Genomic DNA, 144,179 nt, shown 5'->3' with positions numbered 1-144,179 from the left:
TCAAGATGTATGAAGTATAGAGATAGTGTATTTGTCTTTGTTGTCAAAGAGGGAGAGATTGAATAGAAATATCAAAAAGAAAGAGGGAGATATTGATTACATAAAAAGATAGAGGGAGAGATTGCAATATGGAGAGATTAAAAGAGGGAGATCATTCAAGAAAGGGGAATTGACTACTTAGAGGGAGTTCAAAATTAAACTAAGGATATTAATAAAAAATATATGATACATTGAAAGTATTACTCGAAGTCTATACAATTTGGATTGTATGGTAACCTAAAGTATTTTTTCAAATAATCTTGTTGAGGTGTTGCCATCAATGCCAAAGAGGGAGATTGTTGGAAACTACAATTGGAAGAATTGTTGTATTTTCATTGATGTCAAATCTATTGATAAGATATTTTTCTATTTGATCTAAATGGAATATCTATTTAATTGATGAAGAGGATTTACAAAGTTTCTAATAACAAAACCACCTAGAGGAAATGTTGAGTTATGAAAAGGAAATTACAATGGACATTTAATTAGTTAGACTTTGACAAGGCAAAGTGATTGTTTCAATCATTTTGATAAAGGAGAAAATAGTAATGTTCAAGTCTTGATAGTGAAAACCAAGATAGATCACTTATGTAAGGCTTTACCAAGCAAAAAAGTAAAGGACCAAGGAATTTTGAACTTTCTGTAGAGTGATACTAGTGTTAACTAAGCCACAATAAGTGTCAATCAAATATAGTGTTGACCAAACATAAGTATCAACTGAGTGATAGTGTTGATGCTAAGAAATAAGCTCTATAGCAAGTGCCACAACTTAGTGTTGTTCAAGGAAAAGCATTTTAATTATTTTTGAGAAATTATAATTTCTAGCCAACTAAGTTGGTTTCTTGGGATATGGAAAACATGTTGAAGATAAGGATTGATGAGTTGGATCATTTAATTCTAAGAAAGTATTAGGTAAATGATCCAAGAGATAAATTCGAGGATAAGTTTCTAGAAAAGAATAAATAAATAAAATGGCAATTAGATACATTACATCTAATGAATCATATCATGAACCTTAAGATCTACGGTGTTGATTAAGAGACAAAAACCTAAACTACCTATTTAAGAAGGAACAAAGGTGAACTTTCAAAAGGAATGTGAAGAAGAGAAGAGAGCAAAGAAGTTTTGTGTGTTTGAAAGAGTTCCAAATAGTTGGAGCTATTATTTATGTTGTTGATTGGTGAATCTAAGAAAAAGGTTTAAATGTGTTGAGAAGAAGTGTAGGGTGATTGCTTGAAGAGTTTCCAAGCAAATTTGAAATTGAGATGACAATGGAGGTCAGATAGTGAATCAGTATGAGGAGTAGAACAAAGATCTAAAACTACAAAATTGAGTTGTATTCATACATATCAAACCCTATTATTTCTTTCTAATCATTGTAAACAATATATTGAAATCCTTTAATCAAGGTTGACCTAACAGTCATAAGGACCTAATAGTCCATGTAAATCCTTTAATCGAGTGACATTCTAATGAAATGTTCTAAAGTCTTCTAACAAGGCTATTCCTAATAGGGTGATTAAATCCTTTAACAAGGTCACATTTAACAATGTGTATTGTAACCTTTAATAGGTTTGGCTCCTAATAGGGCTCACTTCAAAGGAGTGAAAAATTGGTGACATGTTGCTGGTGTTTTTTCCCAAATTGGGTTCCACATTAAATCCTAGTTGCAAACTTGTGTTGAATGTTATTACGGTGTTTTACATTTTTATGTTTACATTCTACAAGTCTACTATATTAGGATAGTGAACTACTAGTTAATATTGTTATTGAGATTACAACAAAGATCGAGCAGTAGGATAAGTAAGCTAAAAAAATTGTTCAAGTGCTTTGTTTGTTCAACTGGTACATATGGACCTTGAGTAACTGATTCAACCCCCCCTGTAATTCTAAACATTCTAACACCTCCTAAATAAATACCTTCTTGTTACCTTCATATAATGTAGTTCCTTTCACATAAATTCATTTCCTCTTTCTCTTACTTCCAATCTTTCACCAATATCTTTACATATTCCTTTTTCTTTCTACAAAAATTTTTCTAGCACAACCAACATAGCTATGATGTCTTTTATTACATCTCCTAATCCTACTACTAGTATCCTTGTTCAAGCCATCACTACTTCACTACAATGTGGTTTGATTCACTCAATATAAGTACAACATCCCTGCATGTGACATTTTTAATGCCCTATAATTAGACAACCTTCATGCTATTATCCTTCAACATGTTAAGATAGCTTGTATTGAAACTTATAATGGAAGGGTGATCATGTGATTCATGTTAGGACTTTTCAAACTATATGTAGTGATTTTTCTCATAATGATAAGCTCACAGTTAATTTGTTCACATGTAGTCTTAGAGACAAAGGTTTGCAATGCTATTTTTATTTACCCCCATACTCTATTGATTTCTTTCAAATAATTTGCAATGTTTTTATTCAACAATTTCAAAATAATACTTTTCATTAAATATCTTTGATTCATTTGATGCATTGTAAGAAAAATATTAAAGAAAAAGTTAGATAATTTATTCTTAGATTCAAACATTTGTATTCTTAAATATCTTATCATATTCTTGATCAAGACATTCACTTCATTTTCATTTCTAATTTGCTCCTTATTGAGTATGCTTCCTTTCCACATCATTATGCAATGCTTCACCATTAGTATTAAAAGTAAGCTAGCTTGAGAGAACCAATCCAATGGCTTGTGTTATGGTTGATAAGAGTGACACAATCATTCATCAAAATAAGTTTTTTGAGCCTAATACCTATATAAAAATCAACAAACCAAAAAACATAGTTGATGATCAAGTAACTACTATATTTAAGGGTACAATTAAATTTTCCTCTGTGTATCATTATACTCATAAATATACTACTTTATCTAAACCTTTTCTTGTAGTGGTGATGAATTTGATTAATGCTAGCATTCTTAAACTTCCTCCTATCTATCCTATTGATAGTAGAAAATCAATACCTAAGTAATTTGATCAAAAAAACATTTGTCAATACCATCATCAACCCATTCATGATACTCAAAAGTATTTTTCTTTGAGGAATTTTATTCAAGATCTTATTGATTCTAATACTATTTTTGTTTATGTTGAGGTTCATAATATGAATAAATTTATAAAACTTCCTAATCATAATTTGAAACTTTACACCAACCATTTTCCTTCACATTCCAAAAGTCATTACTAAACCTTCTTCTACTATTACTAATATCATTTATGATTATAGAGTAGAAGAAGATAATCATGTGGTTAATCATGTTGAGTCTCAGCCTCAACCTTTGGTTTTGTCTTTTCCTAAACATAAACCTTAGCTGCATATTACCTTTGATAATTTTGATATGTTTAAAGCAAATAATGGTACTCTATATATGATTGTTAGGATTTCTCATATCCCTTCTCATAGTGTTTTGATTGATCCCTCTTTGTCCATAAATATTATCATTGAAGAGCATCTCTTTAATAAAAGGTCTCATAAGGATACCTATGACACATCTTATGTTTGGATTGAAACTTGTAATGGTTTTCTTTATTTCCCTAAAGGTTCTATCAATCTCCCCATGACCCTTTCTTGTAAGGTTATTGTTGGAAATAATTGATTAATTTTGTATTGTCTTTGATGTTACACAAAATATCATATTATTACCAGTCAATATATGTCAAGGTCACTGGGGTGATGAAGACAATTTCCTATGTTAACCAAGCATTCCTAAGTTTTCCTAGTTTAAAAGACAGTGTCTACCAAGTTCACTAGGTCATCAAAGGAAAGTTTGCAGAAGTTGAGTGTTAATTGAGCTCACTTGGTTACCAAAGTAACTTTGTGAATAAGCAGTGTTAACCGAGTTCACTTGGTTAACATAGGAAAACCATTTCCGAGTTAGTATCTATAGAGCAGGGTTAGCTAACGAAGGATTTTCTTGTTTTGGCATATTGAGTTCAATTGATTTAGTTGTTGGTTCTAGTTGACTAAGGAGGTGAATATTAAGTATTCTAAGTTGTAATCAAGCTGACTTGACAATGTGTAAGATATAAATATAAGGTCAAGTTGAGGATTGAATGTGTGGAACATAAAAAAATATTTGATGATGCTTAGAGGAAGCAAATTACAAGGATAAGAAAAATATCCTTGTTGAGATGCAAAGATACATTCGATTAGGAAGGATCAAGTATTCAAGCCTGAATTGAGATTTGTAATCAACAATTTAGTTGTATCAAAAATTAGGTCATTTTATTGTTACTCTCTAACCATTGTAGTAGTGATCTAAATATCTTAACAAAGTTGGCTTAACAACTATTTGTAAATCCTCTAACAAGGACACTCCTAACAAGGTGATTAAATCCTCTAATAGTGTCACACCTAATAGTGTGTTTTGTAACCTTTAAAAGGGTTTTCTCCTAACAGGGCTCACTTCAAAAGAGTAAAAATCAGTAACTAGTTGAAATTGGTTGTTTTTCCCAAATTGGGTTACCAATAAATCTTGGTGTCACTTGTCTTCAAGTTATTTCTTTTATGTGTATGCAACTAAGTTAAATAAGGATAATTGTAGATAATATCTTAAGATTTTCATGTTAAGTAGTTGTCGAGTTATTTTAATGTTTACTTAGTTACAACATTTGCTAGTATAAACTGAGTGCATGTGTGTTTGTCGAGTTACAATAGAATATAGTTTAAATAGATTTTTGATTTGTGTTGACATCTAAGAGATCTTTAATTTATTTTGTAGTAATTGATTCACCTCTTTCCTCTCAATTACTCCTCTTTTATTTCTAACAATGCTACCTTTGTTATCATTAATAATTCCAATCAATTTTATGTTAATATTTATATTTTGTGTCTTTCTTCCATGCAAGTTGTAGCTTCTCATATTTATAAATAAATTAAATTTTCCCATAACCAAGATGTTGTCACCATTATTCACCCTCTTTATAAAATCTCACATCATTGAGATAGATTTCTATTTTTCATCTCCATCTTAAAATTCACCTACCCATCTTGATCATCTTTATCAATGCCATCAACAATATAATCAAGATAAGATTCTCACACTTAGTCTTCCTAATGTTGAACCTCCTATAGTTGTATTTCCTACACCACCTATTCATTTACCTATTATTCTCAACATGTAGTCCCTTCTTCTTTGTAACCTATGTTGATTGATAATAATCCTTAATTTTAATCTCATTGTACCATTCATAATAAACATGCTCACAAACATCCAAATAACTATCAAGATAAGGCTAAAGCATGTGCTCTTGCTTCTAAAACTACATCTTTGTCTTATCCTTTGTCCTCCTTCAATTAAATTCTTCCAAGGGATCAATAAATGGGATCATCATTTTCACATAAATAATCATTATAGAAATCACATGTGCAAGTACACGTATTTAAGAAAGAATTCTTTTTATCAATTATTCAATTCATTCAATATTCAAGGATCCTTTGTGAGAATTTCCTCTTCAAGATCTTATATTTTTTTGGCCATCAAGGGAGGAGATCTATACTGACACATTCATCATATTATTTATTTATGTACATTTATATTTATGACTTTACGATGTGGTTTTTGTATATCCATTGTATTTATGGAGGTCCTACATCCTTCATTGCAAATTCAACACTGACAATATTCATCTGGTCAAGCATTGCAAAATCCATATTAATAAGAGTTTCTTCAAGAAAGGTGAATATTTATGTGTCTTACTTTTCTTTCATGTATTACACCTCATATTCAAGTTTGATTCCTCAATCTAGGGATTGAATAAGGAAATCCCTCATCAAACCCAAATAAAAATCAAATCTTAAAATTACTCATTGAATTTTTTTCCAAAGAAGTTAGGTCAACTTTTATATTGTATCTCAAGATAATGCCGATCTTCTATAAATTTTCTAGATACTTTAGCACTAGGTCAACCTCTTCTAGGAGGTCTAAGAAAAATAACATTTTCATAATATTTTGTTGTGATCTTGAATTTGTAGTCAAAAGTTCATTCATAGGTTTAGGTACATAATTTTAGGAGAAAGGGTCATATTCCCTTGCACATTTCAAGGTAATTACTTTATGATTAATTTTCCTTTTTATTCTAGACCTATTTCCATATCTTAATTTGGTTGATTACATATAATCAGTACCTACACATCTTATAGTTCTTATTTGATCAATTAGTTTAGTTTCACATTAACATTTATATTTCTTTAAGAAAACTTACATTGCATAATAAAGAACTTTTGTGCATACTTCCTTGATATATTTTGGGTGTAGTATTGACATACCTTTATTCCCTTAAGTTTTGCTAATCTAACTTGAATTATATTGAGTTTTATGTTTGGAAGCCCCTTTTTCTCTTGCATTTTTAATGTTAATGTGGAAGTGGTTATTACATAATTGAGATAGGGGTGAATCTATTATTACCAGTTATCCTACAGGACATTAAACACTTTAAACTTTCAAATCAATAGCTCGGTAAATAGATCTAAGTTCACAATATCAACACATTCAAACTTTTCAATAAACAGTATACCAAGTATTAGAGTAGACTTCATGTATATATTGAGTTGCAACATGAAATAGGAAACATGAAAAAATGTGCAACACAATCAACATCCACATATTTTGACATAAGTATTTAACTTGGAAACCCTTTAAAGGGAAAAACCACTTGCCATGGACATTCTAAAAATTTCACTCTTTGAAAGTGAGCTCTATTAGGAGCCAACCTTGTTAAAGGTTACATGTACATTATTAATGTGACCTTGTCAAATGATTCACACCAAAGATCATATGTACCTTATCACTCCTCAATATGAATGGCCTTCTATAAAGGACTTACAAACATTCAAAGGAGTTCCACCATGAAAATAGATTTACAAATAAGATTTTTAAGCCCACTAAGTTAATAAATTTTCAACTATAATGGTTAGAGAGTAAGAGTGAAATGATCTGTTTGAAATAGAAACTATATTTTCTTAATCAAATCTTCATTTCTCTCATTATTTGTCTTCTATTCACCATCTTCCTTTCTTCTGGCTGATCTTCTCCCATACACATCAACTTAACACTTCACTTGCTAGATCTCATAATGTTGATATGCTCAGTTATCCCTTGGATATCACCTTCAACTCTAATTTAATCATAAATAAGGCACATCTTGTTCATCCCTTAAATATACAACTTATTGCCACTTAACTATATTCTTCCTTGTTTTTTCACTTAATCACAATTTCTCGATCTTCATCTAGCTCAAATTTGTTGAATCTAGACACTCTAGTATCATATCTTTACCTTGAAATTTGTGCTTCATTTAAAATTGTTAAATCTCCATCTGATCTTCTTTTAATTTCTCCAACTATAGATCTCATAACTAACTTCATCCTTATCTTCAAAAAAAATTGAGCAATTTTTCTTTTCATCAAATGTCAGTCTCAAATAAATTATCCTCCAAATTGTTCTTCTTTTCCTTTCTTAGTCAACACTACACTTCACTTAGTTAATACCAAGCTTGGTTAACATTGTTCTTGCTTAGTTAATACTTATCTTCCTTCATTCACTTTTCATGCACTCGGTGATAACTGTAATAGTTCAATGACCAATGAGTTCTTCATTTAGTGACCAAAATAACTAGCTCAGTGCAACTTACTATTTTTTTGTTTTCTCACTCCATATTTTCATAAATTGCTAATTTATGATCTAAACACTTTAATCAAGTCATGTAAAATATTCAATTCAATATTATAATGGCAAAGTCTAACTCATTAAGTGTCCACTAAAATCCATATACTTATCAATGTTTTTTTCATCATTATAATTTTTTCAAATCCTCTTCATCAATCAAATGATATGGCACTCTACTAAATTAGCATAATGTCTTACCAATCAGGCTTGACATCAATGACAACATAACAACTAATATGAATCTTCTACAAACATTATCAACATTATCAATTAAGGCTAACAATCTCTCCCTTTGGCATTAATATAAATACATTATTATATATCATTACATCAAGAAACAATACCATCAAACTAGCATAAGAATATTGAGATTTGAATTCATTAGGTTTTTTGTAGCTTTAGTTCTATACTCTTTCAACAAGTTCTTTGCTTTGCATCAGGTACTCTTTCTCTATCTACAACTACTCCATATGCTCTTTCACTATTCAAAAACTTCTTCATTTTCTCCCCCTTTGGGTATGCATTATGTTTCGTCCCTTTTGACAATAATAATCATCATCACCATTGATTCATATACATCAACATTCTTATATATAGTTTATTACTCCCCCTTAACTCATACTCTAGTCATTCTCTCCCATGTAATACTTCTCCCCATTTTACAACAATCATAAAGGTAACTATAAAATTTAATGAGAAACTTAAAAAATATTATAGTTATAACTTGTACCTTAAATGTACTAATTACATCTTTTCCATTACATTCATTTTCACAAATCTAGGACTGTCCCTAAAGAGTAAACTCCTACATCAACTGCATAAACATATTATGATCATCAATGAATTGATGCAATATGCATCTTCATTTAGTGAATGTTGGATAGGGTAAGGACCCCTAATTCACCTCTTACATACTCAAAATAATCCTTAGGTACTGACTTTATAAATATTCCTACTCCTTGGACTTCACGTACTCCAGTCTAACTTATTTTTCTTGAACTTTCTGTCTCAAGTACTAATACTTGATAGATACATGCTTTGTCTTTGCATGCACTACATGATTCTTTGATATGTTAAAAAAACTACTATTGTCACAATAGATAGTAATAGGTTATGTGAATTCCTCTTACATACCTTCCAATAGTTGGTTTATTCATACAATGTTTGAAAAATTAACTATAGCATCAACATACTTAGCTTCAACATTAGACTAAGAGATACAACTCTTTTTTCTTACTTATCCATTTTACCACTATTTTTCCTAAAAATAAAGCTCCACCACTTGTATTCTTTTTGTCATCAACATTCCCTTTGCAATCAATGTTAGTGTAGACTCTAAGCTCAGAATCACCTTCTTTCTTATACCATAAACCATAATCTTTTGCCCATTTTAATCTAAATATTCTCTTTATTGTAGTCATATTTGCCTCCTTAGGATTGGATAAAAACCTTTCTACTATACCAACTACACATGTAATATCAATTCTTCTATGAACTATATATATATTGCAACTTTCTAATGATAGATATGCATAGAGTCGCATTCACTCCTATAGAGTTTTCTTCCTTAGACAATTTGCATCCAATGACCATAGGGGTGCAAACTGACCTTGACTCATCCATCCCAAATATTTTTAGTATCTTCTTGATGTATTTGGATTGAGTAACATGTATTCATCTTGTTTCTTAATGAAATTGTAAAACCAATAAAAAACTTTATCTCACCAAACATAGACATCTCAAACTCTTTACTTATCTGATCAAAAAATGACTTGCACAACAATTCATCTCCTCCAAATATTATTTCACAGACAAATATTTCAACTATCAATACCTTATTTTTAGCTTCACTCTTCATGTACAATTTTCTATTATCACTAGTTTAGATAAATCCAAATCCGATCAAATAGGAATGCAATCTTTCACACCATGCTCTCATTGCTTACTTCAAACCAAATAAAGCTTTGTCCATTTTATATACCGTGTGTTTATGATCTGACTCTACAAATCCTTCAAGTTGATCAATGTAGATCTCATCCCCTAGAATTCCATCCAAAATATGCAAACTTGACATCGATTTCATAGACCTTGAATCTTTTATATGCAACATATGTAAATAGTGTTCTCACTCCTTCCAATCTTGCAATAGGTGCAAAGGTTTCTCCATAGTCAATACCTTCTTCGTGTGCATAACATTTACATAGAATTCTAGCCCTATTTCTTACATCTTCTCCTTTCTCATTCAACTTATTCCTAAAATCTACTTTGTTCCAATCACATTCTTATCTCTAGGTCTTGGTATGAATGTCCATGTGTCATTCTTCTCAATTGGGTCTATCTCTTCATTCATTGCATTGATCCAATCTTCATTCTCAATTGAATCTTGTAAAGTTCTAGGTTCAAACTCACAAATCAAATATGTATTGTCTCTTAAGTTACTTTTTTCACGAGTCTAGAACTTTTATCTCCAATTGTGTGATTTTGTAACCCGTGCCTTCTAATATATTTTTCTAAAATAGGCCCAATTATTGTTCTTCAACATTATAAGAACTTAGTTGGGGATCAATTTTTTTGTTAGGGTTCTAATTTTTAGCTTATGTACCTAAGGTCATTTCTTAGTTGCTCTTTGTTATTGCTCGGTGTAACATTGTAGTAACTTGGTTTGGTACTCAAGTATCAAGTGCTCCATCTTGTATATAGATAAATCTATTCTAATCTTTAGGTTCTTTCTTTCTCTCCTCATCATTCTTATTTGTAAAATCATCAATTCTCACATTTGCACTTTCAACCATAGTGTCAACCACCTTATTGAAATACTTATATGCTCTGATCCTAGTAGGACTTAACCTATGAGTATCCCTTAATATCATTTTGAATCGAACTTCCCATTTCTACCATCCTTATGTATATAACACCTACTTCCAAAGATTTTGAAATAACATGCATTTGATGTGTGTCCATACCAAATTTCATAAGGTTTCTTCTTTGAAACTTTCTTAAGCTAAACTCAATTGAGGTTATAAGCAATTGTGCTTATAGCTTCTCTCTAGAACATTAGCACAACTCCTTTCTCAATCAACAATGTTATTGAACAATAAATAATAGATATGTTGCTTCTCTCTATAATACCATTCTGTTGTGGAATTCTAGATATAGATACTTTCCTTTTAAGTCCATGCTCAATGCAAAATTTAGTAAATTCATCAAACATGAACTCACCACCTCTATCACATCTTAAATTTTTTTAACTACTTATTAGTTTCCTTCTCCACTCTTTCCTTTTACCACTTCAACATTTGAGATGCAACAGATTCAACTTTTAGAAACATCACAATCATCATACTTGAATATTCATCAATAAGTGGAATAATTTTTTTTATCTTGGTAGTAACTTTCAATTTTTATGAGACTGCAAATATCAATATGAACCTATTCTAATATGTCATTTGATGAGTATGACTTTCTTGAGAATATGACTTAGTCATCTTACTAGGTTGACATTCTTTACAAATAACATTATCAGGTTTATGCAAGTTTGGTAAGCCTCTCATATTACTCTTCCTTCTCACTTGAATCATATTATAAAAATTAACATGATATATTCTCTTACACCATAACCATGCATCTTCAACTTTAGCAAAAAGGCATGCACATAAAGAAGGATCCAAGTAAAATAGATTACCTCTTATTTGTTCTCCAGTTCTAATAAATTATACATTAGCATCAAAGTTTTTCACCTTTCTATTCAGAAACTCTAATCACTGACCTGTGTTATTCAGTTGTGCAACACTCAACAAATTGTATGTAAAACCTTGAACCTAACAAGCATCATCACATCTAATTTGTTCATTTAGTATTAATAAACCTCTACTTTTCATAGGATATGTAACATCATTTCCAACCTTAAAAAATACACCATCATACTTTTATAGTTCATCAAACTTGTCAATATCACCAACCATGTCATGTAAACAACCACTATCAATAATTCAAGTATCATTTTTAATAAAATGAGATATAAGGGATTCTTATTCTTCATACCTTTCCTCCTCCAAATATTCTTTCACAACAACACACACAACTTCCTTACCTTCATTTTCATCATCTCATCTTCACTCAATGTGTTCTTCCTCAAAAATGTAACATGAATTATTTTCTCTATCTATGTAATCTTTTCTCCTTTAGTATTTGTTCTCTTTTTTTTCAATCTTTTCATTCCTTCTCTTATTAGAATATCTAGACACAACATGACCAACTTCATTACATTTAAAATATATTGTAGGGGTAATTCACTTTTGAATTTTCCTTTGCCTCTCAGTAGACTCCTCGCTAGTAGTGCTTCAAGGTCATCTTTCTCATTATCATCAAAATCTGAATTGCTTTCATCTATGCTATACTTATCCTTCCTTGAACTTCTAATGGCTAGTGATGTCTTGCAAGAATTTTCAACTTTAGGTAAACTATTATCAAAGTTACTTAACTCAAATGTAGTCAATCTACTAACCAAATCATCAAGAGTAAGAAGATTACTAGGAATAGCTCTAAATTCTTGAATAGCTAATACTCTAATAGCATAAATAGGAAACATGGATCTTAGTACTTTACTTATAATATCTTCATCACTTATGATTCCTCTAGAAAATTTGATGGCACTAACCACTTCCTTGATTTAGTTACTGTATTATTCAATTCTCTCTCCTTCTTTCATCCTCATATCATCAAATTTTCCTCTTAGGTTCTTGGCTTTAGCTCTCAACACATTCTAATCTCCTCCATGAACAAGTACTAGCTTATCAACATCTCTTTAGTAGTAGCATAGTCTTTGATATTATCAAATTCAACATCATTTATAGAAGAAACAATCTATATAATTAAGTTATTGAGTTCTTGTTTTTCCCTCATCTACTCAACTCTCATACGAGGGGTTAGAGGTGTGTACTATTTGTCCAAATAATGTAATGCATAGTCTCCAATTCCTAACACATATAATCATATCCTTCTTTTCCATGATGAAAAGGTGTCTTTGTTTAGCTAAGGAACCTCTCTATTATAAATCTTTGGATCTTTAGCTTAAATCCCTACAAAATTTCTTCTTTAAGAACTCAACTTTGTTACCAATTTTTAGATAACTGAGAGGTAAGGTGAATCAATTATAACTAGTTATCCAACAATTCCTTGGACACTTTTAAACTTTCAAATCATTAGCTTAGTAAATAGATAGAACTCAAACTTGGGTAGCTCAAGCCTAATATTGGTCGATTCTTTTGATACTACCTCAAACCATAATGGTGTTGTAATGCTCTTCTCAGGAATTCAAAAGAAATAAACCTAATATATTGCAAAGTTTAATGCAAATTTTTTTCTTAAAGTGTATATAATATCAAAGCAATAGTATGAAAGCAACATAGACAAGCACAACAATTACACATAAGCAATTAAATTATAGATTTCATTCCTTGAGGTTTCCTTTATGTTGAGTCACATTTAAGAAGTGTTATTAATAAATTTGAATCTTAAGCATAATGACCATAATCATAAATGAATAAATCATACGTAATTTCAAGAGAATGACTAATATAATAAACCACATCCTAATAACATCATCCAATGAACATGTCATAGGGTATGCAATAATAAATAAAAGTACATCAATTTACAATACAACACTTGTAGGAGCTCAAAATACAGGATACATAATAATAGATACATCAAATAATTTAAAGTGTCCAAAACAAGAACAAGATTGATAATGGTACAGTTACATCAATAAACATCCCATGATTTTTGATCTATGAGGGAAATCCAATAGTAAGAAGTCACTACCTCCTAACCTCATGGCCACCTACCTAATCATGAACCACTTCCACTTTGCAGGGAAGATAATAAATGACCCACACATAGATAATCAGATCATAAAACCAATCCTAGAAAAGGAATCCTAATAGCCAAATCTATGTTGAAGGTAATACAAACTACTAATAAAGAAAGATAACCAAAGTCAAAAAGACACTCAACCGATTCCAATCCCACATACCAAAGTCAACAAAACATACCAAGTACAAATCAAATATCAAAACCAAAGAGATATAACACTAAAAGAATAACCATTTCCAAACCAAATGTCAAATGTAAAAAGCACAATAACTAACAAATAACAACTGTCATCAAAAAGAGTAAATCACCAATCTATAAATCCAACAATAAATACACCACCACAGGTAAGTCCCAAAAATCTACAGAGAATACTTAGGGTACTTATTGGGTAGTGTCATCACATGGTTAAACTACTTGTGTTACCCTAGAATGATCACTCATTAGAGCCCATACCCTCAAATGTAGAGTTACCATGGATTGGTCACTTTGGACCCCACACCCTCAATGTAGCATGTGAAACCAAAATACCCTCTTGTGAAGATGAGGAAATTGGTCATAGCTCTCACTAGGTGTCATCCCATTCTTGTCCTTAACATATACAAGAATTAAGGCATGGGTGAGGTAATATCTCTAACTTATATTTTTAACATATCTCAAGGCATGAACAAGACAAGATTTTTAATTACTATGTTATCTCTTGTTACACAACTTATGATACGTGACCTTGGTACTGACCATTTTGGGTCCTAGACCCATATTATAAGCCACTTCCGTAGACATACACTTTGAAAACCTCTCCTAAGTTTACAAACTATAATTGTATCTCATACTAAAAAATCAATAAATACCAAGTTTAGTTCCATAATAGGCAACCTAAAAAAGCATCATTTCTCAAACCCAAGTTAAATTTTCAACAACAAACAACTCATTAAACATACATCTTCATTTAAATCATAAAGTACATAATTACAATTAGTCAAATAATCATCATAAAAGAAATCTCAAAAGCCTCTAGTGCACATCCTAGTTTGACTAGCTACACAAGTCACATAAAAAGTTCTATCACAAAACAAATATCATGAGAATGTAAACAAAACATAAAGAAACAAATAGTTTTCAGCCATATGGTTTAATTCCATCACTTTACATGTCAAGCAAGGGCCTAGAATCCTGAGATAGGAAGTATAATGTCAAGAGGTTACTGAGATGTAATGTCCCCACTCCTTAAGACAACTTTACCTATAGAAATTATTAGCAATATAGATTATTGAATTCAATTATAATTATTTATATCTAAGAATTCCTATATTACTACACCTTCTTAAGGATTCCTTCAATCAGGCTTCCTAATCCTTTGGGAGGATCCCCTGTGTTCTAAAGAATGACCCTTAATAATTCAACCTTCCTCCTTGAACTACCTTCCAAGTTGGGCCTCGTAATCTTCTATGAAGACCCTTTGTGTTCCTTAGAACAACCCTTGATTCATTAACCATCATCTTTGAAGATCATCCTAAGGATCTACAAGATTTGTTTAACAAATCTCCTATATTTCTTTGGAGTAGATTCATACTATAAATAGCATTCAATGGTATTCTCTACATGTTGAATAATCTTCATTTTTTATCACACCTATTTATCTTTCTATATATATCCTAATTTTGGTCCCTTAAAGAATGATTATCTAAATATATTATTGATCACTTAAACTTAATACTTTAATAAATATAATTACCCCTAAAGAATTAAATAACCATTATATACACATATAACAAGATATTTCTATAGATACATAACACCCTACTTATTAACCTTATACCTAATTACCTTGCCCGATGATGATGTGTGCCTTGATGTTATTGTCTTGTCTGCTTTGTAAAGAGCATTCTTGCTTATGTGGAATTCACCCTTTTTATACCTTCCTCCATACCTTGGTGGGTTCATAGAATAGGCAAAGTATGATAATTTAACACCTTGTATCCATGTAGGACAATCATGTTTGATTGCTTGCAATGCCCAATCAATACCTTACCCAATATTGTGGGTCCTCGATAGTTGGTGATCCACTTCTCTCCTTTGATGTTCGGTCTACCTCCTCCTTTGCAATGATGATGTGGATTATATATTTGTAATTGTTGATTCACTCTTGTGTGGGAAATCATATGTCCCTTTTTATTATCCCCTTCACCTATATTTTTGTCCTTACATTTATATGTATCATGTTGAATGGACCATGTCCCTTTGACTTATTTAGTCATGACATATGGTGTAGGGGTCACGTGTTGGGGATTATTATATTAGTTATGTTCTACATTTTGATTTATTAATATTCAATATTTATTTATTAATTGAGATAATATATGTATTTCTTAAAATTATGTGTTTGTGAATTAATTATATTTAAACTATTAATGTTAACATTACTATTGATTATTGATGGTATTTATATTGAGTAGCATTGTTATTCCACATTAACTATAAATAAGATTACATTATTTTATGGAGTATTTTTCATTAGATAAATAATCTATACAATATCCATGTTTTGATTACAATCAATTTGGGCTTATGATAGTCTACCCTTACTAAATTTGCTTTTCCTCAAGCAATTTTTTAGAATTGGGTTTAGCTTTTCTTAAGGTAGTATTACTCTTACTTCAATTATATTGTAACCCTTGGTGAGGTCTTAAGTTTATCAAATATTACATTCTTGTTCACTGATCTTTGTTCTCTTACTAGGAATCTCATCATCATGACTTTTTTCTATTTGATTCATTTTCCCTCTCTTGCATTGATGATCATGACTCCAAGGCCCCTTACATTTGAAACATAGTTTTTTCTTTAATAGTTACTCTCTTTGCTGGCATCTTTGTCCTTGTACTAGGAATCTCATCATCATGAATTTCTTCTATTTGAGTCATTTTGTGTCTCTTTCATTTATGATCATGACTCCAAGGCCCCTTACATTTGAAACATAGTTTTTTCTTTAATAGTTCCTCTCTTTGTTGGCATTGATGTCCCCTACTCCATGTTTCATGACATATGTAGCACAATCTTCCTTGATTACTTTGTTTTGATGCTACACCTTGTTGGGATATTGTTATTAGGAGACCATTGGGTCTTTCCTTTATCACATTTGACTCAACATTTTTTCTTTTCTAATGGCTTCTTCTAGATTTTGTGGCTCAAAGGGTTTCACTCATGCTTTAATAGACTCTTTAATTTCTTCTATGAATAAATGAGTGAGTTGACTAGGAGATAGATTTGGAACCATTATAAAAAAATCTTGAAATTTATTGGCATATTCTTCTACTAACCCTGATTGTTTTAAGTGAGTTAGCTATTGTAAGTACCATTCAGGATCCCTTAGATCAAACCTACTCATCAATCTTTGAGTGAATTCACTATAGGAGTTAATTTTTTTGAGCCCTAGGGAAATTTGGCCATAGTACCACCATTGTGGGCCGATCCTCTTAAACGAAGTATGGCAAACTTAACAACACCTTTTTCTATCATAGGACTATAAAATAGATATGTATCTAACTTTTGGACCCATGATTGAGTAGTTTCTTCTCCTAAAATATTAAAACATGGTAATTTTACCTTATTTACATTCTTATGAAGGTCTTCATCTACATGAGGTTTCTTTCTATTTCCCATGAGTTTAGACTCATAGTATTCTTTAAAGGAAATGAGTTGTCCAAGATTGGGATCCAAGTTGGCATACATTTGTGCAATTTCTTCCATGCTATTAGTAGTCGTTCCATTATCCACAATAGGTTCTTCTCTTAGAATGAATGAGGGGAATGTTTCTCTTGGGATTGAACTTTGTGACATGGGTTCATTTTCCTCATATATGGAATGATGCTCCATTTGTGAGTTAAGTCTTTCAATTTTGTTATTATTACTGCTTAATTTTTGTATAGCTTCCAGTAGTACCTTATTGGAGTTTTTAGTCCTCTAAAATCTCTCATTAGTTTTTTCTATAAAGTTCCTTACTTCTTGGGCTAGTTCCCTTTCCATCATAGTACCTTATTAGAGTTTTCAATCCTTTCAAATCACTCATTAGTTTGTTCTATAAAGTTTCTTACTTCTTTAGCTGGTTCCCTTGCCATCGTTCTTTAAGGAGTGATGATGCATGGACTAACTAGTTCCATGAGATGATAGGATTATGCTCTGATACCACTGTAACGTCCCCACTCCTTAGGACAACTTTACCTATAGAAATTATTAGCAATATAGATTATTGAACTCAATTATAATGATTTATATCTAAGAATGTCATTATTACTAAACCTCCTTAAGGATTCCTTTAATCAGGCATTCTAATCCTCTAGGAGGATCCCCTATGTTCTAAGGAATGACCCTCAGTTATTTGACCTTCCTCCTTGGACTACCTTCCAAGTTGGGCCTCATAATCCTCTATGAATACCGTCTATGTTCCTCAGAATGACCCTCAATTAGTGAACCATCATCTTTGAAGATCATCCTAAGGATCTACAAGATTTGTTTAACAAATCTCCTCTATTAATTTGGAGTATATTCATACTATAAATATCATTCAATGTTATTCTTTAGATTTTGAATAATCTTCATTTGTTATCACACCTATTTATCTTGCTATATATCCTAATTTTGGTCCCTTAAAGAATGATTATCTAAATATAGTATTGATCACTTAAACTAAATACTTTAATAAATATAACTACCCCTAAAGAATGAAATCACCATTATATACACATATAATAAGATATTTCTATAGATACATAACACCCTACTTATTAACCTTATACTTAATTACCTTGCCTAATGATGACATGGGCCTTGATGTTGTTGTCTTGTCTACTTTGTAAGGAGAATTCTCGCTTATGTGGAATTCACCCTTTTTATACCTTCCTTCGTACCTTGGTGGGTTCGTAGAACATGTGGAGTATGATAGCCGAACACCTTGGCTCCATGTAGGACAATCATGTTTGATTGCTTGTGATGCCTAATCAACACCTTACCCAATATTGTGGGTCCTTGGTAGTTGGTGATCCACTTATCTCCTTTGATGTTCAGTCTACCTCCTCCTTTGTGATGGTGACATGGATTATCTATTTGTAATTGTTGATTCACTCTTGTGTGGGAAATCATACCTCCCTTTTTATTGTCCCCTTCACTCATATTTTCATCCTTACATTTATATGTGTCATGTTGAATGGCCCATGCCCCTTTGACTTATTGAGTCATGACGTATGGTGTAGAGGTCCCATGTTGGGGATTATTTTATCATTTATTTTCTACATTTTGATTTATTAATATTCAATATTAATAATTAATTAAGGAAATATATCTATTTATTAAAATATTTATTTGTGGATTGATTATATTTAAACTATTAATGTTAACATTACTATTGATTATTGATGCTATTTATATTGAGTAACATTATTATTCCACATTAACCATAAGTAAGATTACATTATATTGTGGAGTATTTACCATTAGATAAATAATCTAGACAATATCCATATTTTCATTACAATCAATTTGGGCTTATGATATGAGATCTATCAAAGATGTAGACTTCATGATGCTATAAGTGGTTAAGGTAGTTGGATTTTCATCTTCACTTGGCATTAAAGTGCATTTAGATATATGCTAGAAATTTCTCTATTTTTCATCAAAAGGGAAAGGGAGGAAATTTTATTTTGATTAGCCCTAAGTGGTCAAAATTAGTCAAGGATTGGGTATCCTCCTCATGGCATAGAGCTCTCTAGGTATCCTTTGAAGAAAATGATTATTCCTTTGGGATTTTCTCAATCTATGCCCCTAATTGTTTCAATGAGAGGGTCAACTTGTGGAAATGGAGGCGACTTCAATATGATTACCTCAAGTTAGGACAAGGTAAGTGGATTGGCATTTGAGTGGAAAGGTAATGCACATTTCTACTAGAATAGGATAGTTTCTAAACTCAGTCTATTTGACCCCCTTGATGGAAAGAAAAGGAAAAAACAATAGTATTTGGTTTACTTGGTCCAATTTTTAGAAATATAGAAAAATGATATACTCTAGGCTAGATAGATTCTATCTTAACAAAGAAACCTTTAGTTTCTTTAAATCCAATGGCTTCTCTAGAGTCTAAGTGATACCATACTCTCTCTAATCATCATCCAATTGTTACTAACATCCTTAGGATTGGAGGACATGTTGATCCAATCAAGATATCTCATGTTTTTTCCTTGAATAATTCCTTGCTTATAGATAAGGTAGTTATGGCTACTACTAGTATTGTTAATTGGTTTAATAATTAGGTGTCTAAGGAGGTCAAATATATTGATTCTTGGATCAAGAAGACCAAGACTTGGTAGAAAGTGTTTAGGGTGGTTGGGAAGAAAAAAGCCAAAGATACTAGAAAGGATGAGCTACAACTTTTCAACTCCTTGCAAGATTTGGAAGTGAAACTTTAGGATCAACCTTAGGACATTGAAACCTTGGAGTCCCTATCAATTACTAGAGAAAAACTCAGAAGGAATCAATAGGTTAGGCTAGTTGGATCTAGGAAGAGACCTAGATTAATTGTTTACAACTTGATGATAGGTGCTCTAAATTCTTCTTCAATGCTCTCAAATAAAAATAGGCCAAAGAAAGTATTGCATTCATCTATGAGAATAATGCTAACCTCACTACACAAGATGACATTTTATTGGCTTTCTCCAAGTATTATAGTAATCTTTTCACCATAGAATATGTAGGATTGGATATGGAGGAAGCTAGAGAGAAGATCAAATACATTATTCCAATAAAGGTGTATGCTAAAGAAGCTACTATGTTAGGTAAGAACATCACACTTAAATAAGTTAGAGGGGTCATTTCTAAACTCTGTAATGATAAAGCTCATAGTTGTGATGGACTACTTGCAGAATTATACAAGGAAATATTGAATGGATTAGTGAATAACTTAAATTGGTTTATGAGGAGGCCATTTCTAGAGGTTTCTTGGGGCTTGAGATTAATGATATGCTGATCACACTAATCTCCAAAGGTGGACACAAGAACCTTATCAAGAATTGGAGGCATATGACCCTTTTGATTGTATCCTACAAGATCCTTGCAAAGATCATAGTGTCAAGGTTAATGGGTATCCTTCCCAAGATCATTAACCCCTCATAGACATTATTTGTTAAAGGAATATTTATCTTGGAGAATTTGATCACATGTTGGGAGGTTCTAGACTAGGCCAAAGAATTAGGACAATAGGAGGGAATGTTTCTTATAGATTATGAGAAAGCATGTGAGAGGGCGAAATGGGAGTTCTTGAATATGATGCTGGTTGCCCTTTGTTTTGTTGCCTCCTTCATTAACATGGTTTACACCTTGCTCACGTGAGCTATGGCTATAGTAGAAATTAATGGAGTAAGATCATACAATTTCAACTATCCAAGTCTATTAGACAAGGATTCCCCCTTTCTCCTTCTCTATTTGTTCTTACTCTTGATTCCTTACATTACCTTTTAAGAGATGCCTCATTGTCTCCTAAAGCTAAGGGCCTATCCCTACCTCATGGCAAAGAAGTAACTAATTTTCAATTTTCTAATGACACTTTTATTCTATTTTAGCTAAGCAAAGACAACATGGAACTCCTTATGGGAAAACTAGAGTTATTTTATGTAGCCTTTGGTAATAAGATCTTATTGCTAAATTATGCATCCTAGTTTGGGAAGATACTACCCTTGATTGGTTGAAAAAATTTGGTATTCAATGGGGAGGCCCTAATCATATAGTTAGGTATCTTGGGATCCCATTTGCAAGGACATGTTGGAATGGATCAGGATCAAACTTGAAAGTAAATTGAATAAATGGGATTACAAGTATCTTTCCCTTGCTAGAAGGGCTCAGGTCTACCAAAAGATTCTTTCCTCTTATTTAGTGTATTTCTCATATGCTTGGCTATTTAATTTTACTCAATTTGAGGTACTCCAAAAGGCTATGAGGAATTTTGTGTGGTAAAGAAATATATGTAGTAAGAAAAAACATGCAGTCAAATGGAATTGGTGTACCCAAGAAAAAGAACTATGTGGGCTAGGCCCAAAATATTTGAGATTACAAGGCATTGCATTGATAGTTAAATGGATAGCTAAAGCTATAGATGGAAATGAGCCATGAGAATTGTTGGCAATATATAATCTTGCTAGAGCCTCCTCTTGTAGATTGATGGGGAGTCCAAACTCTACAAAGCCCTCTGGCTCTTCCTAAGACCTATTCTTTGGTCTTACTATGGTACTCTTCACTACCCTACTTAGAGATCACTTCTAAGATCCCTAACTCCTTATCGATCTCTCCACCCACTTCAAACACTCAATTATGCTCCACAATTTCACTATGCACTCATGGGTGTAATTTAGCCATTTTCTCTCCCAAACTAATCTTGGGGCTAGGAGTAGGTATCCCTACTCTTCCCTACCTAGTTGCAATCCATTCTGATCCATTTTGTTGGATTCTTCTTTGGTTCCTCTATCAAGTTCTTATTTTTCAAGGTTTAGGCCTTGTGGCCCTTTTTGCCCCAATTAGTGATGTAGTACAAGGCAGGAGAATCCCTAAAGGAAATGTCCAAGCCCCCAAAAAATAACCACACAATGGAAACACAAAAACAATGCAAGATCTAATATGAAATCACAACTATTTATTCATAAAATAATTGATTACATGCAATATGCCTGGCTGTAAGGCCTTCCGAGTTAGGGCAAAATACAACAACAATTACATAGAAGTTATGCAAGATCCAAGAAGATCTAACTTACAAATACTAATTCCAGCTAGGCCATATCCACATTTTGGTAGAAACCTCCAAGGAAAACTTACTCGTGCTCACAAACCCACCAAGCAATCTCTTAGTTTTCAAGCCACAGCTACTAGCTCCTCAAAATTTGCATTCTCTTCTCCAAGATGGATGATAATGACTAAAGGCTCCACAAAACCCCCTACTTATACCTAGCTAAGCCACAATTAGGCCCATACATTAAATATATGTCAAGCCACAAGTTAGCTACAACACAAATTAAATACCCAAAGTCAGCTACAACATGAATCAAATACCAAAATTTGGCTCATAGACTACTCTACACCTACAAGAACCAAGACCAAATCGAGCATTAGAAAGACCAAGCTGAGTATTAGCCAAAACACCAACATCATCAAGCTCCCAGTGCATGTCAAGCAACCAATGCATGCTGAGAAATCAACACATGCTGATCATTGTAGTGAATGCCGAGAAAATTGTGTTTGTGGAGCTCCTTCAATGACTGAGCTCCTTAGCCATAACTAGATCCTTTAATGACCGAGCATGACTATTTAGTGACTTAGTCCACAACACTTAGCCAAAATATCTCCAACCATGCAAGATTGAAAGAAAGCCTAGGATGCTCCTAGTTGAAAAAGAAGTTCTCAATAGCCGAAAGAACATCTTCTGGGATTTAGCACAAAAATCCCAAATTGGTTATTCACATACATATCCTCCAAGTCTTCAACTTGCACACTCTTTCCTTTTTTGTTGTTGTTGTTCTTCACATCCATCCTAGGTGTTCCATAGGTTTGTTGTCCACACTAATCTTTAACCCTTTCAAAATCCTTTAGCTCAACTCGACTGCCAATACTCAAGTTCCTCCTACCAAGTTCTTCATTTTGCAACGGAATGCCTCCTACCACCCTTCTCGATAGTAAAAACATTCTTGACACAATCATGCACAGCTTTGCAATCATGATACCAAGGTCTACCAAGCAACACATGACAAATATTCATGTCCACAATATCACACAACACTTGATCCTTATACTATCCAATTTGGAAATCAACAAGAAACTGCTCCCTCACAAAAATCTAAACAAAATGACTTTTTTTGGGATAGCCTTTGTACAAAGAAGTGGTGATTAAAGTTTTTTGGAATCAAATTCATACAAGATAGTCATGATTGCACTTTTTTTGGGGAAGGTTGGGAGGAATATTAAACTATTGGTGAATGATCCCTTATATATATGACAATCTAAAAGAACATGTATAGTGGAGAGTCTATTGACATAAGCCAATTCATATAGTGGCACGTCATCTCCATCCATTGATTAAAGGAAAATCCCTCATCAACAATCTTACATATAGGATCATCGGATCATCTTACATAATGACTTAAATGTTAACTTTTGTTTTCTAGCATGTTTATATGAAATATCTTATATCTATATAGATCACTTCTACACATTGTTAGCATAGAATGTCATGTAAAAGTGATACAGTAGGTCCCAAAGAAGTGTTGGTCATACTCTACAAGTAGAACATGTTAAGATATATATGGTTGATATTGAAAAGAATGGCTTTAGAAAAATTGGTGATTGATTTAATTTTAAATACATTCAAGATTTCAAATCTAATCATATGAAAATGCAAAGTAGTTAGGGTATGTTTGACAGTGGGAATACAAGTGGAATAAGCATATGTAAATTCTTAAAATTTTGAATTCCTTGTTTGGATGCACTAAACCAGAATTAGAATAGGAATAAAATAGGAAAACATATTCCAATTTTGATCAAAAAATGAGCATTTTCAATTCTACCTAAATAGGTGGAATTGCAATACATATTCCTATTCCCATTTATTTATTTTAGAAAACATAAAATTTTGGGTCCATGAATTCCCCATCAAATTCTTCTTGAACTAAACAAAGAATAGGAATATGTAGCCCCATTTTCTATTCAAGAATAAGTATTCCTATTCCCATATTTATATTCCCACTACCAAATGGATCCTTATTAGAAAATTTTAATATAAAATTCTTGCATTTTCGAGTAAGATTTTTAAATTTTAGTTGAACTAAAATGTATTTCGTATTGCACTAATGTTCTAATCGATAATATTTAATAAATAATAGAATATATTGTTCTCATTGCTACTTTCTTGTAGTATTGCATTAGGATACAGGTGTTTCTTAACTAAGATCTATTAGTTTTATTTTTATTACCATATACCATTTGTGTATTTTTTTGCTTAGCTTTATATAACCATTCGGTTCCATCTAGTTTCCCTCCAACTTATGGATATTCCTACTTTATTAGCTTATGGCCTATGATAGGATAACTAATAGAATTGTTCAATCCAAAATTTTCAATTGGACCAAAGTCAATCAAACAATAGGAATACAATATTAAATTTGTTGCAGGACAATATAATAGTTAACTTTTAACACTATTTTTAAATTTTAAAAATATGACTTTTCTTAAATTTTGATTGGCTTGGGCAATGAATTTTTTTTTCTCTCTCAGATAAATAAAAAATTATAAACTGGTAAAAATAAAAAACTAAAATATTGCATTTACACTCATGTTCTTGAAGTTTCTTCCATTGCCATACACTCATGTTCTTGAAGTTTCTTCTCCTACTACACAACATTGGACTATGAGAATTATGCAAGTTTCTACCCTTGCCACCTAATATCTTATGTTGTTTGTATTAAATGTTTTTTATGCTTAAACCTAATTTTTTTGAGTTAGCTCTAACTTTATTCTGTGAGCATAGAAAATTCAATCTCATAATATCCTACACAGGATTATTTGGTGACTGGTCAAAGATAATGATATCTATTTATCTTTGATAACATTATTGTAATAAAGAAGCAAGGTGGAAGTTCAATGTCACCATTGAGGTGGAAGTTGGCAAGCAGAGATCAACATAGGCAGAAACCGTCTTTCTTTGGGACAAAATATGGGTTGTCTCAAGTTCAAAATTTATAGATCTATAGTTAGGCATACTGAATAGTTTTCTTGCTATGAAGGCTTATGCTACTTGATCTAAATAATTCTTATGGTTCAATTTGGGAATGAGATTCTCCAAAAATAAAAACACAATACTAATAAACACTACAAGTTAAGAAATCAAAATTGTTCTTTGAATGCAATTTTTACATCTACGAATAAATAGAAAAACAACTCAAAAGTAGAAAACTAAAAATAACTAGCCAAGATGATCTAGGAAAATATTAGAGTGAGGAAACATCAAGTGTGAGTTTTCCTAAAAAGAAATTTTGCAAAGCTTTTGTAGGAAAAATGAGATTTTTTGAAAACCCTATGAAGAGGACCAGTTCATTGCAGCCACAACTGCAATGGCTAGAAATTTTTTGAAGCCTTTCCAAGAAACCCATCTAGGCCCAAATTTTTCCTCTCAAACAGTATAACCTCGTTGGTGTGCATTGTTGAAATGCTTGATTTGTTGCACAATGAACCCAATTCTTCTTTGGTACTCACTCTTCCTTTTGTTTCCTTAAAACAATGAACCTTGTACAAGATAATGAGACTAGTTATGCGCCAAATGATTTCCCATCCCCTATAAATCCTCTTTCTTTGGAATTTCTAAAAAGTTAGGAAAGACTGTAATAAATAAAATATATCACACTGTCTAGTTTTTTGCATGTGGCCAAGTATAAATGATCTATCACCTATGTAGCTCTAGACAACCCATGTTTCAAATTTTCCTTCCTTCTAACATCTAGAGGTTTTAAGTTTGCAATAGCTAACAATTTGAATAGAGGATAGAGCAAGATGTCTTCTATGAACCTTAACAATTTTAAAAATTCATCAATTTGAAAATAATAATAATAATAATAACTTTTCAAAATATATTAGATTTTTAAAAGAAAACATGCTAAGATAATTTCACAAACCTCCATACCCGATTATTTCACATTTTAATATTTTTTAATTTGGTGCACAATATTTTATGGAGCCAAAAGTTGAAGGGATAAAACAAACAATCCATTTCAACTATAGCATCATGGCATACAATCAAAATTTAATTTCTTTTTATTAAATTAAATTATTGTACTGAATGTATGGATTTCTTAAAATGTCAACTTTTTTCAAATAAAAAATATTAAATGCATAGCGAATTATAGATAAATATAAAATATGAATGATACATTATGAATTATTCTAATTTTTATTGAGATTTTAATGAGTTTTGTAAATCTCAATATTTTTCTTTTCAAATTTAATTAGATTTTAAATATATGTATCATTTAATATTAAAGAAGTACTTATTAAATCTAAATTTCTTTGCGCATTTCTCTTATTTTAACATAAATGATATGATTCAGTTGATAAATACAAAGAATTAGGCAAAGCAAGGTCCATTCGCATATTTTATTACAAATATTATTGAACAACATCCTAACTACTTTCAATAATCTATTTTTGAAACTTATTGAAGATATTTTTTATATATCATTATCTAATAGGAAATTCTATCTACAAATGTACTTCTATTGAATATTAACACCTAATATTTTTAAAGACATTAAGTTTCTATAATCCATGACGATATTTCTTTCATCTCCCTTGAGCATACTATTTCAATCATGGATTATAAACTATGATCCAAAAGGTTAATAAAAAGACATGTACTGTTAGTACAAATATAATTAATATTTTACCATACCATTCATCATATGACATAAATTTAGTTCATCTAAATAACATCCTACCCCATCCAAATATTTTAATGATGCCTTTATTCAAAAATTTAGTCAAATTAAAAAATTAATTAAAGAATAATATTTCTTACTACTATTCATTATCACAAACATGAAAGACCTTTAATAAAATCAATTTCAAATATTGTTTATTTTCTATTTAATAAAAGCATGCTCACCTTGCAACCAACCAAACCAACCAATCCTATAAGGATAATGATGTATCACTTTCTTCAAACCAAGTTTTTGAACCATCTCCTCAACAACAAGGTTATCAGTATTACCACCATCCATAATCACCTAGACTTTACCACCAAACTTACAACAAGTCCTAAACAAACTAGTTGTCTGACAAGAATCCATTGTCCTTTGACCAATTAGTACTTGTCGAGTAAGTAAACTCTCTCCTTGCCCAGGTTGATTGTCTTGGACTACAACCTCATTCGCAACGGTAACCTTTTTACCATGAGGACATTCAAAAGATTTATGCCCTTCTTCACCACATCTAAAATAATTATCACTAAACCAACTTCCACCTATTCTTCTCTTCTAATCAATAGGTTATGGTTCACCTTCTACAATCAATTCAACCTTTGTCGAGTTGTCCTACTTCTCCTTCCCTCTAGCATTACCTTGACTTTTCTTCTTCAACTTATCTTATGCCTTCAGAGCATACTGATAAGCATCCTCAATCGAGGAAATATTCAACATACCAACCTCATTTTGAACATTCAATCTCAAACGATTAATGTACCAAGCTACCTTTTCCTTTGATAATTATCTATGCCCAGACTGAATTGTCAACTTGTAGAACTCCTCAGTATAATCTTTTGCAGTCATATCCTTCTATTTTAGATTTTTCAATCTCTTAAACAACTCACATTCATAATCAATAGGAGAACTTAGCCTTCAACTTAGATACCATCAATCTCCATCTAGTGATCTTCATTTCACCTTCCTCCTCTCCATCTCTTTGTAGTTGTTTTCACCAAAGAGATGCATGTTCTTTCAAAGTTTAGTTTGTGCCAACCTCACTTTGAGTGGATCCTCAATATCCTCAAGCTCAATGTAATCTTCCAATTCAGCAATCCAATCAATCAGGTCTTTAGGAGTCAAAGTACTTGAGAAATTAGAAACCTCCATCTTATGCTTCAACTTCACTGAGATCCAGGCCTAGCAAAACTGACCAGCCCTAGTTCCAATAGATCTCTCCACATGATCAGTTCTATCCTCACCATTAGATCCATCAATTTCAAAGTCTTCAACAACTTCCTCATAACCCTCTTCAGTAATTTCAGCAATCATAAGCCTAGGTACACTGCGTAAAGCACTCACAATTTTAGCAATCATGTAACTCTTTATTAATGCAATATCATATTTGAATTCTTCTTTAATATTCTTTGAGATCCGTTTTTCCACAACATCACTGTCCAATCTTCTTGGAGGCATCTTCCAAGATTTTTACAAACCCTAAACAGTAGATCCACAAATCTAGAAGATCAATCAACTCCACCAGATCATCCTTCCCTTCCAACCTTCACCCAAGTCCTAGTGCAAACTACCTCAGCTTCATCAATCTGCCTACACACTTAGGAAGACCTTCTCTTTGATAACATTTGATGTAGTACAAGGTAGGAGAATCCCCAAAGGAGATGTCCAAGCCCCTAACAAATAATCACACAATGGAAATACAAAAACAATGCACCAACAATGCATGATCTGATACCAAATCACAACTCTTTATTCATAAAATAACTGATTACATGCAATATGCCTAACTATAAGGCCTTCCAAGTTAAGGCCAAATACAACAACAATTACAGTAATAGTTTTACAAGATCCAACTTAAAAACACTAATCCTAGCTACTCTAGATCCACACTCTAGTAGAAACCTCCAAGGAAAACTTACTTGTGCTCGCAAGCCCATGAAGCAATCTCCTAGTTTTCAAGCTGCAACTACTAGCTCTTCAAAGTTCACATCCTCTTCTCCAAGATAGATGATAATGACTAAAGACTCCACAAAACCCCCTAAATATACCCAACTAAGCCACAAGTCGGCCTAGTTCATTAAAAATTAAATTAAATCCCATACATTAAATATATGTCGAGCCACAAGTTGGTTACAACATAAATTAAATACCCAAAGTCAACTACAACATGAATTCAATACCAAAAGTCAGCTCATAGGAAAACTCGACACATACACAAACCAAGACTAGACCAAGTGTTAGAAGGACCAAGCTGAGCATCAACCAAAACACTAGCATCGCCGAGCTCCCAGTGCATGCTGAGAAACCACATGCCAACCAACCAACACATCTCGAGCACTATAGTGAATGTTGAGAAAACTGTATCTACCAAGCTCCTTCAGTGACTGAGCCCCTTCAATAATTGAGTTCCTCAACCAAAACTAGACCCTTCAACAACCAAGCACCACTATTTGGTGATTGAGTCCACAACACTTAGCCAAAATACCTCCAACCATGCAAGATTGCAAGCAAGCCTAGGATGTGCTTGCATCAATTAGGCATCCTCAAATCAAAGTTCTTGGAATAACCCTCAATTTCTCTAAACAAACCCCCAACCTGGTTAGGGATCCTCTCTAAGATCTCCCTAGGCTTCAAGATTTCCTGGGTCTTAGTCTCCCAAAGTGTTCGTACATAGGACTATCACCAAACCCCTATTTTTGAGGATTTTTAGGATATGCGATACTGTTTGGTTTCTTTTCTATCAATAGGTGCTTCAAAGGTCTCCTCTATACTCCTCCTTACATATGCATGTCGAAGACACATGCCTCTTAACTTCTACTACTTGTATTGGCACATTCCAATTCATTAAGCAAGGGTACAAAAGTGCCCAACCATAATGCCTTTGCACTCACTTAGGGCTTGATGAAAATATTTTCTCTCTTGCAAATAATGACTGACATAGATCATATTTACAAAGTATAAAGGGTCCTTGATTCCAAGAGGCCATGGAAGTTCAACCATGGGGATTCAAGTGGGGCACATATTTACAAGATTAGCTCTGAACCACATAGTGAACCAGTGAAACACAAGAAATTTGCAAAATCTTAACCAGTCGTACGAAGAAATTAAATCAATGCCACATAAAGTTAAAACATAGCACAAATTGAAGTCTCAATGCATTAATTTAGTCCTTTCAATCCATTCAATGACTAGATGATGGCTCTATTGCAAAAACACAAGCAATTCTTGTTCTTTCCAAACCTCAGTCCGTACAATACTACTCCCAACTATTAGGTTAGAGTTTGTATGACCTTATATATCCTATTCCCCCATGTTTGGACCATTAGGTTAGGTTTAGAACACCGTTGAGGCAATTTCCTAGTTTTTGGGAAATGTTGTCATGACAATTTTGTAAAGTTGTCATGAGCAACTTTTACAACTTTTGCTCCTTCAAAAATTCCCTCTCCTAACTTGCATATCTCAATCTTAAATCAACTCCTTGGATCCCAAAATACATAAAAGCATCAAAAATATAAGTGCCACTCCATTTTGGAGTCTTGGTCAAACTCTGACCCTTGTTTTGACTTTCCTAGGACTTTGACACTCGAGCCTAATTGAACCCAAAAATCACAAGACCTTAAACACCCTTACCTTAGCACACACACAACATCAACCTTGGAATTTATGACTAGTCCTTATTACCTTAGGGGTTGGCTAGAACCCCCTACAAGTCAAAATTTATAAAAAAATCTTCAAAAAAACCTTAAGGTGCTCCTGCACCACAAATGCAGGGAGTGCAATGGACTCCATATCTTTGATCTTCTTTCCATTAATGTCAACTATAGAGTTGAAGGCTCAAATGACTTAAAATATTTATGGAAAAGCTAGAGATATTTTAGACATTTTTTTGATGATAAGGAATTTCTTATTCATGACAATACTCTATGTGATAATAGATCACTATGATGGAATCTTAATCATAGAGGGAAACTGTTGGCCTTACTCGAAGGGTGCTCTGCAAAAAAGTGGGTCAGAAAAGGAATTTCTCTTTTCAAAGATATTATTATTAATAATAAGCTCAGGTCTACGAATGAAGATCAGATTAGATTTGAAATTCCTTAATCAAGGTGGAGAACTTATATTGCTATCAAGGATGCAATAGCCTCCCATAATTTTCACTTAAATTTTTGCTCTCTCCTTGATTGCCTCTCTATGGTGGCATGATAACTCCTTCCTTTGTAAACTGAAATTTAAGAATGTCTATTCCCTCCTCACCCAAGATGACTCTATCTTTAATTGCCTAAATTTAGTATGAAATATGAATTTAATCCACGAGTCTTGGAAGAAACACTACTATAACATTTGGAAAAGACTCATTGAACCTAGAGTTGCATGTTTCCTTTGGCGGATCCTCTTGCACAAGCTATTGTTTAAGATGCCTTTAGGGGAACCAAATGTCTGCAGATTGTGTAAGGGTAAAAGTACAAAGCTGTGTGACCTTTTAGGCTAACTTATCAAAATGACTGAATTTGAGTATTTCTATCTAAAAAATAATTTTTTTTCAAACATATGATCTTTGACAAAATTATTCTAGCTAAGTTATAAATGGTCTCACACTTTTCGAATTGGAAATGTCTATTAATTGCATGTTTTATACTAGTTAGTATCCAATTACTAAAAAAATACAATTATTTTAGAAAGCTGACGCTTCAATAACTCTTACAATCTATTATGATATTTTTTTAATAACATATAAACACCATTTTATAGAGCTTGAAGTCAAGAATATTCTCATATAGAGTTCATAGTGTTTTAATTAGATATAGTATATTGTAATTAAAAAAATTCTACAAGTATGTATTTTAACACTCGAGTTCAGATGTAGATTTTGAGAAAGAAAAAAATATTAAAAAATAAATAAAAAATAAAAATTATATGAAATTCTAGAGGAGAGAGTCGTCTTCTAGAATCTATATTTTTTCTTTTGGTTGGAATAGATTTATTTTGAAAAATGTGGTGGGAGATGAAAACAATTGATTTGAATAAGTTGAAATTTGAATCCTTATAAAAGAGAAAATATAGTCTAAAGCCCATTTTTATTTTTGATTGTTCTAGCTACATATATTATCGATAACATAATCTAAGATCAAAGGGAAATACGTTTATTTCCCTATAGTTTTGTGGTGGGAACTAGACCCCTAATTTCTAGCATTTTTCAACAACTAAAATATATCTTTAAAAATAAGAAAATATTATAATTTCTTATTCCAAATAATTATTAAAAATTATAATCCCAAAATTAATCCATTCATACACATTTCATTTGTTTACTTCATTTTAAAATTTTAAATAATAATATCAGTTTTATGTCATTTAATGTGAACAATTACACTTTTGTTAGCCTTTTCCTTTGTAAAAGGGTGACACAGGTTTGTGCTTTTACCTGTTACAACCAACCTGAATCGATTTTACATGTTTTCTTTGAATGTCTACTTGAAAAGATATCTAGGAACTCTTTGGTCTCTCTCCCTTTATAGATTCTAGTCTTGTAAATGTTATATTTGGAAACATCATTATTAGAAATAAAGAATGTAATCTTATTTGGTCTATTTTCTCTTGTTCATTATTGTGGTACATTTGGAACATGACATATTTGTTGGTAGATCAAGGTTTCTTACTGGGTCTCTTCACATACTCATTTACTTTGATATCTCCTTGTAGGTAATGACCATCATGAAGATAAAGGAAAGCAAGTTCTTAAAACTTCTGGAGGAAGGAAAAAATGAGTTTGAGAAGAAAGAGATGCCATATGGTTACACTATGGAGAAAGAAAAAAGATGAGTTCGTTATTTCACTTGAATAATTCATTAGGTACCTTAAGAAGAGTAATGAATGGAAAAAGAATGCAGACACAAACACTTCCAATGTTGCAGTAGTCAATAGTAACTTCTTTAGACCTAACATCTCCCCTCCTACCTCATAGTACTCTATAGAAGAAGAATAATATTAGATCTAGAATGCTAAGGTTGTATCTTATTTTGTTATACTTGTTCTAAGCTTATGATAGTCTATATTTAATATGTAAGTTTAATGAACAATAGGGTGATTATTTTGGTGTTTTGATCCTCCTCCCTGAAAAAGATGATAAGGTCTAATGTGTCTCCTTTTGGTTGAATGATAATCAATACAAAAAAAAGAGAATGAAACATGGTTTATTTGCGTAAAATTTGCAATGATTTGTATAGAAAACATGAAAAATAGAATAGAAAGATTAGATTTATAGGTCAAATATGAAAATTACATTATGTCTAGTATTTAGCTTTATATACTTATAAAGAAATAATTTTTAAATGACAAATACTATTACACACATCCATAGATCTCTACATGCATCATTTTGTAATTTTGAACAAATTGGTATAATTTTAAATAAATTTTAATATTATTAGTTTTATAATTTTGAAATAATTAAAGTTTACAAAAATATGTATCTTCTTATTAAATCTTAATAGTAATAATTTCATACTTAAAATTTATGTTGATTTTCTTAAAAAAATCATATGTATAAATAAAATTTCCATGTTCTCTTATTACTCCCCCCAAAAAATTAATTATGTACAAAAGTTAATTTTAATGAGAATTCCATGTTTTCCTATTACAAAAATAACCATATTTACAAACACAAACAATAAAATTGTATACTATTTATTTAAGCCCATATTGTAAAAAGCACAACTACTAGGATTTAATTTATTTTATAGACTCATCTTCTCTAATCTGGAATCCAATCAAGGGTTCTAGTCATGTACCATCATATTGCTTCAAAACTAAAAAATTAAACGTTAAGATTGCCAAATCCTTGCTTTTGCCTTTATTTAATATTTTCTTAGTGGTTATCCCAATTTTATATGACTACTATGGAATTTTTATGTTTATCCACTAGATGAAGAAATGCCAATGTTAATGACACAATTGACAATAATGACATATTTATTTGTCATGGTTAGGTAACTCTCAATTGTAGCCTTGAATTGAATGTTTGTACAGAGGAGTTTAAAGAATACATTTTTCCAATTTATTTTCCAAAACATCACTTTCCTAATCCACTTTGTAGGTCAATTAGTAATTTCAAACACAATTTATGAATATTGTAGTACACCATTAATGAATATTATAGTACATTTATGAATTAGGGTTTCATATTGACCACATATCCTTTTGGATTTGGAGACAAATTATGACTATAATTACTCTAATTACAAATTGTAGTGTTATTACCCAAATCTAGAGGGTGACAAGATTAATCAAATTGAAAATAAATTACATGAGAATAGTCTAGGCTCTTCCTTTTGGATCTATGTAGAAGACATGCCATTAGGTTTTCATTTGAGATTCTATTTCCAACATAGCAGAAGAATAGAACCTGAATCTTCACCCTTCTTGAAAATTATAGATAATCTTGGGAACTTTAGAGGCTATGCCACTTAGTAAATAGAGATGACATACAAGTTGAAAGCAATTTGCACCAATGACAATGTCATGGGAAATACATACAATAACCTCCATTTGAAGGGCTCTTCTTTACACCCAATTTAGGGAAAGTTTGACAACTATTGGCTAATAATAGATTTGAAGGATGAAATATTATATGCCAACAACATAGTTATTAAACATCAACTAGGATATTTACATGCTTTGTGCTTTGCTTACTGTCGACACCTTCTTTTGAAATCTGACCACACATTTCTATCATTATTGATGCAAATCATTGAGTTTGAAGCTTCATGGTCTTCCCAAGGTGGAACGCATTTTAAAAGATGCAGAATTCAAACATACCCAGAATTGCAAAAAATCTTTTACTAGCAATGCAATGTGAAATGATCAATTAGCAAAACAATATGTTTGACAATGTTTTTTTCCTAATTATTTTGTTTCAAAAAAGTAATGGAAGAGTGCAATGAATTTAGTAATAATAAGTTGTCTCTAAAAAAACATTTGTCACTCTCCTATCCCTACCTAACAATGGACAAGAGGGGCACATGTATTATGGAGATGTGCATGGTAAAAAGGGTAGAGATACCACTACAACTAGCACAAAGTACATTAAAAATATACTTGACTCACTAATTTTAGTTGTAAAAATTAATTGTGACCACTACTGAAATCTCGACCTATATGTAGACATACACTAATAATAATATTGTTGAAAACCTTTATAATTTATTAGGAAGAATAGGTCCAATATATCCTGTAAGCTTTAAAAATGATCTTATGAAAACTTTGATCACAATAAAAATACTAGCAATCGCACCTAAGGCTGCAATAAATATGCCAAAGTATAATCTTTTCAATTTAAAGGTTTGGTAATTAATAATAGAAAACTATTTTTTTTTAGGAAATATATTATGTGGTAAATATTGTAGTGGACAATAAAGAGATTGGGAATTTGATTATATTCTTTTTTAGTGTTTAGGTATATCTTTTCAACTTGTAGGAGAGAAAGACATAAATTTAAATCTGAATTTTAAATTATTACTCATTACCTCTGATTGTTATGCTTACTGCTAACATTAAATGGAACATTGCATACAATTAATATTCATACATTTTGTAATTTTAATATACATTACGATAGAATTTTAAGAAGTTTTTTTTTCTTGAAATTCCACCTTCCTAACCACGGTCAGCAATATATGTTAGTATACTACAAGATGTTCTTAAGACATAAATAAATTTAAACTCTGTATCAATTACAATAATAGATCTCAAATTTTAGACTTTCCTCTAAAAAGAATTTGGAAGAAGTTTCATAAACTTTTTTGCCCAATTTTTTTAGTAAAAAAATTATTTTTACCTCTAGCAAACTTGTCATTAGCCAACCATAGAATATGAATTACTGACTTAAAACTAATTTAAAAACTCACTAGTTTAAAAATTAATTGTGACCACCACTAAAATCTGCCTAGATATAGACAAACACTAATAATAATATTGTTGAAAATCTTTACAATTTATTATGAAGAATAGGTCGGAGATATCCTATAAGCTTTAAAAATGATCTTATGAAAACTTTGATCACAATAAAATATAAATAATTTATATAATTATAAATAGAAAAATATAAACAAGAATTGAAAAGGTTATAACTAATACATGACGACAAAATTTGGGAAAGTGGATAAACTTGTTATCATATTTCGACCATAGAACTGCGGTAGAAAGATTCTAAAATATCATCGACAGATACTTTTCCTTTGATGGATCGCTGCTGTACAAAAATAGGATCTGCGTCTACTAGTCAGCCGAGGTGTGGCCATATATCCAGTTGCTTATGTTCCTTTGACGGAGGGGAGGAGAGGGACCCATTTCTGAGTATTACTTGAACGGGGAAAACATGGGATGCAAGCATTCCTCTGAAAAGACGAAGCAGCAAAGCATCCATGAGTTCACTGTGAAGGTGGTAGAGTAAACTAACATCAATGTTTTTTGAAAAACAATTATTCAATACCCGAAACAAAAAAATTGAAAGACAGAAAGTGCTAATGTGTACTTGATCATGCTGCTTTTTTTTTTTCACAGGATACGAGAGGGAATGATGTAAATCTTAGCAATTACAAGGGCAAGGTTTTGCTTGTGGTGAATGTTGCTTCACATTGGTACTCTGTCCTTTCCATACACCCATGTGATACTAGCCAGTTTTTGATAATAAGTACCGAAGAAATCTCTAAGTAATAGAATATGTTATTCTTCTAGTCTTTGGCTCAATTGTTGAAGTGGTGGGTCATTACAATTATTGCTAATGATTTTTCAGTTGATAATAAAGTTTAGGCCAATGTCAGTATGACAATATGATAAAAGCCCAATCAAAGTTTGATGTGTCTAAATAGGAGAATTCGTTGATTTTGGACAGTTTGTGGCATCTGGTTGTTATATTCATTATGTATACGACGATACTATGTTGCAGTGGAATTATTCTTGTGTTAGAGCATTGCCCTTGTTGAAATACAGAACAGTTGACGACCTTCCTTCTGGATGGATCATATGTTTTCATTCATTTCCAACTTCAGTATAATTCTCATTTGTTAAGAAATGTAAATAGAATGATAATGAAAGTATCTCTCTGTTTGAACAGTACGTCCACAGATTCAAATTATAAGGCGTTGACCGAGCTTTACAACAGATACAAGGATAAAGGTGAGGTACCAAGCCTCTGGCCTTCCGAAACCTGACAGCTTCTGTGATTCCTGGATACATATCCTACGTTATTGGTTTTGAAATTTTATATATGAACTTGTGGATTTGGTCTAGAAGATTGAGATGGTGCATGCGTTTGCTTTTGTATACGACATTGGCCCCCAAGAGCCCTGTTTTATTTTTTGGTTAAAGATGTGAGAAAGTTAAATTAATTATTAACAAATTGTCGGCACCCCACCAAACTGTTAGCACCAACCATGGAAAATTTCTGCACATGTTCAATGCAGGCCAGCCGTATCTTCCACCGTTCATTCCAACCGCCTATCATCAATGGTCCAGCTAACTCCGGTCTACAGTAAAGTTAGAATTTAATATGTATTTGCTTATAAATAGAATAAGCTGGGCCTGTGATCTGTAGAGCCCATATTTGGGTTTTTCTCCTCTGGTTCCTTCTCTGCTTGGTTTTCTAACTTGGTATTAGAGCAATTGGTGTTTTTAACTTGGTATCAGAGCTCATATTTGGGTTGGGTTTCTCTCCTGTGTTGTATCATGGTTTTTAACTTGGTATCAGGGCAATTGGTGTTTTTAACTAAAGACCCATATACAAAAGTATGGAATTGTCTGGTGGTATATGTTGGTAAACAAATTGTTCTTTTCTTTTACTCTTTGGATGCCCAATATTTGTGAACAACAACTGATTACAAAAGTTGGGAAGTTGTTACTAAGTGACTAACCTCCCTCTGAATTCTTAGGTACAGCTCCCTTCTTTATTTGTAATTTGCAATGAATTATGTTTGTTCCTAACTCTAAATGGGGTATGTTTTAACCCGAGAATAGGATAGGTGAACCAAGTCAGGCCTAAACAGGAACTAACTTAGGTGAGGATTTCAGTTTTAGGATTAGTTAAATTTGTGGATTCACACATCTTATAAACCCGCAAAATTTAACAATTCAGCAATGAGTGCTATCTACAACTAAACTGATATCAGTAAGATTCTAGTTCTAGGAATGGAAAAGATTTAATTTGAAAGAAAGCACGGAAAAGAATCTCTTTTGAACTTCCAATGACAATACTATTATCTTCGGCTTGCTGTTTTGAAATAGGTGGATAAAACTTTGTTCATTCCTTGATTCAATTCAGACCAGGAGAGAAACATAAAACTAATATAGAAAACGAATGGAACAGAAAATGATTGATGCAAAATACCCTCCAATTGTCTCTACAACATCAAGTATTTCACACCAAAAATTAGCCAACGTTCTATTAATCTTTCAATTAGATACACATAGGATTCTGAGATGACTATTAAAAAATGAGACTCAAATTGGTTCATCTCCTCAAAATTGACAAATGGCAAGGAGCCAATTGTCAGTGACATTCATTACATCAAAAATGTGAAAGGGCGGGATAAGAATCACTTCGCCTTCTTTCCTTTTTTTGACTTCGCCCTATAGGCTTTGGCAGCAACAATGATTGGGATAAACTCCTCATGTCTATAAACATGAATGTTAGTGTATCTCAAGAGCCACTTGGAATGCTCTTTGGCTAGATCTTTGACGACATTCAACTGCTTTTGTATTTCCTCCAAAGCCACGTTTATACACCCGCCAAGTTTTTGGAGTTCCGATACTCTGCTCTAGTGATCAAAAGTTTTCTCCGTTAAGCTATCTAGGTAATTGGAGAAATTCTTTTGCATGACAGCCACTCCAATTATCCCTTTTCCTTGTCCATTAGCTTGGGAGTTCATATATAGACCTCTTAACAATTCATAGTCTCTATCTTGATCCTTTTTAACTTTAGCTTCTGTTTCCTTCAATCCTTCTTCTGCCACTGGGATCATTTCAGATTTGAATTGGATACTCTGTAGCCATTCAAATAAGGGCTCATCTCCCCTAGGCAGAATCTTTACCTCTACAGCTTCCTCAGCCTTCATGTGAATGATCATCTTCAATAAGGAAATGCAATCTTTGCTCTTGACTTTCTCTGCTGCCAAGGTAGTCCGGTTAACTGAGATGTTATCCTTCTCTGTTTCGAGCTTCAGTATTGCATTGTTGATTTGCTCTATGATTGCAAGTCCCTCAGACTTGAGTTTTCCGCTCCACTCTCTACCAATTTGTCTAAAGTGCTTGACTTCCTACAATTGAGAGATGATAGCCTAAATGTCAGTGGCTGTAGAATCACTGGTGATTGATATTCCTGAGATGCTTGCCAGCAGGGTGACTAATTTCTTGATGAAGCAATTAAGTTCATGAATTTCCACTTTTATTCTGACTTTAGCTAGCTTAGGCTTTCGAGTTGTCCTTCTATCACAGCGTTTGTTGACTTCCATTGGCCCACTTTAGTGTCGTGTCTAACTTCTTCGAGATCCACAGAATGCAAGGCAAAATCTTTTGTAGACATGTCTTCGATCCTCCCTTCTTTAGTGGGCTTAGCAATCTCCATAGTCAAATGCCTTGTGTTAGGATCTTCTCCAAGAATTGACAGGGTCTTCTGGTTCTTGACTTTACTCAATGCTGATCCAGAATGGATAGCCAGACATTAAGTTTCTTTGTTGGGAACTCCCTCTTCTTTCCTCTTCCTTTTTCTGTCCAAGGTGTCCTCTAACCATGATTTTGTGCCAATCACCTTGGATGTAGTCCCTAGCATGTCTATATTGAACATCTTTCTTTTGACTGGGGTCAATGTCTTTGTAGTTGAGGAGAAAGGGTTCTTTGAGTCCTGGGAAACGAGTTTTGAAGCATCGGGACCTTTCTCTATTTCTATGGTCTTCTTTGCGTCTTTGTCGGATTCAGTAGAGTTGCTTTCACTGCTTCCACCATCTCCAAGGTCTACCACTTGTACTTGTGATGGGGACACAACCCAAGAACAAAATGGACACAACAGAAAAGGGGAAATTATATTAACTGAGAAAATAAGCTAGTACAAATAGTACAGAGAAAATAAACTTCAAAACGTGCCCTAAGGGCTTACAATAGCATAAATCTGGAGATAATTTCTCCTTTCAGTACCTCCTCTCAGACTCCACTCCGAACTGCCTTTTACAATGCCAGAAATCTCCTTAAATAGACCCCGGAGGGTTAAGGACTAGGAGTACATTCTAGAAAGTGCTAGTAGGCATCCACCGACCAAATAGAAGGTTCTAGAAGCTGCGTTAGAAGTCGGTGCAAATCTAGAAGAATCCAGAAACGGTAACCGAACTTCCGGGAGGCATAACTTTTGAACCGTAGCTCCGATTGACGAACCGTTTACATTTCGAGAAAGCTCTCGAAGCGGTCTATAGCCCTATGGACCAGCTTCGCTCATCCCCCATTTTTTGGCCCTTTTCGAGGTCATTTAATGCCCCTAACCTGACTTTGAAGCATTCTTAAGAGGTCTCCAAAACTCGAAAAACTGCAATAACTTTCAAACCGTGGGGCCTTTTGACCTGGTTCTTTTTCTGGAATGCTCTAAATCACGATTACATTCGTCTGGCCAATTCACACCTTCTAGGTCACCAAAATGATGGCCAAATTACATGCTCCTATTTTTTCGGGATTTTCTAGCACACTGATAGTTGAACTGTGAGAGTTGGAACTTTTATTTGACCCAAATGGGTATCCAAAAATGTAAAGACATGAAACAGAAACTAAGTACATTTTTTTGGGTGACACAGGATTGCCCTTATACCTCTGGATGCTCCTGCATCAGACACCCAGGGTAGATTGAAAAGTGACCTTGTCACTTTATGGATGGTAGAGGAAATCCCAAATGGGAAACCTCAGCTGCTGAAATCCAAGTTGAGTCCTCGATCGGCCGTCCTTTCCATTTGACCAAATACTCTTCATACTGCCTGTTTCTAGTACTCCTACCCACACGATGATCTAGAATGTCTTCTATCTCCTCCTCCTTGGAAGCAGGAATTGGACATGGCTCTAACACCAACTCCTCATCTGCACCATCATCATGATACTCTGTTAAATCTGCAATGTTGAAAATGGGAGAAATGTGAATACCATCTGGCAGCTCCACCTCATATGCATTTCCTGAGTCACGTTTCTTCAAAATTTTGCAGGGGGCCAAATTTCTTCATTTTCAGCTTGTTGTAAGTATCGGCTGGAAATCTTTCTTTTCGTAAGTGCACCATGACTAGATCTCCTACTTGAAATTCCTTATGTCTTCTCCTTTGATCAGCCCTAGCTTTATACTCTTGATTCATCTTGGTAATGTGTGCTTGAACCTCCTCATGTAGACACTTGATATGTTTAGCAAATTCCTCAGCTTCAGCACTTGTCCTCTCCCTTTGTTCTATCTTCCTCAGCTCTGGTGCAGTCCTTGGGCTACTCCCATATACAATTTGGAATGGTGATTTTTCAGTACTCCTATTTACAGAGTTATTATAAGCAAACTCTGCCTATGGTAGAATCAAATCCCATCCCTTGGGCTTATCCCCAACTAAACATCTCAGCAAATTGTCCAGACTTTTGTTTACCACTTCTGTTTGGCCATCAGTCTGCGGGTGATGCGTGGAACTGAATTTTAGGTCTGTTCTCAACTTCTTCCACAATGTCCTCCAGAAATACCTCACAAATTTAGTATCTCTGTCAGAAACTATACTCCTTGGGAGACCATGTAGTCTCACCACCTCTCTGAAGAACAAGTCTGCAATATGGACAGCATCATGAGTTTTGTGGCATGGAATGAGATGTGCCATTTTGGAGAACCTATCAACTACCACAAATACTGAGTCATTACCCCTTTGTGTCCTCGGCAATCCAAGAACAAAATCCATACTTATGTCCTCCCATGGCTTTGATGGAACAGGCAATGGCTGATATAGGCCAGTATTGTGACTAAACCCCTTGGCAACTTGACAAACCTGACAACTCTGTATAAACTTCTTCACATCCTGTGAAATTTGAGGCCAAAAATAATGTTCTCTAAGAATGGCAATGGTCTTATCTCGACCAAAATGTCCTGCCATCCCTCCATTGTGTTTCTCCTTAATCAGATTTTCCCTCATGGAACTCCTTGGAATGCACAATTGACTACCTTTGAACAACATGCCATCCTGAATCAAATAGTCTAACCACTTGGTTCTATCTACAGCAACAGGTTCTTTACAAGCTTTCCATTCTTCAGCAAAATCAGGATCCTCGGGGTACAAATTCTTGAGTTCATCAAACCCAACTACTTCAACCTGCATTACTGTAAGCAACAACTGTCTCCTACTTAGTGCATCTGCAACCCTGTTAGATTTTCCACTTCTATGCTTCAACACAAATGTATAGCTCTGCAAGAACTCTACCCACTTCATATGCCTCTGATTCAATTTACTTTGGCTATTTAGGTACTGTAATGCCTGATGATCAGTATACAAAACAAATTCCTTTGGCAATAAATAATGCCTCCATTTCTTTAAGGCCTGAACTATTGCATAGAACTCTTGATCATAAACAGAATACTTCTTCTTCGCATCATTCAATTTTTCACTAAAATATGCAATAGGCTTACCTTTTTGGCTTAATACAGCCCCAATAGCGCTGCCACTGGCATCACAATCTACTTGGAAAACCTTTCTAAAATCTGGAAGTGCCAACACAGGCTGTTCTGTTACCTTCTTCTTCAGCAATTCAAAACTTCTCGCAGCTGTTGCAGTCCATTTGAACTCTTTTCTATCCCCTCTTATTGTATCAGTTAGGGGTGCACATATGCCACTGAAATTCTTAATAAACTTTCTGTAAAAACTAACCAGACCATGAAATGATCTTACCTTAGTAGCAGACCTTGGAGTAGGCCATTCCAAGATGGCTTTTACCTTCTCTGGATCCATTTTGAGACCTTCAGGTGATATAACAAACCCCAAATAGACTAACTCCCTTTTTGCAAAGATACACTTCTTCAGATTAATTAACAGTTTCTCTTCCCTTAGCCTTTCAAAGACACTACGAATATGCAGTAAATGTTCTTCCAAAATCTTGCTAAAAATTAAAATATCATCCAAATAGACAATAACAAATTTTCCCAAGAACTTCTTAAGTACCTCATTCATGAGCCGCATGAAGGTGCTTGGGGCATTCGTCAGTCCAAAGGGCATGACTAACCACTCATAAAGACCCTCTTTGGTCTTGAAGGCTGTTTTCCACTCATCTCCTTCTCGAATCCGTATCTGATGATAACCACTCTTCAGATCTATCTTTGTGAAGTATTGAGCTCCACTCAAGCAGTCCATAATATCATCCATCCTTGGCAAAGGAAACCGGTACTTGATGGTTATCCTATTTATAGCTCGAGAATCTGTACACATCCTCCACTCTCCATCCTTCTTTGGTGCGAGTACTGCAAGTACTGCACATGGACTTAGGCTCTCTCGAATCAAGCCCTTCCTCAACAGCTCCTGAACCTTTCTATTTAGCTCCTCTGTTTCAATAGGAGTCATCCTGTGAGCAGCCTTGTTAGGCAAACTAGCTCCTGGAATTAGATCTATCTGATGACTAATTTGCCTTACTGGTGGCAATCCATTTGGAACATTATTAGAGATAATATCTCCAAACTCCCCTAGTAAATCTGAAACTTCAAGTGGTATTTCACTACTACCTTCTTTATCTTTCCTAGGAATGAAAGCATAGCACATATGCTGATGTTTCATGCCATCTAAAAACTTCCTTCCATCAACAAGACAAATCCTAGCACTGCTACATACCTTTTCACCTTCCTTTTTCATGGGCTTCAATTTGTGGCAAACTCCATCCTTTGTCAGAGAGTATGTGTTTGCATGTCCATCATGCACTGCATGTCTATCAAACTGCCATGGTCTACCCAACAATAGATGACAAACATCCATCGAAATAACATCACAGAGAACTTCATCATGGTAACTCCCAATTTTGAATTTTACTAAACATTGTTCACTTACCAGGACCTTATGATCATCTTTTACCCAAGCAATCCGATAGGGCTGGGGATGTTTCTCCCTCTTGAGCTTTAGCTTAGAGACCATCTCTTCTGATACCAAGTTATCAGTGCTACCACCATCAATGATCACGTCACAACATTTATTTTCACACTTGCATCTGGTACGGAACAAACTCCTTCGTTGTCTTGGTTCAATCTCACCACTTAGTAGGACTCTTTCATTTACCAAGGTCTCTCCTCTTTCTGCATCCTCTGAATGTGATGATTGTGCATCCTCATCCACATGAGCAACCCTAGCTTGGCCCTCAGCTCTCCTATCTGTCCTTCCTTGTCATTGAGGGCATTCAAAGGAACGATGACCTTCTTCATTACAATGGAAACAGGTACCACAGAAGCCTCCTCTTCCTTGTCCACATCCTCTACCTCTTCCTCTCTAATTTCCAAAGTCTTGGTCATGGGAGTGGTTGAAACCCTCATTCCTCTGGTTCCTGCTAGTACCCTCATCTTCATTTTTCTTTTGGGTCTCATTGCGGCCTCCAGATGACCTACCGCTTCCCCTTCCTCCTTGACCGCACCGTCTTCGTCTTCCTTCAAACCTTTTATTTAGCTTCTCTTCAACTCATAGGGCAAACTGGTATGCCTCTTCAACGCTGGTCATTCTTACCAGACTTAATTCCTCTTGGATGCTAGGTCGCAACCCACTGATATAACGAGCAACCTTCTCCTTATTTGCTTCTGCATGTCCCGCTCTAATCAAGAGTCGGTAAAATTCCTCTGTATATTCTTGGACTGATCTTCCTGCTTTCTTTAACCCATGCATCTTCTTAAACAAATCAAGCTCGTAGTCCATAGGAATGAACTGCTTCTTCAATTTGTCCACCATGCGATCCCATCTTGTGATCTTCTCCTTTCCTCTTCTGTTTCTTTCCAATTGAACCTCTTGCCACCAGATTTTGGCATGGCCTTTCAGTTTGGCCTTTGCAAACTTAACCCTATCCGGGTCCCTTATATCCTCATACTCAAAGTATTCTTCCAGTTCATTGATCCAATTGATCAACTCATCTAGTTTCAGATTTCCTAAAAATACACCCACTTCAATTGTAGGTCTTTTCCCAAACTTAGTAATGACCCTAAAAAGCCTTTCCTCTGCATGATTCAAAACTTCCCCGTCAAATTCCTCTTCTGGTCCCATTACTTCTTCTTCATTGTCATCCTCACTGTTGTCACCTGCGGCAACATTTGCTCCTCTACGAAGCTCCTCTTGCAATGCTTGTACCTGCCTCTGGAGGGCTCTAACCTCCTCAGGATTGATAGCTCTGGCCCTTCCACCACACTCTCTTCGTGGAGGCATCTTCTTAACTCAAACCCACAACCACACAGTCCTGGTGCAAACTACCTCACAGTCGGCACTCTGTCTACACACTCAGGAAAATCAGCTCTGATACCACTTGATGGGGACACAACCCAAGAACAGAATGGACACAACAGAAAAGGGAAAATTATATTAACTGAGAAAATAAGCTAGTACAAACAGTACAGAGAAAATAAACTTCAAAACATGCCCTAAGGGCTTACAATAGCATAAATTTGGAGATAATTTCTCCTTTCAGTACCTCCTCTCAAATTCCACTCCGAATTGCCTTTTAAAATGCCAGAAATCTCCTTAAATAGACCCCGAAGGGTTAAGGACTAGGAGTACATTCTAGAAAGTGCTAGTAGGCATCCACTGACCAAATAGAAGGTTCCAGAAGCTGCGTTAGAAGTCGGTGCAAATCTAGAAGAATCCAGGAACGGTAACCGAACTTCCAGGAGGCATAACTTTTGAACCGTAGCTCCGATTGACGAACCGTTTACATTTCCGGAAAGCTCTCGAAGCGCTCTATAGCCCTATGGAAAAGCTTCGCTTGTCCCCCATTTTTTGGCCCTTTTTGAGGTCATTTAATGCCCCTAACTTGACTTTGAAGCATTCTTAAGAGGTCTCCAAAACCCGAAAAACTGCAATAACTTTCAAACCGTGGGGCCTTTTGACCTGATTCTTTTTCTGGAATGCTCTAAATCACGATTACATTCATTTGGCCAATTCACACCTTCTAGGTCACCAAAATGATGGCCAAATTACATGCTCCTATTTTTTCGAGATTTTCTAGCACACTGATAGTTGAACTGTGAGAGTTGGAATCTTTATTTGACCCAAATGGGTATCAAAAAATGTAAAGACATGAAACAGAAACTAAGTCTAAGTACATTTTTTTGGGTGACACAGGATTGCCCTTATACCTCTGGATGCTCCTGCATCAACTTGGGGACTACTTGGTAGGAGTAGTGCAACACTCATAGCTTGGATCAGACTGCTATGAGGTGAGAGAGCCACTATGACTGCACTGTCTTTCAATTCCTCCACCTTCTTCTTAGCTTGTGTTTCAGTACTAGTACTGAACCATCCTGACAAGTTTTATTAAGGGGTATGTTCTTGTTAGGAGGTTGGTCATCTCCACTGGCTGGTTGAGCAGGTCCGTGAGTGATAGGCAAGAAAGTGCCTGAGGCACCACTTTGGGAAGAGGAGTTTGCAACTACGTTTGGAGAAGCCTAAGAAGATGTGTCTTTGCTTCGACTTCGTCGTGTCGTGGTTCATTCGACCCACTTTCCGGTCCTCTTGTAGATTCGAGCCATCATTACATCCAACTCCTCCCCGACATCTTTGTAAGGCTCTAAGCAATGGGAGTGCTTCTGAGCTTAGTTAGGTAAGTGTTGCTATACATATTTTGGCTGTTGTCTTCCACCCCTTCTACATCAATGTTAACTTTGTATATCTTCACCTAATCAACTGTTAGTTTGGCGAAGGCTTGATCATGACTCTTGAACTTATCCTTGCAGTCAGCCCAGTAATCTTCAATGGTGGTGATATGTTTTATCACACTTCATATCTGCAAAATATCCCTGACATACCCATTTGGGTCAAACATGGGCCTCAGGGCTTCATACATGTCTAGCTTATACTTATTCTCAAAAGCCTTCAACATGTTCTTGGCATCGGAGCGGGTGTCATAGCTGAAAGCACCCACCTTCATGGGGAGTTTGTACCCTTTCTTCTTCAAACTCCCGCTCAATATGTTCACTTGAAGGGCTTGGTGCGCAACCTTGATCAACACGAGCATGTCACTGGGATACCTTGGTAGCTTCAAGGGGAATCTATGGAAGGGTGCAAGACGCAAATAAGAGAAAGATGAGAATTGAATGAAATAGCTCCCAAATTGGCTAATAGTGGCCATGGCTCTAGGACTGAATCTCCTCTCTGGGCATCCTTGTAGCTCCCTACAAATCCTCATAGTAAATGCATCATTTACTTTCACATACTCTGCATAGCTATTCTGTAATTGTAAGCATGGATACAGCTCATAAGATTTCACATCATCAGGAAAAATCTCTGGCCTTGGGAGGCCTAGCCATAGTTGTAACGAGGCCAACATATAAATTAGGAAAGAAGACATATCGAACATATTATAAAATTTGGCCGCTCGGAGAGCATTGGACAGAATCTCGCTTACCTCTTGAGCCCAATAAATGTATTGAGTGTCAGAGCAAATGACTTGCACTAAAAAAAAGTATTTCTCAACAAAATTCAAAGTTTCTACCTCACCTTTCAACCTATGTAGGAGAACCAAGATATCAATGATCCTTGGTTTGAGGTTGGTCCCAAACAAGGTTTTAGGAACTTTACTCTTAGCACCCTGTGGTTTCTGGAACCATGTCTGCATGATTTGTTTCCTCCAGATCATCTTCTTTGCGGAGAACTTAGAAACAACTCCCTCAAAGGTCAATTTTGAGAATTCTTCTCGTTCTGGCATGCGAAGCCAATTTACCACAGCTTGCTTGTCAATTGAAATTAACACTATGTCATTAGGCAACACAATTCACCTTTGTCTCCAGGTCGTAATGATGTATGCACTCGTAAATCAGCTCTGGGGCTTGAACTACAACTGGAAAACTAGCAGCTTCAACTAACTCAAATCCTCGGAGTTTCTTGGTGATGGGGTGAATCCGTTCAAACTTTACTCTCTTTTGAAAATCCTCCATGTCGTAGAAGCAAAGAGAAGTGTCTATGAAATTCTGCAATTGGGATTTGATTCCAATCAATCCATCGAAACCCACGAACATGGTTACCTTGATTTTGAGAACAAGTTTTGAATTGAAGATGGCGAAAGGAATAACGAATGCAACAATTACTGGTTTTTCAAAAGCTATGCACGTTAACAGAATAACAGTTCAAAGAAAAAGCGATAGCTCATTCAACTGTTTATGTTTCTATATATAAGAGCCTTGATTCATCCGTTGCTCTTCAAAATTCGTGCCACATGGATGGAATTTAAGGAAATACCCGTTGAGTAGTAAATGTAAAAGCTCAATGGACCTTTTAGGGGTCTTTTCACTATTCTGTTGAACTCAACGATAACTTTCCATAAACATATTTCTTACTTTTCTGTTTTTCTTAAGTTTTGGAAAGTTACCATCAAGGTGCCCCGTGGGAGATGTCCACCAATTGAGATCTTGACTATAATTTCTTTTCCATAATGGTTCGATTTGCTTTAGTATCGTTTTGAGATGTTCCAAATACGACTTGTGAATCCAACTTGATTACTAACTTGATTTTTCTTTGAAATTCGGGAAACTATCCTCATGGGTTGAAAACCTGCCAAGGAGAAGACAGTTTCCATTTCTCTGCTAATGCTTCCTTTCTTAGTCTAATTTTGGACAATTGCCCCTCTTGAAATCGGAAATGTCTAAATGAGATGCGAAAACCTTTTTGAGGACCAATTAACATCCCTTTCCATTCCAAATTGCCTTTCCGGAAAACTAACTTCATGGGTTGAAAACTTGCCGAGGAGAAGTTAGATTTGAGTTTTCCGCCAAGAATGATTATGTGGGCTATTGCGAATCTGAACCATATTTGGGAGTCATAATCATAAATGAAAACATTGATTGTCTGTATGATGCCTTGTTGCATGTTTTTGATACACGTGCATCATTTAGTGTCCTTCATGGGAAATCGTCCTCATGGGTAGGAAACCCACCAAGGAGAAGACGATTTCCAAATTTCCGCTAGCATCAGTCTTTCAAACAGCGATACGCCGTAAACGGATAGAGAATGTAGTTGATCTTCGAATAAGTAAAATGAATCTCGGACTGGGCACTAACCTACCCGTAACATCACTCGGGAAAATGGAAACCCACCTAGCTATGAATGAGGAGAGGGAGAAAAGGGAAAATCTGATAGAGACTTGCCTAACCTAAAGGGACTTAGACCTAGACTCAAGCAAGACTGAAACTACGCTCTTTCACTTATATACAAAAACTCACTTTTGCCAATCGGTTAGAAAACAAAAAGTGGGGCAACAGTATATTGGAGCTAAACCAACTCTTTTCTGAGCTTGAAGTGACAGCCTTCCACCCAGCCCTCTAAATTCAGATGGCAAAGTAGTAAATACTAATAGCAGTACCTTGTGTAGGTGAAGAATGCCTAGTTTACCACAGGAGCTCAAATCAAAGCCTAGTTTACCACAGGAGCTCAAATCAAAGCTAGAGTTCAATAATTAAAAGTTGCTGATTGTGTTCAGAGAGTAATACTTTGTAGTTTCACAACCTAAAATTTCATATCAAAAGTTCAAGTGCATCAAAGAGAATAACCAGTGCTTCCTGCATTATTGATTTGCTCTATTTTTTTGTTCAACAGCACTCCATAGTTTTTGAGACTCAAACCTTGTCACTTAGAAAGTAAACAACTATTAAGGCATGTCTGGATTTAGTGCCATGTAGGTTCTCTACTATAAGTGAGTTTTTTTCAGGAAGAGATTCAGTTGGCTGCATTTAGAATGGTCAGTGACAAAGCTCTTGGTTGCAATAACTTACCTTGTGAATTCTACAAAGCTCTCTAGGATGATGTTGTTCATGATTTTTTCCGGGTTTATCTTAAGCATTTTGTTCTTATTGTCTAGGCTTTATAATCAAACAAGGAAACATCAACTTCTTATCTAAATCTATTTTTCTGGAGTTGATTTGTAATTGAAGGTCTATAATTCTTTTTAATATCTACTACAAAATAATGCCAAAGCTCTTTCTATGCATATCATTCATCTCTTGGTCATTGTTTGTCCCAAGCAGATTGGACGACTTATTGAAAAATAGATACATCCTTGCCATTTCATCCTTGCAATCCTTGAAGGTCTAGGTTTTGGTCCCACTATTTAGTTCAAAAGCTCTTTGTTGATCCTTATATTTGCCTCACCATTAATAGTGTTCAATCTGCACCATTTGGCCTTTTGCTTTCTACAAGGCAAGGTTGCCCTCTTGCACCTTCACTATATGTGCTTCTTGTTGGAGGATTTGGTTACCTCCTTACCAGTGCTATTTCACAATGATGAGTTAAAGGTATTTCTCTACTTGATATTACCTCTCAAAAATTGGTCAATGGGCATGTTGTGGATGGTTCTTTCTTCACACTCATTGAAGGAGATAACATTCACAAGCTTTCAAATATCTTGGACATTTTTGTCTTGCCTCTATTCTAGCCTCCAATGGGATAAAACATAGTATAATAGGCAAGCCTTTTTTTAAGATTTGTTTGGCGCTTAATTTTGGATGCGCTTAATTTTGGATGGAAACCCGTTGATCATGGAGGACATTTTTAGTTTTTGGAAATTTCTTTTGTTTTGCAGGCTTGTTAGTCCATGCTTTATCAAATGATTATTTTTAGATTTTAAAAATAAATTGAATTCTGAATTATTAAGCCACTCTTAGTAGCAGGTGAGTTCCAGATTTGCTCTAAAGTTGTATTACAATGCATGCTTATTACTACTATTGTTGGGTGCCCTCCAAGGCATCATACCAGAAGTTAACCAGCTCTTTTGGGACTTCTTCTAGGTCAATTTTGATTGTAATGAAGGATTTCACGGTGGCATGGAATATTGTTGCTTGTCTAAGGATTCAAGTTGGCTTGGTCTTATGCATATACATAGATAAGGTATTGCTCTTTGTGCTATATGGCTTTCAAAGCATACAATGGAAACGAAGCCTGCAATTTTTTCTGAGAAATTGCATTGCTCACAGCTCACTGTATGGGTGTTCTACCTTGAATGGCCATGGATTTCCCTATCTTGCCATTGCTTTGTTGCCCATGGAAATTGATGGCACCTTTTTCTTCAAAAGTATATGGAAAGTCGAGAGTCTATTAATCCTTGGATAGTCTCGAGTTGCAATGGCTTTCCAATGGCTTATACATCAATCAGCACTCCTTATGGGGGTCTCCCATCATCTTGTTTCAAGAAAAGCCATTCATAGCTACTCCCTAGTTTCATTCCCACATGTTCTTGAGAAGAAAAATCAGACATGTCTAGGATATTTTCTATGAAGCCAATTCTGCATGGCTTTCTTGGCCTCAAACCAATGTGAATTTCAATTTGAGCTAGGCTAACTTTTTGGCCTATCAAGCTATAATTTATTTTGCCCCTTCTTAGTGTATGTACAAAATCTTTGTAAAATTGCTAGTGAAAGGATTGGAAATGGTATGTTGATGCTCACTTCTACAATCATACTTTGAAGAACGGATGCAAGTCACTCTTGCTTCATGTACTCATGATTAAAATTTTGAATGACAGATGATCTCCTTGATACCAACTTTTACTTGGATAAGCTGATTTCATAAAATTTGGAAGGCTACTGTGGAGCCTAAAATTGCTAATTTTTCTTGGTGTTTCCAATCCAAGATGTCCTTTAGAGGGGAAGCTTGAAACTCTTCTCTACCTATTTTGGTATTGTCCATGCCTAATATGCCTAGCACTATACACATGACAAAGACCTCTTAAGGCATGACTCGTTCACTTGGCATGTCTTTGTAAGAGTTGAGGCCATGTTTTTGTTGAGTTCTTCTATGTATGGTGTACTTTTAGATTGCAGATTTTGTTTGCATTCAAAAAGATAGAGATTCTATATTTTTTTTAATGCTACTATGAATACTAATTTTGTTATTCACTTCAAGCTATTGGTTATTACTAATGTACATATGGCGTATCAAGTTCAGTTGGTTGTGTTGGAGCTTCAACATCTCCAAGCCTCAATAGATCATTCGGGAAATGCCTTGCTGAAGTGGTTAGGGTGATACCTCTTCCATCCATATGAGATCAACCCATTAGGCCAAGAGTCACAATCAATTGAAGTCAACTCGTCTTTGTAAGGAAAGATATTGAAAGTCCTTCACTCTGCCTTTGTTGCCACCCTTGAGACAACATTCAAGTTGGGCCCCTCATCCCCCATAACTTGTTAGCCATCAAGTTGGGTAGTCTCCACCTCATCATTCTTCTACATCTTAGCATTGTGAGCGAGCCTCTCATGATTAGGAAAAATTCCCCTCAACTCTAGTTAGTTATCCTTTCGCCTAATCATAGCTATTTATTAAGAAGGAGGCTTTTGAGAAGGAAGCGTTACTGATTTTTGACTTATGTCAGAATTCAGTTCCATATAAGTAAAAGATTTTACAAGAGGTGCATGTTCAATTCATGTTTACAATCAGATATTATCTTTGCAATTTCTTCTATTGAAAACAAAATATTAAAAATAAGATGAAATTCATTATCAAAAAATGAGTACAACTGAGATAAACATTTGATGAAATGCAACTGATATGCCAAAAGAACATACATATCTCCCACAAAGGGCTGTAAGAGTAGCCACCATTACTCTACTGTTAAGATATTACCTATTCTATACAAATGTAATGAACACGGAAGAAAAGAAAATAGCAGGTATGTAATAGGTCATGGGTAACCAGTCATTGCCTGTGATGAATGACTAGTTGTGCGTCCTCTGGTTTGCTTCTTAGTATCACTTGCTCCGTGCCTCATTTCCAAAGCTTCAGTTGTGCCGTAAAATAGAAAGAGTAATGAGTTAGATCAAAAGATCTAAGCAATGCCAGTATCTCCTCTTGTACATACATATCCTATCCTAGTACCATCTCACACATTTGCATAGGAAAGGAAAGATATATTAGCAGGAGACCATAAATCACATGCATGTATCAGAAATACTTGAAAAGAGGTCTACATCTAAATCAATTGAGTGAAAGCATTAAAGGGACACTAGTACCAGTTCTGAAAACTTTTGCTTCAATATATGCAAGCAAGCTTGATAACAGCAAAAGTAGAACAGAGGAATGCATTTTGTGCTGATAAGAGACAAACATCATGAGAAGCAGGGGCTTTGCATTTCAGTTCAGAAAAGTACAAGTTCAGAATACAGAGCAAACAAACATCTTGTGCATTCTGAGGATAAAAAGAGCTATAGCAGAAGAGTATGCCTCTGAATATGAAATGTCTCCGAATATGAATGTAAAGCAATAATCGGACAATGTGCTTCAGGAGATGAATGAAAGTGAACAAGTGATCTGATCAACGATATGAATACTCAACCATATTTTTTTTGCCAATCAGAGCTCATATATCTCAAGGAAATATCCATCAAGAATATATACTAGTGCTAATAAAATGTACAGAAATGCTGAGAGCATAGTATGGAAAAGATGATTCATGGCTACTACAAATAATTACAGATTTTTTCAATGATTGTATACATAATAATAGAGACAGGATCAAAGTGCAGGATTCAGAAGCTACAAGATTATCAGATTGTACAAGAGGCACTTGTTTAAAAAAAAACTGTCAAGAATCTTCTTCATAACAACATGTGAAAGGAAAATATTACCACAAGTACAGATTTGGAGCTTAGCAAGATACCTATTCATGGTGTAAAATGTTGCAGAGGTAAAGAACAAATTGAATATTGATGAAGTCAAAGATAGTGATCAACATTGGAGCTATGAGGAAACGCCACAATTGTGCAAACAAAATGGCTTCATTAACCAAGAATTTTCACTAATCTATACGTTTCATGAAGGCTTCTGTACACAAATAAGAAGATGTGTAGATGTTCATGCCTTCAAAGTGCATTACTCACCATTTCTTGCAAATATGAATCTGCAATGAAAGATGCTGGAAATCAGCGTGAATATGACTGTAACAGCACATAGAGTGATCACAGTTTCTTGTGATAAATAAGAAAAGAACCAAGGTTGCATGGGTACTCGTACCCACACCCCTGGTACTCGTACCCACGTACCCAAGTACCGGGTACACGTATCCCACGTACCGGGTACTCGGTGGAGAGCATCATAGCTAAGGACTTTGATTAAGATTCTGATTTTTATTTTTAGTTATTTATTTTTGTATTAGCTTGTTGTTTATCAAACTTAATTCAATATCAAATCAGTTTGAAACTTTGATACTCATTAACAATAAACTTTATCACTGTTCAAGTCATAAGTTTATCATTTGCAATATGTCATTGTCATATGATTTAGGATCTTCTTGTTCATGTTTAAAGTCTGCCTTCTTTGTTATGCATCTAAGCATTTATCATGTATTATTATTTCAAACATATAGCAAATCTGAAACTGAAAACAATACATTACATTTGCAAACTTTATCAGTGTTCTTGTTTTGAAAAACCATTGTCACAACTCATAATTTCAGATTTTTTATAAATATAAAAGTATATTTTTTAAATAAGTTTGACATACCCAAGTACCTCCGTCCCCTATTATGAGAAATACTTTAAACATTAAACATTCAGCAATAGCATATATATATATATATATTATAATTTGACTTATGGCTCATATTTTCAAATTTCTTGTTTTGAATGCTCACTCATGACATATATTTTGATTTTTATATTTTCTATAAAATATTAATTACATAGAAAAAATTAGGCATACACACGTACCCCCGTTCCCTATTTTCAAAAATATGCGTACCCATACCCATTCCCATACCCGTTCCCGTTCCCGTACCCACGTACCCGTGCAACCTTGAAAAGAACAGATCTAGAAAGGTCATCTGCAGATAATGTGTCATGAGAAAGAAAAGTAAAACAAAACCCCATCTAGAAATCCATTAAAGGCAAGTTTGGCGGCTTTCAAATCTGAAATACCCATTCTATGAAGATATGAATAACAAAAAGTCGTTTCCAGTTGAAGAGATAATATGAAATCTTGTATCAAAAGGAAGTTGAAACCCTCATATGACTTAAGACATAGAAACCCACAAAAGATTTTCATATAATATTTTGCTTCTAGATCTTGCGTCTCTCCTGTCGAATGATCAAATGCACAGAAAACAATGGTGATTAAAAATATGTACAAAAATATCCATAATCGAGCCACGAAAATGGCTTCAAGATCTTCAACAAACCATCAGTTTTCATCAACTTTTCCAGCAAAGGGTCAAAGCATTGAACAAATGCAACTTGCATAGCAGATGTAAGAGAGCTCACGACAACAAGTTTCAGCTTGGCACTGAAGATATCCACAAACAAACATTTAAAAGCTTCAAAGCAGCAGATTTAAAATTGAGAAAATCAAGCCAGGTTTTTTTCCATTTCGTAGACCCAGTCTCATCTACAAGAATGACTCCAGATCCGGTCATCAGAATGAAAACAATGAGGAAAATCTGTATCACATTTCTGGAGAGTCAAACAAAGTTATAAATGAATCAAAATTAACTTATAATTGTAGGAAGATTCAGCTATGGAGCTATCAATAGCAGAGATGAATCAAAGGAAAATCCCACCACCTATGAGTGATTCAATGTTACCTAAAATTTCTAGTTCTTTTCGATAAGTTTGGTAGGGTGTGAATTTCAAGCCTTTTAACAGGAAGAAATAACTAAAAGTGATGGGGGTTTTCCAAGGGAGGGTGGTAGATATTTGCAAGATGAAAGGTTGAATTATCCTAATGTTCAGGACCCTCCTTTTTATTTTTGAATTGCCCTTGTGGTTTAACATGTTTTTGTTTTATGACAATGATGTATGTTGTAAGATTCCACAGATAGCACAAACTGCACTTCCTTGCATTTCCCTACTAAATTTCACAGAACAAGGTTGGGCTTTGCTAATTTAATTGATTCAGATTTCTAACTTGTAGAGTGCTTTGTAGAACTGTATAGGCAATAATCAAGAATTTGCATACGCAGTCAGTGAACAAAGATCTTCACACTGAAATGATGGAAACATTTGAAATGACACACCATGATAATATGGAAATAACTCTGTTATCACTTCAATGTAAACTCATAACAGTTTTGATTTACAATGTAAGTGTTGCTCTAAATCTATTGATTTTAAAGGCTGGATAAGAATTCAAATAACAAAATAGAACTTGGACATTGAGTCCCCAGTTGATCATTGTGTGAGTCTTATCACATGGGAGGATGCCTCTGATGTTGTTATTCCAACTCTGACTTCAGTATTTGCCACTGCTTTTGTGGTGACTCTACCTGCAATAAGAGGCTATGGTCCCTGCAAATATGCCTACTCTGGAAAACCACCCTGTTACGAGGTGCCAATTTTGTCTCTCATCAATGACTGAATCGAGTCTCACATATTTTCCTCTAATCTGACAGTGGGAAAATAGCTGGTATCCACAAATGTGGTCGTATTGTGTACACCGATGACTTCCTATAGCGCTCAATACTTCCTTAGACTCCGATTGACTCCTGCTATGCAAAAACAGCCATGCCGAAACAGCCACGCCATTAACTCAAAAAATGGCTGCTCAACATAGTTGATTCCACTTTAAAATTTGTTGGGTGGATATTTTGCAACTGACAGTTTTGAGTAAAATCTAGTCGCAAAATAGGTAGACCAGCCACAACGTGTGAGACGGAGTCTCTCCTACCTTAAAGGGAAGGCTCCCCCTTCTCACCATTCCTTGGACCAACTCAAGGTAAGCAAGAAGTTTAGATATTTGAAAGGGTATTACCAATATTCTTTCGTCTTAGCTTTCAGGAAAGAATCCACTTACCTGTGGAGTGAGTAATGGGCAAGATGAAACCTTGAACTACAATTCTATCTAGAGTTGTAAACGGTGATACTTGTTGAAAATAATTTTAGAAGAAGTGAATTTTAATGTAATATATATGTATTGGAAAAGCTTATATATATATATATATATATAATATTAAATAATGAAATTTGATCATGGATCGAACCTCTCATACTATCGGGCCTCTATAATCTAAAGACTGTTGGCTATATAAGGTTCAGCAGACTATCATTTGGAAGAGCCACCACAAGGGGTTGTGTCCACGTAGGGACATGACCCTACGTGGCTATAAGCCACATAGAGTCATGTCTCTACGTAGACATGACCCTACTTCCCTATATTTATTCTAAGTTGCTGGAAAGGGTACCACACCAATTCAGTAACGTGTTAAGTAACTTCTTCAGCAGTCGATACAATCAGAAATAAATACAGCAGTCAGAGCACTATTAAACAGTCACAAAGATATTCAAAGGAAATTCTGAAACATATCAAGTCAGATTTAACATTAAAGTCATTTATAACATATTACATTCAGAACATTAGTACACTATCTGAAAGTCTTTAAGTCTTCTCCTTAACTCTATCAGGAATCCTAAAACATTTACATGGTAGTAGAGCCTAACTGATAGAGCATCACAGTCGGTCAAATTCAGTAAATTATATTCAATCTGAAACTATGGTAAATCATGTAAGATTAGAAGACAGACCTGAAGGGGCCTCCAACTTTGCATCATGGAAAATTTGAGTAATGATCATTCTTCGAGAAATGGAATTAGAAGGATACATAGAGGAAAATAAGTCCATACCGGAGAATGATTCAAACAAACTACTTGGAAAAGACATAATAATAAAGCTATGAAGATCATTACAGATTCCGTCAAGGATCACATTCTCCCATCAATATCAAGCCTAAAAACAGCTTATGAGATGTTCACCACTACTAAGAATACATTCAAAATTAATAATACCAGTAGATTATTGACATTAAAGCAACAACTACTATACATCAAAATGAACAATGGAGAGTCTATCACATCTTATTTTTAAAGAATCTCATAGTTAAAAGATCAACTTGTGACTATTGGAAATCAAGTAGATGACAAAGAACTTTGTATCATAGCACTAAAAGGATTACTCTTATCTTGGGAAACTTTTATTTGTGGACTAAGCTCTCGACCTAAACTTCCAAAATTTGAGCAACTAAAAAACAGATATACACAAGAAGAGTCGAGATTAATTTCAAGAGGAATCGGTATAAATCAAGAGGGAGATATTCAAGCCCACCAAGCCAATACCAAAAATAAGGGAAAGAAAGGTAAATTCAAACGAAAAAGAAAGGAATCTAACAAAACATACAAGAAAAGAGATTGGTCAAAAGTACAATATTTTAAATGTGGCAAATTTGGTCATACTCAACGTCTGTCTAGAACGAAAGAAATTTCAAGCAGCTCTAGTGCAAGTCAAAGATGAAAATGATGAAAACTTTACATTTTACTTAGCTCTCTCAAGTGAACTCAACTCCAACAAAAATACATGGATAATAGAGTGGAGCATCTCGTCATATAACAGGTTATAAAGACAAATTTGAAAGCTTTGAAGGATACTCCTTTGAAGAAGTAACTATTGGGGGTAATTCTACATATCCGATAAAAGGAATTGGATCATGTTCAATACAACTGAAAACAGGGATCACACTTCAACTAAAGAATGTGTTGTTTGTACCTAGCATAAAAAGAAACATAGTTTCTATCTCTGGACTTGCAGACCAAGGGTATCGAATCACATTCCAAGAAGACAAAGTACTATCCTGGCCCAAGAACTCCATCATTAAGAATGCAATAACCATCGGATTCAGAGATGGAAGCTTATACAAACTTTGTAACCATCAAAATCTAGCACTAAATCATGAAATCTCAAATACTAATGAAATTAGGCATAGAAGACTTGGTTATCTTCATTTTCGTGCCTTACCATCCATAGAAAAAATAGTAACTGAGCTACCTAGTTTAAAACCTAATAATTCTAGAACTTGCAAAATATATGCTTTAGGTAAAAATGCAAAAAATTCCTTCCTAAAAATGAACACAAATCCAAATCCGTACTTGAACTCATTCACTCTGACTTGTGTGGTCCAATGCCTATACCTTTCCTAAGTGAATGTTTATAATATGTAATTTTTGTAGATGACTTCTCTAAGAAAATTTGGATTTACTTTCTTAAATAATCAACTAAAGTGTTAGCCAAATTCAGAGATTTTAAAGCCCTAGTTGAAAACCAAACTAGAAAGAAAATCAAAATCCTAAAATCTAACAATGGGGGTGGATACATTTCAAAAAACTTTAAAGATGTCTACACCACTATTGGGATTAAGGAGTTTTCTGTAGCATATAATCCTTGACAGAATGGAGTCGCAAAAAGGAAAACAAAACTATTATAGAATCTGCCAAAGCTATGATGTATGACCATAATCTTTACATCTCATTTTGGGTTGAAGCTTCTAACACCGTAGTTTACATCCAAAATAAATGTCCTCATTTAGTATTGGAAAATATAACCCCTGAAGAAGTTATTACTGGAAACAAGCTAGACTTAAGTCATCTAAGAATATTTGGATATCTTATCTATGTTCATATTCCCAAGGAAAAGAGAACTAAATGAGAACTATCGGGAATGAAAGGCATATTTGTCCGATACAATGAATCATCCAAAGGTTATAGGATTTGCAATCCTCGACAAAGAAATATTGAAATCAACAGAGATATAAAAGTTGAAGAAGATATTGCTTTCAACCTATTCGAAAACATTGATGAATCATACTCAGAACCAACTACCAAATTAGATGAGAATCCACCAGAGGGAGATTGATTTTGAAAATGATGCACCTCCAACTAGCCTGTCAGGTGTTTAAATCGTAAGCACAATTAGCTCAAATTATCTCATCACCAAGCTTGAGTTCCCAATATTGTTCCTTGTTTTCACTGTTGGATGTTGATAAGGTTTAAAAAGTGTTCTATGATGATTACTAGTCTATTCGAGGGCAACCAGAGACTTGTAATTTGTAGTGAGCAATTATACATTCTATCAACCAGAGCTCTGATACCATTTTGAATTTATAATGCTTGATTAACTACAAGCAATCTCATTGCCTCCCAACCATAGACGAAAAACAATAGTCTCCCCCCAGCATTTTATTCTATTGATCTGCATAATACTATTCACTTGTTATATGTTTGAATGATACACATATCTCATTATATATATGCAAGAGATGTCCTTTCACCAAGGGACACCACTCTTATATATTAATATAATTGTATATTAATTATATTAATATACTATAACAATGTCAATATATTATCATAACTATTATATTATTAATATAATAATATAATTGTTATATTATCATATAATATAATAATTATGCAATATAATTATATTATTTCACAATTAATAATATAAATAGAGTCACAACCTTTGTGTTATCTATGTTGGCTTGTGGATTCCGATCACAGCTACAATAGTCTATTGATCTGCATAATATTATTCGCTTGTTATATGTTTGAATGAGACACATATCTTATTATATATATGCAAGAGGTGTCCTTTCACCAAGGGACACCACTCTCTTATATATTAATATAATTGTATATTAATTATATTAATATACTATAACAATGTCAATATATTATCAATATTATTATCATAACTATTATATTATTAATATAATAATATAATTGTTATATTGTCATATAATATAATAATGCAATATAATTATATTATCTCACAATTAATAATATAAATAGTCACAACCTTCGTGTTATCTATGTTGGCTTGTGGATTCCGATCACAGCTACAATAAAATAAACACTTTGCATATAGAAAGACTTAATCTCAGATATCTTTTGGTGTACTTGTTTGATCATCATCATGCTGTACCTGTATTGCAGAAGTTCTGAACCCTTTGTACTTTGCACCTTCAGTTCCATCTTTCACTTGAGTTTCTCCACCCATGTGTCTTTGATATTGCATCATCTTCTTCTTATCCTCACACATCCTCCTCCTTCATTCCTTGTCTTTAATTGAAAAACTTGTCCTCTTGATGTCTTCAAATTCCTCTTGTCCTTAATTGATTTCTTGAGCTTTGTTTACAAACTCGTTTTTTAATTCGGACTTGTCCCATGTCTTTTCTGGATGAAGGCTTTTTTAGAAAAAAATCCTTCAGCCTGATCTTTGAATTTTTTTTCCTTTGTCCTAGCTTTGAAGTGTTATCTTATGAACTTGATTCCCTTGAACTAGCTTGCTTCACCTCTTGATCTGTATGAGACTAGAAGTCAAATACCTTAAAGAACTTGAAACCAAACTTCATGCCTTACTTCAGCCCTTCGTGGGAGATATAAAAGGAAGATCCAATCATTTTGGGCAGGCACACAAGGAGAAAATAATAAAATAAAAAGGAATTGAGGAATCAAAACTGGATATAACTTTGTGCTCCATATTGGAGTTTGAAGAAGTTCAAAAAAAAATCAAAAGATTGAACACCAAAATGGGGAGGACTTGAATACAGTAAACTGTCTATTTGTTTCCAAAACCGCAGATTGAAATCCTATAAGTCTTGCCAACTCGATGCTGGGATATCCAACTGGTTATGGCCAACTTGACGAAACTGAATAATGTAATCCAAGTTCCCTGCGCTTTTGACTCTGCAAGGTCAAGGCGGGTGCACCTGATCCTGCACAAATCACTTGAGTCCTAGATAATTATAATAGATTGATTTGAATATAAATGCAATGAAAGTTCCCCAAACGAAAAGGATTATAGAAAACTTTAAACTTGCAAATTATGATTTGAGAATAATAAATGAATGATTATAAAAATGTGAATGTTTGAAATAAAATATAATAATTATGGATTATTACAACAAATGAATATATTAATTTTTCAAAGGAAAGATATGAAATAATTGTCACTGTATGGATTATCAATTATGAATAACATAAAGATTAGTGCCGGAATTGATGGGCAAATAGAAAGACGCGACGAATCAAATATAGAGACACAATATTAAACTAGTTTGGAATGCTCTTCAATTCCTATGGCAAGAAGACTAACTAGACATAGAGAAAGAAACAATTAAATATAACACAATATGTATGATAATCGAATTTAAAATGTTATTATTGAGTCCGTCTACTTATCTATCATATAAATCATTTATAGAATTTAAAAAATAATTATAGAAGACACAACTTAATAATATTTCAACTCCAAAATTTAAAATAAATTATTAGGCTGGATATAAAATTGCAATAAAGACACTCATAGATGATCCATCTACTCCACAAAATTTTACCTAGTAATTCAAATCCACGAGCTTTGTTAAACCACTCAATCTTGAAGAATATAATATATCACGTGTAATTTTGTAAGAGAAAATATATGAATTGTATATTGTGTCTCACTTGATTTTTACATCCTATATTTATAAACAACGGAGAGTCACAAAGCAATATTCCAAGAGGTATGCCTTTTGGAAACGAAAAACTAATCATTTCATATCGCGTAAGCTAATTTTAAATTGCTAAATTATAGTTTTTGTCTCCAATAATTCTTCGCTCTACATTATGCTAATCCTCCTACTTTAGATGATAAAACTAATTCAACGTTGCTCTCCATGATTTGTCGGCTACACTAGTATCTCCATAATCCCCGAACCTGCATGCTGGCAATGTGATCATGACAAAGAATGCATCCACGTTGTCAACAGGAAGACGTCCATCCTTGTGATTTGGCTATCGCTCATGAATGACAGGCTCCAAACAAACTGTTTTGCACTATAAGTTCTGAGATTTCATTCTCATCACTCCAGAATCTCTGATATAACGTGCCAATCCTGACGCTGGAGTTCTTATTATGTGGATGAGAGCTTCACATGTCTAATTGCCAGCAACGGTTTCCTGTAACAAAGCAAAGATACAATTAGTGTTAAACTATTAAACACAGACATTTTCTCCTTGCTCGAAGGACCAAGTAACGTGCTAAAAAATGACTCTTCTTCCATCGATTTCCGCGTGCATCTCCGGATTAGTTGCCGCAAATCATTGTGTGCTTAGGAGCAGTTTGCAGAGATATATCACTCCTTCCAGTTCATGGACTCATGCTTCTTATTTGCATAGACGACATCATTGAGGGGCTTGTAGTGATTTTCGGCATCTGATTGTCTGTATACGGTGACTGTTGTTTGAAGTTATGAATTCTCCTTATCGTGTATCTGATAATCATTTGACATGGATTTGCTAGAATAACATAATCTATTTCTTATATGACCCGGGCACTGAAATTTCCGCCACTGTGTATATTCACGAACAGGGCAATAGCGTTGCCCCCAAGGAATGGACTCAATGCTTGCCTCGATGACTTATCCAGAAACCCATAATGACTCCTCGACGGCATATCACATTTGTGAATGCTAGTGCGCATCTGCTACATGTAGGATGTCTTACTTCCATCGACTGCTTATGAAGACTCTGTAATCTGTATCGCCTGCATGAATATATTAGATGGTGCTGTAATGTCTGGTTGCCGACAACAGTTTGTTGCGGATGTAGAAGCAACGGATGTGCAAATCATTTTTTGTTAATAACTCCATGGTTCCCACATTTATCAATAAAAGGGAACTGAAATGAACACATGTGAGGATTGTAAAAGTATTGATTATCCATAAACCAATAATCCCGACAGAAGGTGATTGCTGGAAGGAACAAATACCGAGTTTTGCCTGATCGCTCTAAGATCGTTACTGTAAACATCTACTATATTGATGCCTGACTCCTTTTGATGTAATACGTTAATCCACTCATAGGTATTTAGCTGATAATTTCTAACATTATTTTTCAAAATAGAGGCAAAATTTTTGGGCTCCATCACAGTCAATCTATCAATCAACACTCAATACATTATACAGTCAACATATGGATATTCAAAGCATTAAGCAAGATAATTATAATGCTTAAATTCCTCAGAATTCTGATATGATCAGGTATATATAACAGATAAGATAATGGATAGAAGTTTCTTTCCAAATTTTGAAAACCACACTCACTTATCTGTTAAATCATTGATGAAGGAATCAATTCATTCATTCTAAAGAATATATCCAACATTTTTACTATTATGACAGTCACCCCAAATGAGAAATACAGTCAGTTCATGATATAAATTAGAATAACAGTCAGCACATAAATATCTAAAACAGCACTGAAATATCCAAGTAAGGAAGAGATTAATACAATCAAGAGCCAATTTACAGTCAGCCATATGCATATGGTGGAAACAGAGCACAAATTGCAGTGGGATGTAAAAAAAAGGAAGAGAACTAATATTCATATTGAAATAAAATTTGATAACATAATCTTAAAAAGATATTTCAGAGACTGCATTAAATAAAAACAAATTCAATATAAGTGATTATCAAATCATATGGCAACATATTCCATTGACAAATTAGGGAAAAGTTATCAGATCAACTTATCCAAGTCATACCAGATACAGTGATGATATTGATAAGGACAAGTATCCTTTGAGTGGTCAGATAAACATAGTTATTATCTTTATCTATATCTTACAAAAATGTTACCAAATATTGAAATACATAGAAAAATTGAGAAGACAAGTTAATTATTCGGAACGCCTGAGTCATCAGGGAAAAGGGGGCATTACATACAGCCCTATCATCTAACCATATGCCCAAGACAAAATTATGAAGAAATTTGAAGGCTAAAATGTGAAAATACAGCATTTTGCCACATGTCATAAGTTTGTTTCTAGGACATGGTCCGCAACTTACCTCTTCTTGATGATTTTTCCCCAAAAACCCAGTGAAATGGTCCTCACCAACTTAGTAACTTCAGCTATAAATGAAGGACTTGAGTTTTTTCTGATTTTAAAGAGAAAATCAAACCACTCGTAGAAACTTCAGGTTTAGGTGATGTAACTCAGTCCCTTAGTCACTTTAATTAAGTTCCCTTGGATTTTGTCTCATCAAACAGCCTGTATTGAAATTGATGGGAATTGGGGACTTGGGAAATACTTCTGATTTTCTAAGCAAAACTCAATCCCTGCAGGAGTTTTCAGATTAAAGTCTGAAGATGATTACATACAGCCCCAATTTTTTTTGCATGGATTTGATCCCATTTCTTTGTAGAACACAAACTTGGTTTCCAAACACCCTTGGGACTTGTTTACTGCAACCTACGAGTCTTTTTTTGAAAAATTGTATCTTCTCCTGGAGGAAGGTTTTCAAACTTGTGGAAATACTGATTATTCCTCTCTTCAAATCGTCCATACTTTTTTATGGTATTCAAGCTTCCTCTCGCTTTGCCGGTAATGATCTCATTGGGAGGCTTGATTTACACCTTTAATGTTGGCCACCTTGATATATCATTGATATTCTGGGAGGCCAATACCATATTTCAACCAAGGCTAATACTAACCCCCTTAATATCATGGTCTAGACTATATTTTATATCCTCTTGGGCCCACCAAGCGATGTGACCTCTAAGAAGATTTGCAAGGAAAAGACAAAAAAAATAAGTCCTCTTTCCGTGTACTCTTCATGAGCTTTGATGGTACTCCAGAATTTTTTTCTTAAAAGATGAGACATTTCTTGTTTTCAGAGTCTTGAATTGGGCAAGGTTGTGATATATCGACTTTCCGCTATTTTAGAAGAGAAGCATTTGTAGGGTAACAAAAATCCGAAATTTGGAATATCGGGCAAGTGATAAAAAGTTAGCATCAATTTCGCGATTTCAGAAATGACAGAACTTGCTATGTCCAATTTTGCGAGTTTGTTGAACATCAAATATCAACCTTTCAATTTCACAGTTTTGCAGAAGGCACAATCGTATTTGTTGGATTTTGTGATTTTGCAGTCCATGATTTCTTGACAGCCCAATTTTGCGATTTCTTGAGTTATGAAGCAATGTTGTCTCGATTTTGCAACTTCGTAGGATGGAGAATTCTTCAAGACTGAAATTGCAAAGATCAATGTTAAAAGGCAAATATGCAATATTGTTTCAGCAGCCTCATGATAGGAAATGCATGTGAAATAGCAAGTATATTTGTTGGTCTTAAATTTGCACTGAATTAGATGTGACAATAACTTTATGTTAGTGCGTGAGAAAGGATGGTCGAAGTTAATGCATTTTTGACCGTTGTTAAAAGGACACCATGAGGTTGCTCATCAACAACATTCTTGCAGTACAGTTTTTGTGTTTCTTGTGTGCAGGTTTCAAGGATACACAACCATGGGATTGCCAATTCAAACTTATAATGCAGAGGATGACCCGAGGCCCATTATGCAACCAGATTTGACTTTGGCCCAGGAAGACTAGTTGGATATTCTCAATAGCATGTATGTTGCCACTTAGGAACTACGAACTAGTTATGCGAGCTTTGCCAGTGACAACCATGAATTAGAGCTTGAGGTAGATATGGCCAAAGTTTGTGCCATTCTTGCAGAGTTCCTAACACTTTGATGAGATTTTTGACATGATGCGAGAACTATAGTTTTCTTGGAACTTTTTAAGTTTTGTTATTGTAAATTTTGGTGAATAGTTGCAATTAGTTATTTTGTTAGTTTCTTTTTGTAAAGGTCTAAAGCTTTTTGCACCTTTTCGTTTCCTATAAGAAAGGGTACTAGGACCTTAGAATTGGGGGGATATATAGCAAGAGATTGAAAATACAAAAAGATACTAATAGATATGTACATATGCAGCATAGGGTAGATATTGCAACTAGTCACAGCCCAATTGTACTCATTTTAAAAATTAATAAAAAATACTCTATTTCTGTTCCAAAGTCCGAGAATTGATCATTAGTATTGTTGTCTGTGAATTGTCCTCGTGGATTCATGTTGTTGATAGATTGAGATTGGGGCAAACCCTTGAATAAGCAAAACTCATATGCATGTGTATGTGTTGTGTAATTGGTCTTCATCTTTTGAAGTTAAATACAATTAACTAGGGTTTTGTGACTTCCAGTTCTTCATCCAGCAATTAGTGGTAGCGCGCCTGTCTCTAAGCAATTTGATATTTACAGTAAATATTGAAATTAAGTCAATTCTCCCAACCGAAAAAGGACTGGTCATTTGTTTCTTCTAAAGAAAAGTACAGTTTTGTGGAAGGTGATATTCTTTATCTTATCCATCTGCATAAATACCTTATTACACTCCATTACATATATACATTCAAAGCTTTCACATTTGATTTCTCCTTGAGAAGATACTTGCCAACTTAAGAGTATTAGTTATAAAGTTTGCATTATTAACCTTTAATCTTTTCTCAAGAAGCATAAGTATAGGTACAAACACCTAGGTTTTGCAGAGTGTAAAGTGTGGAGATTGAACAATTATGATCCAGTCTTCTTCGTTGGCCAAGATTGTGTTGAGATTCCCAACATTGAGCAAGCAAGGCTTGTAGGAATTCTACCAACAATTTTGAGAATCAAAATATTGGCGACTTTGCCGAGGAGAGTTGCTCACAATTCAAATTGTGAAGTTACCCATGAATTGCAGTTTTGCAAACCAGAGAAATAAGTTTTCAGTTATTTGTAGTTGAAAAAAAGAGAAGCAATAGACATTTATCTATAAAATTTATGTGGGGAAGAAGATCAATTCATTTCGGAACATATTATCTTGAATACACTCCCAAGAAGAGGAACAGAAAAGGCAAACAAACCACTGATACATCATTCATAGGGTATAAGATGTTTGTTGATAGAGAAAGTTCTATGTTGATGATCAAGACAATAATGAAAAAGGGGAGGAAAATCCATTTCACAATAATGGTTTGTTCCTTAATTAGGAACAACCTAAAGCTCATCAAGTAGACGATGAGACTGATGAGGAAGGAGATGATGATGAAAATAAGATTAATTAAAACTCACAGAAGCTCTTCAAATATTGTTATGCGCAAGAAAAGCACCAAAAGCCTTGAGAAAAGTTTTTAGTGAACTGTTGGAAAGAGAAGGCCTCAAAAAGGATGAAATCATTGATCCAAAACAAATTGGAGAGAGAGAGAGCGAGCAAAGAAAAAGGTGAGTCATCTAAATACACTCATAAAAATAAGAATTCTTCATTTAATACTATACATAAGAATCCTTTGTATAATAAGAATGGAGAAACATGTTGTGAGATTTTAACACCATCGCCCCAAAATTTTTTGTGACCCCCTTTTTCGGGCAAGCCTTGGAAATTTTTGCGGATTTTGGGAAATTTTTCGGTTGCTTTAGCAAGATTTGGAGTGGTCCAGAGGTTTTGAATTGACAATTTTTTACACCTTGAACACCTTTGAGCCAGGAGGAGATTTGGTTTGTTTCCACTTGGTGCTAAACTTGATTTTCCGAAACGTGTAATTTTGCCCTTAGGCCAAACATAATTCAACAACATTTTTCGATGGTTAAAATGATTTCTGGCAAGATAAATTTGCAAATTTTGGACTTACATGGATTTTTTTTTGAAAACTTGAAATAATTGTATAACTCGAGCATTTTCAAATCGAATTTGTTAGATTTAGTCGTTTTGGAAAATCTTGAAATTTTTTGGTGAAAAGGAAATTTTTGATAGTGAAATTGAAATTGGAGTTTGAATTTTGACTGCCAAGAAAAGGATTTATTTTGTTAAAAATGAAATTGCATTGCAATATTGAAATTGGACTAAATTGCAAAATTGCATTAATTTGGTTGAAATTTTGCCTAGAGGATTTTAGAAATGTTAAAGGAAATTGGTAGTTTGGAATTAAAAATTGATTTTGGCTTGCTAGGTTTGATTTTAATGATATTTTAATTGCCAAAGTGTTAAATGAAAATTTTGACATTGTTATCTCCAAAATCTGCACCTTGAAAATTTTCCTTAAGTCCTAAAACTCACAGCGATTTTGGAGAAAAATGGGATCAGCCAAAAGTTGTGGGTAACTTATAACTTGGCTGAACCTCTGGATTCTAGGCCGGTTCCTATATGATATATCTTAGACCTTACTTGTACTAATGGAGAAATGAAAAATTTAGATGGAAAAGGGTAAAAAGATAACCTTAAACATGGGAAAACTTAAAGAAATAAGGTGATACACCAAGATTGATAACACAAAGCACTGCTATACCCGAGACACAATGAGAGATTTGACAAGACAATCACAAGAAAACTTGTTCGAAGATCCGCTAATTCATATCAATAATTTAAGAGAAGGTTTATGAACTTTGAAAATATATAAAAGGAATTTGATCACAATCGAATACATCAATAATGGAAACACAACTCAAAACCTATGAACAACATTTTAGATAAAGGAGATATAAGATAAGACATCATTCAGAAAGGTCTATTATTAAAACACAATTTGAACAATATCAATCACCTGAATGCATACAACTAAATCTGTCAAACTCCAGAACTGGTTCCAATGAATACTTTATTTCAATCAAAGGCCCCAAAAACAGTACATCTGCATAATGGATCAGAATAATGGAGAAAAAGGCACTAAGGACAAAATCACACAAGCATCCTCTCCCAAAATCCGAACCTCTTCCTCAAGAATAAGAGGAGTATATATAAACAATACATTGTCTCAAAACAGGAAAAACTGGGTCAAAATAATGAGTTAACTCATTATTAAGAACCTCTAACAAGCCCAAAAACTTGCTCAAAATATCTCTAATTGAGGTTCCACCAACCATGCATAAGAAAAGTGTAAAAAAGTCCCCCAAATTGCCATAAATCACTCCATAATGCACTCTGAAGTTTTCAGTCTAAACTATGCCTCTAAATATATCAATTGAAGTTGCCCTCTTGAATTTTGGCATTTGCAAAATACCAACTCCTCCTGTAACTCATCTTGACTCTTGACTTATTATTATTTTTCTTAGTTGCATGAATATTATTATTTTAATAATTGATTTATAGAACATCAATTATAAAATAATAATTACAATTTTTTAATACTTATGCAATTAAGAAAAATAAAGGAAAAATTTAAACATGAATCTCTCCCTTTTTACTTGCATTATTTTACTTTATTTTATTCATTTCCAAAATGCATTTAAAATCTATTATTAACTTTGAGTCAATTATAAATCAACTCAAGAGTAATAATAAATTTTTACAAATGTGCATGCATAAAACTAACACATTATACAAATGCGCTATTACAAGTGTATGCAAATAATGCAATCCCTTTAGCATGTGACCGGACCCGAAATTTTCTAAAATATGATAAAGGGCGAGTTTATGAAAATGTGTAATTCAAAGAAAAGGCAAGTTACTTGTTTTTTATCTTATCTTGGAGTTTTTGCATTCTGCGTAAGAGAGAATGAGGGTTTCTTTCAACCCTAGCCGCCCGCATATCATGCGATTTTCCTCTGCTAAAGGACACAATTTGTCATCAGATCTTTTCTGTTTGGACGCCATGTATATTTCTGACCCTGGTATGAGAAATCGTGCTTTTCCAAGGGTGCTGACTGGTTATTCTCTGCTGTTATATCAAGCCATCTGCTATTTTCGTGTGTTATATTCATGGATTTTTCTTTGCTTGTTGGGTATTAGACGCCATGAGACTCATTCTTGGCCATGAATTTACACCATTTTCTTCATTTTTTGCTGGAAGTTACGCCTGGAGATTCACCATGGTATGCAAAACTGTTATCTATCCTTTTTTATAGATGTCGACTTTCCATTGATTCCTTATGCTGCACATTGTTATTCATCAATCTCTGTTACTGGTTCTTGCTGTGTCTGAACCTTAGACGCCATTATACCTTCAAATCTGTGATTTTTCCTTGGAAATTATTCACTAAATTTTAATGGAGGTTTTTTACTGCTAAAATTGTAGTAATACTTGTGAGTTCTTTTGGCTTTTTTTGCTGGGTTTTCAGAATCCAAGTAATATCCCTCATAAATATGACTGTGTTATACATTTGGTATTGCTGATATATTTCCACTGGTTACTATTCGAACTATACCAGTTTTTCTCATTTGGAATTTTAGCTGGAAGATGCATCAAGGCGCCATATTTATAGGTGAGGATTTTCACTGCAGTTTGGATCTGTGGGATTGAGAACTATCTCCTTCTTTGAAATCGCCATAAGGGTTTTTCTTATGCTATAAGCTTCTTCCATACTTCTCCTTGACAACATGTGTATAATATACCTCAAATCTGTGATCTATTATGAGTATTTTCTGCTTGTTTGACATTCCATTGTCTTGGCTCCATGCTATGTTGCTTTTATCCATACGGGTTTCAAATTGGAAGCCATTGAGACCTCCATTTATGAGCTTAGACTCAGATCTGTGGTTTCTTTTGAAGTTCTTTTGCTGTTGACTGATTCTCTTTCCAAATCTTTGTAAGAAATATTGTGAATAATGATTCCTTTGCTGACAGTCACCGTAACACTAGGCTCATCTGTTATTTAATTTTTTGATGGAAGCTATGATGACATATTCTTTTCATGAGGTTTTATCTGCTGAAAGTAGTCCATACATTTTCCTGTATATAAAATTTTCAATAAGTTGTTGACAACAAACCTGTAGATGACTGTGCTACTCCATTTGTGTTAACTCTGTGTTGCTGTCTGAACAAAATTTATGAAAGTTTCTTTCAGCTATCATACCAGGTTTTCTCTATCAGTCCCTACTTTCATTGCTGAAAGTTGCCTGCTATGCATGAAAAATAGATACTGTATCCACTGATGTATTTACCAAAATTTTTATTGAAGTTCTGCATTGATTATATTGATTATATTGCTTAGACTGTTTTCACTTCGCTGAAAGTAAAGATTCATACCAGAGTTGATGTTTTTGTCTCTTTGCTGTATATGAATTTCTACGCCACAAAAGATTTTAGTGAGATCTTTGAGCATTGCTTGCATCAATAGCATGTTTCTGTAACATCTTTTCCTTTTCCTTTGAAGATCTCCTGTTGTAGCTTTCAATCTCGCTGTATGAATGAAACAAAAGGTTTCAAAAGTTTTGAAAGTTCGTCCCTTTAATGTTTCATTTGCTGCTATTTGTATGCACACCAATTCCATCTGCTACATCTATCCTGTTTGTTTACCGTACTAGGTAAAGAAATCAATGCACATACAATAGATATGAATAGTAGAACTTCTTATTATTATTCGCATATGCCAAATAGTACATTATGCTTGAATGATCTGATGAATACAATGCTTCCCGAAGGGGTTATAAATACTTTTCGAAGAACTTTCCCGAAGGAGTCTGTCGGCCACATACAAAATGTTGCTACATAACAAAAGCCTTTCCGAAGGGACCTATCGGCTACATAACAATTTCCTTTCCGAAGGGACCTATCGGCTGATACACAATTTCCTTTTCGAAGGGACCCGTCGGCTGATACACAATTTCCTTTAGAAGGGACCTGTCGGCTGATACACAATTTCTACCGACGACATCATCCCCCCAAAAAGAAAAGTCATCTCCTGACAACTATTACAAAATCTCTGAGACAAATCAACAACTAAAATACATTGACTGACTAACTGGTCTTCAACACTATCACCTTAGCCAATCTGACATCTGACCTTGATAGCCACCTGTGCTGCTTTCTGCCTTCCAATTTTGGGTACACTGAACCAAGTGTCACTGTACTGCCTTCAACTGGATGATCAACTCCTCCCGAGCTCTCCTTGCATCCACTAAGACAGCTTCACGGCCAACACCTACTCCAAGTGTAACACCCCTCTCAAAATGCTTGTTCCGTAGATCTTTCCACCTTTGGCACACTATGCCTGCAGCAGCTCCAGGTTTCATCAGTTGTTCACACTTCTCATGACTAATATCCGCAACAACTAGGGGTCCAGGGGCAACACCCCTCGCCGTCAATACCAAATTAGCACTTCGAAACCCACACAAAACTGCATGAAACACTCTTTCTGGCAATCGCTGATGCTTCCCCTTCCCTTTGGTACCCTCTGTTACTCATTCTAAGCACGCTTGATTTGTCGACGTTTTTTTTCTTTTTCTTTTTAGAAAACCTCCTGTCACTCTTCTGTGCTACCAATGTACAGCTACACCATACATCCTGCCACCGTATCGACTCCTTCCTTATGCAATATCTTGTAATGTCCTCCAAAGTCTGAATGCAATAACAGGTAGAAGCTGTACGCCAAAACCTACAGAATCAATTCGCCACATTATGCAAAAACCGTACGCAACTGGAAGCTTTAAATTTGCAAATTCATATTGAAGCACACAGGGAGCTTGTCCATTGAAATCTGTACTGTAGCAATATCCTTCCTCATCCTCAACTCTGTGAAAATCCGTACTATAACTACATGAAAGAAGCCGTACTCTGCTTGCTAAAACTCATGTGCTGGCCACTCGTTTAAAAATCCATACATTACATTCCAAACTGCAATTTCCATACGCTGCCTTTACTTCCAACTTCCTCCAAATTCCATACGCCGTACGGCCAAAATCTGTACAGTGCCAATGGCTCTCCTCAAAAATCCGTACAACACATGTAGAAATCCGTACTGATCAAACCCCCCAGAAAATCCGTACACTATACTAGAAATTCGTACCATAACTTTTGTTGAAAATTCGTACTGGGATACCGTATGGTGATTTCAATAAAGTCCGTACGATGCATGGTTAAAATAGCTAAAAAACCGTACATTCATGTGTGAAGGAAACCGTACAATTTTATGCCAATTCTAGACTTAATATAAAATTCTGTATGCTCTTACCAGACCGGAAAATTCGTACGGCAACCTTTACTTAAAAACTGTACACTGCATCATCATTTAAAAATCCGTACGGTACATATCAGACTTAACGATTTTTCGTACATTGCTCAAAACCTCCAAAAAATCCGTAACAAGATGCAAAACCTGGCGAAATCCATACGGCACAAAAATCCGTACACTTGCCTAGAAAATCCGTACAGAAAAAGCCGTACGCTCTTGGCAGGGTCAATCCGTACGGTCCACTTTATTTTCTTCTCTTTTTTTTTTTCTTTTTTTTTTAATCTCACTTTTGGAACAATTATGTACAATGTTTACATATATATAGTACTTACAATCTTTTCTCAGTTGTTCGTCCACGGAGGTGCGTTACTTCTTCCATGGTAGACATTCAACTTCAATCGATTCACTGCGTCGGCCACTTCCTTTTTGTCTAGTGTCGATAACTTCATCGCTCTATTATTACCAACTTTCTGTATCTTGTATGGTCCTACCCATTTGACGTTAAACTTCCCGAGTTTGATCCCATTCCGACCGTCGTACTTCAATACCCACTATCCAAGTTGAAACCTGTTCAATTTCAAGTGTCTATCATGCAATCGTCGCTCATCAAGTTTATTTAGGATACATGATCTCTCCATCTGGCTTTCCCTATCGCCCAATTTGTTCTCGAAGCTCGGTACCATGGACTCCGCCAGCTGCCCCTTCTGGCTATGAATAACACGTCCACTCCGTACTGCTACAACTTTTATTAAACCCTTTCGCTTTGTTTCCTGTGCGGACCGTATGATGTGTCTTCCTTGCTGCTGGCACCTTTCTACTATATCTGTGGTTTGACGTAATACTTTCTTCTTCCGCGGTCGTACAGTGGAATCTTGTAATAACCCCAATAGGTTATAATTTCTTCAAACACCAAAAATTTCTATACTTCAGTTGTTTGACATTTCATCAAACACTTTGCAGGCAAGCTCTGATACCACTGTAATAACCCTCCTCAAATCTGCCCTCAAAAAAATGCTGATGAAAGCTCAAGGAATTTCATCAAACAATTCACATGCAAAGGACGTATGACTGATATAGTATTTCAGCTAGCTTCAAATGACTTTTTCTTCAATTTGCATCAATGAGAATCTTGTGCTAGAAGACTACAATGGACTACGCAATGACCTAACATGAGTGTGCAACTAATTTTGGCAATATTCAATACAAATATGTGACTTAAACTACTTACAATATGCAGCTACAACAACAAGTGATTATGACAAATACTTTGGATGCAACCTAAGATGGCATTATGCACTTACAACCAAGTGGCATTAATATAAACACTTAGTATGCAAAATTATGACATTGTTTATGCCAAAAACTGAGAACTTACAGCCAATTGACATTTTGTCAAACAATTGGCATGCAAACTAATAAATTGATCATCAAACTCTAGGTTTGCAATATAGATAGTCTAAAAATTACAATGCTCTTTCAATTGCAAAATCCTTGCCTTCTTTTGATACCAATAATGCCAAATGGCAAACAAAGACAAGTACAATATGAAAATAGTGAAGTGCTGATGCTATATTTTGTACTCAGCTGAAAACCTACATTTCTCAAAAAATATGCTAAATGAGAAGTGAAGAACCTGATTGTAGATGGCTGTAATAATTTTCTACAATGCTGCCCCTTCTGCTTTGCTTTTTCCGATTTGTTTTTTCGACTGCTTTTTCGGATTTTCTTTTTTGAACTGCTTTTACGGATTGCTTTTTCCGCCTGCTTTTTCGGTTCCGCTTTTTCCGGCTGCTTTTTCAATTCCGCTTTTTCGGGCTGCTTTTTCGTAACTGCTTTTTTCAGACTGCTACCCTGTTGAATCTCAAGACCATATCTTTCAATGGCGTCAAGATTTTCAGCTTGAAGGGATTTCGTCCTTCAAACTATTGAGACATGATCTCTAGAAAATTTTCCAATTTCTTTGATTTTCCCAAGCATGCTTAAAAGAAGCTTTTCCATTTCTTTTATAATGTTCTCACAAGGGCTCCATTCTTTGTTTTCTCAATGTGGGATAAAACATAACTCCCTTTATGTAACTTATGTCTCCAATGTGTTATAAAATAAAGGGGACTCTTTTAATTTAAATATTTCCCACAAACTATAGTCTATGCATTAATAAAGTTAAATATTTAAATTTAACTTTATAAAATAGCTTTATCAATGCATAACAAATCTTATCAATGATAAACTAGTGTTCTTGTCAATTTTAAACAATTACCATCGACATACCGATGCCACTGGATGTCTACCCATGCCCAAGATGACTTACTATAAATAGTAAGTATGCCCAAAGTTGCCTCAAAACCCCTCAGAAAGACCTGCAACTGAAACTATCTAGGTCAAATGGCCTCAAAGCCCCTTTAATGTCTTGGTTAGCCTACGGGACCGTGGGGAAATAGGCTGACGACAACATCATGCTATGAATGCTAAAAAGGGGACATTACAGTCTGACCTTCCCAAAATTGCTTGTCCCCAAGCAATGGCTGAACAACAACCCAATCAATCCACCTGGATCCCAAATGTAGTCATGAACTATATTGCTGTCAGTCAACATAGGCTCCTGCAACAACTTGTGAAAATTAACCAAGAGGAATCCATAAATGAATTGTGAATCACGGTGCAACTGAACTCCAAATCCACTACTGCCACAGTCAGGAACCCACGAGGCACAAACTCTCAAAATATTAGACCCCAAGTAGAGTAGATCACCCAAATTGTCAACATAATAAACACCATCCACACAACCCACCGTGTTATGTGGAATGCACACTCGAACTCTGCTACAATAGTGACCACTCCCACATGAAACTACACCAAATACAGAGAATCCACACACTGTACATCTGCTGCAGTTAACACAACTCTGCAGATTACCGGCCACTGTCTCATAACCATAACACCCATGCATTGTTGACGGTGAATAGTCATTACACGTTAGATAGCAAAAATGAGAGCCCAGTCCAAACTTCTCTGCCATCAACTCCTCAACACATGGATCAAAAGCAAACCAATGAACATATCCTTTAGTATAATGCCGGTAAAAAGAACCAATCTCAGTCAAAGACTCATCCTGCAGACGTGATATGACCAACTGTGACTGATCATCAGCTAAGTCAGAGGATGATATAGCTAAGAGTGCAGAATCAACAACAACATCACTAGTCTCTGTGCCCTCCAAGTCAAACATATCACAATGCTCAGTTGCAGCGCCCAACTCAATTGAACCTGCCTCCAGTGGAAATGGACCAAATATGCCAATAGTAGTGTCGTGGACAGATTTATCCTCATCTCCACTACCTCTATCAACCTCGACCATGGACATCCGCAGATCACCAGACACCACGGTCCGTGATTGTACAGAATCTGGTAAAGACTGAAGTCGCTCTAACTCCATGGTCACCTTAGCCAAATGAAACTGTGACTCCTCGAAAGCCAACTGTGTACTCTCAAGAATCTCAGAAGTCACCTCGAGCTGCTGAGTAAGCTCACTCACCTCATCTTCCTTGGCCAATAATGCATCGTATGCTGTACTCCCCCACTCCATAAGATAATCTCTGTCGGCTACCAACTGCATATAATTTTGTCTCAGAATCCGGATAGCCTCCCATAAAGAGTGGATCTCTGTCAAGGAAAGATAATTGCCTCCCTGCTCATCACTAGTAGGAGAACCCCATCCATAAACTGCTAACAACTGACGAGCAGCATCGAAATGCTTGCAAGCGATAGAAATGTTTCGCTTGCCAACTCTCAGCTGACTAGACACATGATTGTGCCGACTAGTCGAACTCCTATACTCTATCCTTGGTACACTGTCCAAAGGAGTAACCTCGGAATAGCTATCATCTGTAATACTCGGATCCTGGAACTCTTCTGTAAACTCTGTCATATCTGAGAGATCATCAACCCATTCCAACAAGAATGGTCGACTGGATATATGAACAATGCCCAACACAGGTGTGTAAAAACTAATTCCAGCATCAAACAAGTTGTTGGCATGGATGAGAACTACACCTGGCAAACTACTAATCAAGTCCATGATGGTGCAATAGATACTACTACCAAGGAATGATAGATATCTCTGGTCAAAACGATCCCAAGTACTAAGATAAGGATCCCAACATCTAATCCATGAACGAAAACCAGCTGGCAATTCAAGTAAACTTCTCACCTGAGTAATGTGAACAATACCAACTGACTTCACGCACCTGTCTACAATCTCTGAATCCGGAGTGTGAATGCTAGACATACTCATATCATCATCATGTGACCTTACTGTAAAAGAAAACTTTGTCCCTGCTATACGCGCTAACTCCCGGACTGAACTCACCTCAAGACAAAGCTCGTCCACGTGTCTCTCAGAATCCTGGAGAGCCAACCGAGTACACACCAAGGAATTTCGAGTATCCTCCAGCTCATGAAAAAGCCGGTCAACCTCCTTCTCTTCCTTCACTGCATCTTCCTTGATCTGTTGTAAGTCATCACAAGAAGAACCTCTTGTGACTCCTTTCTGTCTCTCCTGCAGTTGAATCATCCAAATGTGATTCTCAATCAATCCATGTATCCTGTCATGATGAGATAAAGCCGTGAGAATATTCTTGTCCCTTGTCTTTAGCTGGCTTGCCAAACCAAGTGAAGAGCTACTAGCCTCTATCTCATGTGAAGAAGCATCCAACTGTGCTTGATACTCATTTTCTGCAAAGTCCTGAATGCTCACTTTCTGATCAACTGTATTATCTTCAAACATGACAGTATCCTTAACTGCTGTAACTTCATCCAACCCAACTGTACTGGAATCACTATCTGTGTCAATCGCACAATCTGGTGTGCCTGTGATATCACCTTCTGGCTCAACCTGCACGTTTGTAACCCCTTCTACCTGTGAAGATGATGCAGATAAACCATTACTTGAAGATGTGCTAATGTCTCCCTGTATTGAATCAGCATGTCTGTTAAACTCCTCATAGAAGTTTCTGCTTGTCATAGGGAAGGTACGATCCTTAGGCCTATCAAAGCATTCAATTAGTCTCTCTGTAAACTCCACATATGAGGTAATGTGTGCATGACCCATAGTGACCATACCATGATGCCACCACTTGTGTGCTAACCCATCCAGGTGAATTGCTACATACTTAATAGCTTCTTCCTCAGGCATAAGGTTCAATTGTAAGTATGTGTCAAGCTTTTGAACCCAAGCTCTTGCTTTAGACTTCCCCGAGCCATCATAATATGGTAACTGAAGTTTCCCTACTTTCTTTCATAGCTCATAGCTCTAGTTCCTGTCATGTCCACATGGCATATGCTTCATCCGCACATCTATATACTCCCTAAAGGTGATTGCAGCAATAAAATTTGGACCGCCAGCTTCCCAATCTCTCCTCAGCTGGTCCTGTATATCAGTGATCTGGGGCTCTGGTACGGGCTGCTCTGGAGCTCTAGGAGGAAATGTGGGAATAATGGGCTTCGAACTTATTGTCCTAATTTGCTAGGGTGCATGACTGAAATTGTTCCCAACTTGTTCGCTTCCATTATGTGTCCCATCCTGATTATTACCACTCTGGTTATTACCATTCTAATTATTTCCTCCACCCACATTAGCATTCAACCCCATTTGACAAGCCATCATTTGCATCATAAGCTCCAATCTCTGACTTTGTTCCTGTGCTCTTTGCTCTGCTGATCGCTGTTCCTATGCTAAGGTGTCTAATAATTGTAAGAATCTTTCCTTTCCCTGATCTGGACTGACATTCATTTTGTCAAACATTTTTCTCTCTATCTGGGTAATCCAAATTCCCAATAAGACCTCCACAGGATGGCAGGAAACCACTCTGATACCACTGTAATAACCCCAATAGGTTATAATTTCTTCAAACACCAAAAATCTTTATACTTCAGTTGTTTGACATTTCGTCAAACACTTTGCAGGCAAGCTCTGATACCACTATAATTACCCTCCTCAAATCTGCCCTCAAAAAAATGCTGATGAAAGCTCAAAGAATTTCATCAAACAATTCACATGCAAGGGACGTATGACTGATATAGTATTTCAGCTAGCTTCAAATGACTTTTTCTTCAATTTGCATCAATGAGAATCTTGTGCTAGAAGACTACAATGGACTACGCAATGACCTAACATGAGTGTGCAACTAATTTTGGCAATATTCAATACAAATATGTGACTTAAACTACTTACAATATGCAGCTACAGCAACTAGTGATTATGACAAATACTTTGGATGCAACCTAAGATGGCATTATGCACTTACGACCAAGTGGCATTAACATAAAAACTTAGTATGCAAAATTATGACATTGTTTATGCCAAAAAAGAGAACTTACAGCCAATTGATATTTTGTCAAACAATTGGCATGCAAACTAATAAATTGATCATCAAACTCTAGGTTTGCAATATAGATAGTCTAAAAATTACAATGCTCTTTCAATTGCAAAATCCTTGCCTTCCTCTGATACCAATAATGCCAAATGGAAAACAAAGACAAGTACAATATGAAAATAGTGAAGTGCTGATGCTATATTTTGTACTCAGATGAAAACTTACATTTCTCAGAAAATATGCCAAATAAGAAGTGAAGAACCTGATTGTAGATGGCTGTAATAATTTTCTACGATGCTGCCCCTTCTGCTTTGCTTTTTCCGATTTGCTTTTTCGGATTCGCTCTTTTGAATTGCTTTTACGAATTGCTTTTTCTGCCTGCTTTTTCGGTTCCGCTTTTTTCGGGCTGCTTTTTCGATTCCGCTTTTTCGGGCTGCTTTTTCATATCTGCTCTTTTCAGATTGCTACCCTGTTGAATCTCAAGACCATATCTTTCAATGGCGTCGAGATTTTCAGCCTGAAGGGATTTCGTCCTTCAAACTATTGAGACATGATCTCCAAATTTTTTTCCAATTTCTTTGATTTTTCCAAGCATGCTTAAAAGAAGCTTTTCCATTTCTTTTATAATGTTCTCACAAGGGCTCCATCCTTCGTTTTCTCAATGTGAGATAAAACATAACTCCCTTTATGTAACTTATGTCTCCAATGTGTTATAAAATAAAGGGGACTCTTAATTTAAATATTTCCCACAAACTATAGTCTATGCATTAATAAAGTTAAATATTTAAATTTAACTTTATAAAATAGCTTTATCAATGCATAACAAATCTTATCAATGATAAACTAGTGTTCTTGTCGATTTTAAACAATTACCATCGACATACCGATGCCACTGGATGTCCACCCATGCCCAAGATGACTTACTATAAATAGTAAGTATGCCCAAAGTTGCCTCAAAACCCCTCAGAAAGACCTGCAACTGAAACTATCCAGGCCAAATGGCCTCTAAGCCCCTTTAATGTCCTGGTTAGCCTACGGGACCATGGGGAAATAGGCTAATGACAACATCATGCTATGAATGCTAAAAAGGGGACATTACAAATCTTTTCTCCTTTTGAGTTCGTACTGTATGTTCTTTCCTTCAGCTTCAGTCATACCCGCATTTCCTTCTTCGGTTTCTCTGTGTTGCTTCGAACATTCATTTCCTTCTTTTTTACCTTCGTCGATCCTTAGCATATTACAACTCGGAAAGAGTTCATAGTCCTCTATCTGCCAGTGGTAAAGACCGTTCACTGAATCCAGATCGTCGTCTGTCGATCCTCCTTCCAACTGCAGGACTCCCTCCTGATCTGGTTCCATATTCTGCCTCCTTTCATCCTCTTCTTCTTCAGAATTTGACGATAGAGCTTCTTCCCCGACCATTTGAGTGTGTAGATTGATGACGTACTTCTGCCCTTTGCTTTCAAGTGATAAAGTATTTTTCTTCCAATCGTGTTTCGCCTTGGCTTGTATCAGCCACCCCCAGCCCAGAATGGGATCATATCCTCTCCGCTTCAGTGGGATCACGATGAAATCCAACAAGAATGGCTGTGTTCCAATCATCACTGTTTGTGCTGTTAAGACTCCCAATGGCTTGATTCCATGTTGATCGGCCGTTACTAGCTGGAATGTAGGCGGCCATAATGTCGGCTGTCCCAACTTTTTCCAAGTGTCTTCAGGCAACACATTGACACTGGACCCTCCGTCCACAATTGTTTCCGTCAATACAATCTCGAGAATTCCCATTTCGACGACTGTCGAATGGCGTCCGGATGAGAGGGCTAACAGCATCGGATTTTCTGCACTTCCGCTAGTTTCCTTCCCCTTTTTGTCCACTGTACTTGCTCCACTCTCCTGCTCCCTTCCATGTTCTCCTGGTAGTTTAGCAGTGGGAACGATGTTTGTGAGTGCCGATCGGAGCTGAGGCATAGTGAGCAACAGATCATTTATCCTGATGGGTATCTCGGCTTGCAATATTTGCCGTACGATGTTCTATTCTGCGCAGTTCCGTACGGAGGTACCAAGCGTGTCCTTCAGGTGTGTCATTTCTATCTGCGTTGCTCTCTGGATCTCTGCCCGTGCTTCCTCCAGTCTCTTCTTTTCCTTCGTCGGATCAAGGTATAGCTTCGCCTGCTTCCGAGTGATTGCCAGAACTTCTTCCTCATCTATCCCAACGGTAATCAAGTTTACTCCAGACTTCAGGCACTAGCATCTTCATGATCACTAGGTCCACACCATTGGCATAGCAACTTCGGTGTGTTCACCATTGTGCACTCTCGGGCAAAGTGACCCCACAGATTGCATGTGCGGCATTGAACTATCGGTCGACCATTCACATCATATTGAATTTGACTCCTCCTGCCATTATTGTTGTTGCTGCTATTGTTGTTGTTTTGACCATGTCGATTGTTTCTGTATCCACCCGATGTGGCACCTTCCGCACTAGTGTTCCCGTTCCCTCCTGACATGGAAGCTGCCTGTGTAAGAAGCACTTGCGGAGATCCTCTGGTTTTCATGTTAAAGGGGCATTCGTTTGTCGAATGGCCCATGATCTAACAAATGTCGCAGAATTGGTTCTTTGGACAGGATCCTTTAGTATGACCGTTGGTTTTACACTCTGTGCACCACAGCTCACTGCTCTTTGTCTCCTTCTGCATATTTTTAAACTCCTTCATCATGCGGATCATGTCCTCCTGTAAGGCATGAACCTTCTTGCTACTGCTTTCATCGTCACTGCTATCTTCTCCGGAAGGCTCATCATCATCCGAATCAGATGAGCTAGTCTTCTTCTTCTTTGTCTTCTGCTCACTTTCAAGGTTCAATGCCCGATTGTATGCTTCAATATATGTCGATGGTGGCACAATCTTCATCTTTTTCCGCAGCTTCGGGTGAAGGCCTTCAATGAACCATCTTTTCTGGAGCCCATCTATCAGCTTATTCTCCATTTTACTGATTAAGTCCTTTAACCTCTTGGCAAAGACTCGTACTGTTTCATTTTTCTTTTGCTTGGTATTGAATATCTCTGCTACAATTTCATTATCGTCGTGCAAAAGTTGAAATTCTGCGATGAACTCCTTCTTGATGTTATCCCAACTGTTTAACTTTTGTGGATCAGTATCAGTAAACCAATCAATCGCAACACCCCATAGGGTAGCGGGAAATTGTCGGATCCATTCGTTTGTATTTGTTATGCCATTTGCTCTCCAGATCGTTTCACATGTTTTATAATGTCGAATCGGATTGGCGGTTCCTTCACCATCAAATTTAGGCAACTTTTCTTTTGGACTTGCCATTATTACTGTATGTTTGGGGTTTTGTTGTGTACCTGCGCTGTTCTGCACTCCCGCGCTGTTTTGAACACCCGCGTTGTTCTGCACACCTGCGCTGTTTTGTGAAGAAGAGGTTTTGTCAACCGAAGCTGTCCGTTCTGGAAGTATATCTCGAACGAAGAGGTCACTCCACGCTCGTGCTCCCTTGGCACTCCGAGCCGTGCGAGTCGATCTCCTTCCGTCAAGATTCTCTTCCCGTGGCGTATGTAAGTTCAGAAACTCCTCCCTCGCTTCTTCCACCAAATCAAACCGCTGTCGAGTCTCTTCCAACAATTTTTCAGTGCTTTTTTGTCCGTTGGTAACTTGCTGAAATCTTCGTCTGCGTTCAGCCTATTGTGCCAAAATTAAATTTTCCTGTGCTGTGCGTAATTCATCCTTTTCCTTCAACTTATTCTTATTCTTGTTCAACTAATTCGGCATTTAATCTTCATTTGCCTGTCATCGTACCAGGTCCATCGGGCAACGGCGCCAAATGTTTACCGTACTAGGTAAAAAAATCAACGCACAAACAATAGATATGAATAGTAGAACTTCTTATTATTATTCGCATATGCCAAACAGTACATTATGCTTGAATGATTTGATGAATACAATGCTTCCCGAAGGGGTTATAAATACTTTCCGAAGAACTTTCCTAAAGGAGTCCGTCGGCCACATGCAACATGTCGCTACATAACAAAAACCTTTCCGAGGGGACCTGTAGGCTACATAACAAGAACCTTTCCGAAGGGACCCATCGGCTGATACACAATTTCTTTTCCGAAAGGACCCGTCGGCTGATACACAATTTCCTTTCCGAAGAAACCCGTCGGCTAATACACAATTTCCTTCCCAAAGGGACCCATCGGCTGATACACAATTTCTACCGACGACACTGTTTTCACCAGATTTTATAAGTAAAAGGTTTCAAAACAAAAATGAATTGTCCCTTTAATACTTTTGCACTTCATGATCGACCTCTCTATCTGCTGATGTATGTCTGTATTTTACTGAGGTCAATAGCGTGCAGGATGATGAAAGTGAGATAAAGTGAGCTATCAGCATTGCTTAGATCCATTGGATCTAGCCCATTCTCTTTTATGGACACAGGGATTGGAAATACGGGAAGAGCGAGATCCAGAACAGCAAGACGGTGGATGCACATGGACGCCACTTCACTAGTCATTACAGGCAATGACTGGTGCCCATGACCTTTTTCTCCCTTTTCTCCTCTTTTACGTTACTGATTTCAGTATAGTATAGGTGTATATCAGTACGTAGGGACTACTCAGTCAAATGTGTGGGAGAAATTTACTTTCAGCATTTCTTTTAATTTCTATCCTGGTTTGCTCCATCATGCAAACATTGTATATTATTTCAAAAATCAATAAAGATACTTTTCTTTGATGCATTTTCCGAAAATTACTGGAAAGTAGTAAGCATGTATTTTCCTTTCATTTGAACATGTGTGAAAAATGAACAACAGATATCTCCTAGGCTTACCTTGTTTCTATTTTGCAATTTCTGATCAAAATTGACAATTAAATGGGCCAATTTCACTATAAGGCTAAGTAATTTTAATGTTGCATTTAAATCTGGGCCATTAATTAAGGGACCGAATTCTTTTTTCACTCCAGGCAGGTCAGCCCACTTTAAGGAGGCAAAAGTTTGGTATAAGAGGGGCTTCCCCACTCTTATTTCCTCATTCATTCTTTCCACCTCTTGCAAGTTGAAGTGATTTTCTTCTAGGGAGCGAATTTCCAGCTAAGGTGATTTTTGGGGTCTGATTTTTTCCATGACTGACAGCGATTTCTTCAAGTTGGGCGATTTCTGCCCTAGGGTGATTTGGAGGAGCAGATCTGATTTTTCCTTGGTTGGGCGATTTCTGCCCTAGGTCAAATTTGTGGTGAATAGGCCTGATTTTTGCGAGATTGGCAACAATTTTGAAGTCTAATTTTTTCCTTCTTTGGCAGCATTTCCTTCTTCCAGCTTGGTGATTTTATTTGGTGGATTGGCAAGGCAATTTAAGGTCAAAATTCAGTGGCATGAGCAGATTTTGCAAGCAATTCATTTGCTAGGGCATCATTTTTTTGGAGGACTGAAAATTTTGAGATCTGATCTGAATCTGAAGAGACCCGATTATTGCTAAAGGAAGATTTAAAGTAAAATTCTCATTCATTTTTAGAGGTGAAGATTGGTTTTAAAGGCAGATTCTATTCCTTGTTCTTGCTTGGTTTGTTTCTGTTATCTTCTTCTTGCACTTTTCATCCACCACTTCATCATTTCCATTGATAGGCTGAAGTTGGGAGATATAAGTGTCAATTTCATGATAGGACACTTGGAGAGGTGTAAATAAGCTAGACCACCCTAGGATTGAAGTTTGGAGATTGATAAGTGTAGTCTATTCTAAGGTAATGAAGAGGCAGAAATAAGTGGTAGTCCCATCCCTAGAAAAGAAGTTTGGAGATTGATAAGTGTAGAGATAGGACTTGGAGACGCAGAAATAAGCTAGATTTCGTTCATAGAAAAAAGGTTGGAGTTTGATAAGTGTAGTCCATAACATTTAGAACTAAGGCATAGAAATAAGTGTTTAGAATGGTAGATGTTAGGGCAAGCAAGAATTCAAAAGGAACAAATTCTCAAAAACACAAAGAAGACATGATGCCTAAGACCACCTTCTTCTTGAAAGTGAGGTGAATAAGTGATACCAATATCGGCATGGTGAACATGGTACAATTGAAGGATAGATTGTGATGCAGAAGCATCCTAGGCTTGCTTGCAATCCTGCATGTTTGGAGGAATTTTGGTTAAGTGTTAAGGAGCATCGAGCTTGGATTTTGGTGGAGTTATGCTTTCATGGTTAGGGATGTGTTGGAGACACATTGGGGAACCTTTCCTCATGATTGCATAGAGATTGGATGGATTGAGTTGAAGTTTGAGCTATTTGTACCTTGCTGCTGGAACTGTGTTTTCTGGTTTCTGGGTACCTTTTGTAGGGAGTGTAACTAATTTTGCACAATGAATGAGAGGATGCACCTTTCAGGGATTGAAGAGGGCCTAGAGTAATTCCTTGTGTCAAAGGCGCAAGTTCTAATTCCTCATAAGTTGGGAGATATGGAAATTCTCCCAGAGTATCAATTTCTGGCAGTTTTGCGTGACAGTTTTTGTGCTTGACTTTTGGGATGGATGTGCACTTATCCTTGATGAATCAGCCTTTGCACATTTAAGGGGTTGTAGAGGACCTAAAGTTCTACCTTTGGTTCGAAGCATGAATTCTAATTCAATCGAAGCTAGGAGATATCGCGATTTTTCTCGGATATTGATTTCTGGACATTTAATTGTTGTTGCAAGCCGACTTGTGGCTCTTCAAGTATTTAATGTTAAGTTTTATTTAATTTGTAATTGCTAAGCCGACTTGTGGCTTAGATTGGTATAAGTAGGGGTCTTTTGGAGTCTTTTAGTCGTTGAGTTGGGATGGAATGAAGGACAGATGCGAATTTGAAGAGCTAGAGCTGCGGCTTAGGAACTAGAGGATCTCTTGGTGGACCTGAGGGGTACAAGTGTGGATTCTTCTTGGTGTTCTTATCCAGTTTTGTATCTAGACTAGCTAAGATTGATTTTGTAAGTTGGATCTTGCAAAATTGATTTTGTAATTGCTGTTTGTAATTGGCCCCAACCCAAAAGGCCTTACAACCGCGCATATTGCATGTAATCAGTTATATTTTATGAACAAATTATTGTAATTTGGTATCATATCTTGCATTGTTATTGTGTTTCCGTTGTGTGGTTATATTGCTGGGGGCTAGGACATCTCCTTTGGGGATACTCCTGCCTTGCACTGTGTCAAATTGAAGGACAATCCCCCATGGCGAAGAAGATCTACAAGAGCAAAATTATACACACGGCAGCTTTCCCTCCTATCTTGCGTTGTTTGGAATTGTTAATGGAGTGTGCATCCCGGTTTGATATTGTTACCAAGTCCATCATTTTTGATGAAGGGAAGAGAGTGTTGGCTAACATTGGTGGACAAGTGGTTGAAGAAGTATTCAATATTCCCCAACATAGAGGCATGACAGTGGTGACGATGTATCAGACAACCAAGTTCTCTTAGGGTAACCAGGAGGCCTACTTCATTCATCTAAAGCAGATTTGGTTGCGCAAAGACAAGAAGGGAGTCACTAAGTTGTCAAAACTCACCAGGTCAAATTTCAAGCCAGAGTATGATGACCTTATTGTGCTTCTCAGTCGGATCATGGGCATGGCTCAAGGTATGCAATTCGAGAACTGGATGTATTACTTTATTGATGAAATTGAAAATGGAAAGAGAAAGTTTGATTGGGCTAGAATCATAAGTGAAAATTTAGAGTTGCAACTTAGGACAATGCAAAATCAAAAGCAATTCTATATGGGATCCTATCTTTTCTATCTAATTGCGAGACTATATGAAAATCTTGGACTTAAGGCCTTAGGAGTGATTGGCAATGGGCCGAGGCAATGTTTGGTATATTAGTGCTATCCACAGCTTCATTTGCACAACACCAAAGATTAGTTAGATGTTTTATGATGCCTTTGCCATGAAGATGTTAAGGATATTACAAGGGACACTTGCTAAGAGGCTCTCATTGGAGGCGGAAGAAAAAATTAAGAACTATGGGAGTTGGTTCATCCAATTTCTGTAGTTCACATATATCAGAGTAGCAGGAAGTATTTGTTCCAAGAGACTTCCAAGGTACCCACCCGACAAGATAGTTATGATGGAGTTGGCTAGGCAATTTGAGCATTTTGACAAGATGATAAAACTTAAGGATGAGACAGGGATTACCTTCTCATTTGGAATAGGCAATGATACTTGCCCCAATTATGTCACCTTTGTAGCTGCAGAGAAAGAGTTGGAGCGATATCATCTAGGATGGTATAGAGCAAGACAAGGATTCGATTCTAATGGTCTTATCAAGGCATCTCATGAAAACACATTGAAACATATTCCTACTATAGAAGATTTTTGGGCCAATGCATAGGATGACTTTCATGTGAGAAAGCTAACTTTCTCAAAGTTATCAGTGACCATGATGAGGGTAATCAGATGGAGAAGCCTTGATATTCCTGATCAACTAGAAGATGATGAAAATGTGCCAAGAGAAGATTATGATACAGTGGATGGAATGGAGTTGGGTCCAGTGGATTGGATGATCATTAGGATCCTTCCTTAGAGACAGTTACAAGGACCGTTGATCTACACACTGAGTTGTGGTACAATGAGAAGTTAAAGCAATTACAAAGTTGGAAGGTATGCCTTACTTATGAGAAGATGAAATTGGAGAAAGAGGGTCCAGTGGAGTCAGTCAAATAGAAAGGTGGAGGTAGTAGCCAGCTACAAAGAGTAGTTAAGAGCAAGAAGAGAAATTTGGAGGTTGAGAAAAGTGAAGAACATCAGGATCCTCCAAAGGGAGAGCATAATTGAGGCTAAGAGCCAAGGAGACAATACAAGTGGACAAGGGGTTGCGGTAGATGCGAGCCTTGATTCGGATTCAAGTGGTTACAGTAACAGTACCGAGTACTCTCCTCTCTCAGAGAACCAACATGAAGATGATGTGATTGTTACTAGCGAAGAAGAGGATAGGCCAATTGATATTGAGGAAATAAGCCAGGCGCCTGAGGTTGTTGGTGATGCTTTGCTAGTCTAACCAAATCTAGATTTGGGGAGATGCACTGCACCACTATGGTCAAGGCAAATTCTTATGCCAAGAGGCGAGGTGGTGACTGTCCGAACAATTGAAGATATTCAAGGGCTAGTGGAAAAGGAAGACAACGAGAAATAGAGACAAATTGCAAAAACAGTGGCAAAGGTAGTCAGGAGCGATGATGAAGGTCACCGAAAAGTTCAGATTGCTATACCAAAGGTTAGCAAGGCAGTGGATGAGATCGTAGCCCAGGAGTATGAGATAGTAGAACATAACTTGAGAAGAATCACGGATGACATGGAGTGTGAGGAGATCTAGGAAGGTATGTTTTCAATTATTGAAAGATTGAGGAATGCAAACGAAAGGATTGTAAAGTTGGAGGCCAAAAACGAGTATTGGAGAGATTGCCAGCCTATCCAACATTTGCATCAGGCAACTCATCCGCAAGACAACAGGAGCAACATAGAAGAGATATCAGCTCAGTTGCATGAAATTAGAGATTGGATTAATGATATAATTCAAGATGGGAAAAATTTCTTGCCTTCCTTTATCTCGACATTCAGGTCATTGGTGGCTATTAGAGAAAAATTATGAGCATTTGAAGGGGAGTGGAAGGATTTCCTTCCAGTCAAGGACTTAGCCATTCCTAGGCTACGAGCATTTATTGGGCTACTGGAGAGATATTTGGAAAGAACCAAGTTAGTGGATGGAGGAATGAGTACGATGGAGTCTTGGTATGTTGCCTTGACCATCAGATTGAAGATACTTGGAGAGATACAGAATGAGATTGCATAGCACAACACAAGCGTTGACACTTCCATTTCAACCATGATGAGCGATGTTGGGGTTGCACTTAATTTTGAAGATATCAAAGAAGAGAACGTCAATGAAACAGAATTTGGGTCAAGATTGGATGAGTTGGGGAAGGTTACCATCAAGAAGAAAATTTGTGCACCCTTGCCTCCCTAAATGCCTTTATCGGATATGCGAAAGAGTATGAGAAGGATCATGAGAAGACACTGCAAGTAGCAAGCAACATGATGAATTCAACTAAGCTCAAGATGAAACATACGCTTTGCCCTCCCATGAAGGAAGTCAACGACAAGCTAGCCAAGTTCATTGCCTTGGGTAAAAAGATGAAAGAAAAGGGTAGAATTATATTAGAGAACCATTTGATGTAAGCACAAGTGGCAAATTCTCCTTCTTCTTGGGTAGGATAGGTGTTTGATTCTGATTGGCTACCATTTTGGTGCCTTTTCATTGGTTGCCACTTTCCTTTTTTTTCCATTGGTCCATTGATGAGGTGTTGTCTTCTCATTAGCTGATGGGGTGGCAACCCTAATTAGGGTTTCTAGGATATAATATGGATCGTTGATTTTGCCTCTTAATCTCTACCGTTGGTTGTAATTGTGGCCCCATATAAGGCCATTTGCTCTAATTTGTAAAGAGTTGAAGAAAATTATTGCTTAGATAATACCAAAATTGCTTCTTTTATCATTGTTGTGACTTGCATGGTGATTAAGAACACTTGGTGTTATTGCATGGTTTCTACTTCCAATAGTTAAAGTTAAAAAGGGTTGAAGAAAATTGTTGCTTAAGATAATACCAAAATTGCTTCTCTTATCATTGTTGTGACGTACATGGTGATTAGGGACACTTGGTGTTATTGCATGTTTTCTACTTCCAATAGCTAGAGTTAATTTCATTGAAGTTGTTAAAGTAGATTTTATTTCAAGAAAGTTGTTAAGAGTAAGAGTAGATGGATAGTTGTACGGTGATCTTAGTGGATGTTTGATAGGGATCAATAAACTAGACCACTAGCATCGTAGCGGCTTGTTAGGAAGCCTTGCGTGATAATCTAATCTTTTTTCCCTTGAATCATTGCATCTATGGAGGTAGAGTTGTTGGTAAGCTTTCATCAGATTTGATCCTTGTCCATCTGCTAATCTTTCCATTCATAGGAGTGGAAAGTAAAGAAGCAAGTAGTTGAGTAGTTGGAGTTCATTCTTAGAAAGTTAGAAAAGAAGAAGCATCATTGGCAGACATACCCTCCATCATCATCACCATCAACATCATTTGGCGCTAGTATACATTGCAAAGCTAGATTCATCACCATCACAGCAAAAGACCAAGTTATCTTCAAATGAATAATGTAAGCTTGCCTACGTGATTAACCAGCAAATCACATTAATATAACTAAGTTAGTAGCCACAGGTGTAAGGAACATTGGAGTTTTTCTCATGTCTTCATGAGTGTTTACTTTTCAAGAGAGGGTTGTGTGTTTGATATTCTATATCAAGTATTCAATTCCTATATGTTATGTAGTGGTACAAAAATAACATCAAAACATGTCATGATAGAAATAATGTGCCTAATCAAAATAAGAATCAGAGGGATAAGACTGATGGTGATTGGAGAAAAAATCATACTAATAATCAAAACAATATGGTGAATAATCAAAGAAGACAAAACTTTCACCATGCAAATCAAGGAACAAGGGTTCCAATGGTAATTAAAAGATATAAACAACTAGATTTCACTAGGATAGTAGGTTATCCAAACCCTATATCAAATGATTTCAGAACTGCTATACCGAAATTTTCTAGGGAAGAAAATCAATCTACTGAAACATGTGATTAATCTTAAAAAATTATTTTTGAAGAATTTGAAGAACATAATGAAGATGTGTCTATGAAATTATTTGTCCAGTTATTGACTAATGATGTTGTAGAATGGTACAGAGGGCTTCCTGATAAGTCTATATCAAGTTGGCAAGAATTTGTTGACTTATTTCTTGAGTAATTTGGAAATCATACTGATACCTCCTTTGCTTCACATGAATTAGCTAGTATCAAGAAAAATGCCAATGAATCAGTTTTTGAGTATAATAAAGTTCTAAATAGGATATCGCAAGATATTAGACCCGTTGATTCATTCTTAATAAACTTTTACTTAAGTGCTTTTGAAAGTAAGACTCACTATGAGCTAAGATCACATAGGTCAAGCACATTACAAGAGGCCTTTAAAGTTGCAATGACAATTGAGAATGATAGAAAAGCTGCTGGTAAATTTGGTAAAAGAGATGACCCAAGATTATTTGATCCTAAAGCCCTTAAGCGAAACAAAGATGAACATAAGATTGAAAAATTCTTAGGTATGATTAAGGATCTTCCTATCAGATATAGTAAGAATGAGGGAATGGGGTCTAATAGGAATAATAAACCGAACTACAAAATGGATAGATATAGATTGCACGACATGTGAACACATCTTGGAAGGCTGGCAAGCCAATAAGGAACAATGAAACTCCTAATCCTTTAAAGAAAAACAATAATTATGTTGAAAATGGTCCTTGGGTGTGAAGCTTCCAAACTACCTCATATGTTAGAGCAATGTTTAGTGGCAAGAAGCATATTAGAAGAAGAAACTCACCTAGGGGATGATCAACAAACAATGAATACATTATCAATCGAACCCTTTTGGGGAGAAGATGTCTCTTCTCAAGAAGAATACATTCCTAATATTCACACAAAGAGAATACGACAACAATATACCCAACAAGTCTTTTTTGATAATGATGAAAAGCCTATAATGATGTTATCAACTGAAGAGGAAAGAAGGCTTCGTACAATTCAGTAGTTGAACAAGCAAGGAGTCATTACAAGCTAAGAAACAAAACGATAAATCTGGATATGAGAAAGAAGATTAAAATACCCACTTTACATAAGAAAGATAAAGAGAAGGTGATGCCCAAGGATAAACAACAAACTGACCCACAGGTAACTCATTTTAGAAATTGTTAAAATTCCTGAATATTTTGTTTGAAACTAACAAAGAAGGGCATGTCAAAGATCAGGATGTTGATGAGACACCTGTTAATCTTGGGACAAATATTAATGAGAATGCCCCATAAGTGGACCCTTTTTATCTAACTCAGTTGATTAAAAATAAATTAGTGAGAAATTGCATGGTGGATTCAGGAGAAAATTTGAATCTAATGCCTGTAGAGGTCATGAAAGAATTAGGATTGAAAGGAGATATTTCTTGTGGAAAGTGTTATGCTATGGACAATAGATCAGTGCCTTTGGTTGGTGTAATAAAAAATGTTGATTTCAGATTCCCAGCTTGTCTTGAGGTCTCTTATAAAACAAATATGATTATGGTAGAAGTTCTTGCCTATTATGGAATGTTACTTTCAAGACTGGTCATATTTAGTTGGAGGACACATACAATTAGATTTTTCCTATGCAACCATTCCAATAAATTTCCAAAACATCAGGATTGATAAGGAGCCAACATTTGAATAGCTTGTTGAAAGCTTCCATCCTGATATTATAATCAATTTCTGGCAGACAGATATTGATAACTTCCGAGTATAAATAAACCTATTCAAATTATAGAAGATACTAATAAGGTTCCTACTCAGGAAGAGAACAATGAGATATGGAAAATGCATTTTGATGGAGCATGTAGTGAGGAAGGTAATGGAGTCAGGGTAATCCTCACATCACCATCAGGTAAAATATTTAGGTACTCTTTTTTGTTGAATTTTAAATGCACAAATAATATTGCTGAATATGAGGCCCTAATTCTAGGACTAAATATGGCAAAATTTCATAAAATAAAGTTGCTTTCAGTATTTGGAGACTCTAAATTAATAATATATCAAATTAGAGATAAATTCATGACAAAAAATTCAAGTTAAATTATGTGTGGGATTTACTAGAGATTTTTAATGCATTTTCAATTAAGTGGATTGATAGAACAAATAATTTTTTAGCTGATATAGTGGCTAATTTAGCCATCAAACAAGTTGACATTCCATTACAAGAGGTGGTGCAGGTTGAAATGAAAAATAGACCATCTGTTCCTGATAATGTGCATAACTGGCAAGTTTTTAGAGATGACAAAGATTTGCTGCAATTTTTGACATGCGAAGAAGATTACCAAGATATTGGTCTTGATTGGAGTGGTCTTGTTGAAAATCAAGATGGCAAGGATACTATTTTTGGCAAAGACATTGTGCAGCTTAAGTCTAACAAGATACCAAAAGGATTAGTGGCTCTGGAGCGCATCTTTGATGAACATGAAAAACTCTAAGACTCACATCCCTGTTGCTATGCAGAAACATATTGAGAAAGTTAATCTTGGGAATGAGCATTCTCTCAGAGAAGTTTTTATTGGAAAAAAATCTATCAAACAAAATAAGATCAGAGTTAATTGCTTTATTGAGGAAATATATGCATGTGTTTGCATGGTCATATGATGACTTAAAAGCATATAGAGAAGACTTGTTCCAGCACGAAATTCTTTTGAAACCAAATGCCAAGCCTTTTAGGCAAAATCAAAGACCAATAAACCCCATGCTAGCCCCCAAAATGAAAGAAGAATCGATTAAAATGAGGGATGCTGGTATAATCAAACCCATCAGATATTCCACATGAGTTTCTAGTTTGGTTCCTGTCAGAAAAAAGAATGGAGATATAAGATTGTGTGTTGATTTCAGGAATCTGAATATATCATCATTGAAGGATAATTATGCTTTTCCAAACATGGAGGTTTTATTGCAAAAAGTAACAAGAAATGCACTCTTGTCGATGATGGATGGTTTTTCTGGTTACAACAAAGTAAAAGTCAAAGAGACAAAGCAATATAAAACATTTTCTATCCCACTGGGAATATATGTCTATGCTAGAATGTCGTTTGGACAGACAAATGCTGGAGCAACTTTTCAAAGAGCAATGGATGTCGCATTTGAAGGACTTATTGATCATATATTGGTGGTCTACCAAGATGACATTATTGCCTATTCAAAGAAAGCTGAGAATCACTGTAACCATTTGGAAAAAATATTTAGGAAAGCCCTTGAATATGGGATATCACTTAATCCAAAAAAGTGCCAGTTTGGAGTCATAGAAGGAAAATTATTGGGATATATTGTGTCCAAAGAAGGTGTAAGAATAGACCCCGAAAGAGTTTCTACTATTGATAGCATAAAAGTCCCTAAAACTGTTAAAGCTATTCAATCATTTTTTGGACAAATTAATTTTGTAAGAAGATTTTTATCCAATTTTGCATAAATCATTAAACCCATGTCCAAAATGTTAAAGAAAGGGGTGAATTTGGTTTGGGATTATGGATCTTTACAAGCATTTACAAATATAAAGAAAGCAATAAAAGAAGCCCCTGTTTTTAAGGCACCGAATTTCAAGAAGCCTTTTCAAATATTCTCCTTTGCATCATATCATACAATTGCTGCAGTCATGATTAAAATGATGGATGCTGGTATAATCAAACCCATCAGATATTCCACATGGGTTTCTAGTTTGGTTCTTGTCAAAAGAAAGAATGGAGATATAAGATTGTGTGTTGATTTCATAAATCTGAATATATCATCATTGAAGGATAATTATGCTTTTCCAAACATGGAGGTTTCGTTGCAAAAAGTTACAGGAAATGAACTCTTGTCTAATGATGGATGGTTTTCCTAGTTACAACCAAGTGAAAGTCAAAGAGACAGAGCACTATAAAATGTTTGCTATCCCATGGGGAACATATATCTATGCTAGAATGCATGAAGGGGTTTGTGGAGTACATTTTTGTACAAAGACAACAACTCACAAGATTTTACGGGCAAGATATTATTGGCCCCACCTTTTCAATGAGTATTGTGCTTACATTAGAAAGTGTGAAGCATGACATTTTTTCAAGAAAGTTGAAATATAATGGAGCTTTTCCTCTTAGAACCTTGCAAGCAGAAGAACCATCCCAAATGTGGGGAATTGACTTTATAGGTTAAATCAGTAATAAATCAAGTAGTGCACATGGCTGGATTTTGGTTGCCACATATTACTTCACTAAATGGGTAGAAGCTATACAACTAGATGCTCTGCTAGCTGTTAAGTTTAGCATTAGAAGAAGCAAAACATGGATTACTTGATATACTGGAAATTACTACTGATTCCATAAATCACAGGGATATAAGCATATGCATATATATATACACACACACACACATATACGTACACATATATATATATGCCTACATCCATGTAATGTTATATGGATTATCGACATTACTGTGATCATGTTTTATTGATTGATCGGCAGCCTTCATTATGATCGGGCTCCTTTGTTATTCAGGAGACAACTCATTATCGTGCCATGTTATTATTGGGCACATTCATATTAAGTTTGGTTGTTATTATTACAAACTAGCATGCCTTCGAAGAGGCATGTCTCTACATGGCCTTTGGGCCATGTAGAGACATGACTCTTCAAAGTCATGTCCCTTTCTCTCCTATATATATGAGCATGCTGCTGCAGGGAAAGCAATCAATCCACGACATTCAAATTACCTGCAGTCAACAAACAATATTGCATAAACATTGCTCACTGTTATCATTATTATTTCATCTGTTATACAACATTTAAATTGTTACAGTTACAGTTTGAAGGAGGAAGATAATACTGTGAGATAATACAGTTACATTCTGCATTATTCAAGTAAGATATTCTCTACAAGCATTTATTTTGTAATTGTTTTATCTATTAGAGATCCACAATATTTAACATGGTATTAGAGCTATACTGATAAAAAAAACTTTTGCAAAGTATTCATTATAATCTAAATTTCAATAGTTAAAGAAAGGGGTTTTAAAATCAAAGCATTAAAATGGTGAATCACGTAAGAATTGAAGATAGGCTAGATGGAGCATCAAACTTCTCATCTTGGAAATCAGATTATTAATAGTGCTAAGAGAAATGGAATTAGAAAAATACATTGAATCAAATTTACCCATGCCTAAAAGTGAATCTAAGAAAGTAACGTGGAAAAGACATAATAATAAAGCAATGAAGATCATCATAGACTCAATAAAGGATTATATACTTCCATCTATAGCTAATCTTCAAACTGCATATGAAATGTTCTCCTCCATTCAAAATACATTTGAAATTAACAATACAAGTAAATTATTAACTTTAAAACAAGATCTACTTTATATAAAGATGAAAAGTGGAGAATCCATAACCTCATATTTCTTAAGAATTACTGAATTAAAAGATTAACTTGCAACTATGAAAAATCAAGTGGATGATAAAGAACTAAGCATGATTTCTCTTAGAGGTCTTCCTCTGTCATGAGAAACCTTTATTCGAGGTTCAGGTTCACGACCCAAACTTCCGAAATTTGATCAACTAAAGAATGAATGTACTCAAGAGGAGTCTAGACTAGCTTCAAAAGGACTTATTACAAATCAAGAGGGAGACACCCAAGCATTGTATACTAAATCAAACAAGAAAAGGAAGTTTAAACATAACAAGAAGGAATTCAACAAAAATCACAATATCACAAACAACGTGACTCGTCCAAAGCTAGATGTTTTAAATGTGACTAGATTGGTCACTCCTATTATGTATGTCTAGAGAAGCAGAAAATTCAAGCAGCATTAGCGGAAGTTAAAGATGAAAATATTGAGAAAGTAGAAAAAGAAAATTATGCATTCTATTTAGCTCTCTCAAGTGAATTAAATACTAACCTCAATACTTGGATCATAGATAGTGGAGCTTCTCATTACATCATTAGATTTAAGGATAAGTTTGAAACTTTCTCTAATCATGCATTAGAAGAAGTAACCATTGGAGATAACTCCTCTTATCCTATTAAAAGAATTGGTTCCTGTTCTATACAACTGAATTCTGGAATTACACCAACTCAAGAATGTCTTATATGTACCAGGAATCAAGAGAAACCTTATCTCCATCTCCGAACTTGCTGATCAAGGATACAAAATTGCATTTCAAGAAGATAGTTGAAAGCCATCTCCATTGGAGTCAGAGATGGGAGTCTTTATAAGTTTTGTAATAATCAAAACCCTAATCTAAACTTAACCATTAGTAATGGTCAGTCAAATTCCTCTGAAATCTGGCATAGGAGACTAGGTCATCTTAATTATCAGGCTTTATCATCTATAGGGAAAATTGTAAAAGGCCTACTTAATCTGAAAGTTGATCATTTAAGTATTTGTAAGGGATGTGCATTAGGTAAAAATACTAAACATTCCTTCCCTAAAAGTGATCATAAATCCAAATCCATTCTTGAACTTATTCACACAGATCTTTGTGGCCCTATGCCAATCCCTTCTCTTAATGGGTGTCTTTTCTATTTAATCTTTATTGATGATTACTCTAGGAGAACCTGGATCTATTTTCTAAAGCAAAAGAAGTCATCTGAAGTCTTATCCAAATTCAAAGAATTCAAAGCCTTAGTTGAAAACCAATCAGGTCAAAAGATCAAAACCCTAAGGTCAGACGATGGGGGTGAATACATATCTGATATCTTTAAAACTTCTACATTTTTGTTGGGATTAAGAGGGAGTTTTCTGTACCTTATAATCCTCAATGGAATGGAATAGCTGAAAGGAAAAATAGATCTATAGTTGAATCAGCCAGAGCTATGTTTACATGATCAAAATCTTCATTATTCATTTTGAGCTAAAACATCTAATACAACTGTCTACATTCAAAATCGATGCCCTCACTCCATATTAGAGAATACCACCCCAGAGGAAGTATTCACAAGTATTAAACCAGATTTAAGCTAACTGAGAATATTTGGATGTCCAGTCTATGTTCACATACCAAAAGAGAAAAGCATCCGAGAAAAAGGGAATATTCATTGGATATAGTGAAACTACAAAAGGATACAAGATCTACATTCCTAGGCAAAGGACAATTGAAATTAGTAGAGATGTAATATTTGAAGAAGACATAGCCTTTAAAATTTCTAGTAATAGTGATGAATCTATTTCTGAAGAAGATCAACCCACAGAAATTGAGAGGGAGAATGATTCTGACTTCTCTTCCATGTCTAATCATATAGAACTTGAAAACATCAACAATAACAATAAAAATAGAACTCTTTGGGCCAGAAAAATGTTAGAAGAAAATCAAGTTGAACCAGATGAAGTAATTCAGGAAAGCAAAAGGACCAAAAATCAATCTTGTTATGTTGCATTACTATCTGAACTTATAAAATCTGAACCTACTGATGTTGAAGAAACACTTTCACATCAATCATGGAAGGAAGCAATGATTGAGGAATATAACTCTATATTGAAAAATGATGTATGAGATGTTGTACCAAGACCTAAGAACAAATTAGTTGTCTCTTCCAAATGGTTGTTCAAGATTAAACATGCTTCAGATGGTAGTATTGAAAAATACAAGGCAAGATTTGTAGCCCGAGGTTTCTCTCAGAAAGAAGGTATTGATTATGAAGAAACCTTTGCCCCTGTTGCTAGATACACTTCAGTTAGAACAATCCTAGCAATTGCAGCATCTAAAGGATGGAAAGTACATCAAATGGATGTCAAAACAACATTTCTCAATGGTAAGATTGAAGAAAAAGTTTACATTGAACAACCAGAAGGGTTCAATACTTATGACAACAAGACTCATGTTTTTAAATTAAAGAAAGCACTTTATGGACTCAAATGACTCAAATAAGCTCCCAGAGCTTGGTATGAAAGAATAGATAATCATCTATTGAAATTAGGATATGCCAAAAATGAAGCTGACCCAAATCTGTACTTCAAAACTGAAGGTGATGATATGATTATTCTTGTATTATATGCTGATGATTTGCTAATTACAGGTGATGAACATCTCATAAAGAAATGTAAGCAAGAACTCACTGCAAAATTTGAAATGAAAGACTCAGGGTTACTTCACTACTTTTTGGGATTAGAAGTCTGGCAACTAGACAACTGTATTATACTAAATCAGGAAAAATATACAATTGATATCTTAACCAAATTTGGAATAATGGAATGTAAACCAGTTGCTACTCCTATGGAAATAAATCTACACAAATTAAAAGATGATATGAACAAATCTAAGGTTACAAATCCTACTTACTATAGACAAATTATTGGATCCCTGATGTATTTGGTCAATACTCGTCCTGACATATGCTATGCAACTCACACCTTGAGTCAGTTTGTGTGTTCTTAAGAAGATACATTTACATACAGCCAAATATATATTGAGACATCTAAAAGGTACTATTGGAATGGGAATCAAATATGACAGAGTCAACATTGAACTTCTTGGATATTCAGTTTCTGATTGGGCTGGAAGCTCTATTGAGCAGAAGAGTACTTTAGGATATTGTTTTAGTCTTGGATCTGGTATGATTTCCCGGTCTAGTCGGAAACAAACTTCAGTAGCATTGAGTTCCATCAAAGCTGAGTACATTGCGTCTTCCTTAGTTGCTAGAGTAGTATGGCTACAAAAGTTGCTATCAAATCTCTTCAAATTGTGATAATCAAAGTTGTATTAAGCTTTCTTCCAATCCAATATTTCACAACGCTCCAAACATATTGAAATTCCATTTCATTACATCAGAGAAATGGTGAATCGAGGAGTTATTCAATTGAAATACATATGTACAAATGAGCAAGCAACTGATATCCTTACCAAGCCTCTTGCTAAAGTGAAATTGAAATACTTGAGAGAAAAACTTGGTATGATTAATTGTAATGATAAATCAAAGTTATGAGAATCGGAATCATATCGGAATCAGCATGGCCCAATCGAATCGTGAATCGACAATGAATCGGTGATGAATCAACAAATTTGAAAAAACTCTTTAAATGTAGAGATTTTAACAATTGCACCCTTTATTGAATATAACTTAAACATACTATAACATCATCAAATAGAAGTTAAAACTTAACATATATAAACATGGAACATAAAATCCATCACATATGTAACTATGTTATGTACTAAAATGTAAATTGTAGGTTAGCTGAAGTAAATAAAAATCAAATGATCATAATGATTCAAATCATAGAATGTATGTAAGATGAAGATCCATAAGACATCAAATCATAAATGTATGTAAGAATCTAAGATGAAGATCCATGAAAGTTTGAAATGTATGTCTATCAGTGATTCAGTATCACTATCAATATTTGTAAACAAAATATAAAAACAAGGCTCCAACTCAAGCCTTACCATCATCCTCATCATCATCCTTTAGCTTTGCTACAGCCTCAGCCTCAGTCTTTGAGAATCCAGTCTACCTACTAGAAAGGTGTCTAAGGTAGGTCTTAGAGGACCGCTGAGCCATATCCCCCACATGGGCAATGGGCTCACGAACAATGTCGCTAGGGCCTGCGTCTGTGCATGCGCGTGTGCATCTACCAATGCCTGAACGTGCTCTAGTTGCCTCCTCTTCCATGGCCACAACCTTAGCCTCTATATCCACCTCGTCAACCCACGTGCGGTCTTCCTTAGTGAAGATTGGTTCCACAACCTCTACGATCCACTCTGATTCTAGATCAATCTCCTCCAGAATGATTGGAGAGGAGTCAGCACCCAAAATCTATCTGATCTTAAGACAAAGGTTGTAATGAATGAAAACAAGATCATTTCAACCTCTGCACTGTCAACCTATTTCTCCTCTTTGAGTGGATATGCTCGAACATGGACCGACTGTGCTCACATCCAGAAGCGCTGTTTGGTTGACTCAGAATACGGATGGCAATTTTTTGAAGTTTTGGGGTTGTGGCCCCAAACATTTGCCACCATCTATTTGAAATAAGGAAAAACAAAAACAATTAGTCTCATTTATAAATTACAACTCTAAAATTAATGCATTATATAGTCAACTTTAAGTTTAGAATCTAGATTCATGAACATTGAATATATTATTTAATTTTTACCTGGCTGTAGTGTTGTCTGAGCATTTATGGCCATCCTGCTAGAGAAAAGTGGCCCCTCTTTATTAATGAACTTGTCTAGTTTAACAATTGCAGCAACGCTATCTTCATCACTACTCAACCTCTGGATCACTGTGTATAAGCCAGTGAGAACCTCCGCATCTGCCTTAAACTTAGGATAGAAACGAATGCGAGATTCAAATAGTAAGCTACTGCATGGATGGGTTAGTGGAGTTGATTCTGCCATCTCCTATCAATGATGTCTCAAATAGGGGCATACCTCTCCTGCACTTTTGCATATTGGGCTCTAATATCCTCCTTGGCCCTATCCATACCCTCATAAATGTAGCCCATAGAGGGCTTCTCCCCATCAGCATTTAGTAGCAGAGATACAAGGGGCTCAATGACCTACATATAAAGTAAAACAAAAATTTGAGTCAAAACTTAAATATAAAATAATATAACTTGAAGTAAAAGTAATACTAAATGTTAAATTGCAATAAATTTACCTTAAGGATTTCTCTAGCGGGTTTTCAAAAACCATCCTCATCAAATATGCAATCCACCACATCTATCCCTGCTATGGTCGTAGCATAAGGACTACAGGGTAATGAAATTCGAGGCAAACCTCGTGATACCTGGGCAAGGTAACTCCTTGCCTCTTGTGTACTTTCTCATTGTGCTAAGGACAAATGAATGATTATAAATGAACTTGCACATGTTTTTTGCCCTTTCCAGACATGACTTGACAAACTCAAGTTTGACAATTTCCTCCAACATGAGGTCAATGTAGTGTGCCGCACAAGGGGACCAAAATATGGTTGGGTGCGTTTCCATCAAAAGTTTACCTACAACAATTTTAAGTTAGTTAGAAATTCAAATTTCAAACATGTTAGAACTTAGGAAACTTAGAATTAGAAAAAGTTCAAAATTCAAATAAATTTATTTTTAAAACTTGAAAAGTTAAAAGTTTACTTGCAGTAACATAACTTGTTGCATTATCCGTCACCACTTGGATGACATTTTGATCCCCCACCTCTGCTATGACTTCCTCAATAGGCTCACTTAAGTATGTGGCATTTTTTACATGTGCGGAAGCATCAATGGATTTGATGAACATGGTATATCCTACAAGTAACAAAACAACGAATTATAATGTTAAATGGATTATCAACAAATTAGCATTCAACAAATCAAAATTTACAATAATGTATGTAGGAAAGTAGAATGATCAATCACCTCCACAGGATACAAGAAAATTGAGGAGTGTTCTATTCCTCCTATCTATCCAACCATTAGTCATGATGATGCAACCCTTTGCAATCCACTCCTTTCGGTTCTCCTTGAGCTCAACCCTCATGTCCTCTACCATCTCATCCAAGAGGTATCCACTCAACTCAACTTCAGTTGGGGCTTTAAACCTCAGACCATAAATAGCAACTGCATCTATCATTTTCTGCCAATAAGGAGCCTTGGCACAAATAAAAATTTAGATGTCAAAGACTCAAATCATAAAACAAGTAGATATAATTAAAGTTTTACTTTTACTTTTAATTTTAACTTTAAAGAAAAAAAAGAAAAAAGAATCAATTACCTGGCTGCAACAAATGGAATGTTGCAAAAGTACCAAAATTTGCATATCTCCTTTCTCGCAGCATCATGAATCTCCTTGTTCAAACCCGTGCCCTCAAGCGTGGGTTGGGAACCAGGAGTAGTGCGGGGCACAAAGTAACTATCCATTCTATTTTTATGCACTCTAGGCCGTAATAGGTTGGTGTTGGACTCTATCTCAGTATAAGATCGACTAGTACTAGCACTAGCACTCACATGAGCAGTAGAACTAGGATGAAAAGGAGGCCTAGAAGGACCCTCTCCAACACAACCTACGGATGTGGAAGCTGATGCAGATGCAGATGCAGATGTAGATGTAGATGCGGTTGTGGATGTGGGAACATGGGAGCCAATACCCCTTAACCCTTCAAGTTGCATTTTCCTATTCGCTTTGTCTTGTTCAATTTTTTCTAATGCCACTAAACAAGTGTGTTTTGCCTCAGCAGTTTGTTGAGTGCAAATTGTAATATCGTGTCCAGGTATAGCAGCAATGTGGTATTTCAATCTATAAATACCTCCAGAAGTTATTTTTTCTTTACAAAACATACATTTTGTTTGATATTTGGTTCTTCTAGGGAACTCTTCGTTATATTTCCAACATTCATCTTTTTTACTCATTGCGGAAAATGAAAGCAAAGGGTTGCTGCAATAAAAAAATTCATGTAAAATATCAAAATTTGAAACTAATAAAAGCTACAAAACAACAAACCCTAGTTTGCAATTTAGTAAAAATAAAGAACATTCAAGATTTAAACTAAAAATCTTGAAAACTATAAAAATTTAACAAAAAATGCATAATACACTAAAAATTTAACAAAAAATGCATAATACACTAACATGCAAAAATAAAATCAAAACTTACCTCTTGCAAATGAGTTGAGGAGTGTTGATATTGACTCCTTAATGCTCCCAATGCAAATTATGGCCTCCCTAGATGGACTGCTGATTTCTTTGGTGCTCTTCCTTCTTGCCGGTTGGAAACCTATGGTTTTTTTTTCTCTTCTTCTCTCTCACTTTTCCTCTCTTCTACTCATGCTTAACAATTAGAAGGCCCTTTAGGGTTATAACAAAGAGGAAAGGTAAAAAGGAAAGTTAAAAAAACAAGTGATTTTTTTATTATGTCCAACTTTACATCTTACTGCCGCCGGTCGATTCACGCCAATACCCGTGGGCAATTTTGGCGATTTTTGCCATGAATCACTGATATTGGCGATTCACATGAAAAAATCACCAATCACGATTTCCAATTCAGAAAAAATCGTAGCCCATGAATCTTATCGTCAAATCGGCGATTTCGGCGATTTTCGTGCGATTCTGGGAACTATGTGATAAATTTTCGAAATAAAATATTTATTTCATTTTAAGTTTATGCCTCTATTGGTTACTTAATAACATTTGATATGTAATAAAAGGTGACGATCTTTCATAGACATATTCATTTGAAGGAAATTATTTACAAGGTGACGATCTTGTAAATAATAAACCTATGTGTGTATTATATGGGCATCTCTAGACATTGCTTAAGTGCAAGTAGAGATTATGAGTGTATCATGGACATCTCAAGACATTGCTTAAGTGCAAGTAGAGATCATGGAAACTTAATCACAATGGATATCTCTAAACATTAAACTTAATCACAATGGATATCTCTAGACATTGCTTAAGTGCAAGTAGAGATCATTTACTGTTCATATTGTGTTGATTACATGATTATTCTGACTTATTGATGTTTTACTTCTCCCTAGCTAAAAAGGGAGTGTTAATGTTTTGCGTCAGAAGAAGCAAAACATGGATTACTTGATATACTGGAAATTATTGCTGATTCCATAAATCACAGGGATATAAGCATATATGTGTGTGTGTGTGTGTGTGTGTGTGTATTAATATACGCGCGCGCACACACACACACACACATATATATGCCTATGTCCATGTAATGTTATATGGATTATCGGCATTACTGTGATCATGTTTTATTGATTGATCGACAACCTTCATTATGATCGGGCTCCTTTGTTATTCGGGAGACAACTCATTATCATGCCATGTTATTATCGAGCACATTCATATTAAGTTTGTTTGTTATTATTACAAACTAACATGCCTCCAAAGAGGCATGTCTCGAGACATGACTCTTTGGAGTCATGTCCCTTTCTCTCCTATATATATGAGCATGCTACCGCAGGGAAAGCAATCAATCCACGGCATTCAAAGTCCTTGCAGTCAACAAACAATATTGCATAAACATTGCTCACTGTTATCATTATTATTTCATCTGTTATACAACACTTAAATTGTTACAGTTACAATTCTACGTGGTCCTTGGGCCACGTAGAGACATGACTCTGAAGAGTCATGTCCCTTTCTCTCCTATATATATGAGCATGCTGCCGCAGGGAAAGAAATCAATCCATGGCATTCAAAGTCCCTGCAGTCAACAAACAATATTGCATAAACATTGCTCACTGTTATCATTATTATTTCATCTATTATACAACACTTAAATTGTTACAGTTATAGTTCTACGTGGCCCTCGAGCTACGTGAAGAGTCATGTCCCTTTCTCTCCTATATATATGAGCATGCTGCCACAAGGAAAGCAATCAATCCACGGCATTCAAAGTCCCTGCAGTCAACAAACAATATTGCATAAACATTGCTCACTGTTATCATTATTATTTCATCTGTTATACAACACTTAAATTGTTACAGTTACAGTTTGAAGGAGGAAGATAATACTGTGAGATAATACAGTTACATTCTGCATTATTCAAGTAGGATATTCTCAGCAAGCATTTATTTTGTAATTGTTTTATCTATCAGAGATCCACAATATTTAACACCAGCATGGTTGTTACAGACTTAAAAATGAACAATATAATGACCAGATTTGGAGTCCCTAGAAGGATTATTGTTGATAATGGCATGTGTTTTAGATCAGAGGAATTTTCAAAATTTTGCAGTAAATGTGATATTTTTGTCTCCTACTCTTCTCCTTATCATCCTCAAGGGAATGGCCAGGATGAGTCTAGTTATAAGAATATACTTAAAATCATCAAGAGGATGTTGGGTAATAACAAAAGGGCCTTGGATTCAAAGTTGCATCTTGCAGTATGTGCAGACAAGATTACAAGAAAAAAGGCCACTAGGTTTTCGCCATTTGAATTTGTGTATGGAAAAGAAGCTAGACTTCTTGAAAATACTATATTACTAAGTAGGAGATGATTTCCACAGCTAGTCAAATTGTGATGTGAATATCAGGATTTAACTGTGTGATTTTTGAGTCAAACTCGATGACCCATGTTTCATGAGTAGTGATTCAACATGAATCCATCTCTCATGAGAATAAATGGAACACTTAGCACTCATTGGATCTAGGTGATGCTCACAGGGGTGAAGCACCGGGACTTCCCGGGAGGTCACCCATCCCAGTACTACTCCAGCCTGAGCGCGCTTAACTACGGAGTTTCCTCCATAGTTAAACCCAAAGCTTGCAACCCCATTTGCAAAACCTTCACCAAGTGTTGTGCCTTATGAACCATTCATTAGGAAGCCCCTTAAGCTCATCAATTGATAAGTAGGAGATCTCCTACTTATCAATTGATGAGCTTAAGGGGCTTCCTAATGAATGGTTCATAAGGCACAACACTTGGTGAAGGTTTTGCAAATGGGGTTGCAAGCTTTGGGTTTAACTATGGAGGAAACTCCGTAGTTAAGCGCGCTCAGGCTGGAGTAGTACTGGGATGGGTGACCTCCCGGGAAGTCCCGGTGCTTCACCCCTGTGAGCATCACCTAGATCCAATGAGTGCTAAGTGTTCCATTTATTCTCATGAGAGATGGATTCATGTTGAATCACTACTCATGAAACATGGGTCATCGAGTTTGACTCAAAAATCACACAGTTAAATCCTGATATTCACATCACAATTTGACTAGCTGTGGAAATCATCTCCTACTTATCAATTGATGAGCTTAAGGGGCTTCCTAATGAATGGTTCATAAGGCACAACACTTGGTGAAGGTTTTGCAAATGGGGTTGCAAGCTTTGGGTTTAACTATGGAGGAAACTCCGTAGTTAAGCGCGCTCAGGCTGGAGTAGTACTGGGATGGGTGACCTCCCGGGAAGTCCCGGTGCTTCACCCCTGTGAGCATCACCTAGATCCAATGAGTGCTAAGTGTTCCATTTATTCTCATGAGAGATGGATTCATGTTGAATCACTACTCATGAAACATGGGTCATCGAGTTTGACTCAAAAATCACACAGTTAAATCCTGATATTCACATCACAATTTGACTAGCTGTGGAAATCATCTCCTACTTATCAATTGATGAGCTTAAGGGGCTTCCTAATGAATGGTTCATAAGGCACAACACTTGGTGAAGGTTTTGCAAATGGGGTTGCAAGCTTTGGGTTTAACTATGGAGGAAACTCCGTAGTTAAGCGCGCTCAGGCTGGAGTAGTACTGGGATGGGTGACCTCCCGGGAAGTCCCGGTGCTTCACCCCTGTGAGCATCACCTAGATCCAATGAGTGCTAAGTGTTCCATTTATTCTCATGAGAGATGGATTCATGTTGAATCACTACTCATGAAACATGGGTCATCGAGTTTGACTCAAAAATCACACAGTTAAATCCTGATATTCACATCACAATTTGACTAGCTGTGGAAATCATCTCCTACTTATCAATTGATGAGCTTAAGGGGCTTCCTAATGAATGGTTCATAAGGCACAACACTTGGTGAAGGTTTTGCAAATGGGGTTGCAAGCTTTGGGTTTAACTATGGAGGAAACTCCGTAGTTAAGCGCGCTCAGGCTGGAGTAGTACTGGGATGGGTGACCTCCCGGGAAGTCCCGGTGCTTCACCCCTGTGAGCATCACCTAGATCCAATGAGTGCTAAGTGTTCCATTTATTCTCATGAGAGATGGATTCATGTTGAATCACTACTCATGAAACATGGGTCATCGAGTTTGACTCAAAAATCACACAGTTAAATCCTGATATTCACATCACAATTTGACTAGCTGTGGAAATCATCTCCTACTTATCAATTGATGAGCTTAAGGGGCTTCCTAATGAATGGTTCATAAGGCACAACACTTGGTGAAGGTTTTGCAAATGGGGTTGCAAGCTTTGGGTTTAACTATGGAGGAAACTCCGTAGTTAAGCGCGCTCAGGCTGGAGTAGTACTGGGATGGGTGACCTCCCGGGAAGTCCCGGTGCTTCACCCCTGTGAGCATCACCTAGATCCAATGAGTGCTAAGTGTTCCATTTATTCTCATGAGAGATGGATTCATGTTGAATCACTACTCATGAAACATGGGTCATCGAGTTTGACTCAAAAATCACACAGTTAAATCCTGATATTCACATCACAATATATTACTAGTTTACAAAATCATCAAGAAAGAGCAAATAGAGGAAATAGGCTTTATGAATGAAAGGATTAGTGCATTAGCAAAATATTGAAAAGCAAAGAACCAGAGAACATTAGAGCATAATATTAAAAGCAGAAAAGGGTCAAATATTTTCATGATAAAAGATCAATGGATAGAACATTTAATATTGGTGATTGAGTGCTGAAATAGAATTTTAAGGATCAAGATAAAGGAAAGCATGGAAAATTTGATTCTCTATGGCTAAGTCCTTTTATAATATTTGAAAAGGTAGGAGGACACTCATTCTTTTTATAGAATATTGATGTGAACATACAGGAGTTTTCTATTCATGGCCAATATCTTAAATCCTATTTCTTTTAATAGCATGTTCATTACTTGTATATTATTAGAATAGGGCTGTTTTTATTTGTTTTTCTTGTTTTTTTAATCTAGAGATAAACTAGATTCTCATCATATTTTGATGAAATATGTGTCTCCAGAAAGAGCCACTGATGGTACTCCAAAAAACTTTATTCAAAGATGAGCCATTTCTTGTTTTCAAAGTCTTGAATTGGGAGGGTTTTTATATAGAAACTTTTCACTATTTCAGAAGAGAATCATTTGTAGGGTAATGAAAATCCAAAATTTGGAATATCGAGTAAGTGATAAAAAGTGAGCCCTAGTTTCGCGATTTCGGAGATGACAGAACCTATTACGTCTGATTTTGCTAAACATCAAATTTTAACCTTCCAATTTCACAATTTCGCTCAATGCACAATCTTATTTGTCCGATTTTGCAGCCCATGGTTTCTTGACAGCCCGATTTTGCGAGTCATGAAGTTGTGTTGTCTCAATTTCCCGACTTCAGAGGATAGAGAATTTTTCAAGACCGAAATTGCAAAGATCAATGTTAAAAGGAAAATATGCAATATTGTTTCTTCAAACTCATGCAAGAAACACATGCGAAATAGCTAAGTATATTTTTTGGTCTTATATTTGCATTGAATTAGATGTGACAATAACTTTATGTTAGCACGTGTGAAAGGATGGTCGAAGTTAATGCATTTCTGGCCATTGTTAAAAGGACACCATGAGATTGCTTATCAGCAACATTCTTGCAGTACAATTTTTGTGTTTCTTGTGTGTAGGTTTCAAGGATATGCAACCATGGGATTGCCAATTCAAGCTTATAATGTAGAGGATGACCCGAGGCCCGTTATGCAACCAGATCTGACTCTGGCCCCAGAAGACCAGTTGGACGTTCTCAATAGTATGTATGTTGCTGCTTGGGAACTACGAACTAGTTATGCAAGCTTTGCCAGTGACGGCCATGAATTGGAGCTTGAGGAAGACATGGCCGAAGTTCATGCCATTCTTGTAGAGTTCTCGACATTTTGATGAGATTCTTGACATGATGCAATAATTATAGTTTTCTTGAAACTTTTTAAGTTCTATTATTGTAAATTTTGGTGAATGGTTGCAATTAGTTATTTAGTTAGTTTCTTTTTGTAAAGGTCTGAAGCTATTTGCACCCTTTCGTTTCCTATAAGAAAGGGTACTAGGACCTTAGAATAGGGGGTATATACAACAAGAGATTGAAAATACAAAAAGATACTAATATATATATATATATATATATATATATATATATATATATATATAGATATGCAGCATAGGATAGATATTGCAACCAGTCAGCCCAATTGTACTCATTTTTAAAATTAATGAAAAATACTCTGTTTCTGTTCCAAAGTTCAGGAATTGATCATTAGTATTGTTGTTTGTGAATTGTTCTCTTGGATTCATATTGCTGTTGATAGATTGAGATTTGGGCAAACCCTTGAATAAGCAAAACTCATATGCATGTGTATGTGTTGTGTAACTGGTCTTCATCTTTTGAGGTTAAATACAATTAACTAGGGTTTTATGATTTCAAGTTCTCCGTCCAACAATTGATGGTAGCACACCTGTTTCCAAGCAATTTGATATTTACAGTAAATATTGAAATTGACTCTATTTATATGGGTCATCTCTAGGGAACAAGATAATAGGGAGAGGAATGAGTTTTTTAGGTAGGTGATCAGAGAACTTGACAGCATTTAGGAGAGTTATGACTTGGATAGCTGCTCCAAGAAATTGATGGAACCGCTAGATTGTCAATATGAGTTGGACAACTTTCAGTTGGTTGACAATTGCTTGTTTGAGATGGATGCTGATTTGACATTTTGATAACCCACTTTTTGAGCCAGATGAGGAAGATCTTCCTGATTTACTTGATGAGGATGGGATTGATTGCACGATTTGGGACCCAGGTGCAGTTTATAATGATCAATCTTGGTCAAAGCACTAGAATGATGGACCGATTTCCAGAGTTAGTACTGGTTCTCATTCTTCAATCATCTTATACACGGTTTCAAATTCTAACTTACATATGAGTTGGATGGATTTTATGCTGCAACAACTAAATAGATTTTGATTAAGTGTTGATAAGAGTTATGTTTCGATGATAGGGAATGGGTTTTCAGCCCCTTCTTTACTCATCAAACCTATGTACCCATGGACAATTTCAAATTGATGATCAAAGTATTAGCCTTCCTGCACCTTTGGGGTCGATTTCAACTATTGAGCAGTTTTCTTTCTATACTAGTAGTCTAGGATGGATAGTTATGATTGGTGATATGCATTTCCATGTCATATCACTCACTGATGGACGGTTGTCTAGTATTGATAGCTCCTTGAGACATTTTTATCTCCTCATATTTGAGGATCAGGATAGCTTGATCATTTGGGGTCTTAGTATTAGTATGTATTAAAGCTAGTGTGGGGAATTGATGAGTGGCTTTGCAATTATGGACATGTTTGTATCAGAGTAGCACAACTTGGTGGAGTAGCTTTCTTGAGGTTGGTATGGGATCCGGGCATTTTGGTCACAACATGCAGATGCAAATTGCTTGAGGGCAAGCTATCTCTAGGAAGGGAGGACTGCAATGTCTCTGTCATACCCCCTACTTTCATCTAATAGAATTTAATAATAAAATAAATAAATTGATTTAATAATAAATTTTAATATAATATATTATTAAATAATCTATAATATTTTAATATATAATAAATAAAGAATAATTCAATAAAAAGAGGCTATTGCAAATTATAAAATTCAAAGAGACATCATATTTGATATCTATCAACTTATCTAGAATACTATCATCACATAATATTTAATATTAATATTCATATCAATATTATGTATTAAAGCTAGTATGATATTCTCCATACATTAGATATATAAAGACTTAATTAATAGACATTTAAGGAAGCCCAATGGATTATCAAGGGAGCGATAATATTAATAATAATAATAATAACACTCACCATTCAACGGGTTGATAACTTGCATCCTCAGTCCAGTGTTGTATATGGGCCCTTGGTCGATTATTGACTGCCTCCCTTGACAGGCATGAGAGATCTCCCTTCTGTTCATGTTGACGGTACAAAGGGACGTGTCTTTCATCAAGGGAATTATCGTTCCAAATATATAAGGAGGGATCGATGGAGGAGACAAGGGGCAGATTAGGGAGCAAGTATCGGAACCAGTTTACAGAGATCTAGTTAGCAACAAACACAAGGAATAAGTCAGTCAAGGGAATAAGCATCTCATACCGTCATCATAGGACTTTTCGGGAAGAAGCCAACCACTTCATAGGGAGGGAGGACACTTATCATATAGAGGAAAATATTACTACAGTCGCAGACCCAAATAGACAGAGAAATCCAGTGCACGGATAAGGATGATTATTCATTCAACGTTTTTTTGAAACATTACAATTTCCATTCAATCATACAGAGGGCAATTCATAACTGCCCAGGTCAGTAATAGCAAAGCCTGAGGAGAAAAAGTGAATGCACCAAAGGATAAAAGAAGTCGAAATAAAACAAGATTTATAAGTCATTTACAATATGTGATTATCATCAGCAGTGAAGGAAAGGACTAAATGGAGAACGTAGGTACATGAGAAGGAAACACCAGATCATCACGGAAGACACATAATTTGCAAGCAATCAGAAGTTAGAGCAGACAGTATCTACTGTCATCAGTGAGGAGGGAATGGAGGGGATAGAGACCATTACGGATCATCACCAAGCAAGCAGCGAATGATTGGCAATCAAGAATGATACCAAAGCATATGCAGATAAAGGATTTGGAAATAGACAATACAGATAGGACACATCAAATAAGATGAAAAGAAGGTTGGGTAGTGCACAAAGGGGAATGAGCCACTTGAGACGAACAGAAAGAAGTCAGACCTGGAGATCATGGAGCAGATTTGAAAGGCTTAGTATATAAGAATCATACGGTCTTAAAATGAATGCATCTATCTATGCCATTGATTTGGGATATCCACAGCCGATTATAGATGGAACAAAAAGGTCATGAAGATATCGCATAGTTAATCAACTTACAGGTTCTTGTACACAAGTTTAACTCCAGGCCAGAAACGTGTATTTAATAGCCAATGCTTACGGCAATTAAGATAATATCAAAATAAGTAGGAGATGATTTCCACAGCTAGTCAAATTGTGATGTGAATATCAGGATTTAACTGTGTGATTTTTGAGTCAAACTCGATGACCCATGTTTCATGAGTAGTGATTCAACATGAATCCATCTCTCATGAGAATAAATGGAACACTTAGCATCACCTAGATCCAATGAGTGCTAAGTGTTCCATTTATTCTCATGAGAGATGGATTCATGTTGAATCACTACTCATGAAACATGGGTCATCGAGTTTGACTCAAAAATCACATAGTTAAATCCTGATATTCACATCACAATATCAAAATAATTCATTCAGATAGATACAAAAATCTCTGATAGAGAATTACATACGGATGGAAAGCCACATGGAGAAAATAGAGAAAGTCATTCCGATTGTATGCATTCAAACCATTATTAACATCCACTATTCAGCTAACGCTGATGTTTTTAGTATCTAAGACATTAAATGTGATAACAGAGGAGGACTATAGAGATAGTGATTTGAAGGATATTAATAGTGATATATGGAAGTAACCTTCAGGCAACAATTCAACCTCATATCATGCTTGGATCAGGTTTATCAGAGTTTGTAGACAGTGGGGACTACTATTCCTGTGGCTGTGAACATTCAGACTGCTGCAACTATATCACGAGATAATTAAATGAATATATTTGCATCATGGTGAGTAGGGAGAACAGAAGTGAAAGACTAGCATCCACAGACCTGCAACAATTAATTACAATAGATAGAGATTAAACAATTATAACAAATCGAATATCACATGGTAAAAGAAGCATCAAGTAACCTACCGTAACAGAGAGGGAAGAGCATGGTAATCCATAAGAGTGATAAGAAGATTCTTATTTAAGAATCAAACCTAATAAAGACCTTAGAGCACTAAGTGTGAATATAACATTAAGTCATCCAACAAATATCAGATTTTCCATCTAAAATTGCAAGGATATTATACCTTAAGCAAAGTCATTGATTAGTAAGAAGTCTTTTATAAGCAATTTGAAGGAATCAGTCCCAAATTCCATAGGCCTACATGCGGGGACATTACAGTCTCTTTTTCTAGCCCTATTTTCTTGATGCATCATTTGCCCTTTTTGCCATGGTCTTGTGGGCTAACCAGGTTTACAAGGTTCAGTGTGAGATTTGGCATAGGCACTTCTAGTTCTAGGCCAATCCGAGTTGATTTGGCAAGGTTTTTGGATACCTATTATTTTTTAGTAAGTCAATGGGGGTTCAATCTTTTGGCCATTACAGTATTGGATTTAGAGCGCACTGTTGAGAGTTTTTCGACAAGCTATCACACATTTCTTTTTGAGTTCAACTAATTATTCATTTTAATGCTAGAACAATTAATAGTCTATTATTATGCCACTTTATTATTAAATGGATATATTAAATTAAAGTGGATTTATAAAAGATGCAAAAAGAAATATAAAGAGAGAGGCAAGGGAAATTGAAGAGTCATAGGGGTGTGTTACAGAGGGACTTGCAAAGGATCATTCTCTTTATGCTTGGAGTCAGTTTTGATTTTCAGATTTCTCTTGGAGAAATTGGGGAAGCTTTGAACTTTCTCTCTAGAATTTGAGGACATAAGTCTTCAGGATATCTTGGTGGTTTGGATGCAAACCCAATTCGTCATTTGTGGTGAATTCACAATGGAGTTAACATATGGAATTACAGGTTCTTTACTAGTTTTTTCCAATCTGGCTACAACTGTTGTCTTTAAGATTGGATTCCGTGATTGTTATTGTATTGCGGAATAGTACAATGCAATAACATTTCGAAGGCTGTTTATTTGAGTATTTGCTGGTTTTATTGCTGGATAATTGTAAAATTGTTGCATACAATTATTGTTTAAAATTTATGACATTGGAGGAATTTTGGAACAATATCCGGTTGGGGATATTTCAGATCACTTCTTATTCTTCTGGTTCCAGCACCCCATTGTCTCTTGCTTTCACCTTTCCTGATAAATTGTCTCACTCCTTTGCTTCAATGCTTCGTCAAATTTGCTTATTGAATGTTTATTTTCTATTGTAGGTGACCTTTTCAAGGTATTTTTGGCTTGGACCTGCAGAGGCTCATACCGCCAATGTGGGATTTAAAAATAATCACTTTGAAGTTTGTGTATGAGGTAATTCGTTTAATTCCCTTTTATAATTTCATTTCACCAATGGAAAAATAGACAAACTTAGTGACTCCATAATTTATTTAATTTTTCTTGTTCTCATTTAAATAATCTTACTTGTCCATAGAGGGAAGAATCAACCCTCATATGGACTAATATAATCCCAATACTTGACATTTTCACTTAACAAAAAATGACCCTCAAAGGGAAAAAAGACCCTCCTCTCAATGTGGGGAAATTTCCCGTTCACCTAGACAAAGATGAATTCACCTTCCATCGGAATTTGTTGACTTAGGAGTTTAAAAAAATTATAAGGTGTTGAATAGGGGCAGAATCATCTTTATCGGGACAAAAGGAAAATCCATATACATCTGGACAAAATAATTCCCTTAAAATTTTCCAAGTTTAGTGGGAAATTGATATGCATCTAGACTCATCACTTTGTTTCTTGTTCTTGATATCTAGAAGATGAAAATTGACCCTCATCTAGATAATTTATACAACAATTAATTTTTTCATCCCAAATATCTCCTCAAGAGGGGGAATTCTATTTCCATTTGGATTTTTACCATTCTTCAAGGGGAAACTCTATTTCCATTTGGATTTATAATTTTTGGAGGGGAAATTCTATTTCCATTCAGATTTTGTCTATTTTTGGAGGGAAATTCTATTTCCATCCAGATTTTGTGCATTTTTATAAGGAAAAATAATTTCATAAGGAAATAATGAATTTCATAAGGATATTTCGAATTTTAAGTATGACAAATCAATTTTTATAAGGATCTTGAAGCCCTTGTACACAAAATATGCCTTTATAACATATTTTGGATTATTTCACAAGCCAAGATATTAATGCGCTTAGGAATTTTATCTCAATCCGTTGCAACTTGACCTAGTGGGACCTTAATATGTACGCTCCTATCTTCATTTGTTTCCCGGCAACTTGGTCCCTTGACCACTCCTTAACCTTTTGAGCTCTAAACTGCCACCTCAACTGCCAAAACCTAACAACTATGAACGAAAAGAGGGGGTCCCCATTTGCAGTGGGCTGATTGTGTGAAATGTCACAACATAGTATATTATATGCTCTCATATTGCCTTTACCAACCATGAGCAAAGGAACTTCAATGCTTCACCATTCCTGAAACTTGCACAAGCATACCACACATTCAAAAATCTTGTCCTTGCATAGAGAAATGATGGCTATAGAAGTGTGGAACATAACTAGGAGGGAGATAAGCTCACCAATATATCTCTCAAACCTGTTCTATACCATGTTGACTTTCTGCACACAATAACAATATTGTTTTGTTATTTCTTATCTTAGATTCCATGCAGCACATTACACTTACATAGGAATTTAATCTCCCACATTATAGGTACTACTCTCTACTTACATGAATTGTTCTAACAAATTACACACCCACAATAACTCATACAGTTAATTATATTATATTAACCTTTACACATCATATTCTAATGCTAATAATAGACCTATCCCAAATGATGTAATAAATTTAACAAACCCATGCGAGGACCAATTCTAAACAGTTTCCATGTTAGGCCATAAAGTCTTTCCCTTTTTCTGGGCCACATGTCTATTTACTTTGTTCACGGCCTTGCCAGTTTGCCTTATGAGTGTGATTCCATGCTACCTGATTTTTAAAGGTCCAGCTGTATGTTTTAATGCATTTTTTTAAAACTCTTAATATAGAATCTTTTGATTCTAAACTACTAGGCCTTATCTAAAAAAATAAAAATTGATTGGTCAAAATTTTTAAATTTAAGGCAATATTACAAAATTTCAGGACAGAAATAAGTAGACGAATGTCTGAGCACCTTAATCAAAATCAAATGATAATATGTTTTAATAAGATTCTAGATATAAGAACTAGACTCATTCTCGGATGTGACACATATTTTTGGGTATTTTTATGTATGGAATTCTGAGCTATGTAGGTAGATCTTCTAAGGAGCAGGTAACCTAGGATTGGGGAAGCTGCAGTCACTTGTATTTGTGTTTGATCGCCAACTATGTATCTCTTGGTTAGACCAGTTAGAATACATGACAAAGTTAATTAAATTGGCAAACTCTCAATCTTTGATAAGTAATAACAACTTTTTGTTTATTTGATGTTCGTTCAGATTTTGAAATCCTAGCTTTCCCTTGCAACCAATTTCTATGGCAGGAGCCAGGGACAAATGAGCAGATCAAGGACTTTGCATGCACGAAATACAAATCTGAGTTTCCAATTTTTGGCAAGGTATTTACAGCAGCAATTTCTTTTCTTATTTTTTGGAAGAGAAGCATTGTATATAACTCCAGAAAATAAAAGATTGACATCAGCATAGCAATGCCATTACAAGGTAAATCTTTATCTGTAGTGGAAATCGAAAGAATCTTGGCTAAGCCCCAGTGGGCAGGGAATTCATGTTCATTGGAAGCCACTAAATTGTATCTTGCACAATCATGAACTCCTTTCTAAAAAGCTGCAATAGTTCATAGTGACATGGTTATCTTGCTGAAAATCAGCTTTGCATCTTCTTCTTCAGAGAAGACCGATCACTACCTAGTTGTGTGCCATTTGTTTGGGAGGTTTTCTTCTTGTATCATTGATAACATGTCAGAAGCTACACAAAATCTCCAGCTAAGAAAAAGTTTGATTTATATATTTCCGCCCTTCTGGTTCTTATGTTTTTCACAGTATGCCACCCATGGCTGTGTGGAGGGGGATTCCTACCCCTGTGGGAAAACCATGCATTTCGAATCATATTTGCATTTTCATTTACATTTTTTAAGAAAATAAGTTGTCAATGCTCAATTTTTTTTTTTCTCTTTGTTGAACATTGACTTCTAAATAATACTAACAATACCTATGAAGAGGTAAATGAAGAGAAGATAGAGGAGACTATTTCCCATAGTGAGGTGATTTCTATATATTTTTTTGGTTGTAAGAATAATTAGGGCTTTTTTTACTATCAACTATATTGAGAAAATCATATAGCTTATGCTTGCTCTTATTGATTTTAATGTGCAAATGTGAAAACAAATTGTGCTTTACAAAATAAGCACAAAAAATGCAATGCATTTGAATCATTCAAATGCAAGCTTGGACAAAAGTCAAGAGATATTTGCCATACAGTAAAACCCTCAGACTTATATACTGTTGACATGAAGCTAATGTCGAAAGACGCATTATAGCCATAAAGTAATGTCAATATTTTTCATATGGATAGATTGACTTACCTAGTAAGTAATGTGTACTAAAATAAGTTTATCAAACAAACATCTTATTTCATAAACATTATCATCTTATTTAAATTTACTTTTATATTGATGATTTTATTCTTTTAAGTGAGTACATATAATGACATTGATGGTCTTCATTGATAAAGTTTGAAATTTATTATAATTGTATATTATGAGGATTAACCTCTTATCTAATTACATGTTTAAATATTGCTCTTGCATTGGAAATTGATTACTAAATTAAGCAGGGTTAGAGAGATGTCATACCAAGTAAAATAGTTTGTCTATTGTACTTACAATTCTTGGAAGCAACAAATAAGAAGAAAATCTATGTGTAGAAAAAAATATAATAATTATCCAAGTACATAATGTTCTGATTGTTTTCCTAATTGATTGCAAGGTGCAACCGATGGCAAGGAGACCATCACCCCAGAATGGGAGTTTTTTTATAATTTTTTTTTCCTTTTTTTCTCTTTTAATACCCAACAAACATAACTTTTTAAAGTGATCATGATATGTTATCATTTAATGTAGAAATTGTTTGTTTAAGCCACAAGTGAGTATTCATATTTCACAAATGAACTAGGACACAAAAATTACAAATGTCCATTTGATGACTGTACTATTGGAGGAGGAAAGGAATGTAGTTTCAATAGAAACAATAATAATATAATGAGGGTCCATGGGCAGCTACCTATTTGTTTCAATATACATGGACTAGTGCCAAAGACGCTAGCAAGAAGACCTCTTCTTCCTTTGAGGTCCAAAGACAGTACTACCAAAACAGAAGGACATTTGCATATCTCGTCAATCAGTGACAGAACGCATCTTAATACCTTGAAAGTGACACCTCGCTTTCTTGAAGACAAGCAAAATTATGATGATGTCTCGACAAAAATCATGCAAAAAGTTGAGGATCCATATAGGGCTTATTTGGTTGTTGATCAACTGGAGCTTGAAGATATGGAAGTCTGTGATGTTGAATCCTGTGTTTTCAGTTTGCTTTCTACTTTTAGGTTTTCAAGATTCAGACACCTTCAACCATCAAACATCATAGGGCTAAAGTAATTTATAACTTTTTTAAGTTCTACATCTAAGTTACTAGTTTGTTGGAGACCTAGTTATGTTTTAATAAAACCAATAACTACTTGTTTTGGTCCTTTGACAGTTTTAAATATCTAAAAGGACAACATAAACACATATCAAGCAAATCAATTAGTAACTCTACTTAGGAAGTGTTGGGCGTTCATTTTGCACGAGGTCAACGACAGGAATCCATAGTGTAACTCCTCTCTTGAAAAGCAAATCTTTTTAAAGGATCCGCTCCAAGGTTCAGTGTTTGTCTTGCGACGTACCAAAATCCGCTCAGTAGAAGATAAATGTGAATGTTCACGAGGAGGCCTTTGCTGGTTCCAAAAACTCTTTTACCTTGGAATCAAGTAAAATCTGTTCACTGTCTCAAAATATCACACCAAAAGAACAATATTTTTTGTATTTTCTGTTTTTCAATGAATGCAAATCTAACAATGCAACTAGTATGAGGTCCTATTCTAACAGGGGGGTTAGCAAAGCAAATAACAAAACTGAAAGCAAATAACATGAAATCAAATAACTTGAAATTGAAATTCTTAAACGGACATAAGCTACAGAACACAACACGCTGCGAGTTAAACCTTTGAAGAAATCGGTAGGAAACCAATGAAAAGAGGAGCAGCGCTTCCTAGAATCCATGGATGCAATCGTCGGTGAGAATCTTTAACAAATCGAATGATGTTTCACTCTTCATCAAATCGCAAGGCCACGGAAAGTGCGCTCATGCGAGACAAAAAGCTATGTAGACACAATCGGGTGATCTCTTCTCAAGCTCGTTACGTCAACAGAATTCATATATCTGTAGCAAACACTAGAACTAAAAGATCGCACAACCAGAAACAACGCAATAAACCTTTGGCTCAATCAAAATCTCATGAATAAAATCCATAAAACAATGACACATCCAGGCAAGAATAACTACACTCCGAATGCTAGCACCAAAAGCATAATTTTATTGCATAATAACGGCGGCCCTTTTTACATTTTACAATGGGGTATTTATAAGAAATCGTCTCTTCAATTTGTGTTGAGAGTGAGAGATATCTTAATGCAATAAAATGCTTTTAAAACATTAAAACAAACTAAATATATAGAAACTGGTAATCTAACTGGTGCTTAGAGGGACTCCATCCATATTTTATTCATTAATTGGATGCATGAGCCCTTTACATGTCAAAAACAATGAAAGCATGAGAGAGAAAGTAGGAGGAAGCCATTAGTCGAAGTGGAAGTGCATGGAGACACCAAAAATAGAAGTTGGCCCTTCACTAGGCGCGTGTCAGTGTTAAACTTGCCATCAGAATGTGCTCCCAATGCATGGAAAGTGTTATTTTTGGAACTGGTAGTCAACTATCGGCGCACCTCTGAATTGCGGAGCTACATGAAAATGCGGAGTTGCGGAGCTGTGGAGCTTCAGACCTGCGGAGCTCAATTCGCCAAAAAATCAAAGTTCTCAATTTTGAAAACGGTTTCTGGGTTTTGCTCAAATGAGGTTTTAGATCACTTTTTGTATATGCTCCATGCCCCTTTCTGATGATTTACACACTCTTTGTAGCCAATTACTTTCATTAACTTGCACTTCCTCTGCTTCTTCAATCGAAAATCTCAAGGCACCTGCGTTGAATCTTGTCCCCAATAGTTGCATAAGACGAGGAACCTGATTTGCTTTATGTGTCAAACCTCTGTATCTTTGACCTTTGTCTTCTCTCCACCTGTCGAATCCTTCCCGACGAGAAACCAAGTGATCCAGATTATCCAAGATGATCAAATGTTTGCAACTTTTTCATATTTTTTCACAAATTTTCTAGGCGTTTTTAAATGACCCTTTTGGAGGTCTTCTGCTCAAAATTTCAAGTCGGAACCTTTGTCAGTCCCTAAAATTGGGCAGCCAAAGGCTTGCTGTTTTAAGGACTGAAATTAGATCTTTAGTTCTTCTTTCCAACGGTGTAAGCGATTCTGAATTCCGAGGCCCGAGTCAAAAGTTATGATCTCGACAAGTTGAGGATGCAATTTTTTACCTACAAAAGAAGCAAACATAAGTCCGTAGAGTTAACAATGCATAGTAAAGATACACTAGCTACTCAAACAAAACTGGAGGTGAATCCTGAAATTTGGCTAAGTCTGAAATCTTGAAGCCCTGAAATTTGGCTAAGTCTGGATTTCTGAAGCCCTGAAATTTCCTAGAATCTTTACCTTATCTCCAAGAAGTTTGAAACCTATCTCAAAAGATTCGTCGCATATATTAAAATATATCTCAAGTATAAGAAATTAAACGATATACATCATCTTACACTTAAACGATATATTTTAAACCCCTCGCATAAATTAAACGATATACGTCATCTTACACTTAAGTATAAGAAATTAAAATATATCAAAATATACGTCATCTTATACTTAAACGATATATTTTAAACCCCTCTCATGACTATTCAGACAAGCACACAAGGCCCTTTGTCATGCGCGCACACACACATATGAAATGCATCAAAGCGTGCGCACACGAGGCGCGAACCCATGGCAAAGCACGGGCTACGAATTGCATCAAAGCGCGTCCGTGAGGCGCGACGGCGCGCAAGTGCACATGGGCGCGGGTGTGACGCAGTGGCGCGTGGGCGCAACGCGGGAGGCGCTCGACGCGCGCGGTGCGGGTGGCACTCAGCGCATGCAGCACGCGACATGCGCAGCGCTTGACGCATGCGCGGTGCTCGGTGTGGGTGCGCGGCACGAGTGTTGCGGGGTGGCGCTTTTTTATTTTTATTTATTTATTTTCCCACTTTTAAATTTTTTATTTTTTTTTATTTTTTCAATTTTTGATTTTTTTGTTATTTTTTCAATTTTCAATTTTTTGTGTTTTTCAATTTTTCAATTTTTTGTGTTTTTCAATTTTTTGATTTTTTTTTGTGATTTTTGAATATTGACTCTAAAATCCTAAGGTATATTCTTCTCTCGACTCCCGAACTATGACTCCGGGAGTCGAAAAAAGTAGGGGGTCCTCATTCCTCACTAGGAATGGGGCGTGTGTTGTGGACACCACAACAAGAAGTTGTCACATCCTCACGTCATTTCTTCATTCGCAAAGCACAAGTTTTCAATATAGCATACTCAATATTGATTTAATAAATACTGAGAATCTAATATCCCATTAAATCGATCAAACTAACATAACATGTTAGTAAAAGACAAGGAAATAAACATAACTTGTCATTTATATTTTTCTGCAAAGTAATTAGTCACCACTTACTGTATTTGCCTTCTTAGAAGCTTTCTCACTTTATTGTTTCTGATGTCTATTGATTGAAGTTTACTTGATCATTTTTCCAACATCTATGATATAAATTATAACATGAGGTGATTGTATGTCTATAAAGTTTTTAGAGCACTGAAGTCCAGTTAAAATTGCTTAAGCACAAAAATACAATTACTTCTTGTTGAATGAATGCTTTTTGGTTATGCGCAACGGGTATTCTTCCATCAAGCATTTATGTTTTGGAGTCACTGAAAGAACAATAGCGCGATAATTCTGCCTGCTTAGTGACAATTCAATTTTGTCAGCAGAGACTTACATGGAGATCATCTATAAGATCAAATAGTTGTATTCTTAGAGATCTTCCTCGAGCAACTATAAAAGCCAATTATTTGCCATGTCCTCTAATAAAAATCATTTGTTATATTGAAGAAGAAAAGGATTTATTTGAATCTTGCATTTTACCCATTGTATACTATTTGTAGAAACAAAAAAAATTAATCCTATGCAAGAAACCACACATTGTTGCTTGTTTTGTGTTCACGTAAAATAAGTTTACCCATTTTTCACAATTCTTGTAGGACTATTTCACTTTTTGGTTAAAAAGGAAAATTTGAGTGACCCTACATATTTTGACACCTACCTTAATACCTTTTTTTTTTTCTATCACACCAGCATTAGTCATGACCACTTCCAAAATATCCGCATCTCTAACCATTGCAATAAAGAAGAAAAAATGAGTTCATTGATGATGAAGAAACAAATGAAGAAAGAGGAGTGTGAATCATTCATTACCCCCTTTTAGTATATTGTTACAAGGTTTCCAAACAATTTTGCCACGAGTTGTTGGATCATAGTAGCTTTGAAACGAGCTTGTTAGATTTTCATGTGCTTGAATTTTTACATTTTTTGTGGGTGTGAATTAGAAGTTGTTGGATATCATCGTTTTGACATGTGGATGATCTTCATGTTTACATAGTGTCACCATCTTATGCAGCTAACATAGAGAAAAGGCGAGTTCTCCTAAATATTCAAAAAAATTTATAATAAGAAAGATGTGCGTTAGTGCAATGCATTAAGACCAATACATGTTTACATTATTTTTGGAATAACTATTGGCATATTAAGGTTCTTAAGGTAAGCGTTGAATTTTCACACAGTTGCTCAATTAACAACACCAACAATTGTTATTTGTCTCCAAGCTACTAAATTAATTAATTTTGTGTGTCAAAGTCTTAAAAATTTCAACCAGTTTGTATTTTTCATGTCGTAGTCAATGTTTTTAACCTATCACATATGAATGCCAGATCTAGAGCTTCAAATTTCTCTAACCAGACTTAACCTCCTATCACGCAACTACCAAAATATGACATTTAGATATCCATAGGCTGAATGTTTTGTTTCTCCCTTTATGTGTCTCTTTACTTCTTGATGTACACGTAACTATATTACGTAGGTGCTTCCTAAGGAAAAAAATATATTAACTTTTTTGTAATTAAAATTTAACTCGTACTCTTAACAAAACTTGATTTGCTTTGCAATATTAATTTGTGTTGTTAAATTCTTTTGTGGTGCATTATGTTTTTGGCAACTTGGTCATCCATTGGTTTTCATATCGAATCTAGATTGTTATATAGAATTTTTTTAGTCCATGCTTGCATGTTGTATGCAAAAAGATTAAATTATGTTAGATTATGCAAATTTCTCTTGTCAAACTAACTCTCTGCTGTATTGTTTGAATTGTATGCTTTGTGCTTTTTATTTTCTCAATTGTTGTTTCATTCTAACAATTTCTTTGCTGAAAGTCCACATTTGACATGTCGCCTACAATATTTGAAGGCGGCGGTAGGAGCACCAACAAGGTATTGGTTGGTGATCAAGAAGTCGTAGTGTGTGGTGAGAAGGGCACTCCAACTAGGATTACTCAAGATACTGTAATGCATCTCCAATATTGCTTATCTTTTTTAATTTATCCTAACACATTTATTGTTAATTGTTTTGCATTTTTATTATCCCGTATCCTTTATGCTTTCTATTTTAAGTCATTCTCACAAAAGCTCTAAGGAAACCTATGTGCCCAACTAGGGAGTGGATGTGGCCTCCATGCTACCTCGATGAGTAATTGAGTTGTGTTTTTATCATACTATATGCTTTATGATTTTTTATTTTAAGTCATTCTCACAACAAGCCTCTGTGCCTAATCAGGGAGTGGATGTGCCCAATTAGGGCATTGACTATGTCCCCCATGGTGCCTTTGTGAATAATATAGTGACGTGTTTAGAGTTACTACCCTAATGATGCTTCTCTTATTTTGTCAATCTTCATGTCTTCATTATATTTATACATTTACCATTAATTAAGTCACGTTTTTCTTTACACACATTTCAATTGCTGTAGACAATTGAAAATGAAAGTCTACAAGAATATGTTGTGAAACAATCATTGGGCTAAGCCTTTGAGGTAGAATTTAATCATTTTTTTAAATTGGTAATGTGTGACATCTAATGTTGCATCTTATTGCAATGCATAGTTTTATGAGTTACTACAATTGTATGGTCTTGTGGTTTGTAGGAGAAACATTTGGAGGATATCCACCAAAGGGAATCACATAGCTCTATCACTATTAGACACAACAACAAATTAAATACCAAGAGAGGAGGCGATGGTTTGGGGGAATCAAAATATATTTTTTACTTTATTTGGAAAAAATAACTTCAACTCATTTACATATTACTTTGATACTTTTTGCAGATGATTTACATGAGCATATTAATGGTTGAGTGCTTAACCGAGATCATATATATATGTTTAGTCAAATATCCAGGTTATTAAGATTCTAGATATAGTCATCTTCCTTTCTTTTGATATTGAATGGATCTAATTTAGAATGATATCTGGTTAAGTGATGCTCTATATCCATGATTTGTTTCATAAAGGAATTGGAATAATGCATTTTTAAATAATTAGGTAATATATAGAGAGAGTGCAGTAATGCTTAGGGCTTCTTAGCTTATGAAGGTTGGGAAACTAGCTTTTTGTGATCATATTTTTAGTCGATTTATCTTTGACTTGACATATGATTTGAGCATAATTGATCATATTATAATGAAGTTTATATAATGCAGATATATTATATTTCAGTTATGATGTTTATTACTAGCATACTGATTCCTCCGAGCATATTTCGATGCCCGTGTGATTAATGGAGATCTCTCTCTCTCTCTCTCTCTCACACACACACACACACACACACACACACACATCTTGCATTATCTCAAACTTAGCAATTAGAAGAGAATGAAAGATTGTGTGTGTGTGTGTGTGTGTGTGTGTGAGAGAGAGAGAGAGAGAGAGTGAGTGAGAGAGAGAGAGAGAGATCTTTAATCACACAAGCATCAAAATATGCTTAGAGGAATCAATATGCCTTCAATAAACATCATAGCTGAAATATAATGTATACGCAGTATATACTCCATCATAATATAATCAATTCTACTCAAATCATGAGCCAAATCAAAAATAAATTGGTAACAAATATGATCACAAAAACTACTTTCCCAACCTTCATAAGCTGAGAAGTCCTAAGCAATAATATTAAAGTGGTATTATTTCACTCTTTTATGAAACAAAACATTGATATAAAGCATAACTTACCCAAGTATCATACCAAATTATTCCAAATCATTCTAAATTGGATTCATTCAATAACAAAAGAAAGAGAGATGACTATATATGTAACATCCACTTTTCCAGGGTCTTAATTAACGATTAACATACTCAAAGAAATACAATTATTACTTCATTTTCATGGGAAGACAGTTAAATCAGTTTCGTTCATATGAAAGAGATTGACGGTTGAAATCAGTTAAACAAATTTTTTTAATTAAGAACTTAAAAAATCATCAATGAATTTACTATAGAAATTAAAATCCACATACCATAGAATTTGAACCAAGAAATCATTGTAGGGATGCTTCTGCAACCACCCAGGTTAGTCCACAAATACCTCTATAACAATATCAAATAACAACTACCATCCAATACTGCTATATCAGAATCAAATGACGATTACCATTAAACACCACTATGTTAGTTAGGGCATCACATACCACTGTATCAATTTGGACATCGATTACCATTGAATCATTTACGGCATCAGATACTATTATATCAATTAGGGCTTAAGATACCACTGTTTCAATTAGGACTTCAGATGCCACTGTATCATTTAGGACTCTGGATGCCATTAATTCAATTAGGGCTTCAAATACCACTGTATCATTTAGGGCTCTAGATACCACTAAATCAATTAGGGCTTCAGATACCATTGTATCATTCCTTTCCTTCCGATTTCTTAACTATGGCAATAACTTAAGATTAGAAGATGTGCTCATATTCAATATTCATATAAATGAAAGGTTGATATAACAATTCATCAGATAAATCTATCTCTCGCAACTAAATGTAAAATAACTATAACGATGACATAACTCAATTAATCTTACCTATACATCATAAAAGTAAAAATACCTGTTCCAACAAACAATTGAGTGTATAGCTTATTTTTGTTTGTGGTACGTCCGACAACTTGGGGAGAGGTGAAACATTGTCAGGAGCTTAACCACCCAACCTCGGACCTTAACTTATTCCTCACACAATCTCTAATGAGAAAGGCCCTCCCTAATCGAAATAGATAGGGATCATCTTGTCATTTTCTGAGCATCCAGGTATCTAACCACACCACTTGATTTGATAGCAGGAGATAATAACATGATCATGCATGAGCTATTAAATGATATTATTCTAGAATTAATGTATCATATCTGACTTTTATTTTCTAAGTCATTACAGACCCCATCTCACCTCTTCACCCTTTTTGATGGCTATACAATTGGTGAATCCTAGATGCTCAGATCTTAGAGCAATCGGCTCTGTCTGTTGATCCTCAACTAAATTATAAAATATATATTTTGCAACTTATCACAATTTGTGATTTGAAAAAGATATTCTTAAAGAATGCATAATTTATTGTATAATTCTAATCTCCATTGGCATAATGATCTATGGATTCATTTTATGGCTACTTGGCTTTCATTTGCCATGAATAAATCTACTTAAAAGAGAAACAATTTTGTAATATCAAACAAGATATCAACAAGTTATCATCATGATAAATACTGTAGTTTATTGTTATTGCACCACTTGTTCAAGAAAACAAATTAGAAGCATTGGATTCAAGTGTTCTACATAACCTGGATAACTTGTAGATGATGTCTTGTTGAACACTAACTACTTGTCACACCTATATTTGCAAAGTAAATAGCACAGCTCCAACATAAAAGTACTTCACGATTTTTGGCATAATATTTGAATGGGCATGAAATCGTGGGAAGAATTTATTGAAAGGTATAGACTGGTATTGGCAAGGATATCGATATTAAGAAGGAATTCGGGTGTTGTGGTAAAAGGAAGAAGTGATCATTAAAAAATCGTAGCATGAACAAGGTAGTATGTACCTAGCTGGCCGCTATGTTTCAGCCTCCCATAAACGTTCTTCAGGCACCATTACCCAAGTATATATGAATCACGTAATCTGAAATCAAGATAATAAATAAAAATTGATTGCTATGGTGGTAGTGATCTTTCCAATTGAAGTTGCAGGTTATCGACTTAAACAAGAAAGTCGGAAATAAAAGGGAGAGAGAGTCGGAATTGAGAAGAAGGCAGTCGAGTGCCATGAAAATATATATCGGGTATGAGAGTTCTTGCCTCCTTGTCTCCACCCATCTCAAGATATCAAAAGGTCTAAGGAGACTCTTTGGCTTCCGAAACATAAAAAATATCTTGGCAATAAAAATGCCAAGTGTTTAACGAGTTATAAACAAGGGAAGAATAAAGATGGAAAAAGAGTTGGAAGGTTATGATTCGAATATTATAATTTGAATGTTATTATATTTGAATATTATTATAATTTAATATTATATGTACATGTAAATATATTAATGGGGTGACATTACTTTATTAAATTATTATAATATAATGGTACCATTTCATTTTTATATCTATGTGTACGTATATAGATATATTTATTATAATAATATGGTGAAATATCATTAAAAATCCTTTGAAGTACATTTTATATTTTAACTCAATTATTTATATTTTTCAAATTATTTATTTAAATAGCTCATGCGGGTCCCACAAATGTATCCTGTTTCAAGTCGCTAGGTCCTCAACCCATTTGCCCAGTGATGGTGATGCTCTTGTGCCTAATTCTTTTCTGACAATGTTTCCACCCCTTCGACGTGTTTCCTGCAAGGAAATTCTCCACAATTAAATCATATTATCATAACAAGTTATAAATAATCATAACGGCTAGCTGCCTTTTCAATTCCATGAATTCGTGATAAATGATCAACCAACATGTTATCTTCACATGAAATTATAATGATTAACCATCTTTTCATTTCACAGGATTATAACCAATTTAACTGTCAACTGACTTCATGCGAAGCTCAATGGCTATATTTTAAATTAGGTCAAAAATTGGAATTGGGATGTAACAATATAACTAAAATCTCAATAGCTTAGATATTTCACTAAACCTATATAATATATGTATGTATGTATGTATGTATAACAGTAAATGTATAATAATAATATATGATATCAGTTAATCCCTCAACCATCAATATTCTCAAGTAAATCATCAATAAAATTTACTAGGGTAATAGGTAAATGAGTTGAAATATAAAAATATTTTGATTCCCCCCTTACCTTTCATCTCCTACACCTCCCATCCCATTCCCTGCCCTCTTGGCATTTAATCTATCACTGCGTCTAAGTGAGATAGGGCTATGTGACTCTATCCAATGGATATCCTCCAAATGTTGCTCCTACAAACCACAAGGAGCATATGAATGTAGTCATTGTCAAAATTATGCATTGCAATCAGATGCAACACTGGATGTAGTACATTACTGATAAAAAACAGAATGGTAAAATAAAGAATGATTAAATTGTACCTCAAAGGACTAAACTAATGATTGTTGCACAACGTGTTGTTGGAGACTTTTATTTTCAATTGTTTGCTGCAGTTGAAAAGTGTGTGTAAACAAAAATGCAACTTAGTTAATGGTAAATGTATAAATATAATGAAGACATGAAGATTGACAAGATAAGAGAAGCATTATAAGGGCAGCAATTCTAAATGCATCTCCATATTACTCACAAAGTTAGCATGGTGGCCATAGCCATTGCCTAGGTTGGGTACATCCACTCCCTCATTGGGCACAAAGGCTTGTTCAGAGAATGACTTTGAATAAAAAACATAAAGCATACAGTATAATAAAAATGCAACTCAATTACAAACAAAAGCAACATGTGGACCATAGTCACTACCCTGAATTCGCACATCCACTCCCTGATTGGGCACAAAGGTTTCTTGAGAGCTTGTTTTGTGAATTACTTAAAATAGAAAGCATAAAGCATATTGTATTATAAATATGTGACTCAATTAATAGTAAATATGTAAGTATAATATAAAAAAGATTGACAAGATTGGAGATGCATTACAATATATTGGGCAATAGAAACCGGAATGCCATCTTGTAATGACCCTTACCAATAGGCCACTAATAACCACTAATACTGAATTGTGGAATTTTGTCAGACACTTGGCATGCAAACTAAATATATTGCTGAAAGCAAAATGCTGAATAAAGGAAATTGTTGTGCAAATCTACTCAAATAACTGATGTAAAATAGTGCCAATATATTAATTCAATGATAACCAAATGCTTTTACATATGTAATGCAATTTTCAACTCAAGGCATTACAACATGGCACATTACAAACAAACCCTTATTGGCTGAATACAACTGAGAATTTCTTGCTATACAAACTGAAATGAAAGAATCTGGATTGAGCAAATGTTGGAGACTGAATGCTGAGGACGAAATGATGAAAATGCAACTCCAAACTGCCCTCCAATTTGCTGACCGTACGGCTCACAGGTACAACTGTACATGTACGGATTGGTACGACTCCTGGCAAAAATAAATGCTAGGCTAAAAGGTGCTGAAAATGATATAGAAATAATCGCTAGGCTCCAAGGAAAATTCTCCCAGAAAATAAAAATCAAACTCCCAGCCAATGGTGAGATATGAGCAAAAATGTATGTCTAGGCTGAAAATCAAACCTTGCTGAAAATGCCCAAATAAGCTCAACTTGAAGTAGCTGAATCTTCAAAGGATATTTCACCTCCTCAGTTATGCAAATTCTTAGGAGACTTTGTTCCCAAAGATCAAATGACAATCTGCAGACCAAGATGGTGCCACAAATGCTCAAAGAGAAAAAGTAGTGTAAACTCAAAACTTGGGATGTCCAAATGAGAGGCCAAGCACCCTATTTATTCACTTTCCTAAGAAGTCTCTAAGAACTTCTAGAAGTATCCATAAAATATTCTTATGACATTCCTTTATAATGCACTTTTATAAAAAGTAACTTTGTAAAATAAAAAAAAAGTGCAACTCAACTCAAAATTATAATATTTTGGCTCCACATAACACATAAAATGAAAATATAATAAACCTCATCTCTCCAAGAGCAAATAAGACCATCCAATCCCCAAATAATTATCAAAATGACTCTCTCACTAAAAACATCTGCCTACAAGAGTCCATGATTGGCAAATTCACTGAAAAATAACATGTCACTAAAAATGGGACATGTCACATCCTCATCACCCACTAGGACTTCTAGTTCACTAGCCAATACCTCGCCACCACCGCTGCCACCACCTTCAAATATTGTAGGTGGTGCTTCAGATGTGGATTTTCGGCAAAGGAGTTATTAGAATGAAACAACATTCGAGAAGATAAAAAACATAAAGCACACAATTCAAATAATACAACAAAGAGTTAAGTCCAATGAGAGAAATTTGCATAATCTAAGATAATCTTACCTTTTTGCATAGAACATGCAAGCATAGACTAAAACAATTGCATGCTAATCTAGGTTCCATACAAAAACCAATGGACAACCAAGGTGCCAAAAAACATAATGCGCCACAAAAGAATTTAATTACGTAGATTAAAATTGCAAAGTAAATTACGTTTTGTTAAGAGTAGTTGTTAATTATAAAGAAAACCACCCTTTATGCCTCAAGAAGCACCTACATAATAGAGCTGAGTACATCAAGAAGTAAAGTGACACATAAGAGGGGAAATTAAACATTTTGCGCAGGGAATTCTAAATGTCATATTTTGGTGGTTGCAAGACAAGAGGTTAAGTATGGTGAGAGAAATTTGAAGTCACAAGCTTGGCATCCACATGTGACAAGCCAAAAACATTGAATACATCATGAAAAATACAAAGTGGTTGAAATCTGAATGTCTTTGACACCCAAAAGTAATTAATTTGGTAGCTTGGGTTTGAATTCCAACTGTCGGTATTGTTAATTGAGCAATCATGTGGAAATTAGACACTTCCTTAAAAACCTTAATATGCCAACTATTATTCTAGAAACAATGTAAATGTGTATTGGTCTTAATCCATTGCACTAACACACATCCTTCTTGGTATAAAATTGTTTAAACATTTAGGAGAACTTGCCTTTTTTTTGTGTGTTCTAAGCTGTAGAAGATGGTGACATTGTATGCATGAAAATCGTCATGTCAAAACAATGAGATCCAACAATTTTTGATTCACACCCACAAAAATGTTAAAATTCAAGCACATGAAATTTGACAAACTCATTTCAAAGCTCCTAAGATCCAAGAACTCATGGAAAAACTATTTGAAAACCATGGAACAATGAGGTTTATTTATGCATCATTAGTGATGTTTTTCTTTTCCTTTACTGCAATGGTTAGAGTTGTGAATTTATGGAAGACTAGGACTGATCTTGGTGTGATGGCGAGAATTGTAAATATTAAGGTAAGTGTCGAAATGTGTAGGGCCACTCTAATATTCCCTTTTAACCAAAAGGTGAAATAGTTCTATTGAATTGTGAGAAATGTGTAATCTTATTTCACGTGAACAGGAAATAGGCAAGGTTAAATTTGGAGAATATTCACTCCACTATGGAAATGTTGTTTTCACTTAGGTGAATCTGCAACAGGTAGTTTTTCACATAAGATTGATTTTTTTGGTTTCTACAAAAGGTATAAGTCATTTTCTTCTTCTATATAACAAATGATTTTGGCTAGAGGGCATGGCAAATAATTAGCTTCTATTGCTGCCTAGGGGAAATCTCTAAGAATACAATTGCTCGATCTTATATATGATCTCCATGTATGCTTCTACTAAGAAAATTGAAGAGTTGCTAAGCAGGCAGAATTTTGATGCTATTTTTCTTTTAGTGACTCCAAAACAAAAAAGCTTGATTGAAGAATACCAAAAAGCATACCTTCAGCAAGAACTGTACTTTTGTGCTTAAGCAATTTTTACTGGAGTTCAGCACTCTGAAAACCTTATAGATACACAATCAACTCAAGTTATAATTGATCTAATGGATGTTGGAAAAAAGATCAAGTTTTAACTCCAGTGGACAGACATCAAAAATTGTACAATGGGAATGCTTCTAAGAAGGCAGATGCAATAATGGTCACTAACAGCTTTGCAGGTGAAATATAAATGACAAGATATGTTTATTTTCCTTGCCTTTTATTTACATGTTATGTTCTTTTAATCAAAATCATGGGATATCACATTCTCAATATTTATTAAAGCAACATTGAGTATGATATATCAAATACTTGTGATTTGCAAATGGTGGAATGACATGAGGATGTGACTGTTTTCTTAAATTAAGTCACTAATTGATTTGCTTGATATGTGTTTTACATTGTCATTCTACATATTTCAATTTTCAAAAGATGGAAACAAGTAGTTATTGGTTTATTAAAACAAAACTAGAGCTCCAACAAACTAGTAACTCAGATATAAAACTTAAAGAAAATTTAAAAGACTTTAGCCCTATGATATTTGATGGTTTAAAGTGTTTGAACATTGAAAACTTAAAACTAGAAAACAAACTGAAAATACAGGATTTGGCATCACATACTTACATATCCTTAAGCTCAATTTTATCACCAGCCAAATAAGCTTTATATTGGTCCTCAACTTTTTCTTGATTTCCACTAAGACATCCTCATAATTTTGCTTGTCTTCAAGCAAGTGAGCTGCCTCTTTCAAGGTGTTAAGATGCTTTCTATGCCATTAAGTGGCAAGGTGTGTCCTTTTGTTTAGGTATTACTATCTTTGGACCTCAGGGGGGAGGTTGTCTTCTTGTTGGTGTCATTTGAGCTCATCTGCGTTTATGGGAACGAATAGGTAGGCGCCCATGGACTCTCTTTCTATGATCATTGATTCTATTGAGACTCCATTGCTTTCCTTCTCCAACAATACAACCTTCAAATGTATATTTGTATTATTTATGTCCCTTTTCAATTCTGAAATATGAGTACTTGTTTGCCTTCTGAACAAACAATTTCCACATAAAATAATAACATATCATGATCACTCCAAAAAATTAAGCTTTGCTAGGCATTAAAAGCGAATAAAAGAAAAATAAAAATAGAAAACACCTGTTATGGTGAGATGGTCTCCTCGCCATCAATTGCACCTTGCAGTCAATTAGGGGAACAAAAAAAATATCAAGTACTTGGATATATATTATATTGTCTTGTATTGACATGCATTTTCTCTTTATTTGTTGCTTGCAACAATTGTAAGTACAATAGCCAAAATATTTCACTTGGTAAGAAACCTCTCTAACCCTAATTGACTAATCAACTTTCAATAGGAGAGTGATATTCAAACATTCAATCAAATAAGAGGTTAATCCTCATATAACACTGGACATAGTATACAATTATGACAAATTTCAAACTTTACTAACATGAACCATCGATATCGTTATATGTACTCACTTAAAGAATACAACTATTAATATAAAGGTTAATTTAAATAAGATTCCCATGATACTATTTGTGAAATAAGAAGATTGTTTCATTGCCTTATTTTAGTACACATTACTGTCCAAGTAAGTCTATCTATCCATATGCAAAATACTGAAGTTAATTTATGACTATAATGCATTTTTTAACATTAGCTTCATGTCACATTATACAAATTTGAGGACTTTTACAACATGACAAGAATTTCATGACTTATGTGCAAGTTTTCATTTGAATGATTTAAATATAGTGCATTTTTCTTGCTTATTTTGTACAACACATAGTTTTCAGATTTGCATATTAAAATCAATAAGAGCAAACTCTAAGCTAGTTGATTTTCTCAATATAGCTAATAGTAAAAAAAATCCTAATTATGCTTACAACCAAAAAAAATATAGAAGTCGCCTCACTATGTGATCCATCCTCCTCAATCTCCTCTTCATTTGTCTCTTTTGTAATGTTGCCGTCATTAAATAAATATTTAATCAAACCTTTGTTAATGGGCTGATTGATTTAGTATATCTCGGACCCATTTTTTATTTAATTGTGTTCGTAGGTAGGTGTGGCCATCGGCTATCTTTGTATACCCTCAGAAAGGTTTCCCCGATGGGTATTTAAGCATGGCATGTAGGTAGTAGTAGGAATGTGATTTGGATTATTTTCTTTGTACTGCAAATTCCTATTGGAGTTCAGTATTGTTCGCTATTTCGAAAGTGAAAGATCTTCTCTGCTTGGCTCTTACAGTTTCAGTGGGAGTCAACTCTCACCCTATTCCGTCCATTGTACTTCTTTGTTTCAGATCTAGTAAATCTGAAACACCATTTTAATCTGGATTATATCTATCTATGTTATTTCATTTTGTGTCTCTTGCACACTTTTCCTGAATTGTCATTCAATCGTAGGCTTAGCATTAACACATCTAAAGATCAAGTGCGTGCCACCTTTTTGCCAAACACTCCAACCTTTTTGCGCAACATCCTCACTCTCATTGTATGACTTTTAAGGACAATCATACGACTCTTAACCCTCCACCATATGGTCTACCCAAATTGCTCTATACTGTACGGCTAAGCCCAACTCCATCTCTTGGACACTGTACGACCTATCTTCACCATTTTCGCATGGCCATTAGGTGCCTACCGTATGACACACATTGTACACCTTTTCTTTGGTTTCCATACGGTCATTAGCATCGATCCCCATCGTACGGACTCTAGCAACCCCGTATAGACACCTTTCTTGCATTACTGTACGGACCTAGTCATTACCGTACAGCCCCAGTGTATCTGGTAACCCCCTGGCCGTACACATTAGACAACAGTTCATGCATACAAACTGTTGTCTCTCTCTGGTGCATTTGGAACGAAACATTACATCTTCAGAGGCATTGCTGGCATTATATTGAAGTTAACGTTCGATTAAAAAATGGAAAACAATGAGCATTGAAATAATATTCTTAAAAAATGTGAATGCAAATGTGAATACAACACAAAATACAAGGTCTTTCCATGGGGTAGGGCTCCCCCTTTAGACAATCATGGGTGGCATATTGTGAAAATAGATGAACTAAAGGGCAGAGATAGAATAAATCAAACATTTGATTACCCGGAGATTATGTGTAGCTTTTGACATGCTATCAATGATAAAAGAAGAAAAAATCCCAAAACCCTACGAAATAAATTTTGAAATCCTCCTCAAAGACTTTCTCCGCAAATTACAACTCGACATTCAAGCAGCCTAGCAAGGAGAAATTAAACACCCTAGATAGGCAGTGTGTTGTGAAACAATGAATGCAGATTAATTAGCTAGACAACAAACTAAATAGTAAAATATATAAGAATAGTTTAAGAAAAAAACTACGTGTCCACCTGGGTATGATATGTGTTAAAGTTTTTTGTTTAGACGTGAGCTCCGACTATGTGCCTCCTGAAAGCCAAAGGAAGTTACAACTCGCTGATGAAAAGGTGATACTTTTGTAAATTATCTAGCAAACAAGGAACATATCACAGAAAGTGTAACATTATACAACTACGACAATCAATCATCTCTCATGAATTGATGTATTGATCATGAGTACATTTCAGAAAAAAGAAATTGAAGAGCTTCAAGCTAGTAATATGCAACAGGTACATTTAAACAACCAGATTATAGATTTTCAAAGACCATGCTACATGGAATAATTATCGTATCAGCAATGGAAAAGATTATCAGAAAACCTACAGAGGTACAATCATTAACAAGAGCATGATCTTATGTTCAAGTGCACGAATGCATGGGGATATTGTTTAAGAAGAGTTGAGCATAAAGTGTATCATGGAATAGTTTGATTCAGAGGTCATGAAATATCTTTATATACAATAGGATTTTTTTCATACATTTTTGAACAAAGGACATTTAGAGATTATAATGTCATTCATTTTTTGATTGAACATCAACATCAAAGCTACAGTAACCTTCAAGATGCATTCACAATTTAAGGCTTAGTTACTGATTCATGCTCTCTGGCTGTGGATTTGGATTTGGAGGTGATTTCCCTATGGGTGCCTGTCGGATGCGCTTCCTAGGAACCCAGCTGCATAGAGATGCCTCCCAGAGGCATTCATGCGCATTAGGATGCCTAGGGGTGGCTTCCAACAAGCACCCACAGGGCATTCACATGCTTCTGCGAGCCTAGTCCCAGAAAAACATATTTTCTTTGACTTTTTACCACTTTTTTTATTTCTAACATGTATAAATAAGCTTTTTTTTGTAATTGTGTGATTTTCTGATTTGCATTGGAATGAACATAGACGTATATGATATGGTTTATAATCTTATTGAATATTCAGTTATAATTTATTTGAATATGAATTGGTGAAGTATTGTACTATCAAATGTTTTAATCTTGTATATTTCTTTCATTTCTTTGCCTCCCAATTTTTTTTGTGCATCCTTGCAGCCATTCTCGCATCTGCATCTAGATCTGCACCCGAATCCGTAACTAAGATATAAGTTTATAGTTAATTCTAGTTTTGCAATTCTGTAAAATTTCTGATAGGACTTTTCTCTTCTTTATGCAGGTTCATGTGAATGGTCCAAACACAGTTCCCATTTATAATTTTTTGAAGTCAAGTAAAGGTGGATTTATGGGATCTCGTATCAAGTGGAACTTTACCAAGTTTTTGGTTGACAAAGATGGTCATGTTATTGGTCGATATTCACCCTCAACATCACCATTTGGTATTGAGGTATGGCGTGTGCAATATAGAAAGTGTCTTGAAAATTATCATTCTAAATGAAGTTTGATATTTAACTTTTGCTGTCTAGTTTGATCTTGGCTTGAATGCTCTTTTTATTTTATTATCTTCATGTGATTTAACTTCTTGTTAGAATCGAATCCTTTATGACTTCTTTAAGTGGGGTTTCATATGCCAAATTGGTATCTTCCTTGGCCCTGACCTTAAAAACAATTAACTTTTACTGTGCAGAAGGACATCAAAACAGCATTGGGAGAGCTGTAACTGGAATGGACTAATTTTGTTATGTAGAAGTGAACTTTAATTTAACTGGACTATTTTGGGTTGGAGACGCTGCCTTAAATTATTTAACTTTCCTAGATCATATTGGAACATTGTAATTAAGTTTTTAACAAAACAATATGCTTACGTACACACTATGCTGTTGTGATTCCAAATTTTAAATTCATGTATCTAATTAGGATTTGGGTTTGAATATATAAAAAGGTTTCTGTTATTATATTTCATATTAGATCAGAAATTTTTTTTAAGATTAGAATATTTTCTTTGAGCTATTTGGCAAGTCTGTACATAATCTCTTATGTAAACCATCACTGAGAAAACTTGTAATAAGTAGAGCACTGTTTATGAGCTTTATTTGTCATGGTGGTTTTAAGTCATTTCCCATGATAACATTACTGAATGCCCATAGTCTGAATTCAAATTGAACTTAACCCTCATGATGCTCAAGCGTAATCTCTTAAATATATAAGAACTGGCTACTCCTCACCTCTACTATATTTGTTCTCGAGTTGAATTCCTTGGGGGATATAAATCCCTTAGGGAAGTCATTTCAAAATTAGAGTGATGTCTCTGAAGGTAATCACAAGTCAAACTGGCCCATAGGTATGTATATCAGTCTTAATTAGGGCTCCTGTTTCATTACCACTGCTAAAATATGGGATTTATAAGGAAGACATCAAATGCATATTGGAACCTTTTAGGATGCCCATGTTTATAGTAAAATCAGTTTTTTTTTCATAGCATTTGTCATATCCATGGAAATTTCTGTTGGTTAGAGAGAAATGATGTTTATGGCAATGTGGATAGCTATGTTTACAGTTATGGTAGTAAACTGTTTGTAAAAATATCTTTACAGTATGAGGGAAGAAATGGGTTCATGGTTAATTAATTGGGTTGTTAATTAAATCCAGCTCAAGGCTTGTCAAATATCCATTGATTCTTCTAAGACCTCTTGTGTATTGCTGTTGCATTTAGCTCTTTGTGAATGGATTTGTGTGTATTCTTTACGATAATTATAACTTTACATCAAAAAATTGTGCAGCAAAGGAACCAACCGCTGCATAACAGGCATGGAAACCAACACATAAGGATTACGTGGAGTTTCAAAGCAACAACCTCAAAGGCCTTGCCATACTTCAAATACATCTGTTCATTATGCATTAGAAAAACCCAATGAAAGTATAGTGCTAGCAGACAGGGGGTTCATTATCAGATGGCAATATTCTAACTCTCCCGTTGAATGGTTAGAGGTTCAACCATGTCAACCATGTCCTACCTAAAACTAGTAGCAGAACTTTTTTGTGATTTTGATTCTTTGTCAGATCTGACCATGAAGAATGGCCAACTCCATAATGAGAAATTGTTTATCTTTCCTTATGTGCTATTGCGAGGCCCGATTAAATATTTGTCAAACTACACCTTGTTGACTCGACTGGGCGTTGTCCCAAAATTTATCGTCCTCCAAAGTTCACCTCTACAAGAGCTTCATTACTCTACATTTGAAGTTGGAGAAAAACATATGAAAAAGGAGCTACCTTGTACTTGTGCATAGAAATTATGTCTTAATGACTATTGCTAAAAACAACACAGTTCCTATCTTTCAAAAAATGGAAAAATTTATTTTCTGACAATTTTCCAAAGCTCTGCATTGTTCGCTACCACTTGACCGAAATTCCTAAGGAGAATTTTTTTCCAAGTAGCTTAGACCAAACATGGTTGGGAAAAGAGAGATCTATTCTCAATTATCATTTACATGATAAAATATAGAGCATGTCTTTAAAGGTATCCAAAACCTTCCATGCAAGGCATTTGGGAGATGAGTGTCCAATGTTTTGAAGTATGTTCATCTGTTTCACCTGTTTCTTCCAAAACATGCAACACTTTCTCAAATCTTCTAAATCTAAAAAATAAAAAAGAGTCAATGTTCCACAAGGAATTGAGTTTGTAATACGTGATCCACTTGGGAGGAATTCATTGGTGTGCTAAACAAGGTTAATAGTTGTAAAAATGATTAGTATCATGCTGCCATTTTCAATCCTTACCATCATTTGGGTAAGAGACTTGTTTCTGCAGCAAAATGAGTAAGAAACTGAATCCAATTTTCAGATTGGAAAAGTAATAAGCTGCTAACAATTTTAAATCCTTCTTAAAATTAGTGAAGGGATCAAAGTGATAGATCTGAGACCAAGGGAACAACATAAGGAATTATCACTAGTTAAGAATAGAAATCATCCCACGGGAAAGCCTCATTAACTGATGGACAATGAAGCAATAATGACAATTTCTGATATGCAACCAAGTCAAATCATCATAAGTTATTATTTTGCACCTTCCAACAAAGAAATACCAGGACTATGGCATCCTTGGATTACAGCATTAGACATTATAAAGAGCAAGATATGTAGTAGCATTGCTTATGGAATTCTCCATCACATTTACATTTGAGGAAATTTGAGCCTATAGGGCTATGATTGAGTCTTTTTACCCAATTAATTATATGGAAATAATATAATAGTATTAGAGGTACCCAAATTCTGATGGGAGCACTTCTAGGGTAGCGACATAAACAACTATAGTGATTTACCTAGATTGGTGATACCAATGATAAGTTTGTGTTAACTATAGCCTATGGGAACCAACCTACAGATTATTATCAACCATATTGGCGAAGGTTTGTATATGAGTTTGTGTTTGATAATCTTGGGAGACGTTTCTTCAGCAACCTTCTTCACATGTAGCTCTCCCCTTCCATCAATGGACACCCTGAAACACATCGATCACATGACCTATCAAGGGGTTTCCATAGGAACATGCACAATAGACCTAATTTTCTTAATTATAAACCCTTATGTCATTTCCAAGAAAATGATTAAATTCTTATTATCCAAATAAGCATGTATTTCTATTCAAAGAAGAAAAGATGAAAATTTCAATGCCACCATATAGCTAGGTTTGCGTAAGTCCATTAATAAATAGGATTTGGAAGGTGCAACACCCATATTAAAGGTAGAGATTGAAATCTCAACTTCATGGAAAAGTTCAATGCATTGGGATGTCCTCCTCAAGGAGGATATAGTATTATGAGGCAATAATTCATCATTGTCTAAAATCATAGTCCATCCATACATCAAATGGAAAGAAATTGTACAATCTTTTACCTTTTCATTTTAGAAAAAGAGAGGAATCACCTAAATAAGCAATCTTACATCTTGTGTTATTTGTGGATCCTCACTCTCCAATGTGAGTTCTTAACTAATTCAAGATTTAGAATTCTAGCACACCAAGAAGTTGTGTTGGCTTATTAGCTCAAGGAGAATTACATTTGTGACATAAATTTTTGAGTTAGACAACTACTATGACAATACAAAAAAAAATCTTATTTGAAGTTCCTTTTGTTAAAGTAACTAAGATCATTTCTGCAAATGTAGAATCATGGCCATTGTTATTGATGATTTCCAAATGCAAATTTGGATCTCATATAAATATGAGAAGAGGAGTCATGTCTCGTCAAGAGACATGTCCCTATAGTTAATCATCTTTAGTTAACTATATGTATAACTCACCTTTAAGCATATATGTAATATTAATATATCAACCATATATGTAATATATTATTAAATAATTATATATATATATATATAATTCTTATCAATAATATAAGACATAAAACAATGTTCATATAAATCATGAATACAAATAGTTAATGTAATGAGTATATCACTTCGACTGATGCTATACTTCAACACCTTTTCCAACCAATATGGATGAAATGTGTCGTTGAATTGGTATAATTCTATGCTTGGTGTTGAGGCCTAAGCTCTAGAGGAGAGGGAGGAGGTAACACTCGCAAGTATTGCATGAACTCTTGATTGCTAATATGCCCTAGATTTTTACAACCACTAGGGAGTAAGGGGTTTGAAAATAGTACCCCTTTTAATCTCATTCCAAGTTAGGGACTAGGTGAAATGCAAAGATTGTGAAGCAATGAAAAAACTTCAATGTCTTACCACACTTTTTTGACAAAGAGTTGTTCCTAAATGGAAATATTGATCATGCCTATACCTCTACATATATGAATATTTTTCATGTGCATGTGGATTATCTTATCTTTTTTTATTAGTGAACTAAAACATATCTCAACGACACTCCCTTAATATATTAATGGTCTATTACACTTGACTTGCTCGATATGATTATTAATAAATTTAAGTAGATAAAAAAACCTTAAATTGTATCTTACGCCTTTTTTATATAAGTAAAAAGCCATGAGGCCCAAAATTATGTTTAGATTTAAATAACCATCTTAATTGGGCACCACAGATTAGAAATGGATAGGTATCCTTGGTGTAGTTCTTACATAATATCTCAGAGTAATTTTTTAGCACCTATTTTTTATTTATGAATTTATAAGTTTGCTCTTGATAGTTCCTTATGGATATAACTTGAAAAGCAAACTTCACTATGATCAAGTTGTTAGAACAAAAAGAAAAGAAAAGAAATATGCTTCAAAATAAAAAATGAAACTTATCTCCTATTGACTTTAATTTTAAAATTGAAAAGTATATAAGGAAAATTTTTGAATAAACAAAAATATGTCACTTATTAACATTGAACTTCTATGATATCAACTAAATTTAACATGTTTATATTGACAGTAAAAATTCTAAACTGATTTTGCTACAAGGACAAGTGTTTAACTTGTACTTATCATATTAGCTTGTCTTATTAGAATCTCTTCTCCATCTGCTCCTTTGTTAGCTACATTATCTTCTTCTTTATTACCTTCCCAAAAAATATGTTTTATGATTGTTTCTTCAAATTGATCAATGATGGCTAGGGCACATTCAAATTTAGAATTAAGGATCCAGTTTGGCGCCTTTCTTTTTCTTAACACATTTAGGACAATTTGCGAGTCTCATTTGATAACTAATTTATTAATACCTCTCTCTACTTTGTAGTAAGCCTTCTATCAGGGCCTCTAATTCAACTAAGTTATTAGACATTAGTTCTAAAGGTTTGGCTCGTTTAGTTAGGCATGAACTACAATCTAAGCAAATAATACATCCTTAGTCTATTGGTCTTGGATTACCTCTAAAGACCCCATCAAATTTTAACTTTGACCATCCTATAGGAGGAGGTTCCCATTTACATTCTTTCCTAGTGATCTTGTTGGATTTTGAGTATATCATTGGTGAATTAATTAGTTTAAACCAATTTTTACACATCTCCGCATCCTAACTTGAAAAGGAACCTTCCTCCTTATATGAGTTATAGAGATTATTGTTAGCTACCCCAATAATACAAGTCTCTAGTCTATTAAAAAAGGATGTTAGATCCATCATTTCATTGCAGAAAACTCTTGTATTCCTTTCTTTCAATAATTCCCATAAATTACTATAAACCTTAGAATAACCATGTTTCAACCATCTTTTTAAAAAATTTAATAGGTTATTTGGGAATGCAGTTTGCCAATTTAATTTCTTACA

The 144,179-nt window shown here is 35.1% G+C and overlaps 1 protein-coding gene across 2 annotated transcripts; it reads left to right on the top strand.

Moving 5' to 3' along the window:
- The first annotated feature begins 36,300 nt into the window (after positions 1 to 36,300).
- LOC149579899 (putative phospholipid hydroperoxide glutathione peroxidase) lies at positions 36,301 to 138,917 on the top strand. 2 transcript variants are annotated; one of them, XM_089787794.1, is made up of 6 exons: positions 36,301 to 36,513; positions 36,636 to 36,712; positions 37,189 to 37,250; positions 117,768 to 117,886; positions 138,235 to 138,402; positions 138,643 to 138,917. In XM_089787794.1, exons 1-6 carry the CDS (start codon positions 36,451 to 36,453, stop codon positions 138,673 to 138,675), a joined length of 522 nt encoding a protein of 173 aa, XP_089643920.1. In that variant the 5' UTR covers positions 36,301 to 36,450; the 3' UTR covers positions 138,676 to 138,917. The 2 variants fall into 2 exon arrangements, with proteins under 2 accessions (XP_089643920.1, XP_089643926.1); XM_089787800.1 differs by having other exon boundaries at positions 36,305 to 36,513; positions 37,189 to 37,255; positions 117,812 to 117,886.
- The last annotated feature ends 5,262 nt before the right edge of the window (positions 138,918 to 144,179 follow it).

The sequence above is a fragment of the Cupressus sempervirens genome, chromosome 1 (assembly GCF_028749045.1).
Source record: "Cupressus sempervirens isolate cs-2001-9-10 chromosome 1, ASM2874904v1, whole genome shotgun sequence".
Classification (NCBI taxonomy): domain Eukaryota; kingdom Viridiplantae; phylum Streptophyta; class Pinopsida; order Cupressales; family Cupressaceae; genus Cupressus; species Cupressus sempervirens.
Note: the sequence above shows the minus strand (reverse complement) of the source record. Positions and strands in the feature narration are given on the sequence as shown.

Bases quoted from the DNA above. Each gene is read 5' to 3' on its own strand.
- LOC149579899 (XM_089787794.1), top strand. From the start codon at position 36,451: ATGGGATGCAAGCATTCCTCTGAAAAGACGAAGCAGCAAAGCATCCAT. The intron at 36,514-36,635 runs GTGGTAGAGTAA...TTTTTTTCACAG, and splicing joins TCCATGAGTTCACTGTGAAG to GATACGAGAGGGAATGATGT. The intron at 37,251-117,767 runs GTGAGGTACCAA...ATGTTCGTTCAG, and splicing joins CAACAGATACAAGGATAAAG to ATTTTGAAATCCTAGCTTTC.